This window comes from Colius striatus, chromosome Z, assembly GCF_028858725.1.
Source record: "Colius striatus isolate bColStr4 chromosome Z, bColStr4.1.hap1, whole genome shotgun sequence".
Taxonomy (NCBI): Eukaryota; Metazoa; Chordata; class Aves; order Coliiformes; family Coliidae; genus Colius; species Colius striatus.
The window spans coordinates 6,044,699-6,157,910 of record NC_084790.1 but is presented as its reverse complement, the minus strand read 5'-3'; the positions used below and the strand labels follow the sequence as shown (position 1 = coordinate 6,157,910).

Here is a 113,212-nt window from a genome sequence, read left to right as displayed (position 1 = left end):
CCGCACAGCCTCTCCTGCACAGCCTCCCCTCCCAAGCACAGGGCCTCTACCCGCCCGGCAGGGCCTCCCTTGCCGCAGCCTGGGGTTGTTTTGGGCAGCAGCTGCTGGTGAAGCCGCAGCCTGGGCTGCCGTGATGGCTGCTACTTGCAAAGGAAAGAAGGAAACGGTCCTGTCCCTCTGTCCCTCTGTCCCAGTGCCTGGTGCCGTGGCCCCGCGGCGCTGGGCGGCTGCTGAGGCGAGGGACAGACCCAAACCCCAGCCTGAGCCGCAGAAGCCCCTGTGGGCCCGGTGCCCCCCGGCTCCCCCCCGCCCCTGCAAAGGAAGCCGCGTGGGTCGTAGTAATGACTTTATTTCCAAATCCACTTTTACGGCAACAGTGTAAACCAGTTGTTAAAACGCACGATACACTATGGACACTCACAGACAGAAGCTAAGCTAGAATGATACACTGAGATCCAACCTTCCCCTCCCGCCCCAGCGCCCGCAGGGGTCCGGGCTGCCAGCACCACGCCAGGCTGGCGCTGGAAGTCCTAACAAACAACTTCTGAGTGCAGAAACACGGGGTTTGGGTTTTCTGTTGTTTTGTTTTAAATCAGAGCCGGTTTTCAACCCTTTTCAGACCAAGATGTGTGTGGAGTAAAGAAAAAGCCATGGGTCAGTCTGTCCAGCTGCTCGTGGTAACCCTCAGGCCTGGGTCAGGTGGGGTCAGGGATGTGGCTTGGGCTGCTGGAAGGGGACAGTGGGGGACAGGGCTGTCCCCTGTGGGGCAGGACGGAGGGAGGGAGGGGTGCTCAGCTGGGGATGCTCTCACTCACTGCAGCTCGTTGCACACCAAGGGTGCCCCTGGCCTTCTGGAGCTGCTCAGATGGGTGTGTGGGTGGCACAGGGCAGGGCGCAGGGCCGGGAGGGACTCGGCTACACACCATCCTGCAGCCAAAAAGGGTTACAAGGGGTGACAGGTGTTCTGGGCCTCCCACTTGCTCCTTTTACAGAGGATAAAAACACTGCACCAGCTCCTCCATCCTGGACTGGTGCAGAGTCACAGACTGGAGTACAGTGTCCTACCATCAGAGTCAACTACAACAGGGTGAGTGACAAGCTGGATCTTGGCTTTCACTTGACCTGTTTGTGTTGTGGCTGTACCAGGCCCTCCCCAGCAGTAAAACAGCTCCTAGAGCTGCAGAGACAAAGGCTGGACACTTCCACCCCTCCCGGCCCTTGTGCTGCTGCAGACACGATGGGCAGCATCCCAGCATTGCTCAGAACATCCCAGCACTGCTCAGAACATCCCAGCACTGCTCAGAACATCCCAGCACTGCTCAGAGCAGCCCAGCACTGCTCAGAGCAGCCCAGCACGGCTCAGAGCAGCCCAGCACGGCTCAGAGCAGCCCAGCACTGCTCAGAACAGCCCAGCACTGCTCAGAACAGCCCAACACGGCTCAGAGCAGCCCAGCACGGCTCAGAGCAGCCCAACACGGCTCAGAGCAGCCCAGCACGGCTCAGAGCAGCCCAGCACGGCTCAGAGCAGCCCAACACGGCTCAGAGCAGCCCAACACGGCTCAGAGCAGCCCAGCACTGCTCAGAGCAGCCCAGCACGGCTCAGAGCAGCCCAACACGGCTCAGAGCAGCCCAGCACTGCTCAGAACAGCCCAGCACTGCTCAGAACAGCCCAGCACTGCTCAGAACAGCCCAGCACGGCTCAGAACAGCCCAGCACGGCTCAGAGCAGCCCAGCACGGCTCAGAACAGCCCAGCACGGCTCAGAACAGCCCAACACGGCTCAGAGCAGCCCAACACGGCTCAGAGCAGCCCAGCACTGCTCAGAACAGCCCAGCACGGCTCAGAACAGCCCAGCACGGCTCAGAGCAGCCCAGCACTGCTCAGAACAGCCCAGCACGGCTCAGAACAGCCCAGCACGGCTCAGAGCAGCCCAGCACTGCTCAGAGCAGCCCAGCACGGCTCAGAGCAGCCCAGCACGGCTCAGAGCAGCCCAGCAGCACTGGCACAGGGCTCGTGGCAGCTGCAGCAGGTTCGGCAGCACCTGCAGAGGCTGGGAGGGTTGCCTGTCCTGGGCATGAACCTGCGGAAACAGCCTCGGTGGCACCCAGCTGCCATCCCAAGAACGACCTGTGCTCCGTGCTCCAGCGAGACTCCCTGCCCAGTGCCTGCCAGCCCAGGGTTTCAGCCCCTCACTGGGAAAGCGCAGCCTTCCCTGCAACATGGCCCTGGGGGACACGGCCTGTGCCCCTGGGCACCCTTCCACCTGCACCACCACTGCTGGTGCCTCTTGTGGGGAGACAGGGAGGGAGGACGCACACTGAGCTGCACTGATGGCATCTCAGGCTCTTTGGTTGTAGAAGGGGCGTGCAGGGACAGCCACGGGTGCAGCACAGCCCCGGGCAACCCCTCACACTCCCAAGGTTGCCTCAGGAATGAAAGCAGCAAAACGAAGGAACACATCAGTTCTTTTTCCCTTGTGTGGTGCTGGGGTGGTGGTGAGTGCTGCAGGAAGGTGACACCATGAAGGGGTAACATGCTGCCAACTCAAACCAGAAAAACCCGGGGCGGGGGGGGTGTAGGAAATTCAGTGCCAGGGAGCTGCCTCCAGCCCCCCAGAGCAGAACCTGGGGGAGCTGCCACCACACACCAGCTAAAGCCTCCCTCATGCCTTCCCCTCACATCCTCCTGGTTGTCTCCTGCCGCTGCCAATGGCATGAGAACAGCAGAGCCACGGAGCTGCCACTTTCGAGACCTCTGAACTGACCTTGCAGGGGGGGAAACAACAACAAAAGAAGAACAACCCAAAAACGTTAACAAGCTGCACCCAAACCCAGGGGCCATCCCAGCCCTGGAGCTGTGAGTGTCCCTCCTGCAGCGCCCCAGGGCCGCAGGAGCCACACAGCCCTGGGGAAGCCCCGGCGTAGCCCCCTGGCAGCCCCCGGCCCCGCAGACGCGCGGTGCCCGGGGCTGGGGCACGGCAGAGCCGGCGCTGGGCACCCCAAAAACTACCAAAAGCATTCTCCTTTGTTAAAACACATGCTCGTTATGAAAACAATCACCCTGGCACGGCCCAAGCATATACAGACAAATCTACTCTACAACACGAGGGGCTGCCAAAGGGATGGGGAAAAGCCTCTACTCATCCACTCAGCGGTTCCAGCACGGCCACGGGGCACTGCGGGGGGAGGAGGGGGCACCCGGGACCCCTCCTGCCGCGGGACACCCCGGCGGCGCCAGCCTCCAGCTGCTGGAGCTGGGAGCGGCTTTGGGGGGCACCTGGCAGCTATCTTCATACACATCTCGGCTTTCGGAGGCAAAAACAAAAGGTTTCTTCCGAATCAGCAGGTAAATTTAATGTGGGAAGGGAAGGCACCTCCCTGCAGTCCCTGGCTGCAGCCCCCCTGCCCCCTGCACCGCCACCTGTGCTGTCACCAGCCCAGGTAGCAGGGAAGGGCTCAGCCCTGAGAGGGGCTCAGCCCTCCCCTGAGGAGCTCAGCCCTCCCCCGAGGAGCGTAGCCCCCTCCTCCGAGGACCTCGTCCTGCAGTGTGGGGTGCTCGGGTCACTGCCGTGCTGCTGCTGCCCCCTCTATCCCCTTCCCCGGGGGTCGCGGGGAGTCCCTGCCAGGGTGGGCAGCCCCGGGACAGCCAGGACCCAGCCAGGAACGCGGGAGCGGGTGTGGGACGGGATGGGCTGTGCGCTGCGAGGAGCAGGGGGAGAGGAGGTTTTGTACCTCATAGTGTCACCGATGTTGAAGTCCTGGAGCTAGAGCTGAATGAACAGTAAAAGCAGGTTAAATCATTAACCAGTTAGGGGACGGGGAAGCAGCTGTAAAAGGAACAGAGGAAGAAGGCCAGATTATTATTATTTTTGTTTCTTTTCTCTTTCTTTTGTTTTCCTTTCCCCTCGTCGTCTCCCACCCGGGCCGGCCGTGCCAGATCACAAGCCCTGCTTGGCCAGCGAGGCGGACACCTCGTCGGCTAGCGTGGCGAGCTGCGGGGAGTCCACCATGTTGATGCTGCCGCTGGAGGAGACGTTGCTGAGGCGGCGTGGGGAGGCGTCTCCGGAGATGGTGGGGGACTTGTAGACGATCTCGGCGCCGTGGTCGGTCTTGGCTTTGGCGTTCTCGCGGAAGGTCAGCTTGTGGGTCTCAATCTGCAAGGGGACGGGAGGGGAGGGCGGTGAGGGGGGCGAGGGACCCACTGGGACAGGCCGCGGGCACCCGGGCTGGGAGGGAAGCTCCGTTCCGTGGCCCGCTTCCCCCCCGGTGCTCCCAGCCCTCAGGCACGTCCCTGCCAGTGTCCCACAAAGACAACAGGGGATGGCGGGGCTGGAGCACCTAGGGATGCCGCCAAATCCTTGCCAAGCGCCCAGGCCCGGCGTGGCGGTGGGTGCCAGGCACAGGAGACAAGATGGCACGGCCTGGGCTGCTCCCGCTGCCCTGGCAGAGAGTTACAGCAAGGATGGCATCCCCACAGGGCACAAAAGGCTGCCCCTTAACCCACGGCCCAGCTGGGCACAACACACTGCTCCCACGAGCCAAACCTCTCTCTCCTGGCAAACCTGAAGGCCCGGCAGGGGAGGTGAAGTGGAACGGGTTTGCTACTTACTGGTGCCCTCCCCAGCCAAGTGCAAAGCTGGAAGCTGGCTCTCCGGGGGGGTGGGTGGCTCCAGCACCAGGGCCTGGAGCCCAGCGGGGTCTGGGCTTGGGGTCCGAGCAGCCTGAGGGCAGGTCTTGTCTTCCTTGCCTTTCTCTCTCTACAGATGAAGAAACCCGCCCAGGGCGGTGGGGGGCAAAAAGCGCATCAGCAACAAAAACCAAGATCCAATAAATGCCAACCAGAAGGAAAAAGTCAAAAATAAAGGAAACAAATAGAGAGGGGCGAGGTGGGGAAGAAGATCTGAAAAACAGGGCCATTCACTGACCCACAGGAAGAACAGCAGCTGCCCTTGGGAGATGGGAGGAAAGCTTTCCACGTGCAGCAAAGGAGAGCAGATGCTGCCAGCACAGGCACCGTGGCAGAGCACAGAGCGCTCTGGCTCCCTACAGTGTGAGAGTGGCACATGAAGCAGCACTCAGCCTGGAGAGCTGAGGACTGTGTGTCCAAATTTGGATCCTCTGTGTCACAGAGCAAAGAGGGGACTGGGGCCATGGGAAGGGCTGGGGAAGGGGTAGCACACTGTGGAGGGTCAATGAGGCTCAACTGCATCCTGTCCCCTCCCTGTGAATAGAGTGTCCCACCTCAGAGCAGCATGGCCTGAGGACAGTCCCTGGTGCCAAGGTGGGAATGGGCTGGACAAGGGAAGCAAGCTGGGGCAGCACCTGAACTCAGGTCACAGCAACAGCCTCCTCCAGGTGTGGAGTAAGGCAACTGCCACAGGGAAGGCTGAGGCAGGCAACGCCAACTGCTGGGCCATGCTCTGGAAAATAAGTTCCCCCCCTCCCAAGGGCAAGTTCTTCAAACTGTGGCCCAGTGAATGTGCCAGGGTATGGAAGAATCACCACCGTAGGCATAAAAAAATGATGGAAATGAGCCTAGTGAAGCACAGGGTGGTCTGATGCGTAGCAGCAGCGAGAGAAGGGTAAGGAAGTCAAGCAGTCCTTCAGTCAGAGGCCAGCACACTGCTGGGAGATGGAGAGCTGGGAGGCACACAGACAAAACACGGCCAAGAGCAAAGTGCCGAAATACAGGAGTAGAAACAGAACTCTCCCCTCCCATTGAGAAAAAAAGAAGTGTTTGAAAACCTGACAAGATAGAGAAAAAACACTCTTCCCTGGAGAAATGCAACCGTGCACGTCCCCAGGATGCAGTCTCAGCTCTGTGCTTACCTGATCAACCTGTGCCCCTGCCTGCAAGGGACTTGGCTGTCCTTGAAGTGAGGTGGTACAGGCGTCTTTAGGCTAAGACTTACTGGAAAGTCACCACCGAAGCCTCTGGCAGGAACGGCTCAGCCCAAGGTATTACACCTGACCTGACTGGCTCTTACAATTTAAATCACCCCCCAAACACACACCACTCCCTACAGAGTCCTCAGTCAGTCTCAGCTGAGAGACTAAGGCTCGAAGTAAGAGACCACCTTTCTTCTGAAGTGACAGCCTCCTGCAAGGTCACCTTTCCTAAATGCTCCACTTTCCCTGGGGAACCAATACTGTGCAACATCCTAAGCTGGCCCTGCCTGTCCTCCCAAGGAACAGTGTGCACACAGCTCCCCGTGCCACAACATGGGCAGCCAATTGTGTCCAGTGCTGGGGAAGAAGTGCTGCCTGGTCAGCAGAGAGGACAACCTGACGCTGAGCTGGGTGAGCAGGACCTTCTCCCAGCCCAGATTTTGACCTTTCTTTGCTCACATTACAGCTCCCAGGGCCCATAGACACACAGCACGCCTGCTCTCTACCCAGTGCCCCTTTACCTTTTTATTTCCTCCTCCAGGGACGTGGCTGATGTTATCTAAGGACCCAATTTTCGATTGCACCTTATCTTTGAAGTCCAGTTTCTCAGATTTCACCTCCACCTGGCCACCACCTGGAAGAGAAGACAGGTAGAAGCTGAAACATAAGAGGTTCCAAAGAAACACGAGGAAAATCTTCTTCCCTGATGAGGTGAGGGAGCACTGGAACAGGCTGCCCAGATGGGTTGTGGAGTCTCCTTCTCTGGGGACACTCAAAACCCACCTGGGCGAGTTCCCGTGTGACCTACTCTAGGTGGTCCTGCTCTGGCAGGGGGGTTGGACTGGATGATCTTTCAACATCCCTTCCAGCTCTTAAGATTCTGTGACTCTGTGAGCGGGGTCAGCTCCTGTGCCAGCCAGGGTGGGCTGCAGAGGGAGCGCTGAACCCCCAGTCAGTGTCCTACATCCCTTCCCTCACTGCTCCCAGCCCTCTCCATGTCTCAGATGCAGCCTGTGAGCTCCCAGAGAGCAGCACCTGGTGCTGCTGGTGCTGCAGAGTACCTGGTTTGTGATGGATGTTGCCCAGGGAACCACATTTGGATGTCACGTGGCTCAGGTCCACTGGCTTGTAAACGATTTGAACCTGTCCGTACGAGAAAGGAAAAGGCAATGAGCTTATTGCCACCACGGGCAGCCTGGGGAGGGGGAGGCACAACACACACTGGCACCTGATCTGGATTCGAGGGAAAGGACAGCTTAAACCCCAGGAAGATTAACAATACGTAAGAAACTGTCATCAGAAATGGGAGATCACTAATGGCTGTGTGCAGTAGCCTCTCTTAACAGGTCAGCATGCACGAGATCACCTCTCCCCAGAGGTGGGAAGCAGAGGCAATTTTGAAAGTGCTCAAAGTGAGAAGAGAAAGTGGAGTGGTAATTAATTAAGATTTGCATACACATCATCCAAAAAGGAGGAGATATACCAGAGAGGAAACGTAAAAACAAAAAATAAATACCTTTTCTGGTGTAAAACATAAAGCTTATGTCCACAAAAACTGAAAGAACAGAAATGATCAATGTGCACAGAACTTTCAAAAGAGTGACCACAATATGCATTTCTGAAAAACGCTGCAATGGAAATAAAGGGTTAAAAAAAACCAACCCCAAAGAGCAAAGCAAAGTCTAAACATCTGGCAGGTGTTCACATCATACAAATTAACATAAGGGCAGTCATAACACACCAAACCACAACAGCACTTCAGCATCTTGCGCTCTGGGCTGTTACCTGCTTCACCCACCCTTGTCTGTGAACATGGACTGCAACAACTGCCCCACTGGGAGGCACTGGGGCCTCCTGCACCCCATAGCCACCTGACGTGGACACACACACACACGAGGGACGGCTGTTTAGTGGGTATGTTAGTGGTTAAACATCACACTGGGAAACACCGAGGGCTGGAGAGGCCTGGGACAATCAGGTGAGTCAGGGAGGGTGAAGCACAGCATAACCACAGCAGCCACGGCAGGAGCAGGAGACAAGGGGCTGAGAAAACATCCCCCTACCCCCAGAAGTTACCTTGGACCTTGGGTTTTGGACTCACACCTGTGTGTGAATCAGCTACTGCAGTAGTCTGTGAGGCCGTGCAGGAGGAATGGGATGGTCAGGACCTCCAGGTTGGTTCCTGCTCCCTGGCAAGTGCCTGTCTCGCAGCAGTGGTCTGGGTTTCACTGTGTTTTTCTCTCTGTGTTTTTGCCAAGCAATGGATGTGCCAGCAACCAAAGGGACCTTTGCAGAGGAGCTGACTCCTCCAAGCAGCCAGGCAGCCTCTGGACCAACGTGTCTGAAAACCAGCACACAGGAATTGCCGTATCCGCTGCCCTCCATCACACTTGAGCACCCTGCACTGACTCAAAGGCCCTGAGGTGAAGGTGCATCCTTCAGTGCTCCATATCCACTCACCCTGTCATCCTCAGAGCAAGGTGCTGCTGGACTGTGGATGTGCACACCACTAAGAAACATTCTCCCCTCCATCAGACAGCCAGGAAAAGGGGCAGGGAACAGAGGCTCGGTGCCACCACCCCACCAGCACGAAGCCAGAGCACCGGGCACACACGCCTGCCTTGTCTCGAATGCTCACATATACCAAAGAGCACATTTGACAGAGAATGAAGGCAGAGAGAGAGAGAAAAAAACAACCCTAGGGGCTGGGAGCACATCGCAGACAGGGACATGGAGACAGCATTGGGGAAACATCACACACTCGATGCACTGGACAAGAGGAGAGCTTCATTCATCAGAAGGCAGGAAACAGAGCCCAGAAGAACAGCTGGTGCCCTTCTCTGAGCAATATGGGCACCACTGGGACCTGGGACTGAAAAACCTCCCGTTTCCAGAGCAAGCAATTGCAACTGAAACACTTTCTGCTCCCATTCCAGTCCCCTGTTTTTTACAGACAGGACTCCGCGAACCCTTACCATCCTGCTGGGAAGCAGAGAAGGGTCCTCCCCAGTTCAGCGAGAAAGCCAAAGGAGCACAGAGCTGCTTGCCTAGGAAACCAGTGCCAGAGACCTGTGGATCCTACCTCTCAGCATCAGCAATGCTTAGGTCAACTTTGGTCTTATTTTGCCTAACGTATCACCTTGTCAGAGCATCCAGGTTACTGCAGGAACAGTGAATTCCTCTTGAAGCAGCAGTGGCTGAGCAGGTAGTCACTGCTGATAGCATTGTGGAGGCCATCAGACCCTGGTGACATGATGGCCACCAAACCCCAGTGTTCTCTGGTTGCTCCTCTCCTGGAGAAGCCCCAGGGCAGAGCCTGTGCGGCTCTGACCATGGCAGCACGTGGCTTTGCTCTGACTGCTTGCACCCAGAGCGGAGCTGCTGCCTGCTGTGTCAACGCAGCCATACAGCCACCACTGCACCATTTTCACTGCTGGCAGAGCCTGGGGAGGGATGGCAACCTCCAGCCAAAAATCCGGGTAATTCTTAACTCATTGCAGCTGCAAACACTTGCCCATGGCATGAGCTCTCAGTGGAGAAAAGGATGAGCTCACCACCCTGTGCTGAAGCTAACTACTCAGCCACAGCACAGACGATTGGTGACAAACACTAGCTCCTGGCTTAACAACTGGTCCACCACACAAAACAGGCAGTCCAGCCAGTGCAGGACCCTGGGGTAAGAAAGAGCAGAACAAGCACAGAACCCGCTTCACAAAGGTCTGACCTCTGCAAAGCAGCTCTTCTGGCCCATTAAATAAATGCAGAATGACATCAAATTTAAGACAGAGGTTGCAAACCCAGTTGTGCCCCAATGCTTACGTGCCAAGCCCTCTGCAACGATCAGTTTCTCAGGGAAGGTGTCCACAGAGATTAAAAAAAAGGCACAAATCAAGTCTATGGCACATCTGAGAGCGACCAGGCAGCTTCCTCAGATGGCCACAGACCAGGCAGCCACAGACCCCAGGCCACGCTGTTTGTGGTCTCAGTGATGTGCCTGCCTTGGTCTGTCGTCTTTCCTGGACCCAAACTGTCTCCAGAGAGACTGGTGTAAATTTGCCAACGTCTGTGGAGTTCCTCCAGGTTTCTGGCACAGTAACTGAAGGCTGAGTCTGGCTGTTTATCTGTGAATGGCTGGAAACACCAGCATTCAAATCAATTAACTCAACGTTGCATTAGCCTCAACCTCCAGGGGCACCACCGGATACACTGCTGAGGAAGACCAGCTTAATATTTGGTGGGAATGGGCAGGAACCTGCACTTTCACATGTTGTGCAGAGCTGTGTGCAATTCAGCAATACATCAAGCACCAAGGGCTGCGTTTGCACACAGATCTATCCACCTACTGCATCAGCAACTGCGTCATTGTCTGCCAGAGGCCACCCATCCTGCAAACAATGAGGCATCAGGCCTTCCAGGTAGCATAAAACCTTCAAGTTAACAGGATGTTTTGTTACAGACGTGGCTGCTACACAGGTCAGTTAGTTCTGTCCATGTCAGGCATGTACAGGACTGGTTAGGCTTCATCTAACCATGTCTTTTGGGTTAACGGGGTTAAACGACAGCACGTCCCCAATCGCTATCTGAGGGCTGGGTGGCTGCAGATAGCATTGGCAGTTTAGTGTAACACAACATGCCACTGACAACCAGGATTATTACAGTGCATTCAAAGTGTGAAAGTACTCACACTGCCTCCTCCAGGGATGTGTTTGATATTATCCTTTGAGCCACACCTGGATTGAACGCTGCTAAAGTCCAACTTCTTATTAACAATCTGCACCTTTGGTAGCCAGAAAAGAGTCATTGCACGTCACCAATAGCTATCTGACGGCAGGGTCGCTGCAGATAGCATTGGCAGTTTAGTGTATACAACATGCCACTTATCATAAGAACCATTACAGTGCATTCAAAGTGTGAAGGTACTCACACTGCCTCCTCCCGGGATGTGTTTGATATTATCCTTTGAGCCACACTTGGATTGAACGCTGCTAAAGTCCAGCTTCTTATTAATAATCTGCACCTTTGGTAGCCAGAAAAGAGCGTGAGAAACAACATGACCATCTGCAGCTTGACCATGCGTTACATCCCTAAAACCAGGAACCTGCCTGCCAAGACCACAGGAGAACCTCTAGCTTGCTGTATAGGTTTGTCTACTTGGTGGGCTGGAAACTGAAGATGGAGGTGGGCAGATTATAGCTAGAGACTGGATACTAGAGTTGGGCTAGCAAGGTCAGAAACACTGGCAAAAAAACCCAGCCAGTTCATTCCATTTTCTTCCACTGAACAAAGCAGGGAACTTTGCCTTGGGCAGCAAACACACTGGAAGGCAGCAGTGCTCTGAGACTCAGCTTCTGCAGAGCCAGTGGAAGGAAGAAGGATGGAGCTGAGAGAAAAACGCCTGCTCAGCCCCATCTCAGGCAGCCCCATCTCCCATTGCTTCCTCTCTGGGACAGGTACATGCGGCCCTAGGTTTCAGCAGCTTGAGTAAACCGGGCAAATGTGTGGAGTTGATGGGGGCACCAGGCTGGAGGGCTGGAGCTCCTCTGTGTCCAGCACAGTCTGACAGAGAACCTGAGCTCTGTGCTGTGAAGGGCTCCAACTCCCTCTACAGCCCCAGAGACAAAAAGCAAACACTGTCGAGGGGAAGGGAAGGGAAGGGAAGGGAAGGGAAGGGAAGGGAAGGGAAGGGAAGGGAAGGGAAGGGAAGGGAAGGGAAGGGAAGGGAAGGGAAGGGAAGATGAGGTGAGATATGAGATGAGATACGAGATGGCTCAGCACAGACCAATCCCAAAGGTAGCTTTTCTACTGCATATTCCTAATGCCATCTCAAGTGGGAGAGAGGCTGGAAATGGCTTGGTGCCACAGAGGAACCACACACCATGTGAACTTCAGCCTCCAGTCCCAAAGTCTGGCTGCCCTTTCCCTTCCACCACCCCCTTCCCACAGGTTTCTTCTGGTTTTGTTTCCCTATCTGGGTTTTATAAGGGCAGCTATACTGGAGTGAGCCCACGCACAGGAGCAAGACAAAGATGAAGGCAGTCCCTGCTTCTTCCCCTTCATGGACTGGATTGGCTTTAACACCTACACAAATATAAACCAGGGGAGAATGCAGGTAAAAAGCATAAGGCACACAGGCCTGTGCTGCCTCAGAAGGAAGACTGTCTGAAGCACAGCCGCCATGAGAGGGAAAGAGACAAAGCATCCTGTAAGAGAGCAGTGTCACATCACACTGTACATGCAATGCCTGGATGACAAGGTCCACAAAACTGACTGAGCAGACAACCTCACCCTCCCTTTCAGCACGTCCTTCGGCTGCAGCTGCAAGGAGAGCTCCTGGCTATACCCTGGTTCTTTGGCACGAGAAGCACCGAGGCTGACACATGCCTCCAGCATCGATTTCCAAGCTCGTATCAGCTAATCCTGCAAACCAGGATCCAGTTCTGCTAGACTAAGCTTTGTCAGAGCAGTCCTCAGTGATCCAGCAACCACAAAAGCGCTCAGACAATGCAGAAATACTGGAAGAGATCTGGCACAGCTGACTCCTGGCACACGTGCCCCATGTACCTTTGCTTCTGTAGGCTGGGGGGGTCAGAAATCTGCATTGAGAGCAGGTTCCAGCCCCACCTTCTGGTCACCCTAAAATCAAACTCATTGAACCAGCTCCTTCTACCTCAGCTGCAATTATTCTGCTAAGTCTAGACTCGTCTCCTACAAAATCCCCAACCAAGAATCCAGCCATTCTCTTCTCCAAAAAGAGCAATGGATGATCCCAAATTTAGCCATTCTTGCTCTTTCAGTGACTGTAAACATGTTCCCTGGAAGAGAAGCTGACAGAGAAAAAAACCCAACAAAACCTGTCCAAGCTAGATTTAAAGGATCAAGAAAATAATTTAACCAATCTACAGCAAGTGGAAGGGCTCCTTCTAAAACCCCTGAAGGACAGTGTTTTGTGGGGGCAGCAGGAAAAACTTATGTCTTGGGCAGAGCAGGCAGGAAAGCTGAGATGCAGCTGGAAGGACACGTGCTGCTCTGCTCATGACCAACGGCCAGAGCAGCCCTGCCCAGGCTCCAGAGTCCCCCTGGACTGTAGTACAAAGCAAAATGTGCATTGTCCAGTAAATCACCAGCCATGGCAACAAGAGGAAACGCAAAAGCGTGTTGCTATTTAAGACGATGGAGAGAAGCCATCTCAAAGCCTCCCTCCGTGCCAAAGTTGAATGTTGAGAGCCACAGAGTTAACTAGGCACACCAAATGGCACCCACTGCACTCTGGGGCAGATCTGTGAGAGCTCTGTTGCATCAGCAGCCACAGAGTCAGGTCTGCAGGGAACCTTCCCCCTGGCAGCGGCCACCACAAGCGCAGGGGAACTCCTGACCACGCTGCCTGGACGTGCAGACCCATCATTTAACACGTGTGTGGGAAGCCCTGGGCCTTCACCAGTCAAAGCAATCGGGTGCTCTCATGTCTCCAGCCACACAGCAAGGAGGATTTTACAGCAGCCACGGGACAGGGTCCCACAGTGCAGCAGAGCAGTGCCGAGAGGTTGGGACGGACTGTTCTGGTTTAGCAAGGAGCAGCTTTTGGCTTAGTAACAGGGGGAGCGGGTTGCAGTGAAGACCCGGTAAAGTGTTTGCGTACTCTCCCCCAGCTCCTGGGTTCAGATCCACCTCCGGCCCGGCTGGGCCAATCTGGCGCCTCTGCCAGCACTATTTAGGGGACGGGAATTTGGAATGTGAGGCAGGAGGTGTAAGAGTGATACAAGATGGAGGCGACCACGCAGACCTTTCAGCCAGAGAAGGAGGAAGGAAGGAGAAGCAGTAGACTGGAGACCCTTCTGCAAGCTCTGGTGAGAATACAAGCTGTGCCCCTGAAACCTATGGAGATCCGTGGCAGGACTGAGAGCCACCAGCAGCTCCGTGTGAGTGAGCCCGGACGGGCGAGGGACTGTGTGGGGAGACGGCCATGGCCCAGGCCGTGCTGGAGAGCCTGCACGCCGCAGAGCAGCCCCACACGAGAGGCAGAGAGGAGCTGTAGCCTTTGGAATGGGTGCACGTCGGAGCAGCCCGTGCAGGGCTGCTGTGTGTGTGAGTTACCCCACGGACTTGCAGGGAGGACTGGTGTGGAGTTCACCCGTCCTGAGGAGGGACAAACGGCAGAAGCTATCGGGAACAGACTGACTGAAACCCCCACTGCCTGCCCCCCCGAACCGTTCAGGGGGGGGCAAGGTAAAAACACTGGGATCAGGGCTCTGAACCCGGGAAGAGGGGAGGTGTGGCAAGAAGGTGTTCTTAAAAAGGCTGGTTGGACTCTTCATTGATGTATTACTCTGGGTTGTTTCATTTTGGTTATGTTTTGGGTTTTTAGGGGTATGTTTTAGTTGATGTTGCATTAAATTATTTTCTGTTTTCTTCCCCAAACCGAGTGGCCTGGTCTGGTCTGTTTTGTCCTGAACCTTAAGCGGCAATTAAGCCCTCCCTGCCCTCAGCAATCCTCAGCCTCTTCGGTACTCGAGGCTAATCGTGGCCTTTGTTCTCTGATGGGCCTAAACCACGACACGGACACTGAGCGTAACCACACCGCTGCTCCTGGGGCTGGATGGATGAATCAGCTCACACCACTCCTTCATTCAAACTCTGCTCTGCTGGGTCTGCAAATAGCATGAGACCCTCCTCCCCTAGCACTTGGAGCAGAGAGATCACTTTGCAGCTCATGAAACAGTCTCTCTGGGAGAGAAAAGTCCCAGTGGGTGAAAGAATAACAGTGCTACCAGTTCTTGTTGTGCCACACCGTGTGGCAAGACGGCACCTGACCACAGAACACAACCCAAAACCTTGCCAAAAGAGTTGGCTCCAAAACCACAACGTTCTGCTAAGCATGCCGAGCCTGGAACCCTCGCAGGGAAGAGACTGTCCTGCCTGCTCACTGATGAAGAAATGGAGGCAGCATTGGAGGGACTGCTCCACATCACGCAGTGATTCAGAAACACAACGCTGATCACAATTTGCTCTCCCTAACTGGTCACCACGAGGGAATGTCATTCCCCCAGCAGCCAGTCTGTACGTTGATGTGTCACCCCATGAAAGCCACATCACAAGCTCTCCACCTGTGGGCCACCTGTACTGCACTAAGCCAGGCAAGCAATTTCAGGGCAAGCACCCAACCCAAACAACTCCAAAATCGGAATGAGGCTGGAGATGAGCTGAAGCACAGCTGCCTGCTGATGCATCTCTAGCCCCAGCTGGGCTGCTTCTGCTCCAGGGAGGACTCTCCCGTCCCAGATGCAGCAACAAGTGCCCTCCATCCCTGCAGACAGCCCCCTGGAAAGCAGCACTCAACGCTTACCTTGCCACCTCCGGGCTGGTGCTTCAGGTTTTCAGTGGAGCCGATTTTGGACTTGACGTTTTTCAGATCGGGCATGGGTGCAGCTGAGGGCTGGATGCGGCTCTTGGCAGAGGCGGGGGATTTCGGTGGTGTGCGGACGACTGCCACCTTCTTGGGCTCCCTGGCTGGTGGGGTGGGCAGAGAGGGAGTGCGGGAACGGCTGCCGGGAGTCCCGGGGGAGCCGGGACTGCTGTAACCGCTTCTGTCTCCAGACTTTGGCTGCTCACCTGAAGTTTGCAGGCAGAGGGAGGTGAGCACAAGATAAGCAATCTCGGTTCACAAGCCCTTGCCCACTCACTGCCTGCCTTTATGGGGCTGATCTGTAGTCCCAGAGCCCACCCGCTATTCCTAGTGGAGACCACCAGCCAGGGGTACACAGCTCCATCTACTTCATTTTGATGTGAAAACTGTGATTAAAGGCAATTTCCCAGCATCTCAGAAGAAGGATAGTCTTCATTGTCTGGATCACTGAGAGGAGACATGATCCCTCTCTACAACTACCTGAGAGGAGGTTGTAGTGAGGTGGGAGTCAGTCTCTTCTCTCCAGTACTGAATGACAGGACCAGAGGAAATGGGCTCAAGTTGCCCCAGGGGAGGTTGAGATTGGAGCTGGGGAAGAATTTTTTCCCTAAGAGGGTTGTCAGCCCCTGTGCCAGGCTGCCCAGGGAGACGGGGGAGTCCCCATCCCTGGAGCTATTGCAAAGCCATGGAGCTGAGGTGCTGAGAGCTGTGTGTTAGTGGTGGGCCGGGCAGTGTGAAATGAGTGGTTGGACTCAATGACTTTAGAGGTCTTTTCCAATCATAATGATTCTGTAGCTCTATGATTGGTAAGACCCCCCACCCTAGCCAGCAAGTGTTACAAAATACAAACTACAGACATTCAAACAAAACCACTTTTCCAACAGAAATATGAAAGCTTTTTGCAAAACTGTATTATGTAATTAAACCAGGGTGATCTCTGAGCAGCCTGGAACTGCCCCTTGTATGAAAAGAAATGAAAGAAGAAAAGAAAACCCTTAAACATTACCTTTCTCAGACTTTGCTGCTGCAGGAGGTGGTTTTTTCTGCTCCTTTCTGCCTGTTTAATGAATAAGAAAGACGCTTAAACATAACAAAGCTGGAAATCTAATTGATTTAAGGTTTTATGCAGCTCTGGTTAAGTATGAAAAATATCTACAGTCAGTGAAATGCACCATTTTAATGGAAATTCACAGTGCCTGATGCTTTCCCGGGCTTTCTTCTCCAAGAATAATGGGCTAATCTCCATTCCTGCAGTTGAAGAATTGATCCTCTTGCCCCTTGCCTTTGTGAAATGTTGTTAGGAAAAAAGCAATAGCTGGATTGAAAAACAAAGAGCTGCCTGTACCTTCCAAACAGGAGGAAATCCCAAAGGGATAAGGCAGCTGCCCTCTCCATACTGGCAACTATGTGAACAGAGCAGATAAAGCAGCACCCAGGAAGGCTCACCTGAGAGGAATCACTGCTAGCTGTGCACCCACAGCCCCGTGACAAGGCTGAGTAGCTCCGAATCAGCACACAGCCCTCAGCCTGCTGACCTTGTGCACGCTTAGCGCTGTGCCTCACCCCAGGCTGCACTGGGGCTAATTTGTTCACTACCCCCACACAGTGGCACAGGGAGCCTGGGAGCACCACCAAAGCAGTGCCTCTGGAGTCAGAGGCCCCAGGGAAAGGCAGCAGCAGGATGCTCTCTCCGCCGCTTACCGGAGCTGGGAGGTGTTTTGGGGGTTGTGGGCGTCTTTGCTGGGATGCGCGTGGCGTTGGTGGAGTTCCTCTGCGCCTGCCCGGCTCCAGACCGCGGTGTGCCCGTCTTCGTGCCCCCTCTCATCTCTGGGCCCTAGGACACACGGGGGAAGGGCTGTTGCAGGGGTGATCTGCCTGGGGATGGGCTACCACCCCTTACAAATCAAAGCCACACGGACCCTCTTGCTTCCTACCCCACCAGCCTGCAGGAGCTCGCACAGGTTTCCCCACATGCAGGCATCTGTGACACGCTTCAGCTTCACCACACGCCCAGACCTGGTTAAAAAGTATCTTCAGCTCCTTTGTCTGCCCTCTAAATTTCACCATTTTGTTTCCCCTGTCCTGTTAAATTTTTGTACAGAAGGTGAATAAATCTGTTGATTAGGCCAGAGGCTTTATTCAGGAGCACAGTGCCAGACTCCAACACAGAGAAGCATCTCCTTTATCCCCACCTGTAACACACTACTGTAAACCACACATCATCTGTAATGGCACATCAACAGCAACATGCTACTTATTGTCTTCTGACCCTGCAGAAAAGCCTCCCTCAAATCTATCCCTTTCTAATGCTGGTCTGTGTACAAAAGCTCAGGAAAAACATCTAAGTAACAACTGTGTCCATTTCTGGGCTCCCCAGCTCAAGAAGGACATGGAACTGCTGGGGAGAGGCCAGCACAGGGCCACCAAGATGACCAAGGGACTGAAGCATCTTCCTTATGAGGAAAGGCTGTGGGACCTGGAGCTGTTTAGTCTGGAGAAGACTGAGGGGGAATCTCACTAACACTTACAAGTGTGTAAAGGGTGGATGTCAGCAGGATGGGGCAACTTTTCTCTCTAGTGTCCAGTGGCAGGACGAGGGGTAAGGGACATAAGCTGGAACACAAAAAGTTCCACTTAAACACAAGGAAAAACTCCTTTGCTGTTAAGGTGAGGGAGCCCTGGCACAGGCTGCCCAGGGAGGATGCAGGGGCTCCTTCTCTGGAGGTTCCCAAACCCATCTGGACACATTTGTGTGCCCCCTGTTCGAAGGGAATCTGCTTCAGCATGGGGTTGGGCTGGATGAGCTCTGGAGGTCCTTCCAACCCTCACCATTCTATGATTCTAATTTACAAGCTGACTGATCCCAAGGCAGCAGGGAACCAGAGCAGAGCCACTGCAATTCCTACCACAGTAAAACCACATCCCATTGTCTGTGACCTGCTCCTTCCCTCACCATGGGTGTGTTTGCAACGGAGCACCACAAAGGGGAACCCCAGGCTACTTTTCACATTGCAGAACAGGCCACGGCTGTGAGTGCATTTCTGTGCAGCACCTGGTAGATTTCAAACACATTTGTTTACAGCCAACCCAGCTATGAAACACGGCATAAAACTTCAAAACAGACAAGAGTGTGGAAGAGCGTAAAAGGGACCTGGAAATGCTTCAGGGATACCAGGTAACACCTTGAAGCAATGAGATACTTTTTCTGTAACACTGAGTAAGGGGCCCGTGTGCTGGTGAGATGATCCAGCTGCTTCCAACACCAAAACTAGAGCAAAGTCTGGCCACGATCACTGGAAGGGGAAAGAGAAGCACATCCAAACCCCTCTCCACTGAATGAGACACAGAGAGACTGCCCAGCCAAGCACCATCAATCAGACCTGACAGGAATGCCTTAAGGTGTTCCCCAAGGCAGCTTTGCCTCTCTCACATCCCATTTCCTTACCTTGGCTTTCGATTCTTGTGTTTCTGTACTGGCCAGTCGGGATGTGACAGAAGAGACTCGTTTAGAGGTGGAAGCGGGACTGGAGGGTGTTTTCGAAGGGGTTGTGCTAGCAGAGGTGTGTCGGTGGGGGGGGATGGAGGGTCTGGAGCCTGGGGGTTTGGCAGTGGAAGGTGAGCATTTCTTAAACATAAACAAAATAAAATCGGAACAAAAACCAAAAATCAGTATGGGAGGGAAACAAAAGGGGTTCACTGACATGAAACAGGATTAGAAGGTGCAATACAGGACTGGGTGTGGGACAGGTGATGGCTGGTACTGCCTTCTCCCTGCAGCACACAGCTGGGCAAGAGCTGCAGGGTCCAAGGCACTGTTGGGGTCGTTTGGCTGCACTAACAACTAAGGGATACTTCAGCTCTATTCCTCCTACAAGGTGCAGCAGCACTCAAGCCCCTCTCTGGTGAAAGAGTCACCCCCTGATAAGCTGGCATTGCCACTGCCCTCCACACTAGTGGCAGGTTTTACCATCTGAACTGCTCTGGTCACTTCAGAACTCCCTCTGTGCTCCACTGGCCAAGATGCTGCAAGTACAGCCCCATCAACACCAGCATTTCTGGGAGATGCAGGTAACTGCTCTCAGGTCTCAACCCCATTTATAGTAAGGGTGAGGGACGCTGGCACAGGCTGCCCAGGGAGCACGTGGAGTCTCCTTCTCTGGAGGTTTCCAAACCCACCTGGATGTGTTCCTGTGTGACTCGATCAAGGTGAACCTGCTTTAGCAGGTGGTTGGACTGGATGATCTCTGGAGTTCCTTTCTAACCCTCATCATTCTATGATTCTATGAGTCTATGATCACTGTTTTTTATCTAGACAACTGTTTGGCATCATGTCAAACACTTTGCCTGACACAACCCTGCCAAATCTCTCTAGAGAAAGACATGATTTCACATTGTTTGAAAACAATTATATTGCTCACCTTTAATTCTTCACCCCCTAATTGTCCATCAGCTTGTCCATTACCTTACCTTGTCCATTGCCATGCTAATGGCAAGCTGAACTAAAGCTCCTCCAAACTAGCAGTGTGACAGACATCTCTAAACTTACAGAATTTACCCACTACTAAACTCTCTTCCTCATGGCACCTGCAAGGCCTAGATTATTCAATTTTTTAATTACATATCTTGCTCTTTTCACTGCTGCTTGTCCCTAGTACAGCCCAGTGAAGTTTTCAGTCTGCTTTTGCAGTCACCTTCCCCAGCAAAGCCAGCTGTCTGCTTTTTGCTCTCAGGCTGAGGAAATGATTTCTCTAACCACCCACCCAACCTCCTGAGCCACATGTCTCTCTTAGATCTGGTTTGCTTCCTGACCCTCAAAGATCACCATGGATTGCACCACCCAAACCTGAGTGAGGGAAGGAAAAACAAAACACTCCTGAAAGACAGACAGAAGAATGGGAGATAATGGCAAAGTTTCCTAAGGGGCACAACTGCAGTCCAGGAGAGCAGGAGAAGGGAGTCAGGAACATGCGCAGCACTTTCTGGGTTGATGTCACCTCTGGTTTTGTTTTTGAGCTTACCTTCAGTTTCTTGTCCTCAGCTTCAGTCCCTTCCTTATCTTTGCTGTCAATGCGACCTGACAAATGGAAACACACACAGTTAAACTTCTTGAGACTGGTCAGTAAACTACAGAGAGATGACAGAGTAGCCTATGCTACAGCAATGTGCACGCTGGGTGGGTGTTTGTGTTCCTGCTCTCCTTTAAACTAAATACTATTAGAAATGTTACTAAGTCACTTATTTCTTGCAGAACTACTTCCATGTCATAAACACATTATTTCTGGAACAGTTCTGTGCACGGTCAACAGTGCACTAGTAATAATTAGAGCATCAAAGGCACATCACAAGGTCTTTATGACACCATTTTGCCCAGATTTGTACCGAGTTCCAACAGTATCTGAGTTCTAGTATGGGAAAGAACAGTTTTCTTTAACTCTAAATGTGAGCCTCCCTTTGGTTCTATCAACCACATAAAGACTGAAACTGAGGGATGCCCTAATCCTGGCAGCACCGGGTTGCCCATGATCTCATTGAACGTCGTTGTTCAGTGTGTTGGCTTTGCACGGCATTTTCATACCTGGCAGTTGTTAATTCCCACACAGTGTGTGGGAACACACTGCTCCTGCCTCCCCAGTGCGCCTTCCATCAGGGTCTGACCCTGTAGGGTCTCAGGGTTTTAGCTGCTGTCCTATGTGTCCATGTCAAGCATACAGTGACCATATTTCAGAGTTTTGTCTCATCACACTCTAGAAGCACAGCAGACTGCAGTGTGGCTAATTAGGAGATAAGGAACAAGGTGGAAATCATGTTTGCTCTACAAGGCACTCATAACAAAAACACTTTTCCCCATCTTCAGCTAATTCCAACCTAATCTGGCAGGAAAAGCTGCTGATGTTATTCCAAGTGCATTGGAAACTTGTCATGAGAGGTCAGTCCTTCGCCAGTGACACACATCATATTAGTCCAGCACTGGCCCTGGATGCGCTACTCTTTCCAAATTCACCAAAACTGCAGACTGGAGCTGAACAGCCACACGGTATCTATGTCTTTGAAGGAAAAGACCACTAAATAAAAAAAGAAATTCCTGCTACTGAGTCAGAAATGAGATGACTTTGGGCAATGCATCTCCCCAATCCGCCGTCATTTCCAGGCTCTGAGGTGAGTGACAGCAAGCCATGCCAATGCCCTGCAGCATGTGTGAGCAGCTTCCCACAGCCTTAATCCATAGTGAAGGATGAGAAATATGTTGTGAGCTTTAATTCCAATGAAAAAAAAGCTGCATCAACAATTCCTTCATGAACTCCATGAAGCAAAGAGCACGCACTCTCTGCCACAAACCAAAGCAGCATTTCCAGGCTAATGGAAGAGGCCAAGCCAGTTCTGGGGATGTAGTGCTGGGGTGATGAAAGGCAGAGCTTCCCCCAGGCTGGGCCCTAGGCAGGCAGAGCTGAGATACAGCACGGTGAGACACCACTGGGTTTTAACTTGTGTCCTACTGCCTCAGCTTATTAACACAACTCTCTACAAAACCTGCAGCTGACTACTGAGCAGGGCCCTAGTAACATCCATCTTACTCTCTGGAGGAAAGGTGGGAAATAGCCTTGGAGAAAGGAAAGGTCTAAGAGCTGCTCTGTTGGCAGGGATGCCTGTGCATTTGGTTGTGAACCCAGACCTTCACGCAAGACAGCTAAGACTGAGAATGCTGTGTGAATACAGGAGCTCCAGGCTCTGGCTGCCCTCCCAGCCCAGCCCAGCCTAGAGACACACACATTGTTAGATGCACCCAAGAGCCAGGCCTCTACACACACAGGCTCCTCCCACAGAACATCAGGGAGACATCATCCTGAACTGGATGCTTTGTAAGATCATCAAACATGCCCTGCAGGAGGCAAAGGTCCAGCTGCCTGCAGACCTTGCTTTCAACAGCAGCCACTAGTGGATATTTAAAAGAAACTGGGCCAATGCTTGGCCTTTTCCATGGTTAGACCTGCCATCTCATTTGCCTTTTTCCTCCTCCCTCCTCTTTAAGAAAGCCAATACAAGGAGTTACTGCACCAAACAGTGGACACATGCAAAACCAGAAAGCACGTGTCTTGCTGGAACAAGCCGCAGTGTGCACTGGGTTAGCTCCACTCCAACATACCAGAACAGCATCCATCCATCTTCTCTGGGAAGTGAGTTAAGGTCCCCACCCCACAGATCCAAGGAAATCAAAACAAAAACCAGGCGAACGAAGCATGATTGGGGACAGGCCAGCACCATGCAAGGGACGTGAAACCGAAGGGGAAGGGTCTGACAAGTCTGCCAGAACATCCAGGATTGAACTAAAGAGGGAAGGAGAGGGAAGGAGGGAGGGAGAAGCAGTGGCACCTTGTAGATCAGTTCACAGCAAAGGTCCAGGCCATTTCCCAAGCAGCAGGATTCGAGAGGTGGCAGCAAGCTGAAGTAACTGGTTCAGGCAGCCTTGTCATGAGCAAGCCACCGGCAATGTGAGCTCAGGGCAGGCAAAGGGTGCACACACCTTTCAGGAGAGGGACACGACTGACAGCTTTATCTGCAACGCGGGCAGAAGCTTTCTTCGTGGGTGTCCGGCGCTCTCCTGTATCTGGCACAGTCTCCTCCAAAGGAGCACCTTTGTCTTCTACATCATCTTTTAACTCAACAGGCAGCTTGGCTGTTTCTAGCAATGGTCCAGAATCTTCTCTGCCCCCGGGCTCTGCTTCTTTTGGGGAGACAATTTCAGAAGGCTCTGATGGGGTGACATCTGTGTCTTCTTCCCCACTCAGTGGCTGTCTCCTCTCCTCTTGATCCTTTCCTGTTTTACGTGATTCATCAACATGAAATGTCTCTCTAGGGATGTCTCCGAGGGCATCTTTGGCCTTACTTTCTTTGAAGGCGTTTCTCTCAAGAGCTTCCTTAGCTATCACTGGGCACAAGCCCACTTCAGGTCCTGGTGAAACATGCTGTTCCACCAGGGAAAGCAAACCCTGTTCAGAAGTTTCGTCGATATCACGGTCCTCATCTCTTTCCTTTTCACTGGCATCTTCTTTTAACGGAGCTCTGACACATAAAGGAGATGGTCCACCTTTCGTACGGGTGTCATCTGTGACACCTGCTCCTGCCAACCCCTCTGTGTGCACATCATGACACACCTTTGTTCCCAGCACTGGGTCCACACCATTGCCTTCTCTGCGTCGATGATCCCACAGCTCATTCCTGTCCTCAGATGGTCTGGAGTCTTGGTACATATCTAGGGGGATTGGGATAGTGACCTCGATTCTGGTGGGAGCTGCTGTTGTAGCCTTTGTTTCATGCGACAGAAGAGGCTGCTGAAGAAGCCCAGTTGCCTGTGGCTTTGGAGAGCTCGGCTCCCCTGCGGTGTAAGATCCAGGGTACGAAGCATGGGCAAACAATTAGCACAGGCATGTCAAATAGGTACTCAGTCATGTAGTGCTGAAGGCACTAAGGATTTCTACCATCAGTCTGGAGGATAAAAGCAAGTCCCACACTGCCCCACTGAATGGAAAACTCACTTCTACAGTGGCTTTTACCTTTAAAGAAACTCTGATTCCTGTGGGAATCAGGAATAGTGACAATCACAGCTTGTGGGAGACCAGATACCCTCCTGGACCCAGTCCCAGAGACGGCTGGGGTGTCCAGCCACCGAATCTGCTGTGACCATGCTCTATCAGCAGCTTTAGCTATGGAGGTTTTCAGAAGCCAAAACACACCCATTTTTTAACCTAATAGAACCACTGGAACATCGGTTTGCTGGCCAGTGACCACCTCTTGTTGCTTCAAGGGCCTGAACACACTCCTCTCCTTCATGGGCTTACAAAACCCCTACTGTTTTCTCCTTCCCTGCAGATGTTCATGCAGACATGGCACCAGTTACCTCCTGTCAGAGTTCAAATTCTGATCATTTTTATTGCTAATGAGCTTGGGGAAGAGAACTCCTATGTCTCTGTTCTTACTGTTGTGCATTTCAACAGCCAGTGGAGCAGACAGTCTTGGTGGAACGGACTACAAGCAAAAATGTGGCTGTGGCCACGTTCCAACTAGAGGTCCAGTGCTGCTGCCACCATTTTAGCAGAGTAGCAACTGTGACATTTAAACCCTTAAGGTCACAGAGACACGGATGTCTCTTTTTTTGGGGGGAAGGGAGGCGGGGCAGGTATAAGAGAGAATTCTGTTCTATTGCTGATCTCATGCATGACACAGACCTCTACAATTTCACCCAACTGTTGCTGCACTAAGCCATATGTTCTGGTTGAGCTGGAGCTGAATTGATTCAACTGAAGGAAAGATGAACTGAACAATGCAGAATTCACCCTGAACACAGGTAAATCACTTTAAAGGCAACTGTCTAGTAAGAATGTGCATATTATACTATGAATCTGTCCAGCTTCAAATACTCCCAGGTCTTTTTGAGTATTGAACACTGAAGTGTAAAGAATGTAGATCAGATCACTTTGGTACTGAGATTTCAACTGTGGCTTTGTTAGATTAACAAACAAGATCAAAATAAGAAAGAAATCAAGGCTGGTTCGGTCTTTTATCAGTGTTCTCCTAATTTTAAGAGAATATAATGGCTAAGGGATACTCCCACACAAAGACCTCTGAAACTGTGGTTTAAGAGAAATCTTAAATTGGCACCTAGAGGTAGGTAATATTTGAAATGTGGCATCAAGAAACACCTCTTATAACCACAGGGATTTGAAAGGTGTTTCTGCAGTAGCCAGCAGATCACCCTGGCTCACTTCTTCTGCAAATGAACAGCATGAGCACAGAGCTGTGGACAGTCGGGTCAAGGGCTTCCAAACTCTGGGACTTGTTGGGGGTTCTGAGGCAAAACGTGCAGAACAAGCTCAAGAGCTGGCAGACCACCAGCACGACACAAACTGTGAATCAGAAGATGCTTCTCCACCTGAGGCTCCAAAACACATTCCAACTTCCCCTTGCAAAGATCACTTTTTTCCAAATGCAGACAGCTGGTAACAAGTCAACCAAGACCCTCTGTGTGCATCAACAACCACCTTTTCCTACGAATCAAAGAGAACCATTAGAAACAAGCAGTACACTGCTACAAGATCACTTTCAGGGAAGTTGCATTTCACAGAAGAACCCAGAAATGTCATCTGTAGGTTTGTCCTGGGTTGGCTGGGATAGTGTTCATTTTCCCACGGCGCCGCTGCGGGGCACGGGAACCGCGGCTGTTGCGTCAGGCTCTGGGCTCCAGGTATCACTCACCTTGTACACTCCTTTAATGCTGTCACAGCTGTTTCTTATCCCCTTGTGCTGGCCTACTAAACTGTCCTTATCTCGACTCATGAGGTTTTTTACCTTTTTCTCCTGATTCTATTCCCCTGCCCACATAGGGGCAGGAGAAGGGAGCAAGCAGCTGCACGGGTCTTTGTTGCCAGCTGGGCTTAAACCATGAGAAGGTACCATCAGAGTAGAGCTCTGTGTTCCCCCATATCTGACAGCTGAAAGACCTCTGGACAATACTAAAAAATTATAGAGAAACAGCAGTTAGAACCAGACTGAAGAGGGCAGACAGAAGCTCAACTCCCTCCTTCTAACAATCTTGAATTCTGTATGGCAGTGGCACTACTATTTTAAGTACAGAAGAGTTGCCAGTCCAAAAACCACTGGACCAGCAAGCAAAGGTTTTATTTTAATTGCAGGGTGCAGGCTGCCCGTAATTGTCCTCATCTGTGTGTGGAAAGCAAAGACGACCTGAATTCTGCCCCGAGCTGAAAAGGCAAAGACCTATTTACTTCTTTAAAAGATAAGGATGTCTGTAAATGCACTAATACAGCCATGAGGGGGGAAGATGCTGCCCAAGCAACCGGAGTAATTTTTAATGTACTATGCAGAAAACGACCTTACAAAATGGGGTTTAACTAAGATTTTAAGCAGTGCACTAAATTAGCTCTACGGTGTACTAGTGCCAGCAAGACCCATAAGTCTGCCCTAATTGGGAATGGAATTAAGATAGCGCTGGATGCTTTGGGAAAATCCCATCCTGAAGTTTTCCATCAAGTCTGAACTGAGTCAAGAGAGGCTTTCCAGATAGCCAAGAGGTCCCTGGGTAATATCTTGGCTCATCTAAGCAGATGCACAATTAATGTTCTAAAAACACTCATTGCCCACCATGCCTGGCTTTGTCAGTCAAAGACTCACTCTAAGACTCAGATGAGAAAAAAACACACTCAGTGTTAAAGTCAGGGCATCAGCAAGTAGGTCTGAGACATAGTTTACATTAGAGAGAGACATACTAATTGAACAATTCACTTATTTCCTGTGTGACCTCCACGACTCTGACTCTAGTCAACGCTGAGCAATTGCTCCTGGCTAACTGCACCATCCCAGCTATGGTTATTACCTTTTCTGGCCTAGAGGATGCCAGGACAAACACGCACCAAGGCTTCAGCCATATGAAAGAGAAACTGAGTGCATGAAAAGCTGCAGTTCCCTGAAATGAGTACGCTGGAACATTCAAAGCACGTATGACCCTCCTCTGACAGGAACGGGGAGAACTGCACAACTGCTCATACAGTGCAGAGCATCTGTGTTGCAGAAGAAAATTCCCAAGCCACTAGCAACCAGACACACACATGAGCAGCAATAACTGGACCTCAGCAACAAATTATTTACTAACCTTGAGTGGCATCTCCTGCAGCATGGTCCTCCAGGTTGGGAGTGGCTCCTACACCTGCCTCTTCAGCTGGTCCCAGTTCAGAGAAAGAACAGGAAAAACATGACCAAAACAAGAATTAAGTTGAACTGCGTGTCCAGAGAGTCTATTCACCTCCTCACTAGTGTTGCCCATCAGCGCTGTGGGATGAGCAGGGCAGTATCAGAAAGGCAATCGACCCACACTGATGATGGAGCTAGGTAGATCTATTCAGACTGTGCTGTGCCAGACTCAAGGAGTGTTTCCCCAACTTGCACATCCAGGGTGGCAGGTTAGTATAAGCTCCTTCAGCCAGAGGTTCAGAAAACAAGCTGTAAGGAGCAGGGAAACATGCAGGTTTATACCCCCTCCTCTCCCCCCACCTGGTGCTTCATGTTACCAGTAGCACACATTAACGTCTAACTCTTACCTGATTCCCATCTTTGTGGGGTCTACTACCTGGCTTACTGCAATGAACTCTGCTGAGGTTATTTTAACACTATCAAATCCAAGTCTGATGTAAATGTGACACTTCAGGACCACTGGTACATTAGAGAAGCACAATGTTCTCCACAGCAACGATGGTTTGTCTCTATCAGAATGTTTTCAATTTATTACATGACGACTTTCAAAAAGGCCTAACCAATTATATTTGTATGTCATAGTGTCACAATAAAATGAGGAACTTCTCTGGTTTTCCCCATTCTTCTTCCCAAAGAGTGCAGGACACATTGCTTCTTCCTGGCTCGCTGGTGCAGTCGGACCTTGAACCACACAACGCACATCCTCGCTAGCAGGTGAGCAACTCTGCATTTCAGCCCAGAGCTCCACCAGCAGCCTGGGCACTGGACACAGGACAAATTTGCTGTGTGCTCCTTGTTTCAGTGTTCAAGCATTAAGAGATGCTCATTTCTGTCCAATACTTTTCTGAGATCCTGCCTGATGCTTCCGGGAAAAGCCAGTGGCTACTGCACAGAGGACAAACAATTTTCACATACAGACCAGACTGTCCCAGGAGCTCCTGCCCTCATGTACATACACACCACTGCTGCAAACTCACTCCCTTCCTCCTCTGAAAGACTCTCATACCTGGAAAACCAGGCCCAGTTGCAGTGACTCCCCACAGAACATTCAGGCTGAATTAGCCACATCACTTCCTCTGCATTGTCCTTACACCACACTAGCAGCAGCCCCAGAACTGCTGCAGTGGCCTGGTTTTTGCCTGCCACTTCAAAGACAACTGCATGGGCTGGGCTGAGCAAGAGCACCAGAGAGACAAGCAGTGAGATCCTGCTGTGAGTGCCTCACCTTGCCAGCAAAGCAGGGCTGCTGGCAGAGATGACTGAGAGCTGCAGTTAAGCATCTAGCCTGCAGATGAGAGGTGAAGCCAACACAGACACACCAGACACAAAGATTGTCAGCTGTGGAGCTGAGAAAGAGAGAAGAAAAGGTTGCAAGTTTCCCCCAGGATGGGGAAGGCAAGAGAACAACTGTACACTAGGAATCATTTCTGTGAGCCATGGAGAAGGAAGCTCGCATCAGGAGCAAAGCAAGCCTGTGAGAGGTTTTGCAGCATTATTTTTAAGCAGTAATCCAGCTCTCTGCTCTGTCTGCATCAAGAGATGAAACTGCACCTTGGTCTCCCTCACCTGTGGTTCCTTCTGGGATCTCCCCGTGCTGTTCGACATCACCCTGATCTTCGCGGTCTCCTTCCTCCACTAAAGGTGCTGTGGCATCTGAAAAACAATGCAGCTTTCACATAGCTGTTGAGAGGCAAAACCCTGTGGAGGCCAGGACATGCCTTAAGAACTTCTTGCTCAGAAGAGCACCTGACTCCCTCCCTTGAGCCAGTGTTTGTGAAGGGAGACATCAAGCGTGACAGAGTAAAGATGCTATCGTAGGGACACCATGAGCTGTCCCATCTGCCACACAAACCACACATCTCCAGTGCACTCCTTATGCAGCTGAAGGCTTTGGCATAAACACTGTCTGAAAATGCACAGCTAAAGACAGCCACTGGTGCCTGATCTGAATGCAATGCAACGTTATCTGCGTGGGGACATCACTGGTCTGGAGCAGGAAAGAAGAACTCCCATCAGATACCTTCATAAACCACATGAGCACTGAGACTGTGTCACACTCTGTGCAGCTCTCAAGCAGACAACTGGCTCTGTCTACCAGAGGTATGCCTGCTTGTCATGACAGTTCTGATCCAACTGAGAAGAGGAACAATATCTCCTTTTGCACGAGCCAGGTGCAGAACAGATTTCTTGAGCCACATACACAGGAACAGAGCCACTTCATGGATGCTTGGTAAGCCAACACCTACAGCAGGACAGGGATCATCAACATCTCTACCTACCTTTCTTTTTGATAAATTTTGCAAATTAAAGCCTTTACCTGAAGTCTCCAAGAGGGGGAAACTTGGGATTAAAGTAGAAAGAGGAACATCAAATGTGCACTTAATTAAAATGGTGAATCACTCTCTAGACCACTTCAGAATTAGATTCTTTCTACAAACATGGCATTCAGATAACACTCTGGAGCAGCACAGACATGCCTTGAGCCCTACTATGACTTCTATCTCAGCATGGTTTTGGTTTATGTGTAGACTGCCCATCTCATCATTCCGACATGAATCAGACTGTACTAATGAACATGTAAATACAGAAGGGGCAAAAAAGAGCTATGAGGTCTATCTCACTCTGAAAGAGAACACAGCAACCACGACACGCTGTCAAGTATCTTGTGCAAGCACAATAATGCAAACCTCTGAGCAAATGACATGGGACTGCTCCTCAGTGCACTGAGCTAATGTGGCCTCGCTGTCACTATGTGAAAGTCTTCAGGAAATGAACCGCAAGCAACTTCCTAAACTATAATAAACACTTCACCTTCCCTTGCCTTCCAACTCACTCTCCATCTTTAAAGCTCATTATCTCATTTTGCAGAGTAGCAAACATCACTTGTGATGAGACTACAGAAGAGCATTTGTCCAAGAATGAAGACACTCCTCCAGAAAAACCCTGCCAGAACACGGCACGGTGAGTCTTTCAGCAAGGTTTACCACGACCCCATCCATCATGGTTTCAAAGCAGTAAGTCAAAGAGCTCCCACCTTCCGTAGTTGGGGTGCTCTTAGCATCAGATGTTTCAGAAACAGGCTCATCCGATCCATCATCGACTGGTATCTGAAGGGGATAGCCTGGAAAACATTCAAATACTTAGAACAACTCCTTGGCTACAAATTACGGCCTGTGTGTTATGAACTCAGATTGCCCAGATCCACGGTAGTGAGAAACTGTGGTTGGAGAGTATGAAACACCTGAACTAGCAAGCAAGCAAAGCAGGAAAATGCCAACCAAAAGCATCAGTGTAACCACCAAAAGGAATAAGCAGAAACCCATCAGCAAAAGAAAAGCCCAGCGAACCGGACAGGTAGAAAGAGCAAAGCATGGCACAAGCAGGAAAGGAGATCTTAGCAAGGTAAGCCGGAAAGATATACAACCCTTGAGTCACTGTTGTCCTCTCTGCCACTTCTAGAGCCATTAGCCTCCCTCCCAGAGCAGGCTGCTGAACACTTCCATGATGCATCAGTTCTAATCCTTGCAAACCAGCGAGTCTTTGTAAAGGGTTTGGTGTAGCACACAATGTACTGTGCAAAGACTTGGTTGCAGAGGTCATTTGTTAGAAGAGCAAGGCAAGAGGCACAAGTCTCCTCTCTGCAAGGAGTCTGGGCACATAAAATAAAGAGAACTGGAAAAAATTACTTGGAAAAGATGACTCAAACTGGGATAAGCAAAATCCCTGGGAATCTGTGATGTGAGAAGCTGAGGCTACAAGCTGAGAGGAGTTATCAGACTGAAATGCATTACAGAATCCAGGATGAATGGATGCTATGGAGCCTCTCCAGGACTGAAACAATCCATTTATACAGTGTAAGGTGGGTCCAAAGCACCTCAAGAAAAGAAAATTAAGACGATGTTTATATGGAGCATAGCTGTGAGTGAGTCCTATCAGGACTGCTGGTGTTATGTGGGTTTCCAAGCTCAAATGTGGAGCATGGTGGAATGAGAAAGGAAAAGGTTCTTGAGATGCAGGTCAGAAATATGGGGCAAAAGACTTGCATGACCCTCACTCCTAGAGCTCTCTGTTCAGTTCCCTCATCTCCCTGTGCAGATGAAAAAGCAGGCAGCGAGCAGCATCCTTGAGCCAAGTCTCAAAATAAAAGTAGTGCTGTGATTTTATAGCAAACTAAGGAGTGAACACAAAAAAAACACATTTGCAAAGCTGCAGCAACAGGATCATCACCAGTCTAGATAAGGGTTGTTCTGCTCTTGCTGGGCAATGATATCACATAGCAGCGTTCTCCTCTGACTATGAACATCAGAGCATCTTGTAGACTACCCACTGTTCACTGGCTGCAGCCAGCCGATCCACAGTAACCTTCCAGACACACGTACCGTCTCCTCCTGGCTATCCTCAAGGACCCCTTGCACGTTGGCCCTGCTCTCCTCACTTAAGTCATTGTCTCAGCAGTAGGCAAGGCAGGTCCTTTACATCTGCAGGTGCTCACCTGATGGGATGTGCTTCTCCTGGCCAGCTGCGTGATCCTCCATCATGGTGACGTCCTGACGCTGCTCCGCCTTCTCTCAGCAAAGTTACCTGAAAAGCAGAGTAAAAACAAGCATCTGTCAGGCAACACCAGACACAACACATCTTCATTTGGGGCCCACCTACTGCTCCACAAGACAATTTTGGTTTGTCAGCAGATTTCCAGGAGCACTAAACATCCCGCTGGGAGCAGTAAGCCAAGAAAAGACAACCATCTTTTCAGTACTGTAAGACTGTATCTGCCTGTTCTCTTTTCCTGATGAGCCCTGAAGTCACACCATTTTGCTCAGGGAAGGTTACAGTTCAAGGTACGTTACCTATTTGGTTTCACATCAGTGCTGAAATACTACTCAAAGCACCTAACATTAGTGCCTCCAAACCCACCAGGACTATGTTTTGACAGTGGGAAGGGAGGGCCAACATGCCAAACTGGGATCTACAAGGGCTGTCCCAGAAAGATGCTGTGCTTCAGCAGAGCTGCACCAAGCCCTCAGCGCAGCAGGCCACAGCAATTCACACTCAGAGAACAGAAAAAAAAATCACCTATGGACATTAGACAAGAGGAGAACACAGATTTCGCATAAATAACATATAAAGGAGCAAATGTTCCTTGTGAAGAACAGGGAGATCTAATTATTCCTGTACAAGCAAAAGCATGTGCCAGCCACTGCATCCATCAAAATAAGCATATAAGCAACTTCTGCCCAACTGCAACATTGAAATTCCACAGGGATTTAAGATGCTCCAAGCCAAATGCCCATCCTGGTGCACACGGGACACTGCTCAGCCACTGTTCTGTCGCAGGTGATCACAGGAAGCAGCATGCTTAGGGCAGACATCCTTCTGCTGCACACTCCGCACTCTGCATTTGCCAATTTAATCAGTCTCTCCACAGAAGTGCCTGCTGGCAAGGTGTGACACTGCTGTAGCAAGGGATGCCTTCTGCCCCTGTGGATACACCCATCAAGGACACACAGCTATAACCATACACTGATCACCTTCAAAGCAATCAAAAAGTGACACACCGGGGTAAACCAGGACTCTCCAGGGAAGGATTCAGACCAGGGGCTCTTAGAAAAGAGGGCCTTGCTTGGCTGTGGGTCTGGCAGGACAGCGTTAACAGCTGCTTTAACCCTGAATCCCTCTTGCAGTGCTCAGAAAGCCAATACTGTGCTGTACAGCAGAGCACACTAAGCAGCTCAGGACACTGAAATGGAAGTAGAAAGGTGCTAAAATGCGGTTATTTTTCTAATGTGCATCTATCTGCAGCAGGAAATGAAGGCTTCAACAAACATTACCTGTTTACATTATCTGTTTCTGTGAAGCAGTGACCATATCTCCCCTTATTCTCCACGCTGGGCGGTCAGATATTGCTTTTACTTTGACTTCCTAATAGCTGACATAATTACAGCCATTGGCAGTGATTAATAACCAGGTATTAGTGTAATCACATGCAATGAAGCTCAGGTTACCACCAGCAAGGTGGCAAACTCATGTGGGTTTGTCTGCTGGCAGTAAATTAACTGGATATATGGAACTAGGCATGAGAAACTCCAGTGCTAGTAATCAGATCTCTCACCCAGCTTTTTTTAAGCCTTAGCAAGATGACTATGCAATTTAATTTCTGCCTTAGACATCCACAAAGCGACTTTACTGAACTGTACTAAGTCAGCTTCAGATCTTGCCCTGAAAGGAAATCACCCATAAAAAATGAAGTATAAAATACAAAATAAACGCTTCATTTTCTTATCTCAAAAATGGAGCAAAAATGGCCCTAATTATTTGGACATATGGCTGACCTCCTAGAACTCAAAGAATCTTATTGATTATATCTGAACATCACCTGGCCACCACTTGATATTATTTACATGTCTACTTAGCATTGAAACACTAAAATATCATGTTAACCTACTGTACAGCTCACAAAAGCAATATGGGCATGAACATGAGTGTAAAATGACACACAAATGTGCTGCTCTTGTGTGTTTGTGTGTGTGCACCTCCAGCAGTGTGACCTCTGCCCTAAACACACACACCAGACCAGGTACAGCAGTTTTCCTCACGTGCTGCCCTGTCTGTTGGTAGGTAAATGTGGATGGTAGAAGCAGTTCCTACCTGACTCACAATTGGTGGTCCATAGCCACCAGCCCAGCTCAGTTCACTAAACATCTACAGATAGTAATATCTTTGCTTCTCAGCTGCAGCCCCAGAGGCAAATCACTCACAAATCTGCAGTGCTAGATGTGAATGAGGCTTACTGCTTCCTTATTCTGCCTCCTTTTCTCTCTTCCTCCCATTTGTTTTTCAGAGAAGAGCAATCAGTGTCTCTCCCAGTCTCCCTGGAAAGGCATATCTAGTCCTTTCTTGTTTCTGGACAAGAATTTCCCAGAGAGGACTCCTAGCCTGACAACTAGTGAGCTCGCATACCCCGCCAAAGGCTCATCTGCTGGCTCCAGAGCCAAAGATCCTACACTTTCCCTCTGAATAGAGCATTTAGCATCTGTGCAGCCCTTGGCACAACGGCAGCATGCAGTGATTCAGCAAAGGCTGAGGGATCTGCCGTGTGGTCACAGGGCTCTGCCACCCTGCTTCCTGCTGACCTGCCAGGGACAGGACTTTTCAGCACAAGAAAATGGACGGGTGTTCTTTAGAGAAGCTGATAGTCTTGCTCTGTGTCTGAGCTTTGCCAGACGGCTTTTAACACACTGCTGCTCACAGCAGAGCAGAGACAGCCTCTATTCCCAAAGCTCCACACAGCGCAAGACTCAGTCATATCTGAGCCAGATGACTGGAGATGGACTTAGGAGCATGTAGCCATTGATTTGTCAGAGACAAGACAGGAAAAGTTGCTTTTTTTGTTACAAGGAAAAAAAGCATGTACAAAAGCCACAAAGATCCATTAAAAAAAAACACTCAAAGGGGCCTTGAGAGCACTTGAAACCTGGCTGCAGCTTATGAAATGCTATGGTCACTCATTCATTTGGACACTGATTTTGGAGACTGATGCCTGGTTTGCTATGGAGAGTAGAATCATCTCCCTGCAGATGAAGCATCACGTCCTCCCACCGTGTCTGTAGCGCGGCACGCAGAGGAGCGGAGTCACTCTGCGCCTGAGCCACTATATGCAGCGAGCAGTGTCAGGGGAGAACAAGAACTCCTCAAACTGGCATGAGCCAAAGGGCAGAGAAGGGGATCCAGCTCCTGCATCTTGCTTTTAGCTGAAGAAATGCTCACTCAACAGATGCCTTTTATCACAAGTGCTGCCCCTCCCACAAGAAGCATTTCCTACAATTTGCCCTCTGAGGCCTGGGAGGGCAGAGATTTAAACCCATTACAATAGGGCTGATGAAATTTCATCAGCACCAGATAAGCAAATAATTAACATTAATCTCACAAAGTGATTCAACGGGTAAATATGAGTGAGCCACCACCACCATTATCTCAAAGCTGCAAAGCTCTCCCAGTAGAATTTGAAATACAGAGCCTATATAATCATACGGTCCTATTCATCAGGAACATCATCTAGAAAGACATTTTATGCCTCTCTGATGGATGCTGAGCTTCACTCTCTCCCTCTTTCATCCATTATAGATGTCAGCTAAAAACACTGCTCACTCAAAACCATACTGATGATGTACACAGTCTTAGGAAAGATCTGTGTAGTGGAAACCAAGAAGCAAAACTGAAATGTCTGTACACAACGTCCTCTTATTCTACAGAGAAAGTCTCAGCTTTGCTTTGGATTTTGACTCAGGTAATAAATTCATAAGACTAAAGAGAATTTACGCCTTATTAAAGCTGTGTATTTTAGATTAGACTTCTTAAACAAAGACAGTCTGGAAAAAATGTGCATTTGAGAAACTGCTTTGAATTTTGAAAGAAGTCTATAACGATAATCCCATTTGTTTTACTTTTCGAGTGGGGGAAGGGGAAGTGTCTCTCAGTGAAAAACAAAACATTAAGGGTAAAAAATAGTCTAAAAAGTATAAAATCAGCTCCACCTTGAAGCAATGGTTCAGTACTGAATAATTACAACTGTGCAGAGATAAACTTCCACAGCATCCTCTGCATGACAGATAAAGCACAAACCCTTCAAAGAATCTTATCCGTTTTCAGCAGAACTATTCTTGTTAACCAGGGACACTATCTAAAAAGCAACAGCCCATCCCATAATTAACAGCTCCTCTAAACTGTACCTCTCCCAAACCTGCAGCCCGCCTTTTGAGAGAGGAGGTGTGCTGAGCAGCTGCTCTGAGAGAGGAGGTGTGCTGAGCAGCTGCTCTGAGCTGTGCACAATGCACTCTGTCCGGGAAGCAGTGTGCAAAGTTGTTGTCACCAGGAGCTGGAGAAACAGCCTGACTTCTGGCCCCAGCTCACCAGTACCTCTGCTTTTTGCCGTGTATGTGCAACTTACTTAGCGCCCTGAGCATAAATCCAGTTTGTCCAAGAGGCAAGTTTTAACTGGTGGGAGTTAGGCCATCTCCTGCCACTAAACGCGAATTGCTTTGTCGTTCCCATTGTGTTAAGATTATAGAATCATAGAATCATTACAGTTGGAAAACATCTTTAAGATCATCAAGTCCAACCACTGCCCTCACACTGCCAAGCCCATCACTAAATGAGTCCATGTCCCTCAGCATCTCATCTATGTGTCTTTTAAATAGCTCCAGGGATGGTGACTCCACCACCTCCGTGGGCAGCCCATTCCAATGCCTAATAACCCTCTAAGTGAAAAAGTTCTTCCTTATGTCCAATCTAAACCTGTCCTGGTGCAACTTGAGGCGGTTTCCTCGTGTCCTATCACGAGGCTATGGGGAGAAAGGAGATTGACTCCCACCTCACTACAACTCCCTTTCAGGCAGCTCCAGACAAGTGTAATCTGGACAGGAGCAGATACTCCAATCTGCTGTAACCAGAGTGGGCTGGGTGTGCGTGTGGATTCACTACAGAGTGGAGGGAGAGCAGGGTGGCTCAAGGTATACAGATCACAGAGTGACTCTGGCTGGATACGTTTCTCCAGGACTCAGTCAGCTAAGCTCAACATTGAGCAACCAGGAGCAACTCTCAAGCATTTGAATAGCATTTCACGGCTGCACCAGGCGCCAGAACAGTCCCTGGAGGTGTGTGTTGCACAAGACATTAGGAGCTAAAAGCCAAAATAGCAATTTACATCTCAAAGAGCCCACAGCATTCAGGACTACACATCCAGTAAGGAAAAGCCTTAAGTGAAATGATGCAAATCTTTAATAGCCACTGACAGCACTGAAGACCAGAGCAAGAGTGGAGTTTGGCACAGATGCTAAAAGCAACATCACACCTTTCACACAAGGTTGCAGAGACCTGACAGTAGAGCCTATCTTCTTTATGTGACAGTCCCCATGCTGCTTGCAAAACCATGCACTGCTTTCAGTCCAACACTCACAAAGGTCTCTGTGCCCATCTGTGCCCAGCCTGACCTTGCCTCATTTGAAAGATGCCATGATGGTGAGTCAAGACACCAGAGACACAACTCTGACACTGTCCAGGATTCATGTCCATCAGAACTGAGACAGAAATGAAAGCACTTCTCTTGTTAGGCTTAAAGGCATCATTAAAATGGCCTGGTCTAGGCTGTCAGTGGAAGGAAAAGCTACTAGAACGTGGCTGGAGCGGCACTACTGTGAGTAAAGCCAACTGTTTTGCCTAGGCAAACTGCAATTAAAAAAGAAAATGGAATCAATAAATGAACTAAATACATGAGAAGTTTCCATCTAGAACACATTTAAGACTCGTTTACAGGGCATAAACCAGCCCCAGGTGTTGGAAAGAAACTTCTCCCATTAACCAGCACGTTTCTCCTGCCTAATGACCCCTCTGCACTGGAGAGCACAAAGGCCCATGGCTTCACACAGTCCCCTGCCCGTCAGGCAGCAGTCATTCCTGCACAGCCAGCAAACTAGCACCCCAGATGTCTTTCTGGAGCACAGTCAGGACACATCACCACCAGCACAAAGACACAGCAGAGCCCTCATTCTGCTGCTGCGCAGGATAGCCACCAGCAAACCACGCACAAAGCCTCCATTACTTTCCGCCTGGGAAGATTTAGATCCCAAATCAAGTCAGGCAAACTGAAGTTTTAATCTCTTGGCAAAACGTTTCTCCACAATGAAAGGTAAATAAAACCAATACTGAAAACAATATTCCCTATTGAGAGTGGCCGAGTGGCAGAGGGGACAGAAAGCAGATGCCAGAGACCACACAGCTGTGCTTTAGCGGCACTCAGCCTTGTGTAATCTGTGCCAGACAACATTAGCACTGCCACAAAGGAGCACAAAAACGCAGCCCCTCAACCCTTCTGGTGCCAGGAGATGAGTGCTCCCGTGATGCCCATCCAAGGAAAATGGGTCATCAGCTGCACCCCACTCACCCCTGGGCCCAGCAACACATAGAGCTACAACTGCAGCCTGAGATCAACAGGACACAATCTTACAGCCCCTGCTCTGAACTGCTGCGGGACTATCCCCGATGACAGAGGAAGAGGTAGAATCTTGATCTGCAACGATTCAAACTTCGCAGCTCCAGAGATCACGAGTCTGGGAACCGATGGCTTGATTTACATACGCGCAAACCCCAAAATAAACCAGGCGTTGGCAGATCTGCTCGTGGCTGGGTGCGGGGGTTACGAGCCACATGTTGGTGAGAAAACAGAGGAATGAGAAATTTCAGCATAAACTGAGTGCAGTGCTTTTAGAGAAATCAGATGGATTTGCACACTCTGGTACTCATCACTAAGTCCAATCGAGCAGCTCCATCTTTCACACCAGCCACAAAACATCCAAGCAACCACCCAGACACTGACAGTGCAAAGCCTCTCGGCTGTTGTATCCTGTGCTCAGATGCTGCAGTGTCTTCCTTCTCTGTTATCTAATCAGTAAGGGCAGTGAGCATCCACTCTTGTTACTTGAAAATGAAAATTCAACAGACATGAGCTATCTAAGTGTTACCTCTGAAAGATGATCAAACACAAACAGGGTTTCTTAAAAAAACATCATTCCACCTGAATTACTTAATTAAAATGGAGTGACAGCCCCATGAAATAACATCAGCCTGAAAGGCTGTTTATAATTCACAAGCAGCTTCCTTTTCATCTCCTTTGTGCACTTCTCCAAGTACTGTCTTTTTGAGAAGCTGACAGAGGAAGGAATACAGACTGTGATCTCATTAATCACTGGCACTGCCTAATATTGCAGCAAGCTGAGAAATCCCACAGAGTTTCAAGCTATCTAGTCAAGAGGCTAGAAAAACTTCTTTTGGGTTCAAAGACAGACAAATGCCTCTTAGAAGAATAAGAGGGAGTTGCAAAAGAAATGGTCTCAGAAATGTGTGTGTCTTCATTTTTTTCCCACTTTTTTTTTTATATGCTATAGTTTAAGTGACTCCTTGGGAGTCTGGAACTTTGAACATCTTTCTATGGTGGTAGGACACCTTCCATGCAGATGTGGGGCGAGTTTAGGTTCACAAGAGAATGGCTTTGAGGCACACTGGCCTCATACATACCCATTTGGGACCCAAAGGTTACTGACACCAGGAAATAAAGAATTCCCACATCAGCCAATGACATATTAAGAAGTCTGGAAAGGAAGTGGGCAGAAGTGAGAGTGGTAACAGGGCAAGGAAAGCTCAAAGAATGAGACATCACAATTCTGTACCAACAGCATCAAAAGGGAATAGACAAGCTGGGTTCAAAGGCATCAGAGTTCAGGGAACCGTTAGTAAAGAGCCCTTACAAATGGAACCTGTCCACAGCTAAGAGCCTGGCAAGCTAATTGCTGGGGGTCACCAGCTGGCAAAGGTCTCCAGGGCATGCTTGTGGCTAGAGAAACGCCAAGGGATATTTGCATGTTGACAAGTTCCTCAGTGTTGCTGAGAATTAAACTAAGAGAATTTGCCATCCAAAATCAGCTTAGGCCCAGTTCAGCAGCTGCCTCCAAGCAGGGTGGCAATTAGAAGACGAGATAATCCAGTCACAACTCCAACCAACGGCCTGAACTGCAAGAGTAGCTGGACTCAGAGGTGGGAAACGGTTTTACCTGCATGTCTCTCCTTTGTCCAAATAAAAAGGCACTGTAAATAAGGCCTCCTTCAAGAGCAAGAATGCGCTGGGAGTCACCTGGGTGAATATATACAAGCAGATTGCAATGTAGGAATATTAACCCTAAGCCTTGAATCAATTGCTATTGGCAGAAGCACAGGGTGGTTTGCCAAAGACCAATCGTTGTTCCCATCTTCCCTGCAAGGGAAACAGAAGTGAAAAGGCTCATCAAAGAGGAGGCTGGAGCCAAAACAGAGTGGAAGCCAGACACCACAACCTGTGTGCTCCCAGCTGTATGGCTCTCCTTCAGGTAGGGCTCTCTGGAGCAGCACTTGAGTAAGCAGAAGAAGCCCCTGAGGGACGCTACAGGGACATAAGGGCAGCAAGGCTCTACCTTCACCTCACCACACACCTTAGCACCTCCATGTCAACACACAGCACCTACTGCTGCTATTGGTCTCTTCCTTCCTTGACCTTCTACCCCTTTTTACCTTTCCAATTTTTGACTGGCTTATCCAACCAAGTCGAAACCAACCTTTTGCAACACCACTACACCAGCTTCCCCTGCCCTGGCTTTCTCTGTGCAATGCCAGAAGGGTGTTTAAGGCTGACCACTGCCCAAGGAGATGTCAGCACTTCAGATCACCCTCCTCATTCTATACTGTGATACAAAGATCAGGCTTTCTGCAAATCCACTAACTTTAGCTAGATTAAAGCTCTGATCAGAGGAGCTTACATGGCAGCAAAAAAAGGGAAGTCACAGTAGTTTTAAAGCTTGCCCTGTCTGCTCAGCAGGCTCTTCGTGAATAGAAGGAAGAGAAGCCTCTTTGGCAGGGATTTGCTAGGCTACCTTCAGATTTCTTCCCAGCCCCCTGCTAGAGTATCTTGCAGTCATGCATTTAACAGAGCCACGGGATAGTCTTTGGATGGATAAATTCTTCCTCCCCCAAAACCCTGCTTCCTTGGGAAGCCTTTAAGCAGTTGAAGATGCAGAGCGGATCAAAGAAAAGGCTGGAGATCTTATTTACCAGCTAATTCTCTTTGACTCTTCCTATCTCAGGCTCAGCCCAACCCACTGAAAATCAGAACATCTTCCCTGCTGCTGGAGGTTTTAAGGCAGGCTCATCAGCATTCAGGCTTGTACCTCCATGTACCTCACTTACCAGAAAATGATGGAAGCGTAATATTTCCCTTGCACTGCCTTCCAAAGACTGCACTGCACGCAGAGAGGTAGCTGAACAACTACACACAGCAGCACAGTAAAGTCCTCACATGGCTGCCCGTGAAAAGAGTCTGGCAGGGAAGGAAACATAACCCAACGTGCTCTTTGCATGTTCCAGCAATAGCAGAAAAGTAGCGTTTACATCTGCCTGGATAGGGAGAGGGAAAAGAGGAAAGAAAAGTTCCTGAAAGTGCTGCTGGAGCCTTAATGAATTAGGACAGTCAACAGCATGACAGTGTTCTGCTCCATCAAAAGACTCCTTTACTTTGACTGGCAAATAACAGCAAAAGGAGGAAAAAGCTGCTTTCCTGAGAGGTTGCACTGCCTGAAGAAAGAAAAACAGACATCCACCCCCACTGACAGCTACTGCACTCCTCTGTGTCACTGATGTGGAACAGTTACAAAGCACATTCCCATGATAAGCAGTTGAGGAACGTCCCTTTTACAGAGTGGTCAGTGGTACAAGGAGCCTGGAAGGGCTCATCTGCTCTGAGAATGCTTACAATCTATCACAAGCAGGGCTATTAGTGTGGCCATTAGTTTTTCACGGTTATTACAATTTTCTCCATTAATATGTGGTCAGAAACAAACTGACAGGACTTGTTTCATGCTCCAGTGGGTACCAAAACACATCCCAGAGCAGGGAAAGCCTGACAGATCAGGTATCACCCCAACTTCCCTGAACCAGCCAATGCAGGAGGATACTGAGTGCTGTCATACTCCTCTTGTGTTCCCAGACAGAGCTCCTGCAATGCAATTCAGGCAACCAGTGAGCTGAGAAATACTCCAGAACTCACTATTAGCTAGCCCAACATCAAACACCTTCAAACAGAGGCATGAAGGCACCCACGGTAGCTGACAAGACAGCGTGGAACTTAGCTCTCAGATGCACACTCCACTTGGCAGGCATGCAACATACTCGACTGAAGTGCCAGACAAAGGTGTTTCAGGCAGGTTAGTGAACTGCAATTGCTTTAGCAGAGGGAGTGGACTAGATGATCTCTAGAGGTCCCTTCCAATCCCTACTATTTTATGATTCCATGAAAGCAGCTCTGCTGTTCATCCTCACACAAGCTCTGCAGCACCATCTCCATTTTACAGTCGTGTACCATAGGACCCAACAGAAATGACTGCCTGTGAGAGAATCAAAGCTTCTGTGAGAGAATCAAAGCTAATTTCCTTTCTCTGCAGGCACTTGTGGTGGCACATGTACAATAGCACCCATTTGAGGCACCAGAGTCACACAGAACAGAGAAATGTGCAAAATCTGGTGTGAACATGGGATCAGATACAAGCCCGGAGCCACCTGCACAATGTACATGTTGCACTGAAGAGGTTAAGTTAAAGATTCTGCATTTAAATGCAAAAACTGCAGAGTCCACTGCAAGGAGAGAAACTCCTTGGCAACATTCAGCTGCCTTCCTGTCTGTCCCATGAACCTTCTCTTTCTCTGCTGCACAGAAAACAGCCACCTCTGCTGCAGTGCACAGAGCCAGGGTGCCCAGGGACACACAGGCAGAACAAAAGCTGCAGTTTGACAAGCTGGGGTCAAATCACACTGCTCAGTCTTTATTCCTCACATCACCAGCAGTGCTTCAGCACTTCCTGGGAGGTGGTTCAGGGTACAAGACCAGCAGAAACTAAAGCCCTCGCAAGTGTAAGTTCTATGTAACAGTAGTGCTATGGGTCATCTTGCCCCAGCTTTGAAGCACCAACAGAGCAGAAGGGGAAAGCATAGGAGACCAGTGTCATGGCAGCACAACCACCATCCAGCTGCACCTTGAATCCCTCCAGGTTTTGCTTCTTGCTTAAAAAAGACATTGTCAAGATACAAGGGATGTGTTCATTTCTTACTTTGATCTCAGCTTACTTTGATTTCACAGTGCTGACAACATTGGCTGCACCTGACAGAAGTTTTGTGAATATTCAATGCTGACAAGGTAATGAAGATATTGAATAGAAAACATTCTTCGTGCCACAGCTCTAGCCTACAAATGCAAGTGACCCTAGGCAGAGTGGATGGGATAGAACCAGGACACCACCTGCTTCAGCTACTGCCTCATCAGTGTGGCTGGAATCACTCTTGCAGTAACAGAATGCCTATCCTAGGGAAGAAGCCAAGGCAGGTAAGTTTTCCTAGACAGCACTGTTTTACTTCTAAAGCCAGGATCCAAGACTGCAGAGCTCCTGCTGCAAGGACTGACAACGCAGAGGTGGTCTCCAGTGTGGTACAGCAGAGAGGCTTCTACTACTGCCAGAAGCAACAGGGAGAGAAAGGATAGGATGCCCAGGCGCTTGGTTTAAAGCAGTGATGACACCCACTTGATACTCAAACTGGGCACCAAATACCCTTTGGCCCCATAGTGTCCAGTTCCAGCACCCAAAAGATGACTGACAGCACTGGAATGCAGCAGGATGCCTTATCAGGTCAGTCTCTCTATAAATACAAGGCAAGAAGAGAGTCATGCACTCCTGACACACTGATTTCTTACCCTATAAAGAATCCAGCATGACGGATCTTTCAGAGCTTTAGCAGGACTTGTCTTCATTCCAGCAGTCACTATGCAACAAGACAGAGCTCAGAGAAGGCAATTTTAGCTCCTGTCTGGCTTTTATGAATTATTTTTGCATCTCATGACTAAGAGACACTTCAGATGAGGTCAAGTGTGTTTCCTGAATCCTTTTTTTTTTTTAAAGACCAAAATAAACAAACAATTAGAGATTCATCAAGCCTTTCTGATACACTTAGATTTCTATTGTCAAGTTTTTGCATAACAGCAGAAAAACACTGATCCCTCAAAAATGTTCACAACAGTACTGATTAAAAACTAAAAGCAGCATTGTTTTATTTAAATCTCTATCAGAAGGGGTGGTAAACAGATAAATGCAGGAAAAAATCCTAATCTGGAGGAGGTCAAGAAAAAAAATACGAAAAAATACCATCAGGGGAACACATCACTAGAGGAGTGACGGTGCCTGTTTCAGCTCTGTTTCATGTGCCATGCTGCGAACAGCGAGCGAGAGGTGCTGTGGGAGACTGCAGTGTCCCCTGACAGCCAGCACAAGTTAACAAAATTTCAGAGATAAAGCTCTTCTGAACAATAAATATCCAACAGAAGCTACATTTGTACCTTTATTTTACATAATGAGAGAGCACAGTTTGAAACATGCCGAGGCAGAAGACTAAAAAGGATTTCCAAGTAAGGAAGAGCAAATAAAAGCCTTTATGCACAAAAGACATCCCTACTGTGCGCTCAGATGTCTCTCTCCAGCTGGTCTTCACCCAGTTTGGACCGCTGAGGATGACAATCAGGTAACAATCTGTCTTGCCTTGATTCCAGTTGCATTGAGTCAATGAAAAGATTTGCAGGAAAGGCTGATGCAGGCAGCACAAACAGTGACACATGGGAACCCAGAACATAAATTCAGCCAAAGAGTTGTAACACTGTTCTTTCCCCTCCCATTCCAAAAGCTAAAGGAGGAGCAAGCTTAAAATAAATAAATAAATAAATAAACCCCCAATATCCACGTTCATTTCATCCTCCACAGGAATTAGGTGGAAGCCCAGCCAGTGCCCATCTTGCTTTCCATGGCAACAAAGAGTGGAAACTGTCTGAATTTAAGGGTGCTCAAGTCTAGGAATTCAGGTTCAATCCTCCCCAGTATATTTGTTAAAAATAAATGAGATGCAATCAGTCTCCTCAGGGACTTTATCCCTTTCAGCTCTAAATGCAGCTCTGCTGTCATGCATATGATATGTATAAAAAGGATATCAGAGGCTGACTTCTTGCTTAAAATAATACTGCTGTTGGTCTCAGGTTACGAGAGATCCATTCATGTTCAGTAAGGTCACAGGTTCTCTCTAAATCACCAATACAAAGGCTGGAATAAGCAAGGTTGCTGGTATTTCAGTAGTGCTTCTTTTTATTGCTGTGCATGAAAAGAGACAGGCTGTGCAAAGAGGCTCTGACCACACCAAGTGCCACAGTTCTACTCCTTGTACACACTCTGATCTCCTTCAGCATCACCCAGGTATCCTGAGCTCCCTCTTGATAGTGAGGCCTTTCTAGTACTTCACCCAGACCATTTCAGGCTATTTTGCCACCAGCACTGGTAAGGAATTTTTTCATCTTCACACAAACACTGTTGCAACCACATCAGACGATCCTTCTATTTAAGAACTTAAGTGCCAAGACGCTCTTGGATGTTGGCTGAGCAAACCCACCCATGGAGTCAAAAACCTCTCTGTAAGGGAAGAAGTACACGAGCAACAGTAACTAATGAAACACTCTTTGGAGCTGAGCTCAGACCTCAGACAGCCGTGACAATAAACCCTATTATTAGACACAATAAAAGCAAGAACATATTAATGCTTAATCTCTCAAATGAATGCCTTCACATTAAACAGTATTCATGACTCTCTTCCCCTCTTGCCTGGAGGAATCTGGGGAAAGGGAAGAGCTGGCAAGGTAATTCACCTTACACTAAAATAAGGGAAAAGCAAAACTCATCCAAAGTAGGCTACAAAACCATAAAATAAGAGGCACTGATGACAACTCAGTGGTACTGTAGCTGAGAGATTCCTGATCCTGGAAGCCTAATACATCCTGGAAGGAGTTGGGCCCTAATTTGCTCTCAGCAAGTCCAGTTTCTAAGCTCTTGCCGAAGGCAAGGGCCAGTCAAGCACTGCCTCTGCCTCAGCAAAGAGGCTTCCAGAAGCACTGCAGAAGAACATGGATCTGGGACTGCTGGGCAAGATTTAAAATGGAAGGAAAAGAGGGTCAGGCACAGGAAAGACTAGTGAGAAAGGAAAGGAGACAGATAGTGTGCCCATGTATGCACACGGTGTTTGGACCTGGCAGGTGCCCAAGATGCACACACCGCACAACATGAGAACAAAACCTGAGAGCATCATGGTAGACTCCTTTCTTCAGCTCACAGTTGCCCTTTTTTTTCAGACCATTCATCAACCACCACACCCCTGCATGTCTCCTCTTTTCAAACTCCAGAGAGTCACTCCCTTTGTCCCAGGACAAGTCCAATATTCTCATTTTAGTCCTATCCTTTCTCAATCTGTTCTCTTACCTATCAATGGGCTGTTACCACAGCAACACCACTGCTTGAGCAGGAGATCTTTAGCTGGGCTTTTACCCACTTACCTTTTTCTGCCCAACGGCAACATTTACTTAATACTTCTCCTTGCATATGTCTGCCAGCCTCTCAATTACTACATCAGAAGATGCCAAAGGAAAAGCATGTAATTCTCTGTCCAATTTGGAGAAGTCCATTGCTAAAAGCTATCTCTACAAACCCTTCCAGCTAGCTCTTGGGCAGTATGACTTGTCATGGTGATGAGGCAGCTGGCAAAACCACATATAAGGTAGTAACTTCAGAGAGAAGAATTTGCTTGAAGTCTGCTCTTGAATTCAAAGGAAGTAGGAGCTGAAAATGAAACACAAAAGGCAACTCTGACTTCAGATTAAATCCCAGCCTTGAGCTCACTAATACCCAATGTCTGATACCACAACCTACACCTACTGGTACAGAGCACATGAAATTCCACTTCTGTAATGCAACCACACATGGCAGCTTCACCGTAGCTCTCAACCTAAACCACAAAAGCAACTCTTACCGCATCACATCCAGGAGTTCCAGTGGGAGGGTAATCAAATACTTAGCACCCGCATGGAGCTAGTCAGCACTTTGTACACAGTGGGTCAGCACCAGGAAAGGAACGTGAGTAACATTTACAAATCTTAGGCTTCTTCTACGTCTGACCATACTAAAGTGGAGTATAATTTCAGACAAAAGTTGCAACTTTATACAGAGACTCCTCTTGCCAGCCTGCATTGGCTGAAACTGAAACATAACCCTGAGAGTTCACCAACAGCTAGAGCTATAAACCAGGCTCCAGGAAGCTCATCCCACTGGATTACCCCTTCTCTGGTGAATGACTCTTCTGGCACACTCCTTCTGTTGTTGCTGTGCCCTCAAGATAACCCCACAATGAACACACTCACCTTGATCATTGCAAACCAAGGCAGGAACATTTTGTCACCTATAAGCCTGGTGCGAGCAAATTTTCAGCCTGGACCCACAGTTCTGAAGCTGCTGTGCAGATTGCCACTCCCAAAGCCCTCAGACTGTTATACCTCCAGCCTTTAAGGTCCAAGAGCCCCGTCCCAAGACAGGGAGTCGGGGAGAAGACAGTATGCATGTACCACTTCAGCTGGATTTATTCCACCTCTTTGGCCCCCCTTCTTGTCCCTCTTCCAATTTCATCTTGCTGCATCTCAGCCTGATGAGAGCTGCCGTGGTGCCTGTGCTCATCGTCCACTGCTGGGGAATAAATCCCTTTAGCCTCTGCCAAAGACTCTCCCTGTTACCTCGGGATGTGAAGGCAAAGTCTCCATCCAAGACAAACATTACTTGCCCATCAGTTTGTCACTGATCTTGACCTTGACAGACCTGATCTGTCGTCAACTGAGAATGTGCACAACTGGCCAGATGTGCTCCCTTCACCAAGATGCTCACACAAAGTGGCATTTGAGAGAAAGGAACAGAGCTGCTTGTGAGCAAGATACACCTTCATGGTAAGACCAAGCCAATGCACTCAGCATCTGAGTTAAGCTTTGATCAAATAAAAGATCGAATGTTTCTTAGGCAGGGAAGAATTTCCCACTCTGAACTTCCTCCCTACTTCTCCATTTCCAACTTCAAAAGTGAACACTTCTTTCCAGTATATGGAAGACGGTTTGATTTATCTCAAAAACGGCTCTCTAGGCCAGCACAAACACACACATTGCTGAGCTGGATGTGTTCAAGGATCATGCGAGAGGCTTCTTTAGATTTTTTGAGCCATTTATAAGTATCTCCAGGAATTTCTTTCTGCAGCAAATGACTCGACACACTGATAAAATCCATCTGAAATTACATCAGGCACTTCCAGGCAGACAGTCTGGGACAGCAGCTAATGGGGAGCCATAAAGTGACATACTGACAAGTGGCACAAAGCCTTGCAACTTTGCAGCACATGGCTTTCAAAGTCTCATATACACTGCTCAAAACCATGAAAACAACTGGTTCCATCACTGGGCTCCCCAGTTCAAGAGAGACAGGGAACCTCTGGAGAGTCCAGTGCCAGGCTACCAACATGATTAGGGGACTGGAACTGACTTTCCTCTGATGAGGACAGGCTGAGAAACCTGTGGCTGTTTAGCCAGGAGAAGAGAAGGCTGAGAGCAGCCCTTAACAGTGCTTATAAGTGTCTAAAAAGCACGTGTAGAGAAGATGGGCCAGTCTTTTTTCTGTGGTGTGCAATGACAGGACAAGGAGTAACAGGCACAAGCTGGAACCCAGGAAGTTCCACTGGAACACGAGGAAAATCTTTGCTGTGAGGGTGAAGGAATCCTGGCACACTCTGCCCAGGGAGGGTGTGAAGTCTCCTTCTCTGGAGATTTCCAAACCTGATTGGATACGTTCCTGTGTGACCTTATCAAAGGGAACCTGCTTTAGCAGGAGGTTGGACTGGATGATCTCTAGAGGTCCCTTCCAACCTCAATCATTCTAGCTCTTTTAAGTGCTGGAGTTTCCCCATGAATGGCAGAGGTCCTTCTTGCTATGTATTCATATAATCTGTCCCTTAAACTGCATTTCATCCCACAATAACCCGTGTCAGCCTTTCTCTTTCCCACAGACTGTCATCACATACACTTGAGCCACAGCTCACCGCAGTAACACGCACACAATGACTAGCCAAACAGGACAGCTTGGGGATAAACAGGACAGCTGACCTGCCCTTCCACAGCACCAATAGTGTAATCCCACCACCCATACTGAAGCAATTCAAGAAGGAGGGCATAGAGGCAAAGGTGGACAGACAGTGATAGCAGAATTAGGAAGAGAGGTCAGGGCAGGTACTGTGGCGAGGCTGTAAAGATGGAAATAATTAGCCCAACTGCAGTGATAATCCTTTTATCTTAACAGAAGGTATCCCGTGGTGCTCCCTTTCCTTGGATTTTAAAGAAAAGACACTGAAAACAGGAGCCACACTGCACATAATGACTGCCTTCACTAATCAGACTGCTTGGAAGAGAAAGGGGAAAAAAAAAATCAGTGGACTGATTTCTGAGGAGCACGAAGGGCTCATTAGACTTCCAGAAGGAATCCACTCAATTCTAAAGGCACAGATACACCTCCTCCAGACTCCAGCGTAAACTGCATATGCTTTCCACAGGCATGTTAAAAAACTGCCTACAACCGACTGATTTCAGAGTGAAGCAAAGCTCCAACTCACAGATGGAGGAAATCCATCCTGTTGTAAGAAGAGATTCAGAGATTCGTTCAGTCTCTCACAGGAGAGGTGTGCCAATCGTAAAAAAACACCAGAAGTTACTCAAAGGGCCACAATTCTCTGCTCTATTCATTGCATCCTGGGGTCATCTGCAAAGACAGATCGGGATTGAGGGCTCTTCGTGCTGGGCAGAAGCAATACTGCACAGACCTGACACTCCACCACCTGTTCGTCTCCAAGAAAGAGCACTGATCCAGACTGAGGGCTGCATCTCTGGTAATGCTAAGCCAGCCTGGTGCTCTGCAAGGTTTCGGCAGGGCTGCCTGCCACCAAACAGCCCACTGACCTCTGCCCAGGATCACTCACTCTAATTCTCTTCCTATAACTGGTCTGAGATGAATGGGAACATCTCTGCACTGCTCTGCAGGGATTAGCAATCCTGCTCAATTTCCATCCACAATTACCTCCTTTATTTTCTGTCTCCACAGGTAGGTAAAGCCTACCCGTGCACTACAGCACTGCCCACTTTATTGACAAGCACCCCCAACTGCAAGGATATGCCTTTGGAACAAGCCTCAAACACCATGCCAGCCTACCACTGGAATATGAACACCATGGTTAAGCAAGCAAAGCTCCAGAAGTAAAAAATAGATGGGCACTAAAAACTAGAAAGCCAGCCCAGCTCCGGTACAACTGCAGTACTAGTGACAGGTCATCCGAGAGCTGTGGTCCTTCTCCAAAGACATCAGCTGGTGCTTCTCTGAACAGAAGCTGGGAATAGTCAAGACGCAGAGGCTGAGGTTCCCCCTCTCTACCTAGTCATAGTTCTGGCTATGGGGCAGGCACAGTTCTGGCTGTGGTACTTTTTCACAGACCACACAGGTCTGCAGACTTCAGAGCAAGCTTGTATGCCCAGAAAGCAAAACACAAGCTTTGTTGCTCATTATCTGGTTGCTTTACCTGCACATAGAGCCATCACCCTCCTAAAGATGTGCCGCGTTCCAGCAGCTCCAGAGACAGCCCTGACACAGAATCATGGAATTGTTTCAGTTGGAAAAGACCTTTAAGATCATCAAGTCCAACCACTAATCTACCACTGCAAAGCCCACCATTATGTCCCAGGGCACATACTCTCTCAACATCACCCAGATGAAGCACTTAAAAGTCTGTCATGAGTCCAGGGCACTTCACTATGAGCTTCCAACTCTGAGTCCAGTCCTACACCTATATACAGTGTCAGCAGACAGCCTAGGAGCCAATAAGCCAACCTACTAGCCGACTGACCTCGTCAACTGTCAGGCTAAGCAAACTGGAAAATACTGGGAGCTAAGTGGAAACTAGTGCCCTGATTCTTTCTTGACTAATTCACTGAGTGCCAGAGCATAGCTAAGCTAAACTAGCAGCACTGCCTCAAAAGATACAGGGACAACCACCAAGCCTCATCAGCACACTGGGCTGGAAGAATAAGTCTATTCTGCTCAAGATAAACTCGAGCCTACAGCTTTCTTCCAGCTTTTGAATAATTCCTATTGGGGAAAAAAAGGGAACAGCTACCCTCAGCATTTCCCCTTAGACACTGCTTCATGATCCAACTTTCAACCCTTTGCAAACCAAAAGGGATTTGTCTGAAAGACTGGATGGGACACACCCCAGCACCAGCATCTCAAGACAGCACTGCCAGAAGCCTGCACAGGCACACACAGACACTCTGACAGACAAAGCCTTACAGCTGGGTTGCTGTAACCACCAGGACAATTTGTTATTCCCATGATGATGAACACGAGTTTTCTGAAGAAAGGGCAGAGAAACCATCACAAAAGCATCTTCAACATGGCTTTCCTCAGCAGTTTCTAACAGTCCCATGATACTGCCAAGCCAAACTTCCAAAGGAGGATATAAACGTCATAAAGGAGCAATTTGCTCTACTCCCCACTACTACACGGCAAGAACTGTTCAGCTAAGCCCCAGCAAACATGCAAGGAGCAAGGTGGTACCCAAACACTTCCAAATCCCCTGGCTGGTAAAAACCCTGAAAAAAAGAGACAATGATGCAACATAGATCAACAAGCATGCAACAAAGAACATAGTTCTTCAAAATGAAGCAGAGGAGCATGGAAGGCAGACGATGATGATACCTACTCTACTGGCATGCCACAGCTGTCCCTGGCTGGATATACCAGGCTCAGCCTCAACGTAGAAAGAGCAACTGCAGTGTCACATTTCCCTCATTTTTATTCCACAAGGATTGCTCTCCTGGACAGAGGAGCAGATTTCCCCGTGGCTTTCAGGATGGAAATGAGAAAGCTGCAGCACTCCTTGCTCAGCACAGGTAAATGTTTACTTGGTCCAGCTGAGTCCTGCTGAAACTGCAGTTTATCAAGCACAGAGGGAACGGGATAGTTTGAACAAAATGCCTTGGGAAGACAGAGGCTGGAAGCAGAGGGCAGCAAGGTGACAAAGGAACTGCTGCAGGGTGAGGAAGACTAAATTAGAAGCTTGACCCGTAAATACTTAACACAGTACTTGAAATGGGTGAGTAACAAGGGAGGGAGAGACACAAAACCCATACTGTTGTACTTGTCACCTACATCTTGTTACCTGAAGGGACTGGACCCATCTCCTCTCTAGGAGCTCCCCACAGGGCACAGAGAGGTCCTGTTACTTCTGTCCTCATCTCAGCTAATCCCAGCTGATGAAGGATAAATGCCCATATCTGCAATGCCACCTGCCCCTTCCAGAGAGCTAATGGCCTTGCTCTCCCAGGTGAATACCACAGCATCTCAATGCCCCTCGTGTTTCTGTCAGATGGCACTTCTGCAGCAAGTTCATCTGGAAGCTGCAGATCAGCAGTGAGCTGTCCAAGGCTTCTAACAGTGACACCCACACTTTACGCTTTCCCTCGTAACAGGCAGAGATGCTTTAGTTCCAGTTTCTCAAGGGTCCGCTTCTAGCTATCTTGCCGTGCAAGAGGAAGACAGATCCACAGCACCTTTTAACCAACACAGAGCTCACCAGGTGTTTCTTTTTAAGATCTGGATGTTCAAGACTTCACTGTCCTAAGGTCCTCTCATGCTGCAATCAAGCCTTATGGAGGACGTAGACCCAAGCAACCAACCTGTGGGCTAGGCATCACATTTCCCCAGGACACAAGGGCTGGGTCTTACAAAACAAACCCTGCTTGCATCTTAATTCCAAAGCCCTGACCACAAGCCTTCATTTCCGAGGGCATTCAGCAGCATAAGGTAACCTTGGCTGACACTGGGGATGGCACAGGGAAATACAGCACGGCCATACACCTCCTTCCAAACACCACTTTTTTGTCAGATGTCAATTATCTGCCTGGAAAATCTCTAGGTACTATAGGTGAGTCAGTCTGTACCTTGCTTTTCTCTTGAAGTTACAGATCTTGCGGTAAAACCCAAACATTTTGCATATTAAGAGGGAACAAAGTCTAACTGGGTTTGACTATGTCTCATTTCTACATAGAATGAAATCTTAATTTTCCGTCTCTCAAGAGCAGCCTGGAAATGCCCAACTGAGACCTGTTCTTGATTGACCACTTTGAGAAAACAAAAAATTAACTGCACAAGGAAAACCATTAAACACTCCAAACTGGCAGCAAAGGCAAAAATCCTTCATCAGATGGCAGCCATTGCTCGACAGACCACATTAAATGATTCTCGGTAGTGAATTTTGTTCCACTCATTCAGACACATATCAGGCATCTGCTCAGATCCACACAGATAAACATGGGGCCACTCAGGAATACGCTGCATACAAATTGCTAAAGTGACAGCTTGGCTCATCTCAGCAAGCCCGTTTCTAAGCAAGACCAGCCTCTTGCTGCAAATGGAGCTGCACCTCGCATGGTGGTACCACCAGCAAATGGAAGGAGAAACTCCCTTTAAAGTGACGGCAGCTGCCCTCTGCAAACGAACAACGGGACTGCATTTCTAGGTGTTAAAAAAATAAGAAATCATCTTCCCTCATTGAATCCTCCCTTGTGCAAACAGGGATGCAAGCAGAAATCTCCATCCCTCACCTCAAGTGAGCTGTTTCTGCTCCGTATGGGTTTAATTGCTCCAAGCCAGGAGGGCAGGCGTGCCACGCAGCACACCTGGAAACGCCTGGCAAGGAAAAACTTCCCTTTTCATCTCTGTTAAGCCTTGAAACAAAGAAAAATCCAACAGCTAAAGGGGGAAAAAAAAGGCAAGTCTCTTAAAGAGGGCCAGCCCCACACCTAGCCTAGTGGGATTTTTAGGACCAGAAAAAAACAGGCAGCACAGAATGAGACTAATGAAAAGGACAAGAGGACAATTTAAGCACAACATGGGGAAACGTGCGAGGTGTGAGGCACATCCAGGTACCACCACCAGTTACACCACCCCAACCCCAAACCTAGGGAGCTCAGGACCAGCATCCCCAGCCCGAAGGTTTAACAGCACGGTCATCCACGCTGTTAACATTAAATATCGGAATCCCTTGGCCGGGCAACCGGGGGATGCAACAAAGCAAGGCAACTGCTGCGCTGTGACCTCAATAACGCTCGCCACCCTTAAGTTTCAGGCTGGGTGTGGACAGCTCCGTTGTCTGAAACACCTTTTCCTCGCGATTTACCCATTACTGATAAATTTATCCTTTTTTTCTCTTAATTACAGCTGTCCCCCGCCTTCCCCGTGCCCGAGGGCGGCTGCAGAAGATGGCACCGCACCGGGGCGGGAAGGCGCTGCCCGCACCTCCTGCCGCAGCCCCGCCAGCACGGCCCCTGTCCTCACCTGCCGCACGGAACGGCGCAAAAAACAAACAAACACAAAAGGGGTGAAAAACGGCTGGAAAGAAAAAAAAGCCGCGTGTGTGTCGCCCACTGCGACCACCCCGCCCCGCACCTGCAGCCGGGCGGCAGCGCTGCCGCAGGGGACGCGCCTCGCGCTGCTGCAGCCCGCGGGCTGGCGGCGCCCGGGCACAGCGGCACCGGCGGGGACGCGCCCCTCCGCGACCATTTTTGTTTTACTGAAAGGGTGGGTTTGGGGATTTGGGTTTGGTTTCTTTTTTTTTCCCTTCCCTCTGCCCGTCCTACGCGACGGGACAGCGAAACGCAGCGCCGCTACACCGAGGAGAGGGTGTCCCGGCCGCGCGGCACCCCATCCCTCCCGCGCCCCTCCCGCCGGCCGGAGGCCGTACCCCTACCTGCCGCTGCAGGGGAGTCCGCACCGGAGCCGGGCGGCGAGTGACAGCGGCGGCGCGGGCGGGGCGGGCCGGGGGCGGGGAGGGGCGGGTGCACGCGAGCTCCGGAACCTTCGCCGAGCCGCGGGGGGGTGGGGGGGTGGGGGGGGAAGATGCAGCGGCGGGGCGCACGCGCGGCGCGGCTCGTGCCCCCGCCCGCAGCGCTCCCCCGGCGGCGGGCGGCGCATGCGCAGTGCGGCGCGGCGCGGGAGGAGGGAGCGGCCGCCGCGGTCTTTTGTCTGAGCGGAGCGCGCGCGCGCCGGCGCTGTCAGCGGGGGGCGCTCGCGCGCCGCGTCCTCAGCCGCCCCCGGCGCCATTTTGTGCTCGGCGGCCGGGGACGGTCCGGACTGTTCAGTGCCCTCACACCGACGTTCGTACCCGTCCGCACACTGGCCTTTCGCCCGCCCTGGGCCGTGCGGTGATGGGACACACAGGGCTCCCAGCCCTGGCTCCTGTTGTTTGCTCCGCTGGCGTTTAGCCTGACGGCTCACACAGACCCCTGCTTCTGGGGCTGGATTCACTGCCTCAGGTGCATCTCTTCTGTTGGCTGGTGTCCCCAGCGCACAAGGTGACATAGTGTTCTCGCTGCTAACAGCATCCCCTTACCTTCCTAACCAGCCCCTGACAGGAGCTACAGTGTGCAGCCATCCAGGTTTAATTGCATCCACCGGTAATCACATTAGTAAAGGGAAAGCAGCCTTCTCCAACCCAGGCAGGGAGCTCTGCAGCCATACCCGGCGCACCTCCAGCTACAGGCACAAAGAACAGGCACTGGGATTCTACAGCATGCATGGAGGAACAGCGGTGGGCAGCTTTAATTAGCATCTGCTTCAGCAGACACCTGTGGGAAGGAGTCAACAAGTGGCATGTCAATCACCCTGAGGCATTGGGGAGCACTGGGATTCCCTCACCATGCAATACAAGCCCTGCAATGCAGCCTGAAGCACTGGAAAGTGAAGGGAGAGGCTGAATAAAGAAGTCACACTCCTGAAAGATCCTTCACTGGCTTGCCTGCATCATCTGGAAAACCAGAGAGATGCTCTGGCTCAGCTCTGGAGTGCTATGGGCGCAGTGCAGACCTCTTGATGGAATTACTGCCTGGTGTTACAGGGTTACTATCACTGGTAATTGGATTTAGTGGAGAAAACTGCAGGAGGGATCTTCTGTCAGATGTTTTTTTCCTGAGAAAGGTTCAGGTGCAAATCAAGGGCAAATGTCCGGTCTAAGAACAGGGTTCTGTTGGAGGTTGTGAATGGGACAGTTTGGTGGGAGGTGGGGGCAGAGGATCAGATGTGAAAGCTACAGAACCAAGGGGTTTTAGAAGAAGACTGGGTTGGGGATGGTCCACCTTGGTTTGGAATAAAGGCCTATGGAGAGTCAAAAAGCTCTTCTCTTGGTATAGTATAAATAGCTACAGCCCACAAAATACAATTATATGAGGAGAAAAATCCAGACTTATGAACATGCAACACTGGGACCGTTTTTTTTCAGGTCAACAGAAGCAGGTGCAGCATCTGAAACCGGGGGAATGGCTCTTTTCTGCCCATTTATAAGATGTCTAAAAAGTACTCACTATAACTAAGTTGGAGATTTTTCCCAGGGTAGGCACATCTTCTCTCTCATTAAAAAAACACATCTACCATTGCTGTGTGAACTGTAAAATAAATACTAGAGTGTTACCAGGGAATCCACTGTTGTGAAACAACAAGGAACAAGCTGAATTTGAACTCAGAGCGCAAGCAGCTAGAGTCCAATTCTGGAACAGCAGCTCTTCCTACAGGCAACAGAGATGTACCAGGAACACACGACTGACTGCAAATCATCTGAGCATCCTCTAACAAGACAATTTCTTCATCTACAAAAGACATAACTAGAAGGGACTCCCTGCCCTAATTTCTTAGCACAAAGTACTCAGCATAATGGCATCTGGCTTTCTGAAATTATCTCAGTCGAAGCTCAGCTTTGCCTGACTGTTCTCAACTCACCAGGCACTGAGTCCCTTTAAGATCTAATAAATCATGGGCTGGGGAGCCTGTCCCAGCCAATGTTCAGGCACAGCCACTCTTACCACATTCTCTGTTCATTTACAAGATCTGTTGGCAAAGGCTGGTCAAGAATTAAATGCATTAGCTGATGGACCACAGTACTGCCAGATCCAAGTAACACAGCAATGATTCCCCAGAGTCAGTCTTCCAGGACTATGGTCACATAAGTGAGCACATTCCTGCCCTGGCCCAGGGCACAGCCACAGAAACCTGGTGGCATGGTGCTTGAAAATGAAATTCTAGGAGAATCGTAAGCAGTCTTATCTTGAAAAGGCACAAGGAGCAAAAAGCCAACATCTTACTGTTTAATTCCATCTGTGTTCAGATAAACAGAAGTGCATGGATATCCTTGGCAAACAGGATTACTGCAAAGAATCAAATCTACATCCAGCTTCTCCTCACTAACACCCTGTGGGGCCAAACACATGGGCTGAAAGTCCATGTTGAAGGGGTAGCAGCTGGGAGAAGACTCCCTTCCTTGACTAGATGCCCTCACATCTTAACACACACAACTCTAGCTCACTGCAGAGCCATCCCTTTGATGCAAAGCCCCACTGCGTAGGAAGACTCTCATTTTGCGCCACACCTCGGGTACAGCAGCCCTCCACCTCTGTTCTCTGCACAGGTAGGCACACCCTCTTTTGCATTGGATGGGTGCAAGGTGCTGCTGCAGCAATATTGAGGTGATATGAGAGCTGCTGGAGTGACCTGAGTCACAACATTCAGACGAGTGCTCTGAGCCCCAAGTGGAAGGAGCTCAGGGTAATCATCAGGTCTTGCTCTGGCCAAGACGAACTGCACTCTGTAGGCAGATTTCTTAGCTGTACACACAGCAGGCTGACAGCTGATGTACAGTTTAAACACTGCACATAGCTCTGCTGGTCACTTCTTGTTCATGGGGTGGGTCTGTTTATAGGAAAAAGGATCTGTGAATTCATCCTACCATTCTAACTCAGTCCAGGCTCTTTCTTCCCTCTCCATTCCTTTTAGCCCATAATGCTGCTAGGTGGAAACAGGACGCTATTTTTAACATCAAATTATAATGGACACCTGTAGGGAGGGAAGCATTAAGCCTTTATCTTCCATACCTGTTTTTTTCATTCATGAGACAAGGCTCACTCTCCTCACAGGTGAGTTTTGTGACCTGTTTCACAACTGTATGCAGGGTATTTTTTTCCTGGCAGGTGCCACAGAAGGGCAGGACACAATTCCTCAGGTCTCTTCTGGCCACGGGAATTGACCAGCAGAACTGTGGCTGTGTTATGAATTCCACATTACAGTGGTTTTAAGTCTGACTTCCCCGGGGCCTTGTCTGTGCACCAGTTGCTGCATTTTAGTCACTTAATTCAGACTGAGGATGGCTTTTGTAAGACTGTAATGATCCTAGCCAAAATAAATACTCAAGTTCTGCACTAGTTTAATTCCATTACAGTGCTACTTGGATCCCTTTTGCAACCTGGCCCTTTAAAGTTCACCTAAGGAAATGGGCTAATTGTTTTCAAAATCGTTTCAGAAAGGAGACAGGACTGATCTTTCTAAAGCAACTCCAGATGCTATTGCGTGCTGATAGACCACAGGATGACCCCTTCCACTTCCCACACAGCTCAGGCAGTGTGGGTTGGATGAGTAGTTGGTGAGGTAGATTGAGAACCGGCTGAATGACAGAACCCAGAGAGTGGTGATCAATGGAGCAGTCAAGTTGGCCGCCTCTGGCCAATGGAGAGCTTGTCAGTTCTGGGGTCAGTCCAATTCAACATCTTCATCAGTGACCTGCATGAGGGGACAGAGTGTACCCTCAGCAAGTCCCCTGATGGCACCAAACTGGCTGGTTCACCAGAAGGCTGTGCTGCCATTCAGTGGGATCTTGACCCCACTGGGGGCAGAGAGGAACCTCATGAGGTTCAACAAGGACAAGTGCAGAGTCCTGCACCTGGGGAGGAACAACCCCATGCACCAGTACAGGCTGGGGGTCGAACTGCTGGAGAGCAGCTCCAGGAGAGAGACCTGGGAGTGCTGGTTGATAATAAACTAAACATGAGCCAGCAATGTGCCCTCGTGGCCAAGAAGCCAATGGCATCCTGGGGAGCATTAAGAAGAGTGTGGCCAGCAGGTCAAGGGAGGTTTTCCTCTCCCTCTGCTCTGCCCTGGTGAGGCCTCATCTGGAGTCCTGTGTCCAGTTCTGGGCTCCCCAGCTCAAGAGTGACAGAGAACTTCTAGGGAGAGTCTAGCACAGGGCCACCAAGATGATCAGGGGACTGGAACATCTTCCTTATGAGGAAAGGCTGTGGGATCTGGGGCTGTTTAGTCTGGAGAAGACTAAGGGGGAACACTCACTAACACTTACAAGTATCTAAAGGGTGGATGTCAGCAGGATGGGGCAGCTTCTCTCTCTAGTGTCCAGTGACAGGACAAGGGGTAATGGACATAAGCTGGAACACAAAAAGTTCCACTTAAACACAAGGAAAAACTCCTTTGCTGTTAAGGTGAGGGAGCCCTGGCACAGGCTGCCCAGGGAGGGTGTGGAGGCTCCTTCTCAGGAGGTTTTCAGAACCCACCTGGACATGTTCTTGTGACCTGACCTGGGTGGACCTGCTTTAGCAGGGTGTTGGACAGATGATCTCTAGAAGTCCTTTCCAACCCCCACCACTCTATGATTCTGTAAATCCGGAAGACCCATTCCCTAGATTCATGTCCAAAGCCATGCTTTGAAGCCTCTCCATGAAGCCTTTTTCCCAGCTGTGCCTAGATGCTGTCAGTCACAGTGGGCATCACCCAGGCCAGTGCTAAGCCAACCAGCACACGGCTCATCCAAACTTTCCTCAGTAGTGCTGACTCTGCATGTAACTTTGTGGCTCAAGGGTGGGATTACAGCTCAACTAGCTCCACTTCTCACACGTTGAAACCATACACATCTATTTGCAACTCAGTCACAGTTCTCTTCATTTTCATGGGCCATGGAAGCACGGTACACCCCTCTGACCCCTGCTAAGGACAGCAGGGCTGCAAAGACCTAAAGCAGAGACAGAAACTGTCTGGGTGTTATGACAGCATGGGCAATGAGTAGGCAGTGACTCAGCAAAAGAGGCAGCCAGCAAGCTCCTCGCCTGCTGCTCCGCAGCACGGAGCACAGGAAAAACAAATTCACCACCTTCCCTCTGATCACTTTAGCAAATGGAGAGACCTGACATTTGAGACTGAACCGTCTTAGGCACTTCCCTCTTGCCTCCACCCCAGCTTGAAAAAGATTATTCCTTTTCCTTCTCAGCTGAAGTGTGGAAAGTGTGCAGAGAGCCCAACACCTACAGAGAGAAGACATGAGACCAAATACCCCTGAGAGGTTTGGTTTTTTTTTTTAATTAATCATTACTCCATTTCTAAATTACCTGCTAAAAGAGGCTTTCCAGATCATTTAAACCCCGTGTATCTATAAGAGGCAGAGTTGGCTCATAAGGGAGCTACTGGATGCATTCGCTTAAGTGACCTTGTGGGAATTATTAGGTTCCTGCCCTCACACCACATAAAGTCAAGTTTCACTTGGCCTTGGTATCAAGGAAGGGCTGTGAGTGCTCACAAATTCAGGATCTCTATATGTCTGCATACCCAGACTAACACGCACAGCAGTTCCTCTCCCTCAAGCACAAACCCGGGGTGATTACAGCCTCTACCCAGATGCCAACAGCAACTCACAGGGCTGAAGCTGCTCCTGTCATTAGGAGCTTTGTTGACCAAGTTCAGAGATGCCAGCAGCTAGAAGGGACTCTGTTCCTGGAGGTGAGCAGTCATCACAGCCCTGATAGTTCTGCAGAGATAGGGAACATCGCTCTAGGGTGAAACGGGCTAACTTAGCAAATACCACTGTGTTTGCAAACTGAAGCGCTAAACTACTGCTTACCGCGTGCTGGTGGCTATCTGTAATTGCCTGTCTCTGAAGTCTTTCCTGTTCTTGCCACGTGATGGCACTCGCACGGGAGCAGAGAGAGGTGTAGGCACCACTGCAGTCTTCAGACCTTGAGTTTGAGTCAGGGCTCTAAAGTAAGGAAGAGGATTGCATTATACAGGACAACTAACACGGCCGGGCTAGAGCCTGTGTTAGTGTCCATCCAGGGTTCAGAGGGACTTTGAGAGCCATCTGCTGTTATCAGCTCATATTACACCATCGGGCAGCACCCATTGGCAAGGTGCAAGGACAGCTTTCAGCACTGCTCTGCTGCTCTCACATCAGCCCATGAACAAACTTAAAGCATCTTCTCTAGGTTAAAACACCAACAGAAATAAGACAACCTCAGAGAGCACAATAGGACTCTGGACTCTCCACAGGAAGCACAGGGACTTCCAGTACAGTCCAAAGAGCAAATGGAAGCAACTACATTAAGCAGAGGTAGTGTTTTAGCCTCCCAGACAAGGCAAGTCCCTAAGTTGAGACACAACTCATACAAAACCAGAGAGAAGTAATAGAGAAGGCTCCAATGCTTCTATTTGTTAATGGAGACATGAGCAGAGAGTATAGCAGCCCATTTTGGGGAGTGAAGTTCTAAGTCTAACAGCATGTTCTTAAGTACGTCTTTCTTCTAAGACCAGAGAAAGGACTTAAGAATCTTCTTCTCATGCTTTTTCATTCATAAAGCCGCTCTCAAGTAGAAGAGGTAGAAGCACAACCTGTAGCCGTTCACATAAAAGAGATTTTCCAGCTGGCTAACACACAGAAAAATATCCCAAAAAGCTCTTAACATATCACATTTCATAGAATCCTAGAATAGAATCCTAGAGCTGTTTAAGTTGGGAAAGACCTTTAAGATCATTGTGTCCCACTGTTATCCCAGCACTGCCCTATCCACCAGTAAACCATCTCCATGAGTGCCACATCTGCACATCTTCTAAATGCCCCCAAGGTATTAGTATCTCCCCTTCCCTGGGCAGCCTGTTCCAATGCTTTCAAAGAATAACTTTTTCCTAATGTCCAATCTAAACTTCCGTGGTGCAACCTGAGGCCTTTTCCTCTTGTCCTGTTGCTTGTCACTCAGGAGAAGAAACCAACCTCACCCCCCCCCCCAGGCCACAACCTCCTGTCAGGGAGTTGCTGAGAGAGAGAAGGTGTCCCCTCAGCCTCCTCTTCTCCAGCTGGATCACTCCCAGGACCCTCATCCACTTCTCATCAGACTTGTGCTCCAGACCCTTCCTCAGTTTCGTCGCCCTGACACTCTCCAGCCCCTCGGTATCTCTCTGGCAGTGATGGGCCCAACACTGAGCATAGCAGTCCAGGTGCAGCCTCACCCCTGCCCAGTACAGGGACACAGTCATTGTCCTGGTCCTGCTGGCCACACTATTTCTGTCACAAGTCAGAAAGGTCCCTTTCTTAGGCCCTAACCCGCATTCCCCTCAAAGCACACACCAATCCACATCCTATGTCCCTGAGGGCTCTTGCTGACAGCATTGTACATGGCTCAATGCTTCCATGTCCTAGCTGTTTCGGGTTAAAACACCCCAGCGAGCCCCCACCTCCTCCCCTTGGACTTCATAAGGGAGAGTAGGGTGGAAGCTGACTCCTGGTGCTTCAGTCTCCCAGCAGCAGCACCTTAGAGATGGTTCCCCCTTGCTAGCCCCCTGCTGGTCCTGCTGTCAGTGGGACCAGGTCGTGAAAGCACCTGCCCTGCAGCGTCCTTGCAGTAGCCACAGCTGCTGCTGATGCAGAAAGTGCTTCTCTGCTCATGGGGCACGGTTCTGCTCCAGGCTGGGCTTCCACCCTATTTCTTGGGCCACAGAAGGGCTGGACGGAGAGATTGCAGAAGGAAGCAGCAGATGGAGAGGAGCAGATGCTACGCCTGGGCCAGCTTTGGCTGAGAGGCAACTAACGGGCTTCGTTCCTCCCCGGCAGTCGGGGAGCAGCGCGGACCCAGCTGCGTGCCGCGCAGTGTGCGGGCGGCGAGGCAGCTCCCGCACGTGTCCACGATGGCTCAACCTCACCCGGCCCGCGCTGCGGGAAGCGGAGGGAGCGCCGAGGGCGGCCCGCCTCCGGCACGGCGAGGGGACAGAGCCCACCGTCCCCGGCCGAGCCCCCGCTGCCGCCCCCCGCGTCCCCTCCCGGCCGACAGGGGGCGCGCGGGCCGCAGGGCGCGTGCGCGGCGGCGCCGGCTCGGGGCGGAAGTGGCGCGCGGGGCTGCCGGCGCGCGGCGGAGGGGCGCGAGGCGCCCATGGGGCTCCTTAAAGGCGCCGCCGCCCGCCGCGCTCGCGCTGCCGGTGCCGGTGCCGGCCGAGGGAGACGCCGCGCGCGGCTGGAATGAGCAGGTGGGGCGGGGCTGGGCCCCCGGTGACCTCCCCGCGACCCGGCACGCGCGAGGCCGCCGCCTCAGTTTCCCCCGGGGCCGGGGTCCGTGTGGGGCGGGCGCAGGCGGCCGCGAGGGCCTCCCCCGGGCTCTCGGCTTTGCTGGGGTGGGAGCGGGGCGCCGGGGCGAACCCCAGCACGGGAGCTGCGAAGCCCGGCGGGGACTCGGGTGGCGGGGGGTGGGCTGCAGACCCAGAGGAGGGAATGATGTGCGTGGAGGAGCTGCAGACCCCGGTGAGGAGCGTGCAGCCCTGGGCTGGGGGCTGCGAGCCGTGAGGGGGAGGTTGCAAGCCTCGGAGCGGGGCTGCGGACCCCACGTGGGGGTGCGAGCTCCAGGGTGGGGGGCTGCACCCATCCGGAGGGGGCACCCCCGGCCAGGCTGGGTGTTCGTGCGCCCCAGGAGACACGGCAGCACTCGTTCCGCTGCTCCCTGGCTGGTGGTTTGGCCCCCAACCCACTGACCCCCTGCACCACCGAGCGAGATCCGAAAGCCAACCCCGATATGCGCTGGTAGCTGTTCAGGCAGTGCTTGGGTCCTGCCCGAGGCAGGGCGGCTGGTGGGGTGTGCCCTGGCAGAATGACACCCTGGTGCAGGAATGACACCTCTAGGCACGGTTTAGGGGGGGGGGACGGTGTCACCACGGCTGGGCAGCCCGGGCTGCAGCAGCCCAAGTGCTGGGCAGCACTGGAGGGGTCTGCCCACAGGATTTTCCTTGGGGCTCCAACACCCAGGGGAGCCCTTACTGCATGGGAAGAGGGTGCTGAGCCAGCAGCCTCATGTTCCCTCGAGTTTCTTGTCTTTATTGTTTTAATGCACATTTGCTTTTTTTCCCTACTCATCATATCAACCATCGTGGCACTGTGCCTAGACCCAGCAGTGCTCCAGGCTGAGCAGTGAGCTCAGGGTCATGGTTTTAGGGGCCTGTTGTTTTCCTGGGAACAGCTCCCAGTTGAGACAGGAGACTGGAGGTGGCCAGAAAGCTCTTACTGGTGCCCTGCGGGTTCTGGGCTCCACTGCTCCCAGCAGAAAGGGAGAAGGACATGTTGTGGCATGTACAAATGGCATGTTTTAAGCCATTCAGGTGTTGCAGTGCTTTGAGTGAGAGACTTTTTTTCCCCTGGCTTGTGTAAGGCTTTACAGGAGGGCTGCATCGGATCTGGTGCAGGGGTGAGTGCCCTGCCTCTGGCACAGTTTTGCCATGGCTGTGTGGTCTTCTGGGGTGTGCCAGAGTACTGCACTGCCTCACCACTGTCCCGTGACAGGCACAGCGGGCCCTGTGCCCACTTGCAGACAGCACCCAGCTCTCTGGTGCAGCTCCAGAATAGACCCACCCCTGTTTGCAGCCTTGGGCACCTAACGAGTCCAAAGCCTGTAACTGGGAGATTTATGACTGTTCTGACCTTGCAGTTTGCTGACTCACACAGTGAAGGGTCCTTTTTTTTTTTTTTTTTTGCTGCATTTGCTGGCTTTGGGAAAAGAAAAGAGGGCTGGAAGCTCTTCTGGCACAGCCAGGGCCCCAGCACAGTATGAGCACCAGCCCCGCTGTGGCATGGGGCAGCAGCCTCCCCATCCTTCTCCCACAGGAAGGCTCTGATATCCCCCCTCCCTGAGGGCAGAGGCGCCAGCCCTGGGGGCTGTAGCCTTGCCGAGCCTCGAGCCTCGCAGGGGTTGGCAGCAGGGGAAGGGGGGAGGCACGTGGAAGGTTCTGGGTGTGCCAACCCTTTCTGGGGTGCTCCTTGAAAGCTTCCCCCCACCGTGCCAGGGGGATTGCCCCTCCAGGTGTCCCTCCATGGCAGTGCTGGGCTCTGCTGCCTTCTCAGCTGGGGCTGGAGAGTCCGTTGCAGCATGGCTGCCTTTGGACTTTGTGCCTTCCTATCCCTTCGTTTCCCAACACAGAGAGGGGAGGCTCAGTCCTCCCTCCAAGGACACAGAAGGGTGTCCTGGGCCTTCCCCACCTCTCCAGCGAGGCTGGGCCTGCTGCCAGTGATGGGGCTGGGGGAGGTGTTATCGGGGCTGGGCCAGCCCCAGGAGTGGTCCCTATCCCCCCCCCTCCCCGTGCCCGGGACAGCACGATTACGGGGAGGGCCGCGCCTGTCCTGCGCCTCCCCGATAGCAGGGCTGGAGGGGGTATGCCTGGCTGTGTGCTGGCACGTTGGGGAGGGCAGGGGGGTGCTCTCTGGGGAGCCATCGCCTGTCCCATCGCTCCCCGGGGAGCTTGACCCCCCCCCGCAGCACCCCCAGCTCCAGCATCCCCCCGCCGTGTGTTGCAGGGGACCGGCGCCATGGCAGAGACGCCGTCACGGAGCCCCGGCGGGGGCATCACGCCGCTGCAGCAGATGCTGGCCTCGGGGACGGGGGCCATCCTCACATCCCTCTTCGGTGAGGGGCGCTGGCGGGCACGGGGTGGGGGGGGTGGTGCCCTGCGGGGTGGCTGAAGAGTGGTGTCGTTGCAGTGACGCCGCTGGATGTGGTGAAGATCCGGCTGCAGGCCCAGAGGACTCCCTTCTCTAAAGGTAACGCTGCTCGGGGCAGGGCTCTGCCCAGCCACCCCCAGGCAGACAGGCAGCAGCCCACGTAGATGTCTCTGTTGGCAGAGCTGGTGGCAGGGATTTCTCAGCTCCTGAGCGTGGGGCTGTTGCGAGGCAGCAGGTTACTGTGGGCCCCTCATCCTGATAGGCTCAGGGGGCCCCGATGGGGAATCTGGGCCAGTGCTTGGCTGTGTCCATCCCCCTTCGCAGCCTCGTGATGATGCCAAGTCAGCACCGTGCCTGACAGCCCTGGGGAAAGAGCAGAAGGGCTCAGCCTGCTCCAGCTCCTCACTCTTCCTCTAGCAGCCTTTGTCCTGGTCTCTGTGTTGCTCTGCAGTGTCCACAAGGCAGAAGAGACCCTATGGGCTCTGCTCCTTGTCTGTCCCTCCCCTTGTGGGGTCAGTGGGCTGGGGCTAATCGCAAGGGATTGGTTTGGTGACAATAGAGGCTACTTGTGAAGTGGCTGTGGAGGCATCCAGCTTCTTCAGCCACGGAGCTCTCCCGCTGCCTGGCTTGGGGCTGCAGCACAAGTGTGTTCCCCAGCCTGGGGAGGCGGCATATCCCCATGTCGTGGCTCAGCGGTGTCCCCATTGTGTGTTTCAGCATTGTCAGCTGGGTCTGTGCCCTGGGGCACTCAGCAGGCTACATGTGAGTACTCCTAGGGGCTCTAGGCAGCTCCACTTTGCCAAGCCTTGACCCCAGTTTGCTTCCCTGCTGGTGGTGGCTTGGGCTCCTTCAGCTGAGAGGACATCACTCTGTGATCGTCCCCAGCACCGCAGCTGCTCTTGCAGCCCTACTGTGGGGCTGCCTGTGCAACAGCCCTGCTGGTTTCTTGCCCGGGAGGTGTGCTTGGGGGTCTGTTGCGCAACAGACCTGGCTGTCTGTGCTCCAGTTGACCTTGACCTGTCTCGTCACTCTCTCCTGTCCTCTCAGTACATTAAAGTCCCCTTGGATCTTTGCCACCCTGCTTCTACCCTACTGCCCAGCATCCCTATGCCTGGCCCAAGAGCACAGTTGAAGGGCCATACTGGCACCCTGCGATGGCATCCCTTCTATGCCAGGGCAGTGGAGCTGGTGCCAGCAAGGCATAAACCTCCCCAGCTGCTGGCAAGGGCTGCTGCTTTGCACCATCCCTGTGGTGGCGCTGGGTGCCCCCCACCCCAGGGGTCTGCCTATGCTGGAGGCTTATCCCTCTCCTGGCCTTGGTCTGGGGCTGATCCTCACCAGGCTCAGGCATTGCGGGTTTGTCTCTCTCCTGGGAGAAGTGGTGGTTTGGGGGATCAATGGGCTGGGCATTGGGCAGAGGAGGAGAGTCTCCTGTTTAACAGCAGTGGTGTTGCATTCTACCCCAGGGAAGTGTTTTCTCTACTGCAATGGGCTTATGGACCATCTGTACATCTGCCAGAATGGCAACGGCTGCACCGCCTGGTACAAGACCCCCACACACTTCAGTGGCACGCTGGTAGGGGCTGCAGGCACGGGCAGGGTGGGCAGGGGTCTTCCTGTCCCAGAGAGGGGGTCAGGGGGTTTGCTGGTGGGGTGGTGCTTGGCTGTCTTATCCCCTCTAACCCCTCTCCCCGGTGCTCTGTTCTCCCCAGGATGCCTTTGTGAAGATCACACGCTATGAGGGCATCAGGTCTCTGTGGAGTGGCTTGCCCCCAACGCTGTGAGTTTGGATCCTACCGGGGCGGGGGGGGGGGGGGTTGGGGTGGGAGGTCAGGGTGCCTAACACCTGCCCAGGTGTTTGGCCATATGCCCCAAGCCTGCTCCCAGCCTCCAGGGAGGGCATGCATGCCCCTCACACCCTTCCTCCTCGTCAGGGTCATGGCTGTGCCAGCCACCATCATTTACTTCACTGCCTACGACCAGCTCCGGGACTACCTGTGTGCTCGGACAGGAGGCCGGGGGTACCACATCCCCTACATCCCCTTGCTGGCCGGGGCCCTTGCCAGGCGTGAGTACCTCTCCTCCCTGGGGGTCCCCCTGTGCCCACCCTGTGTCCTCACAGGAGAGCACAGCGGGTGTCCTGGCCGTCGGTGCCCACATTTGCTGCCCTTCTGTGCCGTTGCGGCACACCAGCAGCTCTGAGACTGCTGCCGGAGCGGCTGGGGCTGATGCCTGACGTCCCATCCCTTGCAGTCGGTGCCGTGACGGTCATCAGCCCCCTGGAGCTCATCCGCACCAAGATGCAGTCCCGGCAGCTCAGCTACCGGGAGCTGGGCCTCTGCATCCAGTCGGCGGTGGCCCAGGACGGCTGGCTGTCCCTCTGGAGGGGCTGGGGCCCCACCGTGCTGCGAGACGTCCCCTTCTCGGGTATGGCTGCGGGGGCGCAGGCTGAGCCCTGGTGCTGAGGCGTGACGGGGGGACAGGCGTGGGCCAGGGGAGGTGAATGAGTCCAGGGAGACTCATTGTAGCGCTGGTGTTTCTCATCTCCTGCCAGCTCTCTACTGGTTTAACTATGAGCTGGTGAGGGAGTGGCTCTGCAGACAGGCCCGGCTGGACGAGGCCACGTTCATGATCAGCTTCGCAGCTGGAGGCATCTCTGGGACGGTGAGTCCGGGGCCCTGGGTCTGCCCCATGCAGGGGCTCGCTTGGCTGCGAGAAGGGGGCATGGCCTGTGCTGGGAGCAGGGGATGGGGCTGGCACAGCGCGAGGAGGTGATGGCAGAGCTGGCATCAGCCAGGGTGGCCGGATCTCGCTCACGCCCCGCTGCCCGGCCCACAGGTGGCTGCAGTGCTGACTCTGCCCTTCGACGTGGTGAAGACCCAGCGGCAGATCGAGCTGGGAGACAGCGAGGTGCACCCAGGTGAGGGGCTGGGCTCGGGGAGCGTGCCTTGGGGCAAGCAGGGCTCCTCAGTGAGACATGGGCATCCCTGGACCCTCACCCTCTCCCCGCAGTCGCGGCCTCCAAGCCTTCCTCCACCTGGCTGCTCATGCGGCGTATCCGCGCGGAGTCTGGCACCCGGGGGCTGTTTGCGGGTAAGGACATGCCCCAGGCTGGGCTTTACTGCTGCCCTGATGTCGCCGAGGGGCTGACAGGGTTGTCCTTGCAGGGTTCCTGCCCCGTGTCATTAAGGTGGCACCGGCCTGTGCCATCATGATCAGCACCTATGAATTCGGCAAGACCTTCTTCCAAAAGGTGAACCAGGAGCGGCAGCTGCGCGGGTTGTGAGCCCGAGGCTGGGGCAGGACTGGACGTGGTTGGTGCCCCAGGGGCCGGTGCCCGGCCTGCTCCCGATGAGGTGCCCTGGGAGCAGCGAACTGCACATGGCCACGCCAGCCCAAGTGCCTTCGTGCCATGCTCTGCCTCCCTGGACCCAGCCCGGCCTCGCTCTCCAGCCCCAGCTGCACTGCGGGACATCCCGCCTGCCGCTGTGGGCGATACACAGTCCCTCGTGCTCATCCCATGAGGCTGGAGGGATGCTGCTGCTGGATTCATGGACGCTCTGGCAAGTATGGGGTGCCCTGGCACCAGGGCAGGACGTGGAGGCTGGGGCTCTGTTGAGGACCAAACCCTCAGGGGCTTCTCTGCCTGCCTGGGCCTCCCAACCCTGCTCCAGCTAGGGGTCTGCCTCTCCTTGCCATCAGTCACGCACAGGGTCCTCTTGCTGGCTCTGATGGTTGCGGGGACATGGCAGGATCCTCTCTTGTCTTTGGACCTCTCCTCCCACTCATGGAGCCCCTGTCTCCTGCCAGACTCTGGGCTTGGAGCCTGCATGGGGATAGACCTTGCTGCTGCTCTGAGGGGGCATTCTGGGAACCTCTGCCCTGTCCCTTCACTGTGAGGGCTTGCCTCAGCGTTGTGCCTGGTGCAGGTGCTGCCCCAGCTTGCCCTGGCACTCTAGAAGGGGATTTCTCTTATTTTCTTAAATAAAATACTACTTGTCTCTTAGCACAACAGTGTCTTTCCCTGTTCCTGGCATGCTGGGGCTGTGAAAGGCACCCCTTGGGTGACAACTGTGTCCCCACGGTAGGGGTTTGCTGCCATCCACCAGGTCTTCACTGGGTCTTTTACTGGGGGTAAGGAGATCCCCTGGACATCTCTGCAACCCCTGTGATGGGCAGGGGCTGCCCCATCCTTGGGTGACCTGCTATGTCACAGGGGTGCTCTCCTTGCCATGGTGGTCTCATAGGGGAAGGCTCATGAGATCCTTTTCTAGGACCTCGTGGTGAAGAGCAGAAGGGGTCATTTCCCCCTCCTTTTCCTCTCCTGGCTCAGGGGGAAGCTCATGGAGGCCAACTTGGCTTGCTGCGTTTATTGATTCCTTTTGCTCCAACAAGGCAAATAGGGCTGAATTAAAAACCAAAATCACCCAAAACAACCCGAAACCTGGGAGAGGGTGGGGCCAACTGCCCTTGTAAGGATGCTGCTGCAAGGGAGGACAGCTGGTCCCCAGGGGAGGGACAGGCCAGCCCCTGGGCTGGGGCCAGCAGAGGATGGGCACTGGAAGAGACAGGAGGAGGCTGAGCAGGATGGACGTGAGCTGCGCCGGACCCCTTGGCCCCGGAGGGGTTTTGGCCATGCTCTCCCTCCCTTGCTTCCCCAGCAGAGCTCACCCACAGTGACAGATTCACGGCACAGCTTGTGTATATATCCCCAGGTGTGTGTGTCCCCTCCCCGACACCCCGGCTCACAGGGGTCCATGTCTCCAGCCAGGGCCCACGCTGGGAGGGCCGAGCTGCAGCCATTGCGGGGTGTCAAGATGAGGAGGGGGTTGCCTGACCCCAGCCTCCCCGGGGGGGGGTTGGCAAGTCCCTCGTTGGTCCCGGGGCGGCAAGGGCGAGGCTGAGGTCAGTCCTCCGCGGTGGGGCCAGGCCGGGGGGCCGGCAGCCTCAGCTCGGGCTGCGGGTCGGGCTGGCTTCCGTGCTGTCGCTCACCAGGCACTCGTTGGACTTGAGGCTGGCCAGGGACTTGCAGCTGGGCAGGGAGGCCAGGGAGCCGCAGAGCCCCAGCATGGAGGGCGTGGGGTCCTTCCCTGCGGGCAGAGCGGGGTGTTGTGGGGGGCTGCAGCCTCGCACCCCAGCCCTGCCGCGGGGGGAGGGGATGGGGACCGCCTCTCCGGGAGAGACCTGGGTGTCCTTGCAGTGTTGGGACAGCATCCCTGTTACACGGGGGAGCTGCTGGAGGGGCCCAGGCGCCTGGGTGCGTGTAGGGGGATGTGCTGAGCCTCACGGGGCACCCTGCAGTGGCAGGGGGAGGGGGTCTTACCCAAGGGCACCCAGGGCTCGCCTTCGCGCTTGCCCTCGCCCATGCGCTGGGAGTCGGAGCTGAGGCTGTTCTCTGCCGAGAGCTGGTCGGTGCTCACGAAGCTGTGCCTGCGGAGGGACGGCACTGAGCCTCCCCTGCGCTGCGCCCCCGGGGCTGCGACTGCCCCGACAGCTACGGCCAGCCCTTCTCCCTGTCCCCTGCCTGGGACAGACCCCCCCCGGGGCAGGATAGGGTGCTGGGTGTAGGTTGGAGCAGCTCCTTCCCCTGCCTGGGGGGTTACCTCCTGTAGAGCTTGCTGTCTGAGCCGCTTTCGTTGCCGTTGAGGGTCCCCAGCGAGGGCCACTGGTTCACTAGGGGCGCCACCATCTCCTTGGAGAGCTGGGCCAGCTGTGGGTTCTCGCAGGGGATCAGCCCCGTCCTGCGACAAAGGCGGGTGCTCAGCACCTGGCACAGCCACAAGTGCCAGGGACCTGCTGGGCAGCACAGTCTGCAGGACTTGTGGGGTACTGGGCACCCACCACGTCCCACAGGACGTATGTGACATTGTGGCCTCACTGTGTTCCATGGGGCACATGGGACACCTGGGTACCAGGGACCTGCCACCCATCACATCCTGTGGGGCGTATGAGACCCTGTGGTCCACAGCCAGGGACACCCAGGGACCCAGACACAGGGCGTATGAGGTGCCAGGTGCCACCACTCATGCAGAGCCTATGGGGCTCCAAGGCTGCAGGGACCCTCCCACCCACACCATGCCCAGCAGCAGTGGCAGGTCCCTACTCACAGCTGCTCCTGAAGCTCCAGGATGATGCCCTCCAGCTCCCTCTTCTCCAGCTGGTTCTGCACCATCACTTCCTCCAGCCGCAGCTTCAGCCGCTTGTTCTCTGCTTCCAGGTCCTTCAGCTGCGACTCCCGCAGCCTCACCAGCTCCTCCAGGTACCCCTGAACGAGGCCACTATCACCAGTGTGCCACTGCTGCCTCCAAACACCCCCCTCACATCTCCAGGGCCACCCGGGATGGAGGAGGGAGCTGGGTCACCCCAGCAGCAGCATGAATGGCTGTGGGTCCCACCAGGTGCGGGGATGCAGTGGGGATGGTCTGTGCCAGAGCATCCCAGGGGGTTGGTGCCTGGACAGCCCCATCCAGTACCTTTTGGGCATAAACGATGCGAAATTTCTGCTCCATCTTGCGCCACTTATTGTACCAGCTGTCCTCATCAGTGACCAGGGGCAGGTAGGGGTGTTCAGGGGAGCTGTCCTCACTCGTGCTGCTCTCCACGCTGCCCCGCTCCTCCTCCTCGCTCAGGTAGTCATAGCTGAGGGGTTCAGGAGCTCAGTGGGGACAGCACTGCAGGGTACCAGGGGAGAGGCAGCGGAGTCCCCACCCCAGAGAAGGCACCCCAGCTCATACCTCTGCGTGAACTTCAGGTAGGGTGTGTAGTCAATGACCACGGGTGTCTTACCATCCATCACCTCGCCCTTCAGGCAGAAGCTGAGTGGCAGCAGGAGAAAGAGTTGAGAGTCAGAGCAGCAGTGAGGGGCCAGCAGTAGGCCTGTCGTGGGGGGCATGGTGCCCATGTCCCACTGTGCCACCTGCCCCTACCTGAAGTCGATGGCACTGAGCCCGATGAGCATCCCTGTGAGCACGATGGACTCCTCTCGCAGCATGATGGCCCCATCGTCATAGAACCTCCTGTGGGGGAAGGACACGGCTCACGTGCACCCCCTGGCACCCCAAAACGTGCCGCAGCCCCCGTGTGCCCTCAGCAGTGCCACCAGCTGTGCCGTGGGCCGCTCACCCACCTCGTGGTCCTCGTGTCGCGCAGTGCCGTGGAGATGTACTCGGACATGCGCTTCTCCATCAGCGCCACGCGGATCCAGGCCCGGCCCTGCAAGGCACCGCCCCGCAGGGCTGCCCTGAGGACAGCGGCCACCAGCGGCTGCTCCTCACCGCCACGCTCCTGCCTACCCTGGGCACCAGCAGGCAGGGGGGCTTCCCACCCACCTGCTGCTTTCGGCCCCATTTTTCCCCCCCCACAGGGACTCACAGTTCCCATTTCACCTCGGTGAGTCCTGTGAGCTGAGATGGGGATCAGAAGGGCAGGGTGGAGGGGATGGGAATGGGTGCAGAGAGAGGATGGAACGGCATGAGGAGGAGGGTGATGCTACGGATGAGTCCATGTGCTGGGGACTGGGTGTGAACGAAAACGGGCAGGAATGGGCATGGGGGTGAGGACAGGGACAAGAACTGGCACCTTCCTGACCTTGGCCCTGGAGGTGCTGATGTTCTCCATGTTCTCGATGCTGCTGACACAGTTGTTGGGGACCTTGCTGCAGGCCAGACGGATGTAGTCCCAAAACCCACGCTGTCCATCTGAGCTGAACCAGCTGACGGGGCCTGCAGGGACCAAAGAGGCCACTGTGCCAGCAAACCCCATCCGCCCAGAAAGCCAGAGCCTGTTCACACTCCCTGGTGCCAGCATCTGCGTGCCTGCCCCCCTACCCACTGTGTGGCACAGGGATGGGCACAGGGACGTGCCAGGGGGCCCGTTCCTGTGGGCCACCGTTACCTTTAAAGCGGTGGCTGAGGATCTGCTCAAGGATGGCGGCAAAGTTAACAAACTCCTCAGAGGAATCATCGATGGGCTCTGCTGTGTATTTCTCCAGTAGGGTCTTCACCGAGAACCTGCCGGGGGGGCACGGGCATCATGGATGGGAGGGGACAGGCACCCAGCGCCCAGCACACGATGGGTTTTAGCAATGGAGCAAAATGCTTTTGCAGATGTTGGCTTTCGCGCCCGGCAACGGGAAGAAGGCGGTGGGCTGGGCTGCAGCTCGCTCAGCCCTGTGCCACCCCCCGTCCCCAGGGAGCCCACCGGAGCGGCTGCCGCTCCCCCGCCGTGTGAGTGGCCAGGAAGGGTGAACAAAGGCCCCCTTCCTCTCCGGCCGTGCGCGGGCGGTGATGGCTTCCCCTTCCGCCCCGCTACTTGCGCTCGGCACAGAGATGCTGAAGACACGAAACCTGCTGGGCCCAGCGAGACAGTGGGGGCCGGGGCAGGTGTCTGCATGGGGAGAGAGAGGGACGGACTGCCCCGTCTGTGGGTCACGGACACACAGGAAGAGGGTGACATTGATGATCCCTATGACAGCAGGTAGAATGTGCCTCATTGTGGCAATGAGGTCTGGAGGTGCCCCATGGCACAGCAGTGAAGAGACGTTCTGGTGTCAGGGTGAGAGGTCTGGAGGTGCCCCATGCTGTGGTAAGGAGATCCAGCAGGTCTCCATGGAATGGCAGTGGGATCTGGAAGTCCCCCATGCCACGATGAGGAGCCCTGGGGGTCCGCAGACGCTAACAGCAGGACCTGGGGCTCCTTGGCACAGTGATCCCAAGCTTCAGTGCCCCCAAAGTCCCTCCCCCGGCAGCCCTGGAGCAAGACTCCTGTCAGGGCCCAGCATAACCGAGGGCTGTGGGGTGCGTCACCCCATCCCCACGCCTAGGACACCACCAGCGCTGCCACCCCTGTCCCCACCAGCCCATCCCTGCAGCAGCTTCCCTTCCCTGCCCTGGTCCAGCCGGGCATTGCCATGACAACCCTCACCCGCCGACTTCCACCCCCCCACCCCCCCACCCCCGCACTGCCTCCATCCCTCCATCCCCACCTCCGGAGCGGTACCGGGGGTGGGCCTGACGTCATTTCCTTGGCCCCCCGCCCGCAGGGGGGGTCCCCGGCCCACAGCCCCCCGGGGCCCTGCCGGCCCCAGCTCCCCCCGCCCCCGCGCCCCGCATCCTCCGCCCCCCTGCACCACCACCTCCCGCCGCCCAACCCGGCTGCCCCCGGCATCCCCGGCAGCGGCAGCCTCCATGTTGTCGTTGTGTGCCGAGCCCCCCCTCCCCGCGCCCCCCCCGGACCCCCTCCGGCTCCCGCGCCCGCAGCCCCCTCCCCGCCCGCAGCCCCGCAGCCCTGCGGCTCCCCGTTTCCCGCATCCTCATCCTCCTCCCCCCCTCCCCCCCGCTCTGAACCCGAATTCAGTCCCCCTCCGAAAAGCAGCTGCAGCAACGACAAAAAAAAATCCCCCCCGAGGTGAAGGGGCCGCAGTGGGGGATGGTACCAACCTCCCCACCGCCTCCCCCGCAGCCCGTCCCCCATCTCCTCCATCCCCCCCCGGCGGTGGTCCTCTCCCCCTGCCCCCCGCGCTGCTGTGGGTGCCCCCCCAGGCCAGCCGCCACCTGCAGACGGTGATGAGGTTCTTTCTCTCCACGGCGATGTTTCGGGAGGAGGCTTTCTTGGCGGAGAGCCCCAGAGCCATGGCAGCCTGCACGCAGCTCGCTGCCATCCAGAGCAGGGCGAGCCGGCAAGGCCACGGCCACGGGCGATGCCCGTTCTCCCGTGGGTGCCCCCCCCCGCGCCACGGCCCCCCGCACCGCGCAGGCTTTGCTCCGCCGCCCCCCTCCGCCGCACCAACGGGCCGTGCGCCGCCCCCCCACCCCGAGGGGATGCGCGGCCTGGTGCTCTGCCCGCCCCCGGACCCCCGGATCTCTCCCCTGGGGAGGGAGGGGATGGGGGAGGAAGGGGGGGGGGAGATGAAGGTTAGGGGCAGCGGTCCCCGGGGGGGCCCCTCCTCCCTGTAGAGCTCAGCCCCCTCGCCATGACGTGCCGCTGGTGGGGACCCCGTGGGCAGGGTCACGGCGGGGAGGGGAGGCAGGCTCCGGCTGAACCCCGGGCGGTCCCCGTGTGACCAGGGATGCTGTCCCTCCCTGGGCAGAGCTCGGTGGCCCCTGTCCTTGCCCCAGGTCCCCGCTTTGAGGGGGTGCTGAGCATTGCCCTTCTCCTTGGGGTTTGTGGGATGCGTGGGACCCTTAGAGCAGGGGAGGTGGGGGGAAGCCCCCGGGGAGCTGGCTGTGCAATTCTCCCAGCACCCTGCTTTTGCACCGTGCCTCAGTTTCCCCATCGATGTGATAGGGAAATCTGGTAAGAGAAGAATACCACAGACACCTACATAAATCACAGTCACCCTGAGCAGAGAGAGAACTGCCCCCCTGCCATGACTGCCCCTCTCTCTGTGCACCCTGGGATGCCCGATGCCCTCCTCTACCGCTGCAAAGGTGACTCGGCCATTTGGGGGGCAACAGGGTGGGAGGAGGAACCCCCAAAATGCTCAAGGCTGCTGCAGGGAGGGGAACCCCTGGCAGCACCCAGATAATGCTGGGGGGCCTTATCTGAGCACCCAGCCCCACAGCTATGACGTCTCCTGGTCCCTCAGTGGATGCCACCACGTCCCTAATGCGTGGGATGGACTGATAGTCCACGGCCTCCAGCCTGGATGGTCCCCCTAGACATGGCTGGGGCAAGGTGTCAGCAGCATCCTGACCCCACGGCTGGGGCATGAGCCATGTCCCTGCAGGAGTCCCTGAGCACTTGGGGTGGCTGGTGTGTACACATGCACGTGCAAGGCTTACCCACCTCACCTCTATCTCTTTCCTTGCACCCTGGGATCTGGGACTGGAGGCCAGGAGCCTGTTAGGAATACTGCAAATGTAGAGACACACACATGTGCACATGTACATACACATGTGTGTGCGCATGCCCGTGTGTATATGTGTGCAGATACACTAACGCACACTTGGCCATGCACCTGCACGCATACACACACATACACATGCACTCTCTCTCACACACACATGCACTCTCTCACACACACACGTGCACTCTCTCTCACACACACATGCACTCTCTCACACACACACATGCACTCTCTCTCACACACACATGCACTCTCTCACACACACACATGCACTCTCTCTCACACACACATGCACTCTCTCACACACACACATGCACTCTCTCACACACACACATGCACTCTCTCTCACACACACATGCACTCTCTCACACACACACATGCACTCTCTCTCACACACACATGCACTCTCTCACACACACACACACATGCACTCTCTCTCACACACACACACACACACTCTCTCACACACATGCACACACACTCTCTCTCTCACACACACACACACAAACACTCTCTGTCACACACAAGTGCACACCCCTCTCACCCCACAGGGATGCAGCATTGCCTGTCCCAGCACCTTTTCACAGGGCACCCCGGGAATGGTGATCCCCGCAGACAGGCGGGAAGCTGTCCGTGTCCCCCATCCCTGCCTCCTCCCCGGGGGAGCCTCTCCAGGAACCCCCTTTTTTTTAATCCTGTTTTTTTTTTTTTTTAAAAAAAAAAGGGGGGGGGAGAGAAAACCCCTGTCCTGCTGAAGGAGGGGGACAGGAGGGATCCCGGGGATTCCCCACAGGGAAACCCGGAGCCATAAACAAGATATGGGGCCAGGAGCGCGGCATGGCGCGCCAGGCAGGGCAAGCGGCCAGGGAGGGCTGCGGGGTGCAGGCGGGCAGCAGGCGAGGGCGCAGCCTCGACGCCACAAGATGTTGATCCCCGATAACCTTGTTTACGGGGGGCCCGGGGGGGCCGGGTGAGCCCGAGCGCGGTGAGATTAGGGAGGTGAGCGTGACTCAGGGCATTTGGGCGCGCTCCCCTACACTGTGCGTCTCCCCTTCTGCGTGCAGCGGCAGGCAGAGTCCGGGCAGGGGCTGGCGGCGAGGGCAGGGGCGTCGCGGGCCTTCAGCGGGGTAGGTGCAGGGGCAAGGGTGGCAGTGGCACCTTGGGGTGTCCCCAGGCACGGGCAGTGGGGGGGCAGGGTGGGCAGCAGTGCTGCAGGGCCAGGCAGGGCAGGGGTGAGCACCCTGGGGTGCATCCGGCGTGGGGTGGGCTCGGTAGCATTGGCATGTGCTGGGGCAGGAGATGCCGTGGGCCATGGGCTCCGTGGTGCACCACAGTGGCACCTGCTGCGGGAGGGAGCTGAGCCCCGCTGTAAGGGCGGCAGGGGAGGTACGGGCTCCTTGCTGAGCTGCAGGAAGGAGCCCAACTGCGCCATGCAGATGATGTGGGATTTGTGGGCTCCATCCCAGGCACCTGCTGCGGGAGGGAGGTCCTGCACCGTCACACCGCGTGGGTGGTGTGGGAGATGTGGGCCCTACGCTGAGCGCGTGTGGTGTGTTCTTTGGGAGGTATGGGCTCTGTACTGAGCTGTGCTGGATGTATGGCGTAGGAGGCGTAAGTTCAGTCCTGAGCCACGCTAGCTCTGTGCTGTGGGACGTACGGAGTCTGTACTGAGCGTGTTGGCCATGCAGTGCGGACACAGGCTGTATGCTGCACACATGGGGTGTATGGTGGAGGAGATATGGACTCTATACCATGCACATGATGTAGAAGGTATGTGCACTATCCTGTGCACATGGGGTATAGGAGGTATCATATAGGAGGAATGGGATCTATACTGTGCACATGAGACATCCAGTGTAGGTGTGGGGTCTATGCTGCACACATGGTACAGAATGTACGGGCTCTGTATGGTGCAGGGTGTCACGGTGATGGATTCAGCAGGTCTGAGTGACCTGGGCATTGCATGACCAGTGCCCCCGTGGGTTTCCCAGCCCCTCGCTCTGAGCTCAAGGTGCTGCCTGGGCCCTCGGGCAAGGTGGGGGACAGAGGGAGAAGAGGGGTGGGGGCTGACACCAGCTGGGTGTTATCAGCGAGGTGCAGCCCAGTGCACTGGGCTGATGCAAGAGCTGCTGGCAGGCCTGGGGCGGGCAAGGAGCCTCGGGACAGGCCAGCCTGGGGGGCCAGGGGCCACCAGCTCTGCGGGGCCAGGCGGGGCAGGAAGGAGGAGGCTGGGTCCGGAGCCGGCCGTGGTTCCCGTGGCCTGACCGCGGCTCCCACACCCCGCCAGGGATCCCATGGCCCCAGCGGGGTGTCCTTGACCCCAGACGGGTGTCCGTGACCCCAGCGGGGTGTTCGTGACCCCAGCCTGGCTCCCGTGGGCCCCGGCCAGGAGTGAGCTCCATCATCACCCTGGTGAGATCTAGGGGGCTCAGTTGCCCTCACTCCCTGCCCTTGCAGCCCCCCTGCCCCCGGGAGGGGTCCCTGGGCCGGGGTGGCGGAGGACAGTCGAGGTCTCCATCCCCCAAACCTGGAGCGGCATCACGGGGCGGGGGCTGGGGCAAGGGGGGTGCGGTCCCGGGGCATGTCCCATGTCGCCGAGGCTGCGGGCTGGGAGACAAGTGGGGGTCACGGGGGGCACCGGGGACGGGGCCGCCGCGTCCCTGCGGGTCCCTGCGGGGCCGCCCCGCGCGGGGGGCGCGGTCGGAGTGCGGGGGCAGCGCGCCCCCTGGCGGATGTCCCCCGGCACGGCCCCGGGGCAGCTGCGGGGCGGGAGTCGGCGCGGGGGGGTCACGGCGCGGGGCTGCGGGGACGGGCTGCGGAGATGGAGTGTGGGGACGGGGCTGTGGAGATGGGCTGGGGGATGGGACGCAGGGATGGGTGCAGGCTCGGCTGCACCTTCACCCCTCCAGGCACCCACTCACCACCCAGGGGGCTGCAAAGGCTTTGGGTGCACGGCAGGTACCCTCTGACCCGGCTGCATACCCTGGGGTGCTGTGGGGTGCTTGCGCTGCCTTCCTTTGGCATGTCGCCTCCAGCCCAGCCGTGCCTCAGTTTCCCCTTTCCCACCACAGTACTCTGCCAGGGACTGTGGGAGCTGACTGAGGCTCCTGGGAGCTGCAGTGTGGGGCCAACTCCTGGGTCTATTTGGAATCCCACCTATGTGTGTGGGTCTCTATGGGACCCCATCCACATGCGAGGGGTCTTGGGGGCCCTAGTCCATGTGCATTGGTCCACAGGGGACCTGTCAACTCGGCAGGACCAGCTGACACGCGTGGGAACGGGTGGGCGCAGGGCAAGATACCACATCCCCGGTGGGAAGTTGAGAGGGCTCTGCGGTTGCCTGACGTTGGTTCTCATCCCAGATGGCAGCAGGGCAGGGCATTGTTTCCCTGGGGAACCCTATTCCTGGCACCTCCCGACCCATGGGGAGCACACTATGCAGGCAGAGGCCGCAGAAACAACCCTGGCATCCAGCCCAGGGGACAAGCCCCACGTCCTTCGGGGCACCAAGTGCTGTCCTGGCCTCTCCTAACGTATTTTCTCTCCCTTTCCCCTGTGCCTGCCCTAGCGCTGCAGAGCGCTGGGCTATGGTGCCGCCGGGCTGACTGCTGGGACGCAGCGAGGCAGCGGCGGGAGCCATGGAAGGGCCTGGCCAGGTAGGGACACCCGGCCCTGAGCCCTGGCTCTGCCGCTGCGCCCTGGGTGGCTCCTGCCCCAGCACAGCCCTGACAAGGTGCTGGGGGTGCTGGTCCCCACTGAGCCCCCTTCTGTCTGTCCTGCAGGAGGCCTACGAGGAGAGGATGAGGAGGAGTCTGGACCCTGAGAGCTACGAGGACCGCGGCATAAAGGGCTCCCACCTGTCCCTGGGAGAGATGAGCAGTGAGTGACTCAAGTGCTGGGGGACGGGCACACACAGGCACCAGCGTTGCACATGGCATGGCATTGCATGGGGGATGGCAGTGCATGGGGAGTGGCAGTGCATGAGCACTGGTGTAGTATAGGCACCGACATTGTAGAGGTGATGGCATTGCACAGGGGACAGCACTGCATGGGGATCGGCATTGCATGGGAACTGGCACTGGGATGGTGCCAGTGTTGCATGGACATCAGTGGTTCAAGGTCGCATGTTGCATGGATGCCAGTGTTTTGTGGGTGCCAGCTGTGCATGGCACAGGCATGTTGCATAGGCAGCAGCATTGCATGGGTGCTGGCACTGTGCAGGTGCCCGCGCTGTATGGGCACCAGTGTCGCATGGGTATCAACTTTCCCTGGGCAGCCATGCTGCTTGGCCACTATGTTGCATGGGTGCCAGCACGGCACAGATGTGTTGCATGAGCACTGGCACTGCACAAGTGTGTTGCATGAGAGGCAGCACTGCTCGGGGTGCCAGCACTGTGTGGGCAGCAGGGCTCGCTCAGAGCGCGGGGCGGTCAGCCAGGGACATGTAGCCCTCACAGTCAGTGACACTCTTTGCCAAAGCCCCAAAGCTCGGGAGGTGCCGCCTCCAGCACAAGGGCTGCTGGTGTCCGAGATGGGGCCAAGCTCTGGGACATTCGAGGTCCTTGAGGCCACCACTGGGGAGGAAGGGGAAGAGAGTTTGGAGGGGGCTCATGAGCCCCGCAGCATGGCTTTGCCTGAAGCTTGGTTGATTCGGAGCTGCTGCCCACTCCTGCATCCAACTGCTCAGATCCCCAGTCGGGGTGACACGGGCTGGGGGGTAACGCTGCCGCCTGTTCTGCGCAGGGGCCGGCGCTGGCACCGGGTCCCCTTTGCAGGCGTGGAGGGCCAGAGCCGAGGAGCTGACGCCCCTGCGGTGAGTGCCACGAACTGGGGAGGGGGCTGGGAGCTGCCCCCCTGCCCAGCCGCCACGGCAAGGAGAGGCTGCTGGCGGGCGCCCGGCGCTGACCCCCGTCCCGGCGGTGTGTGTTTTGCAGCCGCTATTTGCCCAGCCGCCGGGGATGCTATGACCTGGATGGGAGGAGGCAAGCGGCCGGGGCCCCCCCGGGACAGGCGAGCCGCCGCGGCGGAGGGCAGCGTGAGTGACCACAGGGGCTGCGGGGCACGGAGCCCAGCCCCGGCCTCCCCCGCCCCCCCAGCCCTCTGTCGCGTTGCCCACCCCGGCTCTGCCACCCCTGGCCCTGCCCGCTGCAGGGTGACCGTCCCCCGGGCGTCAGGGCACGCCACGGGGTGACCGCTGCCACTTGCCCGTAATCGCCTGTTGATTGAGGATAAATAAAGGCTTTGTTTGGGGTGAGGACAAGAACCACTTGGGGCTGAACGCTGGCTGGCGCCGGGCGGCTCGGTGGCGGCGGCAGCGGGCCGGGGCAAGGACAGGCGTGTGCCCACGTGCCACGGCCAGCGCCGTCAGGGACACCGAGGGGCACCGCGCCCCGTCCCTGCTCCCATGGGCACAACGCCCTTCGGCCGGCAGAGCGGGGTCTGGCTCTTGAGGCATCACCCCGCTGGGTGACCTGACCGGGGGTGGCGAGGGGACCGTGGTGGTCCCCAGCAGGGGCAGAGGGGACAGGGTGAGCCTGTCCCCAGCTGCAGGATGGCCACGGGCAGGAGGAAGCTGTGCTGGTATTTACTGTCAGCAAAGGCAAAGTGCTCTGGGATTTATGGTGCACACAGGGCAGCCGCGGGGCGTGGGCCTCAGCCCCCACTTTATAGGGCCAGAGCCTGCAGGGCTGTGGGAAGTGCAGGGCGGGCTGCAGGTAGGCAGGGGACAGGGACAGGGACGCCTCGAGCTCCTGAGGTCTGGCTGGCTGGGGATGCACTGTCCCCATCCCAGTCCAAATAGCATGCTCGGTACTGGGGTCGGCGTTGTGCCGGTGGCGGGGTGGTGGGGCAGAGCATGGCCGTGAGCCCTGCCTTGATGATGTCCTCAGACTGTCACCCTGCCCTGGGAGTCAGGCTGTGGGGCTACAAGGGGCTGGAGGTTGACACCAGCAGGGCAGGGAGTGATGGAGAGACACATCCAGCAAACCTTAGCTGGGTCTGGGATGGGGCAATGAGTGGGGGACACATCTAATGAGTCCCAATGGGTCTGGGGTGAGGGGTGATGGGGAAAGGGAGATATCCAGGCAACCCCAAAGGAGTCTGGGGTGGGGGGGATGAGACAGGGGAGATACCCCCAGCAGACCCCAGGGGAGTGTGGGTCAAAGCAGGAACCAGCTAATGCATTGGTGGCTCTGCTTGTAGCTCCGTCAGTGACTGATGTGGACCTGGAGGCGCCAAGGAGCAGGAAGCCCGTGTCCCGGAGGGACACCCATGAGGTGAGTGTTGGCCTAGAGACCCCTGTTTTCTCCCCATTCCCAGGGGGAGGTGGACTGTGGCCACTCAGGGACCAACCTCACAGCAAGCCTTGGGGACATCGTGTCATGGGGAGATGCTGGCATGGGAGCTGCAGCTCTGGGTCTCTTGGGGGTCTCCATTGTGTCTGGGGAGACCCTGACCGCCCTTTGGCTCTGGATACAGGGCTATGTGGAGCTGCACGAGCTGGTCATGGACAACACAGAGCTGTACTGGATGGAGGCCAGCCACTGGCTCAAGCTGGAGGAAGGCTTCAAAGAAACGGGGTACTGGGACCAGCCCCATCTCTCCTTCCTGACCTACCGCAGCCTCCTGGAGGTCCGAAGGGCTTTGATCAAAGGTGGGGACACTATCTGGGGCTGGGGTGGCTGTGGGAATCCCTCACAGGCCAGGTGGTGACAGTGCTGTCCTTGCAGGTGCTGTGCTCCTCGATGTGGCAGCCACCTCTCTGGCAGCCATTGCCCACATCCTCATTGACCAGATGATCTACGAGGGGCAGATCAAGCCACAGGACCAGGAGGACATCCTGAGGATGCTGCTGCTGCAGCACAAGTACGGCCAGGGTTGATGGCCCAGAGGGGGAGACCCCAGTGTCCGGGCTGGATCCAGCCCCAGTGAGTCCCGCTGGACCCTGGCACGAGGGGAAAAGCTCCTCTGTGTTTTGGTTTTGCTTCCCAGCCCGGTTTAGGGTGTCACTGTGAACTCCCGGGGCTGGGGCTATCTCATGGGGTTCTGGGTGAGTCAGCAGTGCTGGCCTGTCTGATGCCACTCCTCCTGCTGCTCTAGGCACCCCAGCAAGGCCGAGTCGGTCGGGACCCTGCCGCTGGCGCTGCTGCATCGCTCAGGCACGGGCCGGGCAGAGACGGAGCAGCCGCTGCTGCGCAAGCAGGAGCCCCTGGAGATGCGCAGGCTGGTGGGGACCGAGCAGGCGAGTGGGACCAGGGAAGCACTGGGGAGTGGGGCTGGGGTGCTGGGGCTGGCCAGGGTTGAGGGGAGGGCTGCTAGGAGATGCACACACACACTCACACACAGAGCAGACAGTTGCACCCTGAGCGGCGCGCAGGCTCTTGCAGGGACCCCCCGCTCTGTGCATCCCTGGGGAACACACGCACTCACTGACACATGCTCTGTGCACCAGTCCACACCTTGACTGAGATGTGAGCACGCACAAGGCACAAACACACCTCCAAACCCCCATGCACACCGCTTTTTCCCAGCCTCACTTGTGTGCACGCACACACACACTGACACACAAACACACGTATGTGCACACTCATGCAGACCCCTTTGCACTTCCAGGTGCATGCACACACATGGGTGCACACACAGGCACAGGCCTGAGCACAGGGGCACACTGCGGAGGTGTCACAAAGGTCATACCAAGGGCTTGCAAGGAGACAGAGGGGAACACTCAAGGCATGGCACGGGACATGCAGAGGGTGGAGGGGGAGACGCAAGGGGCAGAGGGGGGCACACAAAAGACAGCCACCGAGGCTGGCTGGCTGACTTCTGCCATTCCTCTGCCTGTAACAGAGCCTGAGCGGGGCTGCTAAACCCATGCTCCCTGAGAAAGTCCCTGAGGATGCCGAGGCCACGCTGGTCCTCGTGGGTGAGTGGTCAGTGGGAAAGGAGGTTCAGGCTCAGAGCAGTGGGTGCAGGGCTGAGGGGTGCAGGGGGTGCTTTGGTGCCTGCACATCGCTGCCTGCTCGCTCGCTGCATTTCTTGCACTTTTTTTGACTCTCCCTGTCCTCAGCCCTGCCTGCTGCTCAGTACTGCTCTCTGCACCCTGTGACCCCACATCCATTGTCCTTGCATGCCACTTTTTCCAGTCTCCTATACCCCCATAAACTCATGTCTCTATGTCCCTGTGCCCTCATAGTGCCATGCCCCAATGTCCCTGTGCTCTCATGCCTGCCTATTCCTGTCCCTGTGCTCCCACATCAGTCTGTCCCTGTGCTTCAGTGCCTCTATCCTGTTCCCTTTGTCCCCTCACATCCCCTTGCCTCTGTGTCACTCCATATCCTGCTGCCCCTGTGTTTTAACATCTCCATGTCTCTGTGCTGTCATGTCCTCGTGTCTCTATGCCCTGTGTCCCCGTGCCTGGCCCCCTGTGACCCCCATCCTGTCCTCCTCCCCCCAGGCTGTGTAGCCTTCCTGGAGCAGCCGACGTTGGCCTTCGTGCGCCTGAAGGATGCAGTGACACTGGACGCCGTCCTCGATGTGTCCCTCCCCGTCCGCTTCCTCCTTGTGGTCCTGGGCCCTGACACCCCCCACATCAGCTACCATGAGATGGGCCGTGCTGTCGCCACCATGATGTCCGAGAGGGTATGGCTTGCCCACCACTGCCATTGCCACTGGCACTGCCACCACCACCAGCACTGCCATCCAGGGTGCCAGCCCCGCTGAGCACCCTACGGTCCCCAGCCCTGGGGCTGCATCCTCTTGTAGGACTTGTCCACTTGTGCCACGTCCCTCTCTGTGCTCGTGTCCCTGTGTCTGCATGATACTGCCCCTGCCTTGTCCCCGCACACCTGAGCCCTCATGCCTCTGAGCATCCATGTCCCCATGCACCCTGTCCCCCCTTCCCTATCTCCACGTGTATCCTTGTCCCCACACTTCTTTGTCCCTGTGGCCTCATGCTCCCGTGGCCCCATGCACCTATGTCTCCATGTACCCATGGCCCTGAAGTCAAATATCCCCTTGTCTCCATGTGGCCAATCAAACATATTGCCATGGTCCTGTGGTCCTTTGTCTCCCATTTCCCCACTTATCCCCATGTCCTTATGCCCCTGTGGTCCCATGCCCTCTCTGTCCTCATGCCCCCTCTCATCCTCATGTCCCCATGCTGCCTTATCCCTATGGGGATGCTCAGCGGCCAGATGCCCAGTGCTGGAGATGGCTGAGTGCCTGTGCCCTGGCCACCCTGCAGGTCTTTCGCCGGGATGCCTACCTGGCCGAGGGCCGCCAGGACCTGCTGCGGGGGGTAGACGACTTCCTGGAGGCCAGCATCGTGCTGCCACCCACCGAGACCCCCAACGAGCAGCTCCTCCGCAGCCTGGTGCCGCTGCAGCACGAGCTGCTCCGCCGCCGCCACCAGCCCCCTGAGCAGGCACCAAGAGAGGACTTCCTCAAAGATCTGGGTATGGTGGGGACCACCCCAGGCCCCCCTGGCTGGCAGGACCCCCTCCTTGCTTGCGGGGTCCCCCAATGGCTGCCTACTCGTGTCCCCAGGGCTGGAGGATCTGGCACCAGAGGACGACGACCCCCTGCGCAGGACGGGGCGACCTTTTGGGGGGCTGGTGCGAGACATCCGCCGCCGCTACCCCAAATATCTCAGTGACATCAAGGACGCCCTCAGTCCCCAGTGCCTGGCCGCTGTCATCTTCATCTACTTTGCTGCGCTGTCACCTGCTGTCACCTTTGGAGGATTGCTGAGTAATGGGGGGGACAGACTGAGGATACATCAGGGGTTGGGGATGTCCCCTAGCTGGGCATGGGGCTGAGGGAGCAGGCTGCCACTGCCTGCAGCACCAACCCCTGGAGATGCTCCTAGGGGGGTTATTGCACTCCCTAATCTCAGTGCCGAGGACTGTGGGATGGGGGGGATGCCGGGAGTTCCCTCCCGGCACTCACTGGCTCTGTTCCCCCCTAGGTGAGAAGACCAAGGGCATGATGGGGGTGTCAGAGCTGCTCATCTCCACATGCGTTCAGTGCGTCCTCTTCAGCATCCTCAGCGCCCAGCCCCTGCTCGTTGTCGGCTTCTCAGGGCCCCTCCTGGTCTTCGAGGAAGCCTTTTACTCGGTGGGTGCCACCCTGTGCCCCTGGGTGCCTGCTGGCGGTGGTCCTCACACGGGTTTGTGGTGTCCCTCCCAGCCTGACAGAGGCATGGGGTGCTGCCACGTGGGTGATGGCTCTGGGGTGCTCCCATGAGGGGATGTTGTGTGTGTGATGGCTCTGGGGTGCAGCCATGAGGGGATGTTGTGTGGGTGATGGCTCTGGGGTGCTGTCATGAGGGGATGTTGTGTGGGTGATGGCTCTGGGGTGCTGCCATGAGGGGATGTTGTGTGAGTGGTGGCTCTGGGGTGCTGCCATGAGGGGATGTTGTGTGGATGATAGCTCTAGAGTGCTGCCATGAGGGGATGTTGTGTGGGTGATGGCTCTGGGGTGCTGCCATGAGGGGATGTTGTGTGGGTGATGGCTCTGGGGTGCTGCCATGAGGGCATGTTGTGTGGATGATGGCTCTGGTGGGATGGCACAGAGGTGATGCGGCATGGGTGAGGCCCTGTGGGTGGTGGCACATGGGTGGTGGCACTTGTACGGGTAGTCATCCAGGTTTTGGCACAGGGGTGAGGCATGGTGCATGATGCCCCATGGGTGATGCCAAATAGCTGACACCACATGGGTGACACCACAAGGGCAATGCCAGGCAGGTGCTGCCATTGGGGTGCTGCCAGGAGGGTGATCCCCTGAGGGTCTTGCCACACTGAGGTGCCACTATCCCCATCCCTGCACCCTCCAGCCTCTGGGCAGGTGTTGCAGGACCACCATGGGACTCTGGGGCCCAGCTGGCCTGGGTGCCTATGGCAGCCCAGCTGACGGGGCTGTGCCCTCTGTCTCCCCAGTTCTGCAACACCAACGGCGTGGAGTACATCGTGGGCCGGGTCTGGATCGGCTTCTGGATGATCCTGATGGTAGTGGTGGTGGTGGCGTGCGAGGGCAGCTTCCTGGTGCGCTACGTGTCCCGCTACACCCAGGAGATCTTCTCCTTCCTCATCTCCCTCATCTTCATTTACGAGACCTTCTCCAAGCTCTTCACGGTGCGGGGGAGGGCGGAAGGGGGAGGCTGGGCTGCAGGCTGTGGTTGGCACCCAGGTTTCCATAGAAACAGTGGGAGCTGGGGAGGGATGCAGGAGAGAAATGGAGCCTGTCTCGTAGCATTTTTGTGCCTCTCTCCAGGTGTTTCCTAGCCCTTGTGTCTCTCTGCAGGGGGAATTTGGGGGTAGGGAGGTGAAGCCCAGGCGGATGTCCCACCTGGGCTGCAGCAAACATGGTCCTTGCACAGAAACTTCCTGGAGAGCCACAAATTCTTCCCCTATCCCCTGTCTCAGACCCTTCCCAGCTGGCCAGCAGCAATGTGATAGTGTTACCACAGGTTCTGGGTACCCAGAGGGATGTAGGTGGTGCTGGAGATGTGACAGGCAGGATACATGTCCCATTACACCCCAGACCCTCATCACATATAGGTGCCACCCAGCCCCTGCTCCAGCCCTGCTTCCAAAGGAGTATAGAGAAAACTAGGCCTAAAAATACCCCTCTGCTCACTGGATGGCAAATTCACAGCCACATCAATCCCTCTGGCACGCACCCTGTACCCCTGCATCCACTGGCATGGTGCTGCAGGGCTCCCAGCACGGCAGGAGGGGTGCAGGGGCATTGCCCCATCTCCACCCACTCCTCTCTGACCCTCCCCCTTTTCCCCCCTCCCAGATCTTCAAGGATCACCCTCTAAAGCGGCTGTACAACCTGAAGGCCGTAGTGGATCCCAGGGTGCCGGAGCCCAACACGGCGCTGCTGTCCCTCGTCCTCATGGCTGGCACCTTCTTCCTGGCGTTCTTCCTCCGCAAGTTCAAGAACAGTGCTTTCCTGCCTGGCAAGGTGAGGTCAAGGGGGCACAGTGGCATCCCCCCCGAGCCACCAGACCCAGGGGCAGCACTGGGAGCAAAGCAGGAGCTCAGCAGGCGCAGTTTCCTGCAAGGGGTTGGCTGAGACCACCCAAACTCACTGTGTGCTCCACAGAGGTTTTTGCTAGAGCTCACTGCTGGCAGGGACATGGCAGTGGGGAAGCCCTTCCCTGGGTAGGGACATTGGCAGGTTTAACACGGTCATGCTGTCCCCACAGGCCCGGCGCTTGATCGGGGACTTCGGGGTGCCCATTTCCATCTTCATCATGGCGCTAATTGACTTCTTCATCAAGGACACATACACGCAGGTCCGGGAGCAGTGGGAGGGCAGGGCTGGGCAGGGACAACGGGTGTCCTCAGCAAGGGGACAGGGAACCAAGTGCTCATCCCTGTCCCCTCACTCTCCTGTCTCTGCTCCCATCCAGAAACTGAATGTCCCCAAAGGCCTGGAGGTCACCAATTCATCTGCCCGTGGCTGGTTTATCAGCCCCATGGGGAAGAACAACGACTTCCCCATCTGGATGATGTTTGCCTCTGTGGTGCCAGCCATCCTGGTCTTTATCCTCATCTTCCTCGAGACACAGATCACCACGTGAGCACCAGGGGCATGCAGGGAGGGAGGGGAGGGCTGTGAGGTGCCCAGTGGGACAGAGATGGAAGGGAACCTCTCGCCACTGACTCTTTCCCCTCTCACTGGCAGCCTCATCGTCAGCAAGCCCGAGAGAAAGCTGGTGAAGGGCTCCGGCTTCCACCTTGACCTGCTGCTGATCGTGGCCATGGGAGGGCTGGCCGCCCTCTTCGGCATGCCCTGGCTCAGTGCCACCACAGTCCGTACCATCACCCACGCCAACGCCCTCACCGTCATGGCCAAGACCTCTGCTCCTGGCGAGAAGTCCCAGATTCTGGAGGTCAAGGAGCAGCGCCTCAGTGGCTTGTTGGTGGCCGTGCTCATTGGTGAGCTGGGGAGGTGCCTCCCGCCCCGGGCAGCAAGGGCTGGGTGTCCGCAGCAGCTCTCCACAACCTCTCCTCCTCCACCGCAGGCGTCTCCATCCTCATGGAGCCCATCCTAAAGTACATCCCGTTGGCTGTGCTCTTCGGCATCTTCCTCTACATGGGCGTCACTTCCCTCTTTGGCATCCAGCTCTTTGACCGCATCCTGCTCTTGCTGATGCCACCCAAGTACCACCCCAATGAGCCCTACGTCACCCGGGTGAGTGAGCCTCTGGGTGGCCGTGGGCTTGGGGGTATCCTGGGCTGCCTGCAGTTACTTGGAGTACCCCAAAGAGCCTTCTCCTTCGGTGCTGGTCTTCTCTGGGCTCTTTGAGGCACTGGTCCCATCCCCTCAGCACCCAGCACCCTGGGGAGAGTGAGGGGTGCTGGACCCATCACCCTGACCCTGCCGGGCTCCTCATCTCACAGGTGAAGACTTGGCGGATGCATCTCTTCACCTTCACTCAAATTGTCGTCCTCGTGCTGCTGTGGGTGGTGAAGTCCACCCCAGCCTCGCTGGCACTGCCCTTTGTCCTCATCCTCACCGTGGTCCTGAGGCGCTTCCTACTGCCCAAGATCTTCAAGGACATCGAGCTCAAATGTGTATGTAGCCCTGGCACATGCTGTGAGCCACTGTGGTGGTGTCCCAGACCCTCTGTCCATTCTCATCCCTGTCATCCCCTTCTGTGTCTCCATCCTTGTTCCCATTCCCGTCTCTATCCCTGTCTACATTGTCATCCTTGTCTCTGTCCTGTCTTCACTCATCCCTAACTCCTCTTCCCACACCCATCCCTGCCTCTATCCCTGTCTCCATCCCCATCACTGTCCAAGTTCCCAGTCCTGTCTCCATCCTGAGCCCTCCCTATCCTCACCCTGTCCCCATTCCCATCCCTGTCTCCATTCCTGTCACCGTCCCTATCCCTGACATCATCCTCACCCCTGTCCTTGTCCCTATCCCACCTGAAACCCTCTCCTGTCCCCTCAGCTGGACGCTGACGATGCCGTGGTGACCTTTGAAGAGGCAGAGGGCACAGACGTGTACAATGAGGTGCAGATGCCCAGCTAAGGGCTGGCAGCCACCGGGCCGCCCTGGGATTGGCCCGTGCCCCCCGGCCCCCCCACTCCCCTCTGCTTACAGCTCTCCTGCTGCTTTCCTGGGGCCACTGGTCGATGGAGAACTCGGGGACATGGTCCCCACCTGCGCACGCTGTGGATGGAGCCACTTTCCCTTTTCTTGCCTTTTTTTTAGTCCTTTTTTTGAATATGTATTTTGAATAGTGTGATTTCATCACACTTTGCTACCTGCTGGGGAAGAGGCTGGCTGGGCTGGGGGCTGGAGGTCCTGAAGCAGGGCAGGATGGCGCGTGCCCCATGTCACCTTTCTGTCCCCAAGGCCACCCTGGGGCCCAGCACCAACCACGGGAAGGAGCTGGAGGAAGATGCTGGAGCCCAGACAAAGGCAGGGACGGGGAGATATGGTGGGGATGGAGATACAGCAGGATGGGATCTCTCCAACTCCCCCCAGCCCCCAGCAAACTCCTTCAGCGCCTCCCCCCCCCCCCCAGCCCCTTTTCACCAGACAAACTTTCAGTGCTAATGAGCCTGAGCGGGGATAGATCCTTTACCCTACAGAACCCTTTTCCCCTCACCCTTTCTCCATCATCTGCTCCAGTGACAGCGTCCCGGCTGCTCTGCTGCGCTGGTGGCTGCTCACAGCATCTCCTGGGGTCGGGATGTAAATAGTCCATAGAAGAGGTTTATATATTTGCAATGAAAAATAATCATGATAAAAACACTGAGGAAAAAAACAACAGCAAAAAAGTAGGCTTATACAGGTAGGAATCACTCAGAAGCAAATCAAAATCCAAAAATAAAGGAAAAAAAGAATGAAAAAGCACCTTAAAAAAGACAAAAAAAAAAAAAAGGAAAAAGCCACAAACAAACCAAACCAAACCAAAAGCATCTGCAAGGAGCGATCCGTATGTTTGATGCTAGTGGTAGGGGGAGTTTGTAACTTATTTCTAAAGGCTGGCTGTGTTCCCACGCACAGCAGGGGCCGTGTGAGTGTGTGTGTGTATATACTAGAGAGAAACTATATTCAAAGTTACAGTTTTCTAGAAAGGCTTATTTTAGGGGATCCTGGTCAGGGCCTAAACTCTATGGACCAGTCCAGCACCATCATTTCACTGATGACTTAACGTTAGTATCATTCCTCTATTTTTTTAGCATTTCAGTTAAATCTGTGTAGGTTTTTTCCCTTGAGTTTTGCCTTGCTTGCTGACTGCATCTTGCTCCATTTCTGCTGGGATAGCTCTCAAATTGCCCTGGGCCAGACCCAGCCAGGGCACAGCACACTCCATCAGGCTGTGAATTTGCTCCTTTTGGCATAAACCAGAGCAGGGCATACCCTGAAATAATTGGGGATAGCAGGAGAAGGGCAGCTGTGCCCAGAGCTGTACCGTCTCCTGTTTGGGTTGGTTTAGTTTTTAGTAATTAGATGTCTGAAGTAAACAATGTTGCGAGCTTTGGAGTTGGGCTTTTTGCCTTCCCTCCTCACCCATCTTTGTATCAGGCTTTAATAAAGAAGTTAATAAATAACATCAGAGAGGAAAAGGTTTTTTTCTTTCCTGTCGGGTATTTGCTGAGGTGTCACCTCATTTGATTGCCCCCATCCCCACCCCACGAAGGGCAGCGGCATCCTCTGGCAGTGGCCACCCACCACCCTAGCATGCTGAGTGCAGCTGTACCAAGATGCTTTCCATGGCGTCCCGGGATGGTCACTGCGTCCTGGGGTGCTCACTGCAGCCATCTCGGGGTGCTCCCCACAGCCATCCAGGGATGCTCAGCACCCCCTTGCCTCACTCATTGCTGAGGGCTATGGCTGTTCCCACTCCACAGGGAGACACGTTGAGCTGCCTAGCCAGGGATGTTGTTGTAATGTACCCCAGAGCAGATCCCAGCACCTCACTCCAGACCATGCTGCCACTGAATTAACCTGATTACCCATGATCTCATTAACGAGAACAATCAGTAGCACTGCTGCCCCCGTGGAAGGCACCTGCCCACTCTGTAAACAGGGCCATGGGAAGAAGTGTGCTTGGTTGCCCTGAGCCTTTCTATGGAGCAGGCATTGAGCTTGGCATCTGCAACTGCTCCTGACTGTGACCCCAGGGGCTGTCTGTGGGGCTGGGATAAATCCCGTCATGGTCACCGGTTCTCTCCGAGCCTGGTGTAGCTGCTAGCCCTTGTTTTCTGAGGTCAGAGGTACACAGCTGGCATTTTTCAGCCCAAGGCCTGTCGATCCGGCTGCTGCCTGTCCTCCTGCCGGCCTCAGGCAGGCAGGCCGGCCACATCGAGGGCCATCCGGAGGGCTCCTCACACTGCTGCTGCCGCCTGGACCCGCCGCTGCAATCCCCAGTGCGGCCACACTAGTGATGGAGGAAGGCATCTGCCTGCACCCCGTCCTTGCTTTCTACTCTGCGAAGAGCTTTTTGTTGTGCTGGAGATCTCAGCAAGGTTGCTGCCACAAGATCCATCCTGGTTTAGGGGGCAGTATTTAGGTCAAGCTCTCATTTGAGCTTGACTTAGCCCAGAAAAATGCAGTTGGGGGTTGATTTGCTGTGGGGACGAGCAGTGGTGGCTCTTGGCAGGGGAAAATAAAAACACCAGCTAATAGGTTTGCTAATGAAGAGCAGGAAGCACATTGCTGGAGAGCTGGGTCATGCCCCTAGCCATCACCCCTGGAAGGGGACGGCCCTGGTGCTGGTAAGCTGCAGAGTGCCCACAGTGTCACGAGGTGCCCTCAGCTGTGCTGCCTGTTCCTCTGCTGATGCATGTCTGCAACAGCCTTGGAACAGGAACAGTCTGCTTTCTGTTACTGGTTGTGCACTGAACAAGTGAAAGCAGAAAAAAAACCACCCCAAAACAAAAAACCAAAACCAAAAGGCTGCAGTTGTGCCATCTTTCTGCACTTGTATTTGCAAAAAAAAGTACTCATCTATACCAATAACAGCACTGAAAAAATTACCTTGGTACGAGGCAAGTCCTGGGGAGGGCAAAGAGCAAGAGGGAGGAGTGCTGCGGCTGTTCATTTGAAGGGTTCCTGTTTCTGGCCACCCTGCTGCAGGGTTTATGGATGATTTCCAGGGCTCCTGTGTCCTTTCTCGGTGTAAAAAGCCACACAACAGCCTTTTCGGGGGGTAAATCTGTGCTGCCATCAGGGCTGCTGCGTGTTCACACGTCCCAGCCAACACAAGAGTCTGTTTTTTTTTTTTTAAAAAAAAAAAACCCCAAACACTTTAAATGTAAAATTTTTATTTCCATGTGCTCCAAAAACTTTGTTGGTTGTTTGGGTTTTTTTCTTTTGCAATTCTTCCCTCTTGCAAAACAGTGACATTTCACCTAATTTAAACCAGGAAGAACAGCTCAGATGAAGGCCCTTTCCATGCAGAATAAATATTTTCCCTGCTGCTGCTTTTTTTTTTCAGCTTCCACCGGCAGGATTAAGCGCTCGGCGCCGAAGCCGCCCGGCAGCGGCTGGCACAGCGCGGGCTGGAGGCCGGGCGCGGGACGTGGCGCAGGGGCCGTCCCGTCCGACGCCTCCTCCGCCGACGGACGGGGCCTGCCGCAGCCGCTGCCGGCCCTTCTCCCCATCGCCACCGCCTCGCACCCCCAAATCAACTGGGGAGCGGGGAAAGGGAAATTGCACCCAGATTTAGGATTTTAAGTTTTTGTTTCTTTCTGGCCTCTTTTCAGTATCAGCAGGGGCGAAAATCCGCCGGATTTCGGCCGTTCCCGTGCTAACCGGCCGGGGAGCCGCGGGCAGCGAGCGGAGCCGGGGCCCGACCCGGCGCTGCCAGGCCTCACCGCGCACCCGCGGGGGTCCCGGCGCTGCCTCGCGGCAGGTGCCCGCCGCAGCCGGAGCCGGAGCCGGCCCCGCGGCAGAGCGCGGGCGGCCGGGAGCGCAGCGGCGGCGGCCGCGGTGCGCCCCGGCCGGGAGCGCGGGCGGCCGGCAGCCTGCGGCGGCAGCGGGGGAGCCCCGGTACCGTGCCGGCAGCCCGGGATGGCCGGTAATTTGCAGGCAGCTCGGGATGGCCGGTAATTTGCAGGCAGCTGCCCGGCCGGGATTGGCTGCGGGGAATGACGCCCAGCACAACAAAGGTGGAGTTGGAGAAATTGCATTAAAAAAAATTAAGAGAGAGAGAGAGGAGAAAGGGAGAGGGTAGCGGAGGGAGGGGAGGAAACTGCCCCCCGCCCGCCCCGCCGGGGAAACCCCCCACCGCCGTCGTGTCCCGGGGCTGCCCGGGGCCGCGGGGCGGGCAGGGACCGCGGCCCCGCCGCTCCCCGCCGTCTCGGAGGGGGCCCATCGGGGCAGGAGGTGGCTTGGCTCGGCTCACCCCCACCCCACTAAGCTTTCTTCCCCCCTTTTTTCTTCTCCCCCCTCTTTTTTCCCCCCCTTTTTTTTCTTTCTTTTTTTTATGCAAACGCCGGGCGCGGATTGTTGCACATGTAAGGAGATTTTTTTTTTTTTTTTCTCCTCTTCTCCCTTCCCCCCCCCCCCTTCCCTCCTCTCTCCTTCCTCCTCCTCCTCCTCCTCTTTTTCTTCTCGCCACAGTGTTGCAAAAGCAAAGAGCAATAAAAACACCCGGCGAAAGCGGCGGGAGCGCGGGGCGGCGGCGGTGCCGCTGGGGGAGCGGCGCAGGCTGGCGGCGGACCCCGGCGCCCAGAGCCCGGCTGATTGGAAGAGAAAACGCAGCGCCATGGAGGCGGGGGAAAGCGCGATCGTCTCTGCGGGGACTGGAGCGCGTCCACGCCCGGGGCCAGCGCTGCAGAGCTGGCCGCCGTTCAACCGCCGCTTCCCCGCCCCGGCCCCGCCGAGCGAGCCCCGGCCCCGCCGAGCCGCGGCCCCCCAAAGCCGCGGGCCCGCAGGTACGTGCCTGCGCCGGGGGAGCGGAGCCGCGCCGTGCCGCGCCGCCCGGGCTCGCCATTCGCCGCCGCGCCGCTCCGCCGGCGGGGCTGGAGGAGGAGGAGGCGCTTTGTTCCTCCCCGGGCTCCCGCCGCTGCCGCCGCGCACCGGGCTCGGTAAGGCGCCGCCGCCGCTCCGCCGGGAAGGGGGGTTTTGCACCCGCCAAAGGGGGAATTTTTAGGGGGTTTTCGGGAAAAAGAGGTTGATATTTTCGAAGAAAGGGAACAAAAAAAGGCTCGATTTCGCGCAGGCCCCGCGGGCAGGAAGCCGCCGCTCGCTCGCTCGCTCACCCACTCCGGCTCGCTCCGCGCCGGCGGGGGGCACGGCGCTGGGGCTCGGGGCGGGGGGGAGCGCTCGGCTCGGCGGCCTCGGTGTGCCCCCCCCCTCCCTCCTTCTCCCTTCCCTTCCCTCTCCTCCTCCTCGCTCGCTCCCTCCCTCCTTCCCGCTCGCCCGCCCTCCCTCCCGGCTGCCGCAGCTGGAGCCCGGCGGCAGGCTTCCAGCGCTGCCCGGTTGTTTTTCCCCAGCCCGGGTGAGTCCCGCGCCGCGGCGGGGAGCTCGGCGCCGCTCCGCCGGCTGCCTGCCCGGGCTCGTCCGCTTCTCCCCCTCCGCTCCGCGTTTTATTTACCTCCCCCCTTTATTCTCTTTTTATATTTTTTTTTCCTTTCTTTTTTTTTTCCCCCCTTTTCTCCCCTGATTTCCCCCCCCCCCGCGGTCTTTCTTCCTTTCTTCCCTCCGGACCGGGAGCGGGGCTCCAGCCCCCCGCTGGGTGGGTGGGTGTTTCTGGGCTCGAGGAGGGGTCGCGTTGTTGGGGCGGGGGGGGGAAAGGAAGAGAGGAGGGGGTGGTGGTGGGGAAAGCGGGGGGGGGGGGGGAAGGATTGGGTAGGAGCCGCTCCCCGGGGGTCGGTGCGGGGAGGTCGCGCTGCCCTCGCCCGGCTCGCTGCAGCTGCCCGGCCGCCCCCAGCCGGGCATCCCCGCCCCCCCTTCCCCCTCCTCCTCCTCCTCCTTCTTCTTCCCCCAGCGGCTCCGGCGCGGGGCTGGGGCTGCGGCGGCTCGGCTAGAGCTCCCCCCCCCTCCTCCTCCTTCCACCACTACCTCCTCCTCCTCCTTCTCTCCTCTCCTCCTCCTCCCCCTTGCAGCCCGGAGAGGTGGGTTTGTCTCGGCTTTATAACCGCGCCGGCTGCACGGGTGGAGGGGAAGGAGCGGCGGGCGGAGGCGGGCGCAGCCCGGCCATTGTGTGCCGCGGCGGAGAGCGGCTGCGCCGGCCGGTAACGATGGGGGCATGGCGGATGGGGAAGCCGGTGGGGGGAAGCCGCAGCGCTCCAGGGGGCCGGGGGAGCGGAGAGGGGCCGGGGGAGCGAGAGCGCTCTCCCGGCTTCTCTCCGCTCCCCCGGCCCCCCCTCCATTGTCTGCCCGGGTGTTGCGGAGGGGAGGGGGGAAGGCGGCGGAGCGCGGCTCGCTGGCGCCCGGGTGGGAACCGGGGGCGGGAGGGGGCCAGGGAGGCGCCGCCGGGGCCGCCCGCGCTCGGTCCCACCCGGTTCCTGCTGCCTGGCGGAGGAGGAGACTGGAGCTGGCCGGCGGCGCAGGGCATGTGCGGGCTCCCCGCCTCCGCCCGACAGCCCGGCCCCTTCCTCCCCCGCCTCCTCCTCCTCCTCCTCCCCCCCCCACCCCAGGCGCGGGATCCGGTGTCGTCCCGTCGTCCGTCCCGTCCCCCGTCCCCCCCCCCGGGATCCCTCACCTCCCACCCCCGGGGATCCCTCTGCGCGCGCACTGCGATCGCCCCCGACACGCCCCGCGATGGATCCCTCCCACTGCCACGATCCCGCCTCCCTCCCTCACCCCCCCCACCCCCCGCTTCCGCCCCCCCCAGGGCGATCCCCGCACCCCCACCCCCGGGGGCTGGGCCGATCCCACCCCGCAGCGATCCCCTGTCCAGCCTCCGACGTCGTCCTATATCGGCCCCCCGGGGGCTGATCCGGCCCCCGGAGCTAACCCTACTCCTTCCCCCTAGGGCTCATCGCACATCCACCCCCCCAGGCACTGATCCACCCCATCCGCCTCCCCCAGCACCTGATCCGAGCCCTGCAGCGATCCCCTTCCCCCCAAGGGCCTGGTGGGATCAGCATCCCCCCGGGGTGATCCTGATTGCCTTCCCTGGACAGACCCTACCCCGGGGCGATCCCCTATCCTCTGCCCCACGAGCTGATCCTCTGCCCTGGAGTGATCCACAATATCCCCTGAGCTTGCTGGGGCCTTGCACTGGGGCAGTCCCGATGGCCCCCTTGGCTCATCCTCCCTCTGACTCAGGGCTTGGGTCTCACCCCAGGAGCCCTCCCGGGACCAGTCTCTCTCCTAGACTCCCTCAGGGCCTGGAAGGACATTCCTTCCCCCATCAAGACTCCCCCTCCATGGTGCCTGGTGCCTCCTGGGACCCCCTCAGGCCCATGTTCTCTTGCTCAGGCCTGGGGCCTGCTCCCCTGGGGCTGTGCCTCGTCCCTTGGCCTGTCCACTGACACAGTCTCTCCTGAGGCCTCTGGTCCTGCTCACTCTGTCATGAGGGAACCCCCACAGTCTGCCTTTCTGCTCCCCACCAAGCCTGGGGGCCCCCTTCAAACCCTCTTGTGTACTGCCCCACACCTCCCAATCCAGATGATCCCTCCCCGTAGAGCCACAAGATCCCTCCTGCTAGGGTGTCAGGGGTCCTTGCCCTGTTAAAATGTGTCCTCCCCAGCGCGTATTTCCCTCTCAGGAGAGCCCCAGTCTCCCAAATGTGTAGAGGTCTTTCCCCAGAGTGTCCCAAATGGACACCCCCTGAGCTCCTTTGATCTGGAGGATCTCTGACCTCCCTGGGGAGCATCTCACTGGATCTATGGTGTCCCTTCCTTTGACATTCCCCTTTTGAGGGGGTGAACCCCTCTTGGGAGATCCTCTGGAGCCCACCTGGCTCACAGCCCCCTGGCCTCAGGGCTATGGATACCACCTATGCCACCCCAGGGAGAGCCCCTGAACCCTTTCCCCTTCCAGTCCGTGAGGATTCCCCTTGAATCCCGGCTCCCCCTAGCCCCACACCTTGCAGACATCTCCCTTAACCTTTTTCCTCTGCCCGTGCACCCCTTTTCTGCTCCTGCCAGGGTGGAGATCAGCATCCTTCCTCCTCAACCTCCCCACCCCCAGAATCTCTGGGACCTCCCCCATTTACCCACCTTCGACTCCTTTATTACCTCTGCCTTGCACCCCCTCTCCCAAGTCACCCCAAACCTCGCAAGGCTGGGTGTGGGGGAGATCTCACCACCTCGTTTGTCTGCGAAATTACATTCAGATGCCTGGGTTGGGCTCCCTGCTCCCTGGTTGGTTTGAGGGGCTGTCCTGGCATGGGAGTGCCTAGCAGGGGGTCTCCCTTTGCAGAGCCGAGCGGGAGCGATCTGTGGTAGCACACAAGGGAGCCGGCGGGGACTGTCCTGGGCACAGGCAGGTGGAGGATGAACGGCGAAGCCGAGTGCCCTACAGACTTGGAAATGACAGCTCCTAAAAACCAAGGTGAGCCTTGCTGCAGCACACCCCTTCCCCCACAGTCCCGTGGGAGTGCTGCTCCCACTGTTAATTAACAAAAATCCGTGGGGCGACCCTTTTGTGGGAGGGCTGGGGAGCGTGTGGATGCTGGTGCACTGGCAGCCCCTCTGGCCCCTTGCTGCTGGGGATGCTCTTTTTTGGGTGGGTGGTGGCGTGGGGGTGTGGGCAGGGGGTCTGGCACAGAGAAGTGCTGCCTTCACTGTTCGCATCTGGGCTGCATTAAACGCCAAGCTGTTACCTTGGGCCTCCGGCTTCCAGACCCCAGGATGACATCAGAAGTTCAACTTTTATTGGAAAACGGGGAGGAAAACAAGAAAAAAATGGACATTTACGTTTGGGGCAGCCTGCCCAGGCAGCGCGGTTCTGCCACTCCAGCACCCAAATCTCTGCAGCCCTGGGGAGCAGTCCAGCCTCTCTGCCCACCTGGGCCCTGTTTTTCCTCCCTTGCCGCAGTTGGTTTGTTGCCCTGAGCAAACCCCGCTGGAGCACGTGTCCTTTGCTGGGTCTTTAGATGGATTTAATTACACTGGGGCAGCTTTCCTAATATAGACCCGGCCCAGCCGATGCCAGGAGAGCCTGGGATAAATTGGTCCCAGGGCACAGACAAGCCCATCCATCTTGGTGGGTGAATTCTGCAATTCCAGCGTTTCTCCTCCAACTATGGCTGGAGAGAAGGGGGGATGGAGGGATGGGGTGGCTGAGTTTGGGGTCCCTTGTTGTTCCCACTCAGCTGGCAGCGAGAGTTTTGGGAAGTTTCCAGAGTTTCTTATGTATTCCTGTGGGCTGTGGTTGTTTTGGCCATCTGCCAGCCGGGGGGGGGGGGGGTCACACGGGGCCAAAGGACTCGAGGCATTTCTGTGTTGAGGGGTGGGAAACTGAGGCACGAGGTTTGCTGATGGGGATGGGTTTGGAGGAGGTGGTCTTTATCCCCTTCTCCCTCCCTACTCGGTTTTCATGGCTGTGTTGCTTTCAGTTATTTCTCCTGATTTCTGCAAGTCAGCACCAGCTTCACAGCCCAGTTCTGCCTCGTTGGCCCTTCCCTGGGGGTGGTCTGGCAAGTGAACGGGAAAAACAGGAAGAATAAAACCTGATCTCGATGCTCCCCCGGTTCTGATCCTCCCCAAGGCACCGTGTCTCTTTCCCCCCTTTGTGGTGGGGCTCTAAAGCTGGGAGCATGGAGACACGTCCCAAGCCACTGGTCTCTCTGGGGGAGCTCTTTCCACCTCCCCACCCCCAATTAATCCTTAGCGGACATGGTGAGATAATTTTGGAGACCAGGCAGATCCCAAACTGTTCCTGCCTCACCACCCCCTAACATGAGAGGTCTGTGAGGTGTGAGGGTACAGGTCCTGGCTGTCCTCCCTTGGCTGCAGTTCCCATCTGCCTTTTAACATCCCTGGCTCACATTTGGGGTTTGAGGGGGTTGCCCTCCAGTGGGCCAATGCAGAGGCAGCAGCTGGAGGCGGGAGGCAGAACTGCTGTTTTCGTGCCTATTGAGTTTGAGAGGAGGGAGAGCAGCAGCAGGGTATTTCTGGGAGCTCGTTTTCATTCCTGAGGGCAGATGAGGAGGGATGCTTCCCTCAAATCCATGACTGGCTGTGCTGTCCCTATCTCACTGGAACGCCCTGTGTGCCTCAGGCAGCTCCAATCTTTGCCCAGCAAATCTTTGCCCAGCAGTGGTGTGGGGCAGGGGATGCTGTGGAGAACCTGGGGAACCCTTGGGCCCTCCATCCTGAGCTGAAGCAACCAGGGCCACGTGGGTGTACAGCCTGGGGCTCTACTCCTCCTCCAGCCTCTCCCTGGAGACCTCTCTTTCCGTTCCCAGGGCCTGTTGCTTTTCCCCAGGGCCATCTCTCTTTGCAGAGCACCTTTACAGGCCTCCTCTCCCCAGCTGGCATGCAAGCTCAGAGCAGAGAGCCGGGCAGAGGAATTCCCCTGGCAAGGAAGCAGCCCCAGAGGCTGTGCTGGATGGGGCATTTGGTGCAGGGATATGCTGCCTGCTGCCTGTCCCGGCACAGGGCTGCTGCCTGACCTGGCCTCCTGGTTGCTCCAGGCTCTTCAGCTTTGCCACGTGCCCATGCTGTCGGCTTGTCTGTACAGGAGCTGGGAATGCTCCCCTTGGCAGCTGAGGAGGTGCTGGGGTGGCATAGCCATCACCCCTGTGCCAGGAAGGACCCTGCTGCAAGACAAGGGAACTGTGCTGGGCTCTGCCTCCTGCTTTGCAGTCTTTGAGCTTTGACCTTGGCAAAGGTCAGCGTGGAGCTCGGTCCCAGGTGATGGCAAGGCTCTCTGAGTGGAAGGAAAAGCAGCGCTGGGAGGTTTCCCGTTGCTCCAGACACATCTTTCCACTTAGAAAGTGGGTTTCCCTGTTTCCTTCTTGGCTGGAGAGCGCGTTGGCTCCCCTCTGGCTCCCCTCTGGCTCTGCAGGGCTTCGCTCTCGTGTGTAGGAAAGAGCCCTCTGCTCCCGTGCGGCGCAGCCCTCGCCTTATCTGATGGTGGGTGGGGATGAGCAAGTCTCTCTGGTTTGTACCCAGTGGATTTTCTCGCTTTGCCCGGATTGTTTTGGCCCGTAGAAAGTTGCTTGATGGTGATGGAAGTAGCCACATCCCTTTGATCTTTTATCTGGAGAGGCTGCACGCAGAGATGACGTGTCCCGGCACGCAGTGTGGAGCGGCACATCGGGAGCTGTAGTCCCTGTGCCCTGCCGGGAAGGCTGCCTACCCCTCGCTGCTGCTAAGCCTGTTTCTTTGGTGCTCAGACCGCTGGTCTCAGGAGGACATGCTGACTCTGCTGGAGTGCATGAAGAATAACCTGCCCTCCAACGACGGGAGCAAGTTCAAAACCACCGAGTCCCACTTGGACTGGGAGAAAGTGGCTTTCAAGGACTTCTCGGGGGAGATGTGCAAGATGAAGTGGATGGAGATTTCTAACGAGGTAATGGGCAGCAGTACGGGGCTCAGAGGGGTCTCTGCAAGAGGGATGGGTGTCCAGGTGACCTCTCAGGGCTGTTTGAATCGCTCACGCTCAGCACCTGGGTCCTTAGTGCTGACTCCATCCTGCTACTATTGGCACCACAAACCCTTTGGAGGTGCTGGGGTGGGTTGTTCACCCAGTGGCATTACAAAACTCTGTGGGATTATGCCAGACCCAGTGTGGCTCGGTGCTGAGCAGGGATCTGCCCTGTCCTCTGCATGCAGACTGTTCACGTTTGTGGCCCTTTGTTACCCCGCAGGTTAGGAAGTTTCGGACCCTCACAGAGCTCATTATGGACGCCGAAGAGCACGTGAAGAATCCTTACAAGGGCAAAAAGCTCAAGGTACTGGGCAGGAGTACCTTGGAGTACAGGGACCTCCCTGTTCCCTGGGACAGGGGGCTGTCAGCCGTGTGGCACCCCAGACCTGTGTGGTTCTGCCCCCAGAGCCCCTGCAGGCACCTCACTGCCCGTAATCCCTGCGGCCGGCTGCCCAGGGCTCCAGAGGCCATGGGCTCTGGGCCTGGGCCAAGCCCAGGGTACATTTAATATGGCTGGCTGTAGCGCTGGCAGCCTGCATCCAAGTTTAGCACAGGAGGGGCTGGGAAGCCACCATCCTATTCCTGGCCTTCTGGGTCAAGTGGGGTGCTGTGTTCAGCTGGGTGGCCCCAGGGCAGCTGATGCTCTGTCAGCACCTGTCCCCAGGAGGGGGGTCCTGTCCCTGCCTCCTGCCTCAGTTTCCCCTCTTGCAGCACAGCTGCTCTGTGCCAACAGCTCTGGATGGCTGGAGACTGCTCCCCAGATACCCAGCACTGGGATATTCTAACTCTTTGGGAAAAGAGCCCCTGTTTCCAGCATTTATTTTTTCACCTTGCCTGTAAAACTGATGTGTTTGCATGTCAGGGGGCTGGATCACAGCAGGGCTGGATGGAGACAGGCGTCCTCTGGTAGTGGGGGTGCTGGAAACCAGCAAGGTTCAGCTGTGCCCACTTGCAGTGCCACTGTCTCCACACTCAGCATCTGCTGCTCTGCTGTCTCCCCAGAAACACCCCGACTTCCCCAAGAAGCCCCTGACTCCCTATTTCCGCTTCTTCATGGAGAAGCGGGCCAAATATGCCAAGCTACACCCTGAAATGAGCAACCTGGATCTCACCAAGATCCTGTCCAAGAAGTACAAGGAGCTTCCTGAGAAGAAAAAGGTACAGTGGGGGGAGTCAGCAAGGCCCTTCCCACTTGTGTGCCTCTGTGTGCTGGGCTCTGCCTACCCAGCTCTCCCAGTAAATCCAGCAGAGCCCAGCCTCCCTCTGGTGAGGGTTTAATCTGATTCTTGATGGGAGAAGCTTGTTCAGTCCCGTCAGACCAGTAAGACTTCCTTTGCTTTTCGTGTCCTGCTTCCCAGGCTCTGTGGGGTGGAGGCTGGCTGGGTCTGTCCATCCAACTGTCTCTTCCAGACAGACCTGGATGGTGACTTTGCTGTTGGGTGGATCAGTGCTGAGCACTGGGGTTAAATCCCATGCCCTGCCGTGGTCACCCTGGCTGCATGAGGGGCAGAGGGGCAGCCTCTGCTCTGAGCCACAGGTGATGCCGCCTGTCTCATCTCCAGCTCTGGGGGTGGCTTTAGGCTTAGCCAGAGCCTGAGGAGGTGTTTTGGGTGCCCCAACTCTCAGTCTGGGTGGATTTACCACTGTCAGGAAAGGTCCAGGGCACAAAGCCTTACTGTGCCCTCTTGGACAGGGCTGCGTAGTGCAGGGAGATGGGGAGATCCTGCCTCTGAATCCCTGGGTAGTCTGGAAACCTTTATCTGGGAGCTGTGGGACCAGCCTGATGGGCTGGAGAGCCCTCAAGTCCGTTTGGGGGTGGTGGTGTGCCCAGCTAGCAGGGTTGACAGACGTATCTGCCTGCCCATTCCCCAGTGCTGACGTCCCTCTCCACCTCCCTGGTGGCTTTGTGTCCCCAGATGAAATACATCCAGGACTTCCAGCGAGAGAAGCAGGAGTTTGAGAGGAACCTGGCAAGGTTCAGGTGAGCAGGCAGCCCCTCTGCCTTTCCCTGGGCCCCTCCAGACAGACCCAGCCTCCCCTCCTGCCTGTAGCTCACAGAGGACGCCTTGATAGGTGCTGCAGCTTGAAGGCAGAACAGAAGAGGGGATGCTGGAAAAAAAAAAGAGCAAGGAACAGGAGGCTGAGAGCAGCCCTCCAACTGGGAGAGCTGGCGAGAGGCAGAGAGCGGGGCACCAGCCACGCTGTGGGGGTTAGGGTGTGGGAGGGAAGGGCAGGAGCCCTGCCACCAGTACTGTTAGAAGCTGAAGTGACTGCTCCCTTCCCTCCAGCCCTTCCCTTTGAACGTGGTCGCTGTGTCCCAGGCACATCCTGGCGTTCTCGACCTGCCGCTGCTCCAGAGCTGCAGCCCAGCCTGGCGTGTTAAAGGGGATGCTTGTAGCTGATGCTCCCTCGGGAGGGGCAGACCCCAATCTCTCCCAAAAGCCTCCTGCTCTTTGTGGGGATCCCCCCAGTATCTAGCCCTGCAGTGTGTCAGTTACCTTCGAGTGGGAAGGTTTGGAGGGTGCTCTCCTTCCACCTGCAACCTCCATAACACTCTCCCTCCCCTGCCTCCCCGCTGGGTAAAGGGAAGATCACCCGGATCTCATCCAGAACGCCAAGAAATCCGACGTCCCCGAAAAGCCCAAGACCCCCCAGCAGCTGTGGTACAACCACGAGAAGAAGATCTACTTGAAAGTGCGTCCAGATGTGAGTACGGTGGGTGGGAGTGCGTGTGAGCATGAGTGTGGAGGGGTCCTGTGCCCCGCTGGTGGGGGGAGAGGAGGGGGAAATGAGAGAAGCATTTTAGGGGTGGGGACGGGATGGAAGACACCGCTTAGAAGCTCCCAGCAGCCTGGACGGAGGTAAGAAGGGGCTCTGTACATTTGGAAGAGGCTCAGGGTGTTACAGACCCCAGTTTTTGCCTGCAGTCGAAGGGGTGACCACAGCCTGAGTCAGGGCAGGAAGGATTGCCAGCACAGACCTCCACCTCCGGCCATGCCCCACACCCACACGCAGCCCCTTTCCCGGCCGCTCGCAGCCTCGCCTCGGCCCCGAGCCGGGGGCCACCAGCACACAGCCTTGGGCCACGCTGGTTTTGCCCTTTTTTAAAAGGATTTTTTTTTTTTAAAATTTTTAAATTTTCCTCTTCTATTTTTGGATTTTACCCCTCTGCCCTCACCTCTGGCTTTGGGTTTTCAGGCCACCACGAAGGAGGTGAAAGAGTCGCTGGGCAAGCAGTGGTCTCAACTCTCGGATAAAAAGAGGCTGAAATGGATTCATAAGGCCCTGGAACAGCGGAAGGAGTACGAGGTAGGGAGCAGCCTCACCCGTTCCCCTCCACACTCGTCCCTGCATTCACTCCGAGCCACTCTGCCTCCAGGCCACAGCCACTGGCAGCTACAGAGCCTCACCCCGTAGCCAGCGTCGGGGTTCAGCCAGATCCCAGTAGGTCCCTAGTGAGTCTGAGCTCTGCCTCCTCCAGTGATGTTTGGGGAAGGGAGAAGTGCCCCTCAGGAGATGATTAGGGCAATGGTTGGCTTCTCTTTCCTCCTCCTCCGGCCCCCAGCCAGGCGGGGATTGGAGCCCCTCTCCTGACGGCTCTGTGTCCTGTGTAGGAGATCATGCGTGACTACATCCAGAAGCACCCCGAGCTGAACATCAGCGAGGAGGGCATCACCCGCTCCACCCTCACCAAGGCTGAGCGCCAGCTCAAGGACAAGTTTGATGGACGACCCACGAAGCCACCTCCGTGAGTCCTGCCAGGGCTGTGTCCCTCTCTGAGCTGTCACTTCAGGCCCTTGGCCACCTTGAGTGGGTGCTGGCTCGTGCTGATGAGGAAGCTGGGGCTCTGCGTGGCTTTGAGAGACCCTACCCAGTCGTTTCTGAGACTGTGTGCATGGGCTGTTGATGACCTCATTGAGGTGGTCCTTGAACCTTGATTCATGTGCAGAGAATCTGAGCAAGGTTGGTGGTGCTATGTGCTCAGGGTTAGGAAGTAACCCAAGTCCTGGCTTCCCTTAAAGGCAGACACCTCTGGCACAGCTGGGCAGCTGGAGGGTTTTGGGAGGGTTCTTTGCACCCAGCCAGTGCCCACAGGGGGAATGTGAGTGGGGCAGGTTGTCCCTGATCCTGGGTCCTTCTGTTGGTTGCAGGAATAGCTACTCCCTGTACTGTGCAGAGCTGATGGCCAACATGAAAGATGTGCCCAGCACCGAGCGAATGGTGCTGTGCAGCCAACAGTGGAAGCTGCTCTCCCAGAAGGAAAAGGATGCATACCACAAAAAGTGTGACCAAGTGAGTGGCAGAGGATGGACAGATGGGTGGACAGACAGACGGGCATCAGTTGCTGTTCGGGGAGGGAGCAGCAGAAGGGGAGAACTTGGGCTACAAAGCTCACTGGAAGTGAGCCTCTCACTCTTCCTCATTGTCTGTTCTTGTCATCTTGACTGTGAATCCCCACTGAGGTCACTGATCACCTCCCTTGGTCTGTGTTTGTGGGACCAGCAGATGGTCCAGGGGAAAGATGCTGTTGCTGGGGTGGAGCTGAGGCCAGGCTGGGGACTGCATGACGCAGGGATGATGGGATAGGGGGTCTCTGTGTAACCACACGGCTTCATCTCCCTCCAGAAAAAGAAAGACTACGAGATTGAGCTCCTCCGCTTCCTGGAGGTGAGTGATGTGTGGGTGCCTCGGCCACTGGGTGCTGGAGACCCTGAACACAGGGAGGGAGCCCTGCCCAGGAGCCAGGATGGGTTAAATGGGCGCCATACTGATACTGCCCTCTCCTGCTCCTTCCAAAACATGGCTGAACCCAGCAGTGAGCACTGTGCAGAAATGTTTGCATACAGTCTCGACCCTTCCCCAGCTGCCCTAGCGCCTGACCCAGCGTCTTCCAGTTGAGCACTGGGAGGCGGGGACGGGCCCCACAGGCAGGAGGGGAAGTTGGGGGCAAGGGCTGTTGCCAGAGGAGCGAGTTTCTCGCTTCCTTCCCGCGGTGTAGGCAGCAGCTGCTGCACCAGAGCCCCCCCGGCCGGCGTCACGCCGAGGCCACCCTGGCATCGCGCTCGCTCCCCAGGCGGACGTGACGTGGCTCTGGCTGCGTCTACAGGGGCAGAGGGTGGAAAGCCCAGGGGTGTGCCCGGATCCGGGCACCTGCCCTCCCTGCCTGTGCGGAGAGGAAGCAGATGAGACTGAGCTGGGGAAGAAGAGAGTGAGACAGGCATGGGGACCTCCAGGCTGCACCCTCAGGCTTGCGGTGCTTGATGTTGCCCCTGGCTGGGGTGGCTTTTGTATCAGGACAACTGAGGGTGTTAGTTTTCCATCTCCAGCATCCCTGTTCCCCAATTGCATCAAAGGCTTGTTAGCAGTGGGCTGTCTAACCGTGTCTGTCCTCCTGTGCCACCCAGAGCCTGCCTGAGGAGGAGCAGCAGCGGGTGCTGGGTGAGGAGAAGATGCTGGGCAGCAACCGGAAAGGGGCAACAAGTCCTGCATCCAAAAAATCCTCACCAGAGACTGGCAAGGTGAGAGCAGCGACTGGACAGATGGGGCAGCACGTGCCAGAGACGTGGGGTGGGGTTGCTGGCATCTCAGGATTCCTTGGTTATTTCAACATGTTCCTGAGGCTGGAGGCTACTAGAGCAAGGCAGGTCCCTCTGTGGGCTTGCCCCCACCCATGGCCCCTTGTCCCTCCCACAGGCCAGCTCAGAGAAGCCCAAACGGCCCATCTCTGCCATGTTCATCTTCTCGGAAGAGAAGCGGAAGCAGCTGCAGGAGGAGCGGCCAGAGCTGTCGGAGAGCGAGCTGACCCGGCTCCTGGCCCGCATGTGGAATGACCTCTCCGAGAAGAAGAAGGTTTGTACCATCCCCAACCCTTCTCCTCCATCCCCTTTTCTGCTGCTCCCTTGGGCGTCTCCAGCAGCCCGGGGGACGCAGCCTGTCCTTGCCCTGCTGCTGCCAAGGGCTTCGCTCACCCTCGGGCACTGCAGCTGAGGAACAGTGTTCCCCAAGAGCGAGACAGCTCCAGTGAGCCATCACCCAGGTGCTGTGCCCACTCCCTCTCGTGACCTGGTGGGTGAAAACCCAGCAGCTTAAGAACTCTTGGAGAGTCTCGAGCCTCATTTTAAAGGCTTGATGGTGTTCCTGGCTGGTGGGGGGGATGTCCCAAGGCGTGGGTGTGCAGGGTGCTGTGAGGACAGCACTAGGGGAAGCTGCAGCAGCCTGCTACCTGCTCACCTAGTGCTTGGTGGCTGGAGGCTTGTGGCCAGGCAGCCCTGCTGCTCCCTCACCCCTGCTGTGCACCCGGGGCAGGCCAAGTACAAAGCACGAGAGGCAGCAATGAAGGCGCAGTCGGAGAAGAAACATGGCTCGGATAAAGAGGAACGTGGGAAGCTGCCCGAGTCTCCCAAGACAGCCGAGGAGATCTGGCAACAGAGTGTCATTGGAGACTACCTGGCTCGTTTCAAGGTGAGGAGTGAGCTGGGAAAGGAGCTGGAAGTGGGATCATCACTTTCACCCTTAGGTATTGCTTTGTACCTTCTCCTCTGCTTTCACACCCAAGGCAGCAGTTTGGGGCTGGGAGCAGTGTGGGGGTCAAGGGTCATGGCAAGGGAGCGGGTCCCCCATGATCTGTGGCAAAGCCAGGTTGGTAGCACCTCGGTGTCCTGAGCACCTTGAGTGCATCTGACTTGGCATGGGGATCTCTGCTGCAGAATGACCGGGGCAAGGCCCTGAAGGCCATGGAGGCCACCTGGAACAACATGGAGAAGAAGGAGAAGCTGATGTGGATCAAGAAAGCGGCGGAGGATCAGAAGCGATACGAGGTGGGTCCCTGCTCCTTCCTGCCCCTCCCTGCACCCCCACAGCCAGTGCTGCCCCTGTCTCCCTGACCCTTCTTTCTCCCCTGGCTCAGAGGGAGCTGAGTGAGATGCGGGCCCCTCCGTGCTCCACCAACTCCTCAAAGAAAATGAAGTTCCAGGGAGAGCCAAAGAAACCCCCCATGTGAGTACCTGAGGCCTGGAAAGTTGGCTCTGGCTAGGCAAGTGGGCTGATGCAAAGGAGCCTGGAGCAGCCTTGAGGTGCTTAGCCCCGTGGTGGGGATAGACGGTAGTTAGTTCAGGCTGCCTGTGGACGCCTCCCTTCTCTGTGCTTGCCATCTGATCCGGTCCCTGTGCCCCACTCCCCCTGCAGGAACGGTTACCAGAAGTTCTCCCAGGAGCTGCTGTCGAATGGGGAGCTGAACCACCTCCCGCTGAAGGAGCGGATGGTGGAGATCGGCAGCCGCTGGCAGCGCATCTCCCAGGGCCAGAAGGACCACTACAAAAAGCTGGCAGAGGAGCAGCAGAAACAGTACAAGGTGCACCTTGAAATCTGGCTTAAGGTGAGCACCGGGTCCCGATGGTGAGGTGGGACTGAGGTCGGTTGTTCCTGGGGATGCTTGACGTGGTCTTTGCTCACAGCCTTCTGCTGGGAGCCACCATCCCTAGACCCCGTTTTGGCATTTTATAACTTAAAAGGCCTCCAAAGAAAAAAATACATGTGTGGGATGTGCCCCATGCTGAGTCCTTCCCCACCCCATCCCACCCCACTCTGTGCCTCCCTGCACCCTGACTGTCTCCCCTGCCTCCGCAGAGCCTCTCGCCCCAGGAGCGAGCTGCCTACAAGGAACACACTTCCAACGTGAGTATCCAGCCAGCAGCACTGTGGGGGAGATGTGAGGGCTTGGGGCTGGGCTGCGGTCAGCCCTGGGAGGGGTCAGGCTGTGCCGTAGATGAGACAAGCTCAGGAGAGCCCCTCGAAGGGACTCAGGCCTGTAGCAGCTCAGTGATGAGGTTCTCTTTGTGCTGGGCACGGGGGAGTAGCTGAGACTGAGCCCTGCAACTCTGAATGGTTTTGTTTTGCTCCCCCCCTGCCCTGCAGAAACGCAAGAGCATAGGGAAGATCCGGGGCCCCAACCCCAAGATGAAGCCAACGATGCAGTCCAAGTCGGTGAGTGCATGACAGCTGTGCTCTGCACTGGAGACACCCTGCACCCTCCTTCCTGGAGAGGCTGTCCAGACCTCTTGCTCAAGACATCCATGGTGCTTTCTGCTGCCAGCCCTTTCCCTTGAGGCAACAAACTAAGGGTCCTCCCCAAATCTGTGCTCAGAACCCACCCAAGTCTCGTTTTGTGCCCCTGTGGTCTATGACATCCCCCTGCAGCCACTCCAGGAGCTGTGTGTAACACAGAGAGCCTCCAGGAGAGGCTCCCAGGCAGGGTGTGGGGTAGGAGCCACCCGATCCTGCTTGGTGGATGGAGGAACATAAAGGCTGATGGCCATGGGTGCTGATGTCCTGGGGCACCGACCCATGACCAATCGCCTCCCGCCTCACAGGAGTCAGAGGATGATGACGAGGAGGAAGAGGAGGAGGAAGATGATGATGAAGATGAGGACGATGATGATGACAACGGCGACTCATCAGAGGAAGGCGGCGACTCCTCGGAGTCCAGCAGTGAGGAGGAGAGCGAGGATGGGGATGAGGTGAGGCTGTGGGGCGTGCTGCGGGGAGGGCAGCGGGGCCGGCCCCGGCCTCGCTCCGCTCCTGTACTGCTCTTACCCCCGGGACCCTCCTCTGGGGCTGGGGGGCTTCCGCCCCTGGACTCAGATAGGACTGTGGCACAGGAGCCCCCGGGAAGTGGGGGGACATGGGGAAGTGATGGGGAACGGGATTCCCCTCCCCTTGCCCGGCTTCCCCGGGGAGGTGCGAGGAGCAGCCGCGGCGCATAGTTAGGGAGCAGCCTCGGGCCGTAGAGGTGTGGGTTGTGCAGAGCCCCCAGTGAGCAGAGAAAAAAATCTCCTGTCTTTTTCCTGGTGGAGATACTGAGTCTGGTCTCGGCTCCATTTGCGCCAGTGTGAATGCCGAGTAAGTCACCAGAGTCAAGGCTTTACACCGGTGCAACTGAAATCAGAGTATGCTGGATGGCGCTGGGGCCAGAAACCGTGTCCGTGCCTTGTGCTCGCCACCGGACAGGTGAGGTGTTTCGACCCCCTCGCTGGTCTCAGCTCACGCCTCTTCCTTCCCTGGCTTTAGAGGGGGGAAACTGAGGCACGAGGCGGGTCAGGGACCCTCCCTCGGATCGTGTAGCGAGGCAGTGGCAAAGGTGAGGGTAGGACCCCTGCGCGCTGCTCCAGCACGCTCCCCCCGCTTCCCGGCAGCCCCGAGCTGAGCCTTTGCAATCTCACTCATGCCCCACCATCCCTCCTCCATTTCCCACCCACCCCGGGGTGGTAGTGGCGGGACCCCCCCAGCTGCAGTGGGGAGGGCGAGCAGGGGGCAAGGGGGCAATGACGGACGGCAGACAGAGTCCCCCCACCCTACCACTAACCTTCCTCCCCCTGTCCTCTGTGCCATGTCCCCCTCTCCAGAACGATGAGGATGACGAGGATGAGGATGATGAGGATGAGGATGACAACGACTCAGAGGGCAGCAGCAGTTCTTCCTCCTCCTCGGGGGACTCCTCTGACTCCGACTCCAACTGATCCGGCCAAGCTCTTAGTAACATCGTTTGGTTTTTCAGTTTTGGTCCCAAGTTCCTGCCCTCCAGCCCCACAGAAGTCCTTCCTCCTCTTCCTCCTGCCCCTTCCCCCTCGTGAGCTACAGCCCCCTGTGGGACCCCCCCAGCCTGGGGAGCAGGGGTTGGAGACACCCCTCCACCGAGCTCACACTATGGAGAGGGGAAGCTGGGGGTTGCTACCATCTGGGCTGGGGGGAGAGGAGGGGGTGAGCCCCCCCCGATCCCTCACAGCTCCCTTCCTTCTCCCCTTACCGAGGGAGGGGAAGAGGTTTTTATTTCGGTGAGATGTTATTTTGGGAGGGTCACCCCATCCTCAACCCCTTCACACCCTCGTTACCAGCTCCGGACTTTATAGAAAGAAGACAAAAACACACAGGAAAAAAAAAAAACCCTCCTTTTTTTATTAAGAAAAACATAAATAGAAAAAAAAAAAAAGCAACCCCCCCCCCTCACCCCCCCGTGCACCCCCTGCCCTGCACAGCCCCCCGTCCCGCCCCGCGCCGCGGGCACAGAGCACGAGCCGAGCTGCTCAGGACTCAGCCGTTGGGACGATGTCTCTGCTCCCCCCATCCCCTGTCTGCGCACCCCCCCAGCTCTGCGCTTCCCCCCTTCCCCCCCCGGCGTGCTGGGGGTGCCCCCCCACCCCCCCATCAGGAGCTCAGCGGGACCTCGGCACCCACGGCCCTTGGGAGCGCCGACCACGCACCGTGACCGCCCGGGGCTGGGGGCAATGGGGGGAGGTGTGAGTGTGAGTGCCGGGCCGGGGGGCACCCGGCTGCTGTGCGTGACCAAGGGGATGCAGGGGGCTGGGAGCCCCTCGCTGTTGTCGGTGGTTGTTGTGCTGTTGTATTTTATTTTATTCTCTTTTTTTTTTTTTTCCTTTTTATAAAATGAGAAAGATTCATATTTTATTTTTTTTTCTTTGTCCCCCTCCCCTCTCCCCAATCTCTGGTGAAGCTGCTCCTCTCCCTTTGCCTCAAACCCTTGGGGTGACCAGCACTCCTGTCATCCCAGTTACCCCCAGTTTGCCCCCCCGAGGGGGTGCTTCTGCACCCCCCCTGGCCATGCTGTAAATATTGCTGCGGTTTGGGTTTAATTTTGGCGGGTCTCCGGGGGGAACATGGGGCCGTGGGGACCGGGGTGGATGCATGGGGGAGGAGGGGGGCTGGCAGTGCCTGTCTGGGGACACCCCCTCCCCGCCTTTTGGTTTTTTTTTTAAGCAGACACGAGCACCAGCAATCCCATGGCATCTCCCTGCAGGGTTCCTGTGTCCGTCCGTCCGTGTGTGTCTGTGTGTGTGCGTGTCCCCAAACACCTGGTGCACTTGGGGACCCCCTCCAGACCCCCATTCTAGAGGGAAAGAGGTTTGTTCCTTCTTGTTCTCCCGCATCCTGACCCTGGAGAGGAGCTGGTCTGGGGGACAGGATTTGGGAGCCCCCAAGGAGGGGCACCTGCTCCTCCTCCCCAGGCTGGGGAGAGGAGCCTGGGGGGCTTTTTCTCTTTTAGGCTTTAGTTTAGCCATTTTTTCTTTTCACTCAAATTTCAGCACAGCAGGTAGCTTGGGGAGAGCAGAAGTGAGAGGGGCAAGCTGCAGGGGCATTTCTGGCTGCAGGGGGATGGGGAGGGGGGTCCCTACTCTCCCCAGGTTTGCAGCTCAAGGCACCCCAAATCCAGCCCCCCCCAAAGAACTTGAGTTGCCCCCAGCTACAAGTAGGGGGCCTTCCTCGGTGCTGGATGGGTAATACCCCCTCTCACAGCTTCTTGCCTCAGATTGACCAGAAAGACCACCATTTGGGGAAAACTGACCCAAATCCTGGGGTAGGGGTGGGGTGAACCCAAGTGCCCCTGCACGGACAATCCCCTTCGGGCCTCCCCCTGGGTCTGGGGTCGCCCAAGAGAACCCAGCCAGCTCTGCACGTGTGTGTGTGTGTGTGGTGTCCATGTCCGTATCTGTCCGTCCCTCTGTCGTTCCTCTCCCCCTTTCCTCCATTTGGGATTTTCCTTTCATTCCCAATTTTTGATTCCCCCCCCCCAATCCCCCAAGGGGAAACCCCTCCCTTTTTTTTTCTGCTGAATGTACCCAGCACCGTCGTGTTTTAGTGGATGTGTTTTTAGTAACAAAAA

At 55.2% G+C, this 113,212-nt stretch overlaps 5 protein-coding genes across 32 annotated transcripts; 3 read left to right on the top strand and 2 right to left on the bottom strand.

Annotated features, from left to right (window-relative positions):
* Positions 1-333: 333 nt before the first annotated feature.
* Positions 334-62,466, bottom strand: LOC104558224 (microtubule-associated protein tau). Of its 5 annotated transcripts, XM_062019356.1 has the most exons (18): positions 62,074-62,466; positions 60,324-60,458; positions 60,119-60,230; positions 31,540-31,628; positions 30,082-30,168; positions 28,614-28,700; positions 26,950-27,015; positions 20,306-20,361; positions 18,733-18,912; positions 16,989-17,121; positions 16,294-16,344; positions 15,228-15,493; positions 10,812-10,904; positions 10,572-10,664; positions 6,949-7,030; positions 6,409-6,521; positions 4,608-4,755; positions 4,061-4,152 (listed from the first exon to the last, which is right to left on the bottom strand). In XM_062019356.1, exons 4-18 carry the CDS (start codon positions 31,583-31,585, stop codon positions 4,148-4,150), a joined length of 1,506 nt encoding a protein of 501 aa, XP_061875340.1. In that variant the 5' UTR covers positions 31,586-31,628; positions 60,119-60,230; positions 60,324-60,458; positions 62,074-62,466; the 3' UTR covers positions 4,061-4,147. The 5 variants fall into 5 exon arrangements, with proteins under 5 accessions (XP_061875343.1, XP_061875340.1, XP_061875339.1 ...); XM_062019359.1 differs by lacking the exons at positions 4,608-4,755; positions 62,074-62,466 and adding an exon at positions 22,807-23,658 and having other exon boundaries at positions 334-4,152; positions 60,324-60,503; XM_062019355.1 differs by lacking the exons at positions 60,119-60,230; positions 60,324-60,458; positions 62,074-62,466 and adding an exon at positions 54,351-54,406.
* On the top strand, positions 59,731-69,177 carry SLC25A39 (solute carrier family 25 member 39). 7 transcript variants are annotated; one of them, XM_062019362.1, is made up of 12 exons: positions 59,731-59,768; positions 65,022-65,130; positions 65,228-65,264; positions 65,883-65,927; positions 66,632-66,741; positions 66,878-66,945; positions 67,100-67,233; positions 67,419-67,592; positions 67,720-67,829; positions 68,004-68,085; positions 68,178-68,258; positions 68,333-69,177. In XM_062019362.1, exons 1-12 carry the CDS (start codon positions 59,746-59,748, stop codon positions 68,449-68,451), a joined length of 1,092 nt encoding a protein of 363 aa, XP_061875346.1. In that variant the 5' UTR covers positions 59,731-59,745; the 3' UTR covers positions 68,452-69,177. The 7 variants fall into 7 exon arrangements, with proteins under 7 accessions (XP_061875346.1, XP_061875349.1, XP_061875348.1 ...); XM_062019364.1 differs by lacking the exon at positions 59,731-59,768 and adding an exon at positions 62,576-62,713; XM_062019363.1 differs by lacking the exon at positions 59,731-59,768 and adding an exon at positions 62,576-62,713 and having other exon boundaries at positions 65,205-65,264.
* A 353-nt stretch (positions 69,178-69,530) lies between these two features.
* Positions 69,531-75,540, bottom strand: RUNDC3A (RUN domain containing 3A). Of its 4 annotated transcripts, none has more exons than XM_062017856.1 (11): positions 75,487-75,540; positions 73,059-73,174; positions 72,753-72,886; positions 72,292-72,377; positions 72,092-72,181; positions 71,900-71,980; positions 71,639-71,804; positions 71,273-71,430; positions 70,769-70,906; positions 70,489-70,595; positions 69,531-70,255 (listed from the first exon to the last, which is right to left on the bottom strand). In XM_062017856.1, coding segments are annotated over exons 1-11 (1,221 nt in total). In that variant the 5' UTR covers positions 75,489-75,540; the 3' UTR covers positions 69,531-70,112. The 4 variants fall into 4 exon arrangements, with proteins under 4 accessions (XP_061873840.1, XP_061873837.1, XP_061873841.1 ...); XM_062017853.1 differs by lacking the exon at positions 75,487-75,540 and adding an exon at positions 74,717-74,870; XM_062017857.1 differs by lacking the exon at positions 75,487-75,540 and adding an exon at positions 74,725-74,870.
* Positions 75,541-77,023: 1,483 nt separating this feature from the next.
* Positions 77,024-91,592, top strand: SLC4A1 (solute carrier family 4 member 1 (Diego blood group)). Of its 3 annotated transcripts, XM_062017233.1 has the most exons (22): positions 77,024-77,138; positions 79,580-79,667; positions 79,794-79,890; positions 80,755-80,824; positions 80,946-81,046; positions 82,213-82,286; positions 82,489-82,663; positions 82,740-82,875; positions 83,110-83,251; positions 83,857-83,932; positions 84,464-84,648; positions 85,253-85,463; positions 85,555-85,758; positions 85,976-86,124; positions 86,946-87,140; positions 87,811-87,978; positions 88,223-88,312; positions 88,430-88,596; positions 88,705-88,958; positions 89,045-89,214; positions 89,424-89,597; positions 89,980-91,592. In XM_062017233.1, the coding sequence occupies exons 2-22, from the start codon at positions 79,650-79,652 to the stop codon at positions 90,058-90,060; spliced, it is 2,937 nt and encodes a 978-aa protein (XP_061873217.1). In that variant the 5' UTR covers positions 77,024-77,138; positions 79,580-79,649; the 3' UTR covers positions 90,061-91,592. The 3 variants fall into 3 exon arrangements, with proteins under 3 accessions (XP_061873217.1, XP_061873218.1, XP_061873219.1); XM_062017234.1 differs by lacking the exon at positions 79,580-79,667 and having other exon boundaries at positions 77,025-77,138; XM_062017235.1 differs by lacking the exons at positions 80,755-80,824; positions 80,946-81,046 and having other exon boundaries at positions 77,025-77,138.
* Positions 91,593-94,085: 2,493 nt separating this feature from the next.
* On the top strand, positions 94,086-112,207 carry UBTF (upstream binding transcription factor). Of its 13 annotated transcripts, none has more exons than XM_062018481.1 (21): positions 94,086-94,154; positions 98,362-98,493; positions 101,285-101,460; positions 101,759-101,842; positions 102,541-102,696; positions 103,455-103,519; positions 104,124-104,253; positions 104,737-104,847; positions 105,153-105,286; positions 105,690-105,831; positions 106,165-106,206; positions 106,944-107,057; positions 107,233-107,388; positions 107,845-108,000; positions 108,246-108,356; positions 108,446-108,534; positions 108,724-108,913; positions 109,165-109,212; positions 109,453-109,521; positions 109,908-110,054; positions 110,425-110,782. In XM_062018481.1, the coding sequence occupies exons 2-21, from the start codon at positions 98,436-98,438 to the stop codon at positions 110,602-110,604; spliced, it is 2,358 nt and encodes a 785-aa protein (XP_061874465.1). In that variant the 5' UTR covers positions 94,086-94,154; positions 98,362-98,435; the 3' UTR covers positions 110,605-110,782. The 13 variants fall into 13 exon arrangements, with proteins under 13 accessions (XP_061874465.1, XP_061874464.1, XP_061874471.1 ...); XM_062018480.1 differs by lacking the exon at positions 94,086-94,154 and adding an exon at positions 94,611-94,922; XM_062018487.1 differs by lacking the exons at positions 94,086-94,154; positions 110,425-110,782 and adding exons at positions 94,943-95,075; positions 110,940-112,207 and having other exon boundaries at positions 104,124-104,244.
* The last annotated feature ends 1,005 nt before the right edge of the window (positions 112,208-113,212 follow it).

Coding starts and splice junctions, on each gene's coding strand:
- SLC25A39 (XM_062019360.1), top strand. CDS start 64,597: ATGGCTGCCTTTGGACTTTGTGCCTTCCTATCCCTTCGTTTCCCAACA. Junction 67,593..67,719: donor GCGAGACGTCCCCTTCTCGG/GTATGGCTGCGG, acceptor ATCTCCTGCCAG/CTCTCTACTGGTTTAACTAT. Junction 68,086..68,177: donor AGACAGCGAGGTGCACCCAG/GTGAGGGGCTGG, acceptor CTCTCCCCGCAG/TCGCGGCCTCCAAGCCTTCC.
- RUNDC3A (XM_062017853.1), bottom strand. CDS start 74,823: ATGGCAGCGAGCTGCGTGCAGGCTGCCATGGCTCTGGGGCTCTCCGCC. Junction 73,175..74,716: donor AACCTCATCACCGTCTGCAG/GTGGCGGCTGGC, acceptor CCCCCCCGGCAG/GTTCTCGGTGAAGACCCTAC. Junction 71,805..71,899: donor TACCTGAAGTTCACGCAGAG/GTATGAGCTGGG, acceptor TGAACCCCTCAG/CTATGACTACCTGAGCGAGG.
- UBTF (XM_062018481.1), top strand. CDS start 98,436: ATGAACGGCGAAGCCGAGTGCCCTACAGACTTGGAAATGACAGCTCCT. Junction 105,287..105,689: donor CGACCCACGAAGCCACCTCC/GTGAGTCCTGCC, acceptor TGTTGGTTGCAG/GAATAGCTACTCCCTGTACT. Junction 109,522..109,907: donor CAACGATGCAGTCCAAGTCG/GTGAGTGCATGA, acceptor CCCGCCTCACAG/GAGTCAGAGGATGATGACGA.
- SLC4A1 (XM_062017233.1), top strand. Junction 88,313..88,429: donor TCAAGGACACATACACGCAG/GTCCGGGAGCAG, acceptor GCTCCCATCCAG/AAACTGAATGTCCCCAAAGG. Junction 89,215..89,423: donor ATGAGCCCTACGTCACCCGG/GTGAGTGAGCCT, acceptor CTCATCTCACAG/GTGAAGACTTGGCGGATGCA.
- LOC104558224 (XM_062019359.1), bottom strand. CDS start 31,585: ATGATGGAGGATCACGCAGCTGGCCAGGAGAAGCACATCCCATCAG. Junction 17,122..18,732: donor CACAAGAATCGAAAGCCAAG/GTAAGGAAATGG, acceptor CGTGTGTCCTAG/GGCCCAGAGATGAGAGGGGG. Junction 10,905..15,227: donor ACCAGCCCGGAGGTGGCAAG/GTAAGCGTTGAG, acceptor TGGCTACCAAAG/GTGCAGATTATTAATAAGAA.